The following is a 144,179-nucleotide window of genomic DNA, read 5'->3' as shown; positions in this document are numbered from 1 at the left end:
TTTTCAAATTATAGCACCATAGGGGAACGGATCTAAATCTTCCAGCACCTTGCCCTTTACAGCGCGCGATAAACATACCGGACGGAAAACAAAAATTAATAACACACACGCTCCGACCACCGCGGCTGTGGAAAGTTGGAAAATTTTCACACACGCACTTATTGATCGCTTATTGTTGCCGCGTTTAGTGATTCTACCACAATTAATATTAACCGCTGGTGGGTTTTCTCACTCTCCAGCAGCTATACACTAAACAATTATCCACCGAACGCGCCACAAAAACGCTCGAGCACGTTTCAACGCTCAACGGTGGCACGCTGTGCACGGTGTGCACGTTTCCTTACTTATTATTTTCACCATCATTTTGCAACATTTATCACCGTTACGGACCCCATTGAAACCCGTTGCTGTTGTGTGTTTTATATAATATTTTTCACATTAAAAAAGAACATCCGCACATAATCTTTTTTTCCCCACGCGGTGGTCATCCATAAATCACTCCAGTTAAATCTCGATGGAGACGCCTGGTATTCCGTTGCTCCTGTTTGGCTGCGTACGTTTTATTATTTCATCCGCTATCCTATGTACCACTCGATCGCGAACAATCCGGACACACGGCTTGCTTCGACCGCGGACAAATCGCAACTGTTTGAACCGTGCTGCAGGATGCGACTCGGCACCAGCAGTTAGGCCAGCACCAGCTACCAAATCCGGCATGGTACGAGCCGAACATTTACCAAAACCCGGAGTACATTCGTTTGCTGTTGTGTGCTGCGCTTTCGTGATGCGCAGAACATTACGGGAATCGATTGTATCAACGGTACAGCAAAGAAAAATACGCCATACACACAGGCACACGCTAGAGAAATGTGATTCGATACCGTTCGGTGGTAGCATATGGCCCCAAATGGTGTTGCCGGCACATTCGATGTTGTGGACTGATTTAGGATCCCGCTGATTGATGCTCTCGCTTCGAATCGGGACCCGTAATGCGCGTTGTGCAAAAGCCATCGAGGGCATTCGGTATGGTGAAACAACCAGCCGTTGACGGGTTGACAAGACAACAATCCGGATAACAGGCTGGGAGTAAGATGCATTGGGTGAACCTCGAACGCTTATTGCTTCCTACCCTGTGTGTTTACCAGATCGCAACCAGTCAGAAGCTGTTCGTTAATCATGACCTTCTGCGATATGTGTCTTGTGGGTGTTTGTTTCTTCTTTCGCATGTCTCTTTCTACCCTTAGTAGATCTGTCTGTATTTACCCCGGAGCTTAGGAAATACGAACCCTCGTTAAACAAGGGGGGAGGGAAATGTTTATTCCTCTTCATGGAAGCACCGAAATTCTCAAAGGATTAATGTCGTGCGCACGATGTGCGACAATGAGAAAGTGTTGAAAATCCGCCAACCAAGGTTAATGATAGGGAAAATGGTACCACGAATGGTTGGAATTGAAAACATTCAAAACAATGTTACAATGTCACGTGGATGTAGCATTCTAATAGAATAGATTTTTTGGTAAATAAGTCTAGATTTCATACTGGCGGTGAAATAGTCAAGTCAACTGATTGATAACTAACATCCAAGCAAACACTTACGAAACTATCCCACTTATGTTAGATAAAACCAAGGTTTGTGTAGGATAGAGGTCGAGTAATAGCCAAGATAGAGGTTCGCCATTTTGGATTTCATTTGACATTTCGTCGCCCGTGTAAGATTCCTTGCGTCTAGTCTACTTGTTTACTATATCCCGATTAATCAACACAACTACACACAAATCATTTGAATGGAAAAGGGCGTCCAAACGTCAAATCACGTGTAACGAACTTATGGCTACTTGTCAAATTGCTCTATATTACTCGACCTCTATCCTACACAGACTTTGAGATAAAACATACAAATTCTCTGAAACTGGTTGAGCTACAGATGAAAGCGAATGGCTACTGTTTAGTTAAGCGCGAAAATACAACTTGCCCCTACTAACTAAAACAATTATCTTCCTCAAGCACATTGCCATAAACACACTGCTGGACCACTTCCAAACCATCCCGGTACCTTTTGTTACCTCCCATAAACATTGCCCTCCTTCGTTCGTTAAGATTTACATCAATCAGCGGCGGGAGCACAACAAGGCAAACATTAGAAACCTTTCGGGTATTAGTTACCCCATGGTATTATTACCCCAGAGCAAGATATTCGTTTGCGTCTGGTTCCTATCATTGCCAAAAATAATACGAAGTACTGCAACGTAGTTGTGTTTGGTCATGTTGTACTGCAAATTGAGCACGTTTTCCCCGAGAAATAAATGACATCCTGACCAAACGATTGTTTAAACACAAAACGATCTCCAAATGAAGTGTCTGTCGTGCAGATAAGGTTGTCCCTTGTGTTTTAGAGGAATCAACAGGGTTTGTATGGTGGAAATAAATTTTTTCGTTGGAATGGAAATATGTATTTTTTGTAATTTAACGAGGTTTTTATTTAAAAAATTATCTCAATTCAGCACGATGCTATTAAAATTTAGATCATTTTTTGAATGTCTCTAATATTCTTCAAATAAAGACAGCGAACTTTTCATATCATTCTGAACAGCATCTTTCAATATTTTGGACAGCAGCTGCGGTCGAAACCTTTGTGTTCATTGTCCTATCTCTTAAGTACCTTCCACTAATTGGTCCCCTGTTTTCCCGTAACAACATCCTGTACAAAATTGTTACACGAATGTCATGTAAGACTAACAACGGGACATTGATGAGCGAACCGATGCAGAGCGGGAAGATCCCAACCCGGGAATGCTTTGTTCGCAATTAGGAAAATCATTTGACATGGGTCACAACGTTTCGGGACAGCGACAACACAGTCGACGACGATTTCTACTTAACCCGTAAGCCTTTTTAAACGAAATTAATTTCAATCTCAGTATGAATAATAAGAATCTATTTCGGATTACAGACTGCGCTCGTTCCCTTCGGGGCGGGATCTTTGGCTGTTCATTACCCTTGTTGTCATAACTCTTTGTCGGCGCGAAAGCTAAATCGTAGCAGCCGGTATGTTTTATTCATGCCGAACTTTATTTAAGCGCTCGGTTCTACCGGGGATGGACATCGGCATTGGCAGAAACTGTCCATTTTTCAACGCTGCGCCAACACCGGACAGAAAAACCAATTTCGTTTAACAAGAGCTGACGGATGCTGAATAATGCCCTCGTCAGTCAACCGATGACCGTCACCATTAAGTGTTTCCCGTGCAAAGTGTCGGATATAAAATCGATCAAAAAAAAATATGTTCATCCATATTGCTTTACCCATGGGAACGCCTCATGCTACGGAGCGTGACGCACCATGGCGATGAGGCACGAAGTGTAAACAGAAAGAGAAGAGAGATCGACAGAGAGAATAAAAAGGCCATCCAGCTTTGGTAGTGTTTTCGCACGCATTTATTCACCGCATCCGCGGGACGCAACACACACTGTTACAGTGTCCTGGGTCCGTGTCGTTCCCTACGCGTGTAAGCGTGTGCTTGGGAGCTTACAGCATCCCGCGGGAGCTTTCGCAGGCTGCCCGAGCCAATTCGCCGCACCAGCACAAAACAAATAAATAATTCAATAAATAATTAAATCAATAAATAAATACATTAATCATCAAATTACTACTAGACACCGACGATGAGCAGCAGCCGTGGACAAGGGATGGGATTGAAGGATGATGCAATGAAACAGCAGGATAAAAGATAGAAAGATGAGAAGAGGTATAGAGATAGCAAAGGAGAACAGTATCAGTTGAGTGCGTGCTGAAGGAGCCACAAAGTAAAGCAAAAGAGCAAGCGTTGACGCAAGAGTCCAGGATGAAAAGGGACTGAGAGTGCTTAGGATAAGACAAGATGAAAGCGAGACTAGCGAAGCTAAATGGGAACCCAGATTCTAGGAATAGTATCGTGCACGGCTCGTCGGTTACGTGGGCCGTCGTCGTTTAAAGGCACTAGATTTTATGATTATCAATGGCATCGAGGAAGCTGTAGCCGCTGTACGCCCGGTTGCTGGCCCAATCCTTGCTGTACGCATTGTACGGGGAGGCCGAATAGGACGGGTACGCGCCGTACGCGGCATAGGAAAGTTCTGCAAAGCAAATAACACCGCTCAGTCGCTTCTGTTTCGCCCGTCCCGAACCCAAAACCTTCCGGTACAACCCCCACTTACCGGGACTGGATTCGCTCGAGATGTGCGAATGGGCGTGGATGACGTGCGGCTGTATCTTGCAGATGTTCGTATTGCGGAAGAAGTGGAATATCAGCAGCCCACCGGCGATCAGCAGCACCTGGATCAGCCCCACACCGAGCAGTATCGGTTTGAGCAGCAGCTTCAGGTGCACCAACTTCAGCATTACCGCCAGCGGCAGGATAAGGCTCCACTTGCGCTGCTTCTGCTTCTTGCCGCGTGCCTCAAAATCTTCGTCCGCCAGAAACCGGGCCCCGCTTTCCGCTCCCATGCCCACCTGCACGCCATGGCTGGCGATGAAGGTGTTGAGGGACCGCTGCAGGAACTTGGCGCCTCGTACCAGCTCGCTGTCGTACGCTGTGGAAGAACGGAAATACATTGTACCGCGCAAGGGGTGTCAGAAGTTTCGGGATTTTCGATGCCGTTCCGCCACATTGTGCCCGTGCACAACCACTTACGGCTAATTTGTCGCGCCTCCGGGAACACATCGTCCTCCTTCGGTTCGTTTAACCGCACCAGCTTCAGTCCGCCGGTGTTTTCAACGGCCTGGTTTTCCGCGGCGAACCAATTCATGCGGCCGGTCGCGAACGACCATAGGTAGCGCGAGAAGCGATACTTGAAGCAGGACAGCAACCGCTTCGACTTGTAGCACTCGGACTGGGTGTTGAGCACGTAGTCGTCCAGCTTGGTCGGGGTTGCTCCGGCACCGGCCGGTCCAGGATCGGGCTCCCCGACCGTACCCTGGCAGACAACCGCCAACAGCAGCAACACTCCGACCACAATCGTGCCGTATCCTTGCGACATGATGTACGAGCGTGACACTTTACACTCGGCCGGGAAAATTCGTGTGACGTTACGGACGTAAGAACACAAGAACACACACACACGCGAGCACGCACCCACACGCACACACACGCACGCACAGTTCAGCCGATTGAACTGGTGAAGATCGCTGCTGGATCCGGCTGGACGGGGACTGTTCGTGGCGCTGATGATTGATGCACTGTGACTGGTGTTGTCCAAGGCCATCGCTTTTATACAACGGGCTCGCGCGTACGGGAAGGTTTCCAGGTCAGCGCGACAACGGCCACGGTCGCAGTACCATGCGTCTGATTAGATCCGAACGCCGATCCTCGTGCCACGATCGTGCGTATCACTTTCCCGGATCTAATTGTTTTCCCCTTCCCGCCGGTTCGTGTTGCGATTCCTTCGGCCGCGCCTATACTCACTTTTCACTATCGATCGTGCCGCGGCGACCTAAGCACAGCGAAACGCATCATTACACACTCCAGGTTCAGGTTCTGTGTGTGTGTGTGCGTTTTCCTTTTTTTGTTTCGTCTGATCAGTGTCGGCATGAATGGCGTTATGCAAATGATAAGGTGAATGAAATTAACATCAGCAAAGCACGTACAGGTAGTCTCCAAGATACGCTATTATAGCGGACTGCTGTAACCCGGGAAAAATCCGCATATCTCGGTTTTCCGCGTAAGTCGAATCCTGGTGCGATTTCGTTTATACTTTAAAGTCAGAGAGTGGACTTCCTTTTCTGCACTTAATACGACTTTTGGAAAGAATACACTGAAATCAAATAAAAAACAAGCGTGTTCTATGAGAAAGGAAACTATTTTAGACCAATTTTTCGCCTTTTTGCTTAGATTTTGTGCTATATACTAACTCATCTGTCAAATTGAGTCATCTCATCTGTCAAAATCTGTATCGAAATTCGGGTATAAGAGGAACCGCTTGTCTCGGGGACGACCTGAACATGTATTTTAAATAGAAATTCTTACCACGTGTAATGTAATGTATAACTTCAAAGAAGTTGCTATTACATGCACACGTGAACCATACTTGGATACGAAGGTAAATCGGTTCAAGCAGGTGAAATGCAGCCCGCGGGTAATGAGCTGGACGTAATTTCCAAAGTATCCTAGAAAACACCACACCACGGATCCTTTTGTTCGGTTGTAAGCTGAGTTTAATTGCTTCTCACCTACCGGTGCGTGGCTTCATCGCTCAATCAAGCAATGTCACACACCCGACAGCATGCTAATAATGCTGTTGATGAATGCCGGAATGCTGTTAATAATACATCCTTAAAACACCAGCTTAAAACACGTCCAAATTCCAACATGTCCAACAATCCGTGCCGGAAATTAATATCCCAGAGGTCAATCATGAAGTGTGCGTGTGTGTGCGTGTGAGCACATTTATTACAGTTGCTGCGGTATGTGTGTGTTTCATGTAATTGTACCGTACTGTGTTGGTATACAGCTTTATGATCAAGTTACCCTTCAAGTTGCCGTAAAGTGGGGGAAACTTTTCATAAACTTTTGTGTCTTTTTTGCCTCGTGTAATCGAGTTAACTTCAACTGCGTGCCCACTTCAAAAGCAATGTAAGTAATTTTGAGTTTTTGATATGTTGTTGGGTGGGGTGGGTGAAGGGGAAATGTTTACTTGCCCCCAAGCCTGCTTACAAGATGGACGCATTTGGTCTAGCGTGTTAATGCGGGTGGTCTAGCTGGGGCCAAAAGTCGTTAGCGCCCGTTTGGCTATGGAATGACGCGGTTAATTATTTACTTAAAGCAACAACAAAAAAAATGGTTGGGTAAAATTTATGATCCACGCACGCCCGAAAGCAGTTCAGACGCGTGTACACCCACGATAGAGTTATGAATTATCCGCAGGCTTTGGTTTTCAGCATTTGACGTACGAGTACACTTCACTCGTAACGATCCAAGCAATCGTTAATTTTACGTAAATCACTCGATGTGTGCGTGGTGCTCTGCTTTCCGTAGCGAAATAATCGATTATATGTTCACACATTAAGCAATTCCAGAAGGGTAAATCGTTTGTGATGTTGGCCGTGTTGTGGTCAGCCGATAATAGATAAATTCCAGCAATTCCTGCAATTCCAGCGGGTGCGATAGAACGTTCTGCAGATGGTAGGTTAAGGTGTTTTAACTGCGCGGAACAGGCTGGTGGCAGCTGGTGGTGATTTGTTTTTGCCCCCCCACCGTACTTCATGACCGGGATCATCAACCGGTCGGTGAAAGTGGCCTGCAAAGAGTACACTTTCATCGAATGAGTGATGCTGCCACCCAGCAGTAATTTGTATGAACGGGATTGAGCGGTTGATCTGATACAGGGATGGTAAAGTGTTTTGCACATCGCTTGTTGACTGACAAAGCTTATACTCTGTGACGTCCTTTGACAACATACCTTGAAGATATTTTAGAAAAATGTTTTAAAAATTCGAAAGAATTTTGACGTATGATGTTGAACAATAAGTAAAAATATGGAAGAGTTTGAAAATTAAATTTCATAAATGCATTACTGTATTTGTTATCGAGAAACATTGAACAATATTTAAACAAAAGTTTACATGTCGTCAAAATCCCCTCGACAACAGACCTTTCGCTCATCACTGTTAAAATAGGCAGACGTGCACCCTGAAGGTGCGTATGACTTTTTTCCGCTACGGAATGCTAATCACTGGCGACACGAGGCAGGCGCACACGCCCTTAGCCGTGGCGGTCACTGGCCCAATCACCAACTGATCTAGTTCGCAGTTCCGCCTCGTTCAGGGTGCATGTGCATACGCGCCAGTCAACGGCTGCAATTATGTTTTATCTGACACTTATGCGATCGGTACCGGCATGCACGCACCGGGCGGGTATGTTTATAAAAAGAAACACAACATCTAGCAGCGGCCGGCCAAGAAATGGAATTAATCTTCATCTCCCTTTTGGAAGGGCGTTCGCGATGCAGCCGCAACTGGTATGGGCCGTACGACCCTGGAACTCAGGACCTTGACGAGGCCGGTTGTCGTTATCGTTATTAACCTCGTGTGCGTCGAGCTCCTTTGCTCCTTTGGGGCCTGCAGCATTCGATGGTGTAATTAGCATAGTATCACTTTTTAATGAGATTAATTTAAATGTATTCAGCCGCATGACGGCCACTGTGGCCACAAACAAATGCAGTTGTGGTGGTGATGCTGCACCGGATGATGTGCTGAATTAAGTGAAACCGGACACGATTACAGCGAGTAATTGTATCCATCCGCTTGGCCGATGATTGATGGATGTGGTAAAAGTATCCAATGTTTTTTTTAATGTTTTCACTTCGATTGGCATGTTGGGATGAGTTTTGTTTGAAGAAATAACAAATTTGCATTCCTTCATGTGCACTAAACACAACTCGGCAGGGAATCTAGGACTAATGTTGCATGCTGCATTGCTGAATCGCATATCTAAACAATCTCTATAAACAAGTGAGTAAGAAGGTTGTGCCGTGCAAATGGCTTTGCACTTAATTCATCCCTGACGGCACAGCATCGAACCAAGCGGATTGATGTGAAATAAAAATCAATTACTTTAACAGGTGGTGCTCTTGATGGATGCCTGAAGAAACACCAAAGCGCCAACAGCAATAGTGCATTTCCGCTCGGTGCGAATCCTTCAATCGATGCTCTGACCCGTACCGGTGAGCTTTTCTGCAACTCAACCATCCACTCTCAATGGAGAAGAGCTTAATGGACAGGAATTAACACTGCTTGACACAGTTAGCAACTGCTATCAACAAGTGTCATGTTATCTGTTCAGTGCAGTCCACTGGATAAGTTTCTACAGCGTATGGTGTTTGTTTTCATGATGGCTTAAGCTTCACTTCAGATTGATAATTGCGTTAAGAGGAGTGTTGGTTAACTTAAACGATGAGTGAGAAACTAACTTACTGTTGCTAACAGTAACTTAGTTACTCTTTTTTATTAGTTTTATAACAGGTCAATTGAGGGAACATGATTAAACATGATTTTAAACATGGGTTAATAGGTAAGTAGATTGATGCTGCATAGCAGCGAATATGAAATATATTATATGAATATATGTCTGCTAAAACTGTTAAACTGTTTGTTTTTTTTATAATTTCAAATAATTTCTTTTTTCCCTTTATAATTAATTTATATTATTCATACATTGTGTAAAATAAAGTATAATTAACAAACCTAGTTCATCTGGAGTTGTTCACGTTGCTCGACAGCAAGTAAGGGAGGGAGGATCTTTAATGGAAGATCTTTAAAACTCCTAATTATTATTCTTTTGGAGACGTACAACGGATATTTTTCAATTGTTATTAAATAAAACATCGATTGATAAAATATTTCTACTCCTTATCTTTATTACAAAAATCTAGCCCTGGATTTACGAGAGGCTGGTAAAGCGCTATTCCTACATGTTCATCCTGTTTTGTGTTAAATGACATATATTTTAGCTTTCCCTTATTGCAGTTGGTGGTCTAGTTATGAAGCGTTTTGTATTTTGTAGATTAGTTCATTTACTGCAAACCGAATAATTTCAAGGGATCCTTTTGTACACGAGAATGGTTCAGTGATTTTCCCGAGGTTTGCTTCTCATTTCAGTTTAATTTGGGTCAATATCTCATAATTTAAGCAGCTCTTCGATATATCTCATAGATTTATGATGTTTTTAAGCATATTAATTTACCCTGCACCACACTATATTAACAATCGTTTTAAAACCCTTCACAATTCAAAAAACGGTTGAAAAGCCTTGTTCGAAAATTCTACCCGTTTATTCTACCCGGTATTTCGAAAATGCCTTTTCGATATTTTCTTTCTCGCTCGAATGTCACGCCATCTCGCTTTACACACCTCATTTGAAACTATGCGCAAAGAGTCTTGATCACCCGGCCAAAATTTACCCCAAAATTTTAACATCAGCTCCTCCTACGAAGAGCATAAAATTCCATTTCTTCCGTTTATTTATAATATCTACTCATTTTATTCCATATTGTACATCAACATATCAACATCATTTTCCCTTCCAGCGACACTATGGGACTGTTGCATGCGGTCATAATAACACTGTGTCTTTGACGTTTGTCTAATTTGACAACACGAAATTGAGAAAAAAATAAAGAACGAAAAATCGAAAACATTATCATTTTCGCGAGTGAAACTTGATATTTTGGGGATTTTTATCTTCTGCGTAGGCATTCATTGTTTAATATTGTCCGTGCTTAATGCGCTAAACTGCTGCACTGTTGTGGAAAGTGACGTCAAGTGTGGTGACTGTGCAAAGCTGTGTACTGTTGTGTAGCTCGTTCGTTCATGTAAACTGCACAAAAGGTACTGGCTGCTCCCAACAACAGAACGGAACACTAGCGAACACCATAAGGCTAGCATTCCCACCAATGGCCAATGTACGAATGTCTCAGCCGGGCACGCCGGCCACCACCCAGCCAAACTACATGAAAGTATTCATCCAGCGGGATTACAGTGAAGGCACTTCGGTAAAATTCCAGAACCGCTTTCCCCCGGAGCTGGAGAGTAGGGTAAGCAGAAATGATACAGCAGCACTGGTCATGAAGCAGAAACTTACTTGGCTTACTCAATTCCGTTTTGCAGATCGATAGACACACCTTCGAGAGCACCATGAACAAATTGAACGAATATTTCGCGGAGGCAGAAAAAGGTTCCTGCAGCACATATTGCGAAGGATGTCTGGCCTGTATTGCAGCTTACTTGATTTACATATGCACGGAAACACACTACGAAAAGGTAAAGATGAACGATTAATTCTGCTTGGTTTTCAATTCCATGAATCATGCACGGCTCCGTTGTTTTTAGTGTCTCCGGAAGGTGTCGAAGTACATCGCGATGCAAAACGAACGGGTATACAATCCAAAAGGGCTGCAAATCACGGACCCGGTGTATCGCGGGCTGCGTGTAATAGAAATTTCCATCCTAGATCGACCCGGGCGCACGTGACTGCCGCTCTCTCATTCAACGGAGGAGTTTTTCATGTAGGAAGGTGTCGCCCGCGCGTAGCCAAACGTGTCCTCCGGCGAATAGACGGAATTAGGGGAAAACAACGCAGCATTAGCGTGCAGCAATCGTATGGAAACATAAAGTTAAAGCAAAACTTCCAATCGACGACCGGGTGTCGGGGTGACTGGGACGCGAATCTTTGCGATACTGTAATTCCAACCCGAGACAGAACCGACGGACAGATAGACGCCTAGACACATACTCACTTTACATCAGAAACGACTTCTTCACACCCATAGCGACAAACCTTTTCCTGTAGAAAACGTCTACGAACGAGACAACGATACGCTCGGGAAGATTTCATCTGCCGCAGCGTCAGCGGGACGATACGTCATGTTGAATATGTTTAAAGTAGCCAACCTTTTACCTAAGCCCCCCCGTAGTGCGGACATCGCGGTTGCCCCACTTCCCTGTGAGCAGAGTTCAGCCGGTAGTTTGTTTTGGTCAGCGGTAACCGCTTACACTATGACCTCATACCCATAATGGTGGCATTAGTCGAGACCGATTGAGATCGTATCGCAGGGCATAAGATACGCAAACCTGAAAGCAAGTGAGTGAGAGGACTCGCACACGCAAATCAGATATCATCACATTAATTCCATTACTTATACAAACCCCTCTTAACTTATACTGTAAGGCAGTAGAAAAACAACGTAAAGCGAGCGGTGGGAAACGATGTATATGGCTACAACAGCGCTCTCTCTTTCCCTTTTGCCACACCTTTGCCGTCTAGGTACACCAACCGCCAACCGACACGTGGATCGGGAGTTCGGGCACTAAAGATAACGAATGGCAGCAGTTGAGTCAGCTAGTGTGACTGACAAACGTTTCTTTTTTTAACAAAACACACACGTTGTAGTTCTGTTCTGTTTAGGGGATTTAACCCGATTCTTGAACTGTATTGCATCAACCGATGCGCTGACGGGTGGTGAAGGTAGAATGGTGAACGAGTGAGCGAATGGCAACGTTAATAGTGGAATGCATTTGTGCAGGAGGTAATAATAAATGAGACGAAAAAGATGGTTCTATATTTATCTGTAAGCGCAAAGGGTGTCCTTTATTTGTACAGTTTCACTGAGAAAATAAAGGGATGTTTTAAACTATGGAAAGATGGTTGTATATTAAAATAATTTGGTAAGAAGATGATTAAATCATATATTCATTTCGGCCTATGTGGCTTGTATACCTCAACAATTAAATTCATTTGTACCTGAGCATATACGGGAGTTTTGATAGTTTACAGCTAGAAGTTGTCTTCTATGAAATCTTCCTTTAACATGTAGTACCAACATCATTGGAGTGGATTTTCGATTCCACTTAAAATTTTAGTCGAGACGATTAGCTTTAGCTATGTCGATCCTTAGTACATGTCGATGTCATGTCATGTGTCATGAAAACATGTCGATCCTTAGTACTCACAAATGCGTCTGAACCATAGAATCTAACAAAAGTCGACAGAACCAAATTAACAATCAATAATGATTGGTCGTGAGCGGTTTAAAGGACAGCTTAACGATTGGAGTTTGACTGTCTCGCGCGGGGCGTCTCAATCTCGTCGGAGGCCATAAGGCGCTAATGATTCTATTAAACCATACAAAGAATAGTGATGAGGGATCACTGTCATTTTAGGGCCCTAAACAGATGCTGTAACTTTGTTCGGGGTCTCCATTCACGACGACGCCCCAATCGGTCATGCTGCGTCTGCGATTACATCTACGAGGTTCTTCAGGTAGTCTTGGTGCTGGAAAACCCTTGAAGCTCGGGGTCTTCCGTTTTAATACGCCCCATTAGTCTCGTCGTCCTCAGGACGTTTGGTGCATCCAAACAGCTCATCTTGCACGTGGCATATACATAGTCAGTAACAGATACCCTTTCAAAATGGCATTGGTATCGATCAATATCAATATGGCTTTGAATATCAATGGATACATTGAAACTGATTGAAATGGAACTACGTATAAAAAACTTCACCCAAAAATGCACTTGCTTAGTTGTTATTATGACAAGGTATCCGTGGTGATCGTGATGAGCTCGTGCTTCAATTAACACATATTATGGTATTTGTCAAACCAACTCTGCTTAACGTCAAAACTGCCATATTAACATACTCAGATTGAAATCGAGGGCGTTGAGTTTCATGGCGAAAGTTTGGATTGAGTTGGGTTGAGAAACACTGCACATGTGGTATAATGGAGACGCCTGGTGCTTTAGTCGATAATTAATGCTTCACCTTTCTTCATTAGATAAGATTACATAAATGCTCTTAAGTCACATATTGATATGGCAGAAAAATAAAGTTTCAATACTATTGCACTTATTCAAAACCCAAAACATAATTAAAAAAACATCTCAATATTATAAATGTCATGTAGAACGTAACAAAACATAAGCAATTTATTTAAATTCATTTCGGATGTACCGCTAAACAACGCCGCTCTCTTCAGTGCTCACATATTTCTTGTATTTCTTGCTCATCGTTCCTGCCATTGCGAATAGCCTTATTGTTTCGGTGTATTCGTTTCATTTCGATTTCGGCATCTAACCCAAATCTATCCGTTTTGTTTGGTTTTCTTTATTTTCAAACTCCACTGTGCTGCTTTTCTTTCTTTCTGCCTGAAGTTTTGCATCACAAAAAAAGGTATACGAATATACAATCACAAAAATGTTTCTAACCATCAAAGACACGTGGTTGTTTTGCTGCTAATAATTACCGGAACATGCAACGTGTATTGTTTTGTTGTTTTTTTTTTTTTTTAGTGTTGTCTAATGTGTGGCTCATTCACGAACAATTGCTCTAGCACATTTCCCCCAGTGGAGAAAAGCCTTCCTTTTTTTCTTTCCTTTTTGTTTAGTGGTGCGTTTCCCCTTGCTATCATTAACCAATAGTCTTACGAGTTATGAATCGACTAACAGTGTTCCTTCTTTTAAGGGAAATGCTTCACAACGACGCATGGTGGTTAGTTTCACAGGGGTAACATCGTTTCCAGCTTGGTAACCAGTCTTTGCCAAGAGCTAAAGGGACGATACAGAAGCACCGTTGCAACATAAATTTCACATTTTGAACATCCTTTCAACAGTTTATTAAAAAAAACACTCTCAATAACCACCCAGTTGTGGCCGTCATCGAGTGCATTCGGTCTGGTTTTGTGCAACATTGTGCACTGCAGTGTCCATTTCTTCACAACCAAACAACAAGCATTTAATCGTATCGCACAACAACGGGGCTGCATTGGAAGGAAAGCAGAATGTTTACCAAAACAAAAACAAACGAACAAAGCTTAACAATAGTATCACTGACGCCTTTTCCCGGCGTTATCCTTTTCTGGGTGGCGAAACAACGCCACCGACGAAACAACAAAGGGTAACAATAGCCGAAACGGAACAATAGCAACCACCTGCAGGCGGCCCCAGTGTCAATAGAATTGGTAGCCAGTAGCCATCACACCAGGCGCTAAACGAAGGACGGTAGCAACATTGCATTCGGTATTCCCCATTACATTCTTATCGGCTAACTCTCATCTTCGGCACCGTATGCCACCGGCGAGGGATAATTGCTTCACCATTCCCCCGGAGGCTTTAGTCAGGTTTGTAGTTTCCCATTGCAACAACTAACAGACGGGTACGGGTGTGGTGGGTGCTGTGCTGGTTTATGCTTTGTTCCAGTGCAGTTACATCGTTCTGCCGGCCCTAACCGGGCTTCACCGTTTGTGTGGACGTTTAAATTTACTGTTACTGTCTTTGGAGTTTGTCTCTTGCCGCTTGCCGGCACAACACAACATACTACACGAAGAGTTTTGCTTTGGTTTTGGAACTGTACTAACACATCTAATTGCTACTCGTCTGCTGTCCGCTAGCTTAACGTGTAACGAAGCCCATTTCTATTCGTACCTAACCAAGTGGAACAGTCAGTTAACAACCGCATCCGACACAAAACACCGACAAAAATTCGGTCCAAATAAGCATGTGAGATGCTTTCGTACATCTCTCTCTCTCTCTCTTTGGCTTTCTCTCTCTCTTCTCATGCTCCTCTCTGTCTCTCTTGCATTGACGCTCTTAATGTTTACTTAATCATGGCCTGCTAGAACGACTACTAATGACTAGGATCGTTGTTCTGTCAGAACAACTGTCAACCGAACAGTTCGGATGGCTTGCTGAGCTTTTTTATTCTTTGTTTGCTTTCCATTCTTTCCCACTCTGGCCGGATCATGCAAAACAGTGCACAGTGGGATGGTCTAACATCGAATGGGTATTGTTTTGCTTGCTTTCATTTCTCCACTGCAAGGAGAAAGCTTGTTTGACGGTAAAAAAAACAAAAGCGACAATGCTTCACACGGTTCCGTGGTGTTTGTTTTTCAGTGTGGTGTGTTTTCTAAATTGACCAGCAAGTGTGTTCTCACAGTTTGCACCCACGTTTTGTTTGTCGCTCTGTATTAAGCATCTGTTTATTCCTTTGCTTTGGGTGGCTTTTTGAGCATGTACATAACTACCGCATGTTACTCTATAAATTCCACAAAAGGGAAAATGGACTATGAACAAACATTGAACTAACAGCCTTGTACGAAACTCCCCACACTGACAGGAGTTTCGGATTGTTTTGCCTAATAAAGTAGTGGCCCAACAAATAGCGTTTTTTCCTCCATTCCCACACTCGCTGCTTCGTTTACGGACCAATTTTCGCCCTTCTCGAAGCGGGGCTTTCTCCAAGGAATTTGTTTTTTTCTCTCCCTCTTTCCCTCTTTCTCTCTCTCTCTCTTTCGCTACAACACGAAAAACGACAACGAACAGCCATGGGAGATAAACGGCCTAGCAGAGTACCAGGGTTTGGTTGGTTTTGTTTTTGGTTCACGTCCAACGCCGCCAGCTTCAGACGGCATTCTCCTTGTCCACCGCCGAACCACCGCTGGCTGCATCGTCCGACGAGTCGGTGTAAAACTTGGGTCACAACAGCATGCACAGCTTGGAGCGCTTCTTAACCGGCTTGGTGGGATGTTTCGGTGGCTGTTGGGCCGTGGTACTTGCGCCATCCTGCAGCAGTGAAGGCGGAAGCCCACTGCCCGGCGTCGCCGGAACCGATTGCGAGGATTGATCGTGCTGCTGCTGCTGATCGCCTGCCTGATGATCGGACGTTTCGCCGGCACACGGCAATGGGTGGTCTCCACCGACCGGTGTCGGTGTACCATCGTCCGTGCCACTCTTCGTACTGCCCGGCTGTGAAACAATGGACGAAGGTCGCTCATTGCCGGCTGCATTGTGGTGCACGGATTTGGACAGCTTGTTCCGGACGGCTTTCCCCAGGGCACCCGTTTTTCGCAAGCTGCTAAAGCGTGGTTTCCGTTCGTGTACCGGTGTCGTTTCGGTTTTCTCCTCCGGATGGGCACAGTTGAGTGTCGTCACGGTGAACTCGATGTCGGCCAACGGTTCCCTGCCCGCTGTGAGAAGGAAGGGAAAGAGCGATAACTCACCTACGTCACATAGTTCCCGCCCGCGGCATTCGTTTCCCCACTCACCGGCAAACTCTTCCACCGGCTTATCGATCGTGTCGTGATCGATCCAGGTAAGGCCCATCTCAACCTTCTCGGCCAGATCGTGCCAGTGCTGCCGGTTGTCCAGCGTACCGTCGTACAGTGGGCTGATCCAGGGAAACGCTTCCGTCAGCACCTTGTACAGCGGCAGACAGATGACGTCAATGAACCCAACCTGCATCTTGGGCAGTTCGTCCTTACGTTCACTGTGGGCCCAAAACGACCGGCAAACAACACCACCAAAGAACATTAAAAAGGAATAGAAACGTAAATGTACGACAGCCATCAGCACACGACACTCAGCGCGTCGTGAACGTCATGGTGATGGATTTTATGATCGCTGCTCTGCGCCCTCCAGTACCGTCCACCTCTCTCGCTCACCCCCCCGTTCCATCCTCATCTCCCAAGGACACATCGTATCGATGGCATTAGCGTCATACAGCATTGCTTCCCCAAATCCAGCCTCCACCGCCCAAGGCCGTGGACGGCACGGCCAGGGATAAATTATCTCCCGGCGACTCTTGCAGTTAATTAAAGTTATGTGCCCGCTGGGATGCACGGCTTCGTACGCTTCAACCGGCCAAAGGCACTTGCGGCCGTTAATATTTTACGTGCCTTTCGCAGAAGATCTAGCTCACCCGGGGTGGACCGGCGAGTGTGGCCGTGGGTGTTTGGACGTAATTTGGTTACGTCCGGCATTGAGCTCCCAATCAATCGGTACACCGTGCCGTGGCTGACATTATTCCCACACGGATCGTGATCACCGAAGAACGAAAACAAAGGCTAAGGAAGCGGATAAAGGTTCGTTCGATATAGGGGGTAATAAGCTGGTTTACGATTCGGTGCAAGCGTGGAGTTCGTACCCAAGGCGAACTATTTCTGGAGACGTTTGCGAACGGATCGTGAAACTGAAACCATTTCTATTAGTAGTATTTGGTGCAAAGTGTTTGGAGGATTACTGGTACTTAGAGATGGTAATAAAATTAACATTTACTATCGAAACATTTTTTGCTATTAGTATGTGCCGGCAGTGTTTGAATGTATTGGTTGGAGTAAGAAAATGTTTCAGCTCTTAAAACGGATGCATTCGATATCACAATAAATATTTCTATCCGTATCCCTTAACTACTTTTGAATTAATTAAGGGGAAGTAAACATGGTTCAAAGAATTATGTACATTCTCTACAAGTTTAAAGACACTCGAATATCTGGTAAAGGATTCAAATATTCCAACAAATAACGAAGTTAGTCCTCTCATCCTAACTTCAATTCATCCTGGGAAAACCTTGGGATGCGAAAACCCAAATTCTCAATGATCAGACGCGATTTTCGCAAAACAACGTCATCCAAGATTTCTTGTAATTTGTGAACTCATTGAGTTAAAAGTTTGCGAAACTGTTCTTCTGACCGTTTACTAGTACTAGAGTAAGACGAGTTTTAGAAAGGTTGGGAATTGGATACTTGGGCCATAAACAAGCAAATTTTCCCCAAATATTACAGTTTAACCTCTTTTTTAACCTCAAACGGCCGCCATTTTGTCTTTAAATGAAATTCTAAATAATTGGTATGTAAAGTTCAATGTATTTTAACCATCTTAAGATGATTTATTTCACAAAAATCCCTTGTGAGTATGGCAATACGTTACATGTATTTACAGTGTTCCAAAAAATATATCCACTTATATATGTATTTTCATTTTTACACAAATGATTTCAATGAATTAAATATTGTGTCGAAACTTTCCCAATTAAAATGGTCTTAAAATTGTCCTTCGATTAATCATGAAAGTGAACTTGATTTTCCAATTAAAGGGAAAATATTTGTTCTCCGATATTCTCAAATATACGAAGTACTGAATGTTCCAGTTCTTTGTTGGTAAATCCAAATCTATTTGCCTCCATTGCTACAATGTAATTTAAAGTATGTCCTTACAACAAAAATGGATTTACGATTTGAAAATTCCATGTTCGTTTTTAAGCCTTTCATCAAAACATCTAACAACGGCTTTACATTAAGATTTCCGTTTGTGATTACAGCAAATCGGTAGAATCGTGTTTCAGTGCTTTCCGCACACACATTGCCGCACACGGAAACGCACCGAAATAAACCATTCGGATGGAAATATGCCGTTTCAAAATTCGATCCTTGTTCACCGGCTGTTATAAATATCGCCCTCGGGGGAGTACAAACAAACAACCAACAGTGGGGGGTTTTGTGGGACCGTTTGTGTAAAGGATAAGAATGGCTTATTTTCCAATTACCGCCTAAGCCCCGCCGGGATCTACCCCGAACAGTTTGCCGTACGCGACCGAAGGGACCGGTTTGTAATTGAGACCCCCAAACGCTCGGGTTCCGGTTGAGCGGCAGTGATAAAAATACTCCACACAACAACACATACACACATCAACATGGCGCCAACCCTGCGCCCTGGAGAGACTACCAATTGCTCGGCGCCTTCGCATAGCCATGTGTGGAGCGGATTTCATTAGGTTAGATTATTGGCCATACCTTATCATTTCCCAGCTCCGATCGGCATCAACACTCCCCGAAGAACGCAAAACTCGAAAGCAAAACACACGACCTAAGGCAATCATAATGAAATAAACAAATTACCGATCCATCATCGCAACGGGTTGCTGATTGAGCTGCAGCTTCTCCAGATCGCCCTGGTCGAAAAACTCGTCCGCCACTAATTTGGCCACCCGGTGCTGCACCTCCCACGGTTTCGCAATGGCGCTCACATCGCACGCCGTCATCATCATGCCGCACAGAACTGGTTTTATAGGGAGTTACGGTGGGGGGAAAAAATCATTATTAGTAACACATGAAGAGAACAAAACCCACGACGGCAATACGCGCCATGTCTGGAAGTGTGGCAAGCGGCACTACTTACTTTCCTTCTTCTCCTCACTCTGCCAGTCAAACTCGCCGTTCTCGATCAGCTCCAGGAACTGGCTGCGCTTCTTGAAGTACATCGCCAAATCGGTCGACAGGATCGCCGTCTCGACGACCTTCATCACCGTGCGGAAGTCCTCCGGGGATAGTGCCTGCCATCAAACATTAACGAAACGGAAACGATACACTGTGATTCGGTGCGGTATAGCTGCCGGTATTACGAACGAAGTACGAGCAGTGGTTTTTTGTTTTGATGCATAATTTCTAGACTGGCCGGTAAAACGGCAAAGTAAAGATCGTGTGAGGTTGTTTGGTTGAATAATTGAAAGGACTACCGCGCGGGTCAATTGACGGGGTTGCGGACTCGGGCATAGCATTCAACAGGGTGAAACGACGCCTCTCGGGGTCGGAAAAAAAGGTGTGAGACTTTCCCTTTTATGTTTTATCTTCCATGAAGAAACAGAGACAAAAGTAAGTGTAATGTAAATGAAGCAAAGACGCTTAAAACAAAATTACAAAACAAAAACTGTTTCAAAGGCATTCCCATTTCATGAATTGAACGAACAAAGAACAAAGAACAGAACAAACTGATGAATCCTTTTGTTGCTAAAAGAAATGTAAAAATGTTCAGAAAAACAAAAAGGGATTGAGTACTTCCAGGTAATGGCTTGAAAACCTAACCTTATGTTTGAGTCGTGTTGCGAGTCGTGTTGAATTCTGTTAACTTTTTATTCCATCAAATGGAAAATAATAAAGACATATCTCTATGTATCTTTAACAGTTCTTTAGAAATTTTAAGAGATTTAATTAAAGGAACTTTACAAACATCGCTAAAAACCATTTCATTTTCAACCAATGACAATACGGATGTGTATTTTGAATCAATTCAGTGAAAGTTCTAGAAAAAGGAATGAAGTCTCCTACATTTTCTTACAAAGGTTGATAATATTTCATCTCTGCTGCCCACTTTTTAGGGCTTTCAATAAAAGTTTTGGTCAAGCAATGTTTTTATTTTACAAAACTGTTACCAATAAAAGCAGTTGAAAGAGAAAATTCCTACGCATTTTTTTCTTGGAATTGTAAAGTTTACTAAAAGCTACAGACATTTCCCATTTTTAATGCATTTCGATTGTGTCGAGAATAATGAAAAGTACAAAGAAAGCACATTTAACCCATTCATCAACAGAATGGACCGAAAAAGTGAACAGAAACAAAAAACAATAGTACAGCACGTGTCGATTATGCTCGCCATTCCTTTATTACTCGTTTTTAGTCAATGCTGCGCTTTAGCCGTTTTGTCGGTATCACTTCACCGCGTTTGTTTTGCGCTTTTTGTGAGCCTCTTAGTAGCACCTGAAGGCAACATTTATGTATTGTCATGTTTTCATTCATTAAGCAAAGCGTCATTGTGTGCCGCGTACAGCGGTGTACGCCGAACGATTCTATAGAACAAAAGGTTACACAGGAAAGCCAGCTGCCGGCGCGAAGACAGTTTTTGACTTTTCATTTCCCATCGCAGCAGTCACGTAAAATCGTAGCTGTGTCTTTTTTCTTTGCCGCCCAATGCACCTTTTCTTTCATTAACAATGAGACGTCAGGGCCGAAACAAAGAGCCCCTGCGAGTCACTTGGTTTTTTATCATCCACCATCAATCGGTGTAATTTTCTTGCCGGGAAAGAAAAATGGGCGACGGTTGAAAACATGCGACCAACCTCAATCCTCGATTAATTCTCGTTTTACTGCCTGCACGGGTCCAACATTCCGTCAACGGCGGCAACATCTAAGCTTCCCTGCCAACCCGGAACCTTTCGGCATCCTTTAGACCGATGCTGGGCCCAAAATGCCGGCAAGCGGCGACAATAATAGCCTTACCCAACGAATGATGGCATTATTGCATTGACAGTGGCGGGAAGGAAAACGGCAAACCTGGTATATGCGTGTGTGGCAATTCCGTTTTTGCCATCGAATGTATTTTCAATTTTACGATCGAACGGAGGCGGGTTCGCTTTTAAAAGCGACAAAACGATACACAACAACGAAAAGCTCCTGCACATGGAATATGATATTTGATACCACTTTTTTGCCACCGGCCACCGGTTGGCAAGCAAATGAGATTCCCTTAGCATTTAGACATCGGTTCCAATGGAACGGTTTCCGTCCGTCGCCAGTCGCCAGTGCTGTTGGCAATATGATACGAGTTACATCGATTTTTGATCTGCTTGCCGTTTCCCGTTAACCATTCCTTCCCTCTATCGGCCCATTACGCGGCACGTTATCGGATCGAGTTGAAGAAGAACGGGAGAAGCGAACCCAAAAACTCAAACCAAACGATCTGGTATGATGCAAATGGTGGAATGACAAAATTCGAGTATAATAAATTATGCTCTACCGGGTTGGGGGCTGATCGGGGGGTAAAAAAGAGTACCGGGAGCGCAGGTGTGATTCACAGTACGAAATTAATAACCAATTGAGGTACTAAATTGTTAGCACATTTCTTTGCCAATCGATTGTAACGAGCGGGTTTCATATTCTAACGATACGACCGATCGATCGGTTCGGTCGAAGCAGGTATCTTTTAGAGAATAATCTTGTCACCACGATAGAAAACGAATCATTATGTGGTAAATTTTAAAGATAGCTTCAAATCGAGAAGAAAAAAACATTTATCAAATAAATTGCAATTTTTGAAAGTGAAGTTAGATTGCATTGATTAATATAATTACATATGATTACAACAATTTATATAACGTTCAGATATATTTTTTCCAAATCCCGATCCACAATTCTGTATTTAAGAAGTGATCAGTTTTCAATAGTAGTAGTATTTAGTAGTAGTAGCAAGTTAAAAATAGGTTTAACAGCTTTATATATAACATATAATATATATAACAACACTAGCATATCTTGATGATGTTCTTGGTGATGATGAAAATAAAAGATGATAATGATGAAATAATGATTAGTTTTTGATTAGCTGATAGCCAAGCAGGACAATTTTGAATAAGTTAATTAATTCATATTAGTAATAATCATCGTCTGTATCAAATGAGTCAATAATTAAATCTACTTTATTCCACGGGGTATAATAGATCGTAAAGATACTATTGCAAATTCTCCCTATTTTTAATCTGTTTTTCTTACTTTTTGAAACTTTGAGCAAAATAAACTTATTGTTGTCTATTACTATTTTCCGCAAAATAAAACAATGTCAATTCCATTTAAATGTTAATTTTTGACAGTTTTGGTGTGTTCTTTATGTATTTACTAAATTTACTACTAACGAAATATTAAAACCATCCTACCTATAATACAATTTTAATCAATTGTTATCGGAATAAAGTGTTGTTATGAGTAACAGAATATAAATTAAAATAATAACATAAAATGTTAATACTGAAAAATGAAACGAATGCATAATATGCCAGATTCCTGTAGTTGTACTGTTTTTTTTTATTCGAGAAGAACTGATCCGATTATGTTTGAATTTTTGTTGTTCCGAACGGGTTATGTTACTCTTCCGTTTGGTTTGATCGATTGGTATGCGCACTCGACAAAAATCTTTAATTAGAAAAGGAAACCATCCTCTTATTCAACCACAACAACAAAAAACTGACCGTACATGGAGTTTCGTACATTCAAACACAAACCCGGCGACCGTCCTTTCATCTGGCGCATCGGGCTACTCACCTGAAATATGTTGTTACCCTCGGAGTTCAGTATCATCACGCACTGATCGAAATGGTGATGTTCCATCGTGCTCGTCGTGTAAAGGATGGCCAGCGGGCTGTCGGTTTTCGATTGGAATGCGTTGTTCGTGCCGCGGTGGTCGAGATCATGGCAGAGGCACGCAACGAGCAGACCGAGAATTTCCAGATCCGTCATGAAGCGCTCCATCTTGCCGGTTTTCATCATCGCAAACATGGTCTGGGCCACGTTCAGTGCATGGCGCCAGTTGTGATACTTCACTGGACGGTAGTTCTTCCGCACGCTCAGTATCCAGCGGCATAGGACCTGCGAATCACACGCAAAAAAAAAAATAAAGCACAGGGGCATACGCCGTTACCATCATGTCATCACTTTTTGCTTTTGAACTTCCCAGTTCAAAAGTGATCCAAAAGCTGTCCCCGGAAAGCGGCTTACACAGTGCTGGGAAAATGTAATTAAAACACAGGCAGCAGGGCACGGGATACGAGTCACGGCTGGGTCGGTTGCCATCACGTTCCACGTCGAAATATCCTGATCCCTGACTAACTTAAGCACATGACATAAGAACGAAGAGCGAGAAACAGAACCGACACACACACAAAAAACTACTTTCTCATCCTCACGCGCTCACGCGTTCACTTGGAAATAAGATCCACTTTTCGGTACCGTAACGAATGGAGATTTACGATGGCTCTAATCAGCTTTCGAACGTGGTCGATATGGGTGAGACTCGCAAAACGCTCATCAAACGCTGACCCAACCCAACCCCGGTCTATAAAGCGGACAAGTGAGAGAAGTGAGCTCGTAATCGTATTTTGCCGGGGGCACATAAATTTATGTGCACCTCCCCCTACCATTATCACCCACCAAAATGTTACTTCCTCTTCCGGCATTACTATCCTTACGCAACACACACATACACATGGATGGTATGGTATGGTAAAACTGATTCAAGGATTGAAGCGATTGGATTTTCTTGGCCCGGTTCTTGGCTAAACAGTGCTAGTGGAGAGGATTGAAACCCAATAAAACTGCCACTTACGTCGTATGGAATGTGAAATTGTTGAACCAGATTGCATTGTAGAAACATCCGCACCGCCGCCCGGCATGTATCATCGTCGTCGAGATCGAAGTCTGCAAAGAGAAGAAGAGAAAAAATAAAGCAAGGGACAAAAGATGGGCAAAGGGCGTTTCATTTTTTGTGTTGCTGTTAGAAAACAGCATCACATTACAAATTGCATTCTTTTCTTTGGAGGTCTTTGGACCCGAAGTGGGGACCGTTCCGGGAACGTTGTTAAATTTCAACGAGATTAACCATGATCCCGTCCCGAAACCGAATACGATCATCTGGATCAATTCTTGGTTCGATAGATTGCACCACATGAATTCGATACCCTTAGGGAGCCACCCAAAATAGAAATTCAATGCCCAATTTACTGAATTAGGTCTAGAAATGTAGAATGTTGTATAAAAAAATAAACAGAGTATTTAAAAATCAAAAGAGGTATGAAAAGTTTTGAAGCTTTTTATCCAAATTTTAGACGAACATTTGGTTTTGTTCCCACCCAATTTACTTTCCTCGTTTCTTTTAGTAAATCAGCATACTTTAATTACATTGTCCCAAAAAAAGTCTTAATCAAGCATAAAAAACACAGAAAACACAGAAACCACCTCAAAGCATCCATTCCACAATGATAGCCATAGAGTGCATGGAAATAAATTTTAAATACCGGCGTTAAGCCGGCTAGCATTTGATCTCTCACGCCCCGAGGATATAAAGAAGATAAAACAATATATCATATCCACCAGCAGTAGGCATACGGCCAAAAAAAAAGGAAGAAACGCAAACAAAATAGATCTTTATTGTTATATACGATGAGACAGTTGCTTAGCAGCTGTAGCCTGTAGCCTGTAGGCTGATGGTGCTGGTGCCGTTTTCGTTGTTTTGCCAACCCAACATCACACCACCACTGGCAAAGAATTCCTCTGCCGTAGCACATTCGAATAGAAATTCAAACCATGTATCATGGCACCCTGCAACCCGACGGTCCCACGGCATGAAAACGCCGCAGATGCGCGCGCGAAATGGAAAAGAAGATCACATCCAGCCCAGCGCAACACTGGGGAGTCGCACGGGGCACGCCAGCACGGAAAGCGATTCCGATAAAGTGGGCGGTGCGGGCGGGTTAGAAGAATGATAGGAACTCATGAAAAATTCAGCACCGGCTAGTACTTGATGAATGTGTGATCGTGATTAAATTCCCATGCCCATGCCCATGCGAGGTTCGCGTGACAGAGCGATACGTCTTCGGGAAAGTGTGCTCCACAAATCCGTCCGTTTGGAGTGAGCAAGAATTCACCGGTTGCATTCGAACCCATGCTCCATGTTTCGTCGGCCTTAGAAACCGATAGCACGCATCAAACAAATTCCACCGGCATGCTTGTCCTCGGAAGGTTCCTCATATGCCACAACGACTCCGAAAGCGTGTATCATAGTTGGAGGGCCAGAGCTATACAGGTCATCCTTTTGCACGGCACGGCCAAATGCAAGCACCCGTTCCGTGCTGTTACACTTGCGTTACGATTTTCCGCACTGTGTCATTAATTATACCAACCTCGCGAGCGACCAGACTATCCGCAACCGTAATCCGATGCCGAGGGCATCATCATCGGCCGATGGTTCCCCGGCAAAGAAACGTACCGGATAGAGCAACACGACGATATATGCTTTTCCAATTAGCGTTGGCGCAATGTAAGGGAGCCGCTAAAAATCCATTAACCCCCAGAGCTCAAAGAGCATTGATTCCGGGATTCCGGAGTGTTGGGAGGCCATGAACACCAATCGTACCACCCTCTCTCTGTTGCCTGTTGCGAAACGAGGGAACAATCAATCCCGGGAAAACCGTTCCGGAACAAACGGTCGAACGGTCCATTCTCATTTACGGAACGTTTAGTATTCCGGTGTCGGTTTTTGCAAAGGGTGAGTGCTTTTTTATCGGCTGCGACCCTCGGCTAAGACGAACTGATCTGAATAAAAGTGAACGCTTTGAGCACCCATAAAACGTAAATGACCGCCGACCGAAACCAACCGAAACCGTCTTGATTGCGGTCTTCCATTTGGTCGTTGGTCTTCGCTTACAGGAGCCACCGTAGGTCGGTATGCTGCCCAGGAAAACAATCGCATAAAATATTAATTTACATCATTATGCAAGCTCGCAGCATAAATAAATCGGATTTCATGCCACCACCCACCACATTCCGCCCGTCCTCGGGTGTTTGATGAGCTCGGTTTAGTAGTCGTGGGTTGTGCGGGAAAATTCCAAATTTGGGACTAACATTTTTCCTGCAAAATCCAATTAGTTCGTCTAATGCACTGAAATCGATCAGCGCTCGGTGCTTGATGAAGGTCGCAGCGCGGCTGTTGGTGCTGTTCGAGCCAGTACTTACCGATGAACTTAAAACTATACAGCTTGTACTCCTCGGCCGACTGGATGGTATCGTTGACCAGCTTGAGCGTCTGGTCCTGACTAGCGGTCGCATGGTACGATAAACATTCGAGTGCCACCTTCTGCTTCGCCATCAGCTTACAGGCACTCTCGTACATCTGCGTGTTGTGGATGCCGAGCCCGCAGAAGATGGCGAACGCCTCGAAGATGGAGATATCACAGTTGGTAAATTGTAGATCATTTTGCTGTTGGAACAAACAAAAAGGGGAAGAAAGAAATCGAACGAAACCTTCTCATTATCAATGACATCCCGCAGCACACAGTGAGCCTGTTTTACCTTATTGATTAATTGAGCGACACCGATGACCGTCTTCTGGCCGTTGATGATCGGCATGCACAGAATCGATTTGACGCTGTGCGTCTCGTCGAACGTTGCGGTCGTGGCCACCGTACCGTCCGCGGCCGGGACCGGCTGCGCTACCGGTTGCCGTTGGCAGATGGGCTTATCCTTTAGCCACTCGAGCACATCGCTAATGTTGAGCGTTTCGCCCGTCGCGGCCACATACTCCGCAATCTGGGCCAGCATCGAGCTGTTCAGATCGCTCACCGACGGTCGCAGAATGTTGGCCGACGATTGATGGCTGCTGCCCAGCTCGAATATCATCGTGAAGCGTGCCGAGATCGTGTTCTGTCAGTTGTGTGGTTGAAAGAGGAAGGACAAGGGAACGCTGCTTACAAATTTTCCCACAGGTACAACGGTTGTAAAATGTAGAAATCCATCATTTTGCTTTTTGCCACCCTAGTTGCCCGAACGTTTCCACTTGTGTGGGGGTTTTTAAATATTTTAACACATTTTCCTGTTTACAGGCACATTTTCATCACCACTGATAGCAGAGCTTGCTAGCACAGACGACCGGAAAGCTTAACTTCGTGGAGCCCTGTTGATTGCAGGACGGCCAAGTTAAATCCCATGCAGAAACTCAATAAAAAAAAACACCAAACAAATCGGCAATGAATAAGTTAAAGCTTATTCGAGGAAAAAAAAACCGAGAGGAAACGTTCGAAGCGAATGGAGGCGAGTTAAAAGCGCACAATGATGGAAATTACTACCGCGTTTGAGTGTTTGGCAAACGGAATAACCTGCTGCTGGAGCACATCTTCAACGTCCACGTTGTGGCTCGTTCGGCGCGAAACGGTTTGATGAGTCCTCTCCGGCCGTTCCAATATCCGTTCCAGGTGGTTCTACGGGGAGGGTCGAAATGGAGCGGTGCAGCATTTGGTAGCATTCATTTTCCACGGAATTTACAATCCCCGAACCGGCGGAAGCGCACGAAGCCATGAAAAATGGAAAACGGAACGATAAAAATCAGTGCAAAATTGTTAAATATGAAACAGATTTCCATCACGATTATGATAAACCGTACCGACCAAATACATATACATCATGATCAAAGCTGTATAAATATGTGCCCAATGTGCCTGTGTATTACTTTATGGTTAACGAATTAAAAAATAATCTTAAAGCGACCAGGCGTCTCCATTGCTTGGAAATATATTTTATGTTAAATAAAAAATTAATTGTTTTTTATATTAAAATCTAAAATATAATTGACTACACTACAGATACCAACTGATACGGCTCGTATCACATCCAATAAAACTGTAGCTTCGAAATAGCATTTTAATTGACACGCTCATCGCTCAGCCATTTCGGCACCGTTCTATAATTGAAAGTAAAATAATAATCATTTCCCATTCGGCGCTCTCTTAATTACAATTCGATTTCGTATAACCCACGTACATGCCGTGCGTCCATTGCACGGCAGGATGTTGAAATTGCCTTCATTTTATTCTTTTTCCTCCTCCCTTTTCTCCATTATCCAAAAAAGCGCATTTGGCAGTGCACATTCACTTCACGGTATCAGGGCGAACAGGACACAGGGTGTGCGCTTATCAATTTCCCTAAAATGAGATTTTATAGCTCCGCAGGCCGTGACGCAAAAGCATTATTCAATCGCGCCGGAACCTACGCAGCACAGGCTTGCATGGGAAAATGGCAGCTGATGGGGATGTGATTTCCATTCGGATTTATACGCTGATAAGATAAACGGTGGTTGGCTTAATGCGCTTAGTCATTTTAATTAGAGCTTTCGGGGGTTTGCCAGTTGCCGGAAACATGTTAGCAAATAAATGCGAATATGAAAACTTTGGGAAAATAATGTATTTTTGGTGCCTCATCCCAACTGTCAATTTCAAACAAGTGTCGATTTTTATACTTTTCCTATGTTTTAACTGTTGCGCACATGATTCACAAAACTTTTTACGAAAACAGCCGCTCATAAATAAGAAGCATTTTTGGGACGAATTTTGTTGAAAACAAACAAAAAAAGACAACACCGAAGAGTTATTTATGAGACAGGTGCGAGTTGCGTGAATGGTCCAATCCACTCATATTTTATTCGACCGATGTATCGTTCACGTGCTGTATTCCGTGTTCGAGAAACAATTCACCCCATGGCGTGACACTGTCCCAGGAGAAGTGCTGTTCGTCGTTAGTGCCACGTTCGAACACTAACCCATTTGTGGGCCGCTGTCAGCACAATCAATATAAATAATTCTCCCCCGCACTTTCGGTGCCGCAAGGAGCGTGCTCTTAAAGTTGTCGAGTTTATTTCTCTATAGGAAATGGGACAGCTTTTTGGGAGGTATAGCTACGTCCGAATAATATGCGATGGACCGTACCGGCTGACCATCGCCACCGAATGTGTGGGTTGATTACATTCGTTCGTGTACGACCAGTGTGTTATCGAGCGTTTGTTATCGGGCAATTTCCCCGAAAAAGAAACACACATACTCACGGGATTCTCTAATTAGCCGAAGAGCTTGGCTGGGTTTTGTTCTTCTCTTCGCTTTTTTTTCTTCTCCCTGCTAACCGCTGTAAATGGAACCGGTGCACGTCAGCAACGCAGCAACACCCATCAATAATCAACATTGCGATGCGTACGTACGTGACTACCGGTGCGTTTGTTCAGTTTACCAAACACCGGGTCCACATCGGCAGTGCTGTATAAAGCCATGTGAAACTGTGCTGATATGTGAATGCAATACGCATTGCAAACATTTATCGTGCCTGCGTGCGTGTTATCAATGCGTGTTCCCAGATGCTTGCTTCAATTTCGCAGTGCTAATCGTGTTTGGTCAGGTGCTTTACGTTCACTAGCAATTTGCCACAAAAAAGGGCTACTACCAAGCGTGCTGTAATGGCGTCCATCTGACAGCTGTCAAAATGCGATCGAGCAGTGACAGCTCTGTACAGTTGAATCAGTTTGATCGATGGGTTTGGAACGTGGTCTGTTTAGCGACCAACGCCACCAAGGCAGTATATACACGCAATGTTACAATGAGGACAAATATTGTGAAAGATACTAGTGGCTGAATACTTTCTGTTCTGCTACGATTACCTTCAACGTGTTTCGATTACAGTCGTCATCTAAACATGCACACTTGAGTTAGCGCATAGATTGTAGAAATACGGTACAATGAAGCGAATATTGAGCGAGGTTTAAGAAAAGGATAAGTTACCATGCAATGCGGAATTGTTCGAATGCTAGGAAGTTGTTAAAATACGCAAACGACACTTACCGCTTCGCCACAGTCGAGATCCAGCAGGAAGACCGCACACCGTTCACACTTGAGCAGCTCCCGTGCTTCGGTCATAATTTTCGTCACCAAGCACTCCAGGTTGTTTTGCTCCGAGAAGATGTTCCGGGCAAGGTTGAGCAGTATCTGATTGCGCCGATACTCCTGGACGGACATTTCGAACAGCTGCGCGTTCTGGATGCCAATGCCACAGAACGTGAGATAGCGGCGAAATATCTCCACATCTCGCTCGGTAAACTCGGGTGAACCTGTGCGGGAAGAGCGAGAATCAGCAACAGTGGCGTCCATGACCAAGTTTGGCAACAAGCCCACACTTACCGTTGGTTTTGTTAATGATCTGTGCCACACCGATCACCTGTCCCTCGTAGTTGCAGATCGGCATCGAGAGGATGATGTTGGTTTTGTAACCGGTCTTCTGGTCGATTTCGCTGTTAAAGCGTGGATCCTTGTACGCTTCCTTGATGTTGATGGTTTCGTTCGTTTGTGCTACAGTGCCGGCTATTCCAACACCGAACGGAATGATGATTTCGTCCTGTTTGGCTCGCCGGACCGCTTCGTCCAAAGCTGGAAAAGATGCATTTGGCAGGACGACCAACAAACAACGCGTGATGAGTTCTCCTTAAAATGTTATGATATTGTTGTCTAACGTCTTCAAAGAAACTGGACGCTTCTTCAAATGGAGCGTGATAAAAGTAAGTATTAGGCAGTGTGCAGCCAGCAACGCACGTTCTGATTGTTAGAATAAACTATAAAGAATAGTTTTATTTACTTATCACGTCTAAACATCACGAATTCATCATTTCATTTGATGGTTAAAAGGTTCCCTAAAACTTCGAGACAAAATTGATGTCCTCCAAAAAGTCAACACCCAACCAAGCGCCCGATTCATCAACACCGATCGAGCACCGGTTCGCTCACCTGAATGCCATGCGGGGATGCCCATCAATTAGTACTTACGAGTGTTTTGCGTAACGTCGAACAGCTTGGCGACCAGATACTTCCCGGTGGGCGGCCCATTGACGAGGAACAGTGAGCCACGGTCGGCGTGCGTTAGGAGACCGACGTTGACCAGAATCTTGTGACACAGCACGTCGATGTCGAGCTCGTTGGCCACGTCCCGTATCAGCTCCATAAACAGTTCGCCCTCGTCCAGGTCGGCCAGATGGCTGCGGTTGGAGATGGAGCTCCGGGAGGTCGGCGAACGGCATTTCTGCGAAAGTGAAAGCGAAACAGCACCATCAGCAAAAGCTCGACGCACCATAACGAGACATTACGTCAGCCCCCAATCCGACTGCCCATCAAGACCCCAACCCCGCCGTAAATCGATGAATTGGCAAAGTTGGTCCGCACCGTCGGCGTATGGTGTCGATGATGATGATGATGATGCGAAGGAGAATGAAGACACCATTAGTATTCATCGTTGGTTGCATTTTAAATGACACTCGCCTGTCACGGTCCCGTCAAAGCGCTAGGCAGGCCAGTGTCAGTAAATCGGTTAAAGTTCCTCTGCCCCAGTCAAGTTCACTGTACGTCAACACTCCCGTCGCTGCTCGGACGGAGGCGTGGCGCGCTCAACAGATTACGCTTTCACACCTTGCTTACGCACCGAGCTGTTAACAATGCGATTTGGTGTGTGGTGTGTGTGTGCGTTTTTTTGGTGCTTTATTTATTTAACTGTGTTAGTGATTTTGTTTTGTTGTGGCTGTGTAAGCACCTCATTCACTCACTCCTTGGCCAAACGCGCCACCAAACAATTCCGGCAGCGAAAGAGTGACGGCCGTTCCGGGGGCGTCCCGAGACACCTTTAACCGGCTTTAAACCATCCTGGGCAAACGGTGACGTTTGATGTTTGCCTTTGCCACTGTGTGTGTGTGTGTGTGTGTACCGTAAGCCTTTTTCACCCAGACACGGTAATCGGCCGAACCCGAGACCGAGTTTCGAAAAGGGGATTGAAGCAAAACGAATGAATGTTGTTCATGAATAAAACAAATCGTTCCCTCGGCGGCTAAGAAAAGCACTTGCCTTCTCGCCATTCACCCCTTCCCCCCCCCCCCCCCCTCCATTCTTGGCACTGCCGGGTTCGTTCTGTTCGTTCGTTTATTAATTTGGTACTTTAGTTCGGGTTGCGGTTCCGGTAGCTCCCGCTCTCGGAGCACGGCACGATCATTCGCTTAACCGGCGAAACCAAACACTCGACCCGTTTGGACTGGTTGAGCTTGTTAGCATTGGAGTGGATTGCGGAATGGAACTTATTGGCCTAACAACGTGCACACATGTAATGCCATTCCTATGCGGAGTTACTTTCTTCTGGCCGTTGTGGCCGAATGATTGATGTCGGTACGGTACGGAAACCGTTTGAAATGAATTTTTTTTTTCTTTGTACTCCGTGCTCAGGGATTTTATTTGAAACGCATATTATTTTTGCAATGTTTTCCATTAAACCGTTATTGTTAACTTTTTGCAAATTGAAAAACGAAAAAGTTAAATTTGTAAAGAATATGCAAATCACATTCATAGTTCAATAGATTATTTTTTACGTCAATATTTTTAAGATAAATATTTGCAAAATCTGTATAATTTCTGCAACTAACCAAACTGTGTTTTGTTGCTTGAAAATTTCATAAACAACATGTAATGAAACTTGAAAAAAACAGATAAAAGTAATTCTTTTCCTACTACAGTTACCTTCATAATTATAAGGCCACTTGGATTTTAGTTAACCCATTACATCCCAAGGTTATGAAATCTTCATCTTTCTCGTGTTCATGAAACAAGTCGTCCTTCTAAAAATGACCCAAAAATGAGGGCATGACCTTTTTTTACATTTGGAATGCTTCATAACTAGAGATACCACAAGATGAAAAGTTTAAATTTTCCATTGAAATGTATGAAATGTCATTTGTTTTCGTCGATTTTTAGGTCAAAAATATATTCTAACGCTTATCCAGTGAAGGATCAATCTCCTTGGAGGCCCGAGGCGGAATTTTTGAAGGGGGACCTATAACTTTGCTACGGCATTATCGGTGTTAGTGAGGTGTACTTCAAACATGATTTAACAACACCAGCAAAGTCTCGGAAAGAAAGCTCCCTTGCGTACACCTCAGAGTTCTATTGCGTAACCTTGTAAACGGGCCTAGTAAGCTAGTCTCTATATATAAACGTTTGTATGCGCTAAGGAGAACCATAACCTACTTAAGTAGGAGAACATACTTGGATCACATTTTCTACGATTTACGTACATTTACGATTCCTGATTAGTCACCTTCTACAACATGTTGATGTTGTAGGCGATGAACAACACAATTGTTTTCAGATTTCCGATACCAGGAGAGCATGTTTTTCAAGAGGTAACACCTAGTACCAGCCGAGTACCAGGATGTTGCACAACACATATTGCACAACACATCTTGCGCAACATATGTTGCACAACATCTGGTATACAACATATATGCTACCTCTTCCGTGGATGGTGCAATTTCGTTTATAGTTTAAAGTCACAAAGTCGATATTCATCTCTGCATTTAATTTATCACATAGAAATAAATGTTTTATATAACCAAGGAAGATGTTTCGGATCAATTTTTACCTTTTTAATTAAATGTTGTGCTTTAAATAACTCTTCTGTAAAATTTCCAAAAATCACACAATCGGTACCAACTGTTTGGGGCCCCCAACACCGCTACCGCTTGATCCGCCGCTGCGCTTATCAATCATTATTCTATCACATGTTTGATCAAAATAGAATCCGTAGAAATGTAAATTTTCTGAAATTTTGAAGGCTCACTTTATCCAATAAATATTTTATTAGTTTTGGACGCTACAAAACACGACTTAAACGATCAAAATAATACTATTAACTATTCCTGAACTTGGGGCAATTTACGACCCTAATGAATGTTGAAATTTAAAAAAAATCATGGAAAAAAGTAGTTTTTAATCATGATAACTGTGTAGAAAGTATTTTTAATAATTTGTGTCAACCATTTTGTCAACCAAGTTTTTTCTTCCTAAGCAACACGGAATTTTCAGCTCCTTTTAAAATGGAACTAACTCTCCTAGACCATCAAAAAATTCCTAACACCTTCTGCTTAATGCTTCTTATATGCTTATAATGAACTAGAACGATCAGTTGAAAGCAATCTTAAGCACTGCTATTAAACCACCAAAAACCTGTTGTCCCCCGGCCGATAAAAACACTGCCCGTGCTGCATGCCGAAGCTATTATCCGCTCGCCTAATGATCTGCGAATGTCTGGCAAACGGTGGCAGAGCAGCGCAAATGTTTACCAAACTGGAAGTTGTCGAATAATTAGCGCTAAACGCTGCAGCTCATTAACATTTCCACACCGGAAACTCGCCCGGTGCGGCTTTTACCGTAGCCATTCAACCGTGCGCGGCCGTTCATAAGGTGGCCGGTGTCACGCCCGAGCCATCCGAGCGATACACAGATGCATACATACGCGCAGGCCCGCGTAAACGGCCACCGGCCACCGTTCCGTTCCGTTGCAACTGTGGGAAGAAACGGGGTAGAATTACAAATTGTTGCCCCGGGGCTTACCGTGGGCTTTCCGTTTCTTCCTTACTTTCGCTCGAGGTAAATCTAGGTCACTGGGAAGTGGTTAAGCAAACACTCGACCAGAACGCGCGTGCAAATGGAATGACACGGCACGTTCAACAACGCAGGGCCGGGCATGCTCGGGTGGTGTTCAACCCTAGTCAATTACCCCGTACCGTCGTGTTGTGATGAGGTGACGAACCCAAAAAACAGTGGCAAAACAAAGGCAACCACCCTTTAACGCCATCCGCCATTTTTCCTCCCCACAATTATCCGCAGTTGGAAATGGTGATGGAATAGAACAAGCTACACGTCCTTGACGCCGGTATCTCAAACAGTGGGAAGAAAAGATCTGCCTTTTTTTCTTGTTGGCGTTGTGTTGTTGCGAAAGTCTCAAAGCCATTGTCTTGGGCGCGATGTCGAGTGTTCGTATTTTGCCATCGTTGGTCCACCAGTAGCAGCGTAAGCACCACCGGCGCAAGTGTCATCTATCACACTGTACACACCGTGTGGTCAAGGGGCTCTCTCCAGCAGGGGTGAATGTCAGAGTGTCGCCAGTGTCTGTAACGAGCCACCCCTATAACGATATGGGAAGGTGAGGGAGAAAGGAGGGGAGGGGTTTGAAGAGACAGGAGGGTGTTCTTGTGGCAAAGATTCTTTATCTATGCTTTCCTTTCTTTCTGCTACCAAGTACTGGGCGCCTCCATCGTAGAACGAAACGCGCGGTGACCAATGCCGAACGTTGTAATCCGAAGCGTTCCCCTTGGGGACGGTATCGAACGTTCTGTGTCGCGGCACCAATGGAAGTGGTGGTGACGAGTGGGACGATATTGTGTTGTTGTCGTTTGGGAACGGTTCTGGTTTTGGTTTCGTTTCGTACTGTTGGAAGGGGAGGGGCGAAAAGCAGCGTGTACTGGGATAAATTCCAGACGCACTGTCTAACCTTCCTTCGTAAATCAGGAACGTGATTGGGTTACCAGAGCAATGGTTGGCATGTGAAGATGTGCGTGTTTTCCTGCTCTCTTCCATTCTACTTGTTAGGTTCTGTTCCGGAAATGCATTGTTTTCTGCTAAGCGCTAAAATAACGTCGAATGGTGAATATTTAAATTAAATATCGCTGAGCTACGGAGATTCGAGATTCGTTCGTTCCGTAACCGTTAATTCCGTTTTTCGTATTATCATAAACAGAAACCATGAAACCAGGACTGCCAACTTTAATTGTTTCGCATTAGCGATACAACTCTCCGTATGAAATTTAACCACTTCAACCATGGAAGTTGTTAAAGGTAGAGCATTTGAAAGTTCACCATTAATTCGGACATTGCCCGAGTTTCTATGACCCATTCCAATTGATGAACTGCTCCAAAGGTAACTACCTCGAATGGTATATATATATATTTAGGTTCAACTCTTCAAACCTCCAACGAAAACGATTACTATTGCTCTCCGGACAAAGCTCTTCCAATTGTTAACAAGAATCCACTGGCACGCGCGCCAACGCACGAAATGTCTTCAGCTGAAATAATTTAATTTAATTTATGGCTTAACTTCCATTCGCGCTCGTGCATTTATCGTCTGCCGGAACGTTCCAAAGGCGGAAAGTTTCGACGCTTTCGGGCATGGCATGCACGGCATCGATTAAAACTCGGTAACAACCCGCACCCGCACTTTCGGGGCAGAAAGCTCCCGGGTACGTGTTGGGCTAAACTTTCACAGTTGTGCAACCACGAAAACTGTTCGTTCGAGACGGTGCCTGTCCGTGGTTCGTGGGTGTAGAATACAAGCTGCCTTATTGCGCACCATCTACGGCAGTAGCAGCAGTATTACCCGTTGTGGTAAGACCGTTCACTTCAAGTCATTTTAGAGTTTTGCTAGTAGAGAAGGTGCGGTTTTTTTATGGAGATTAATCAGTGTGAAGTGGTTAAGGACGTCGCGTTCCGAAACACTGACAAGATGATGTGGGGAAGTTTATGCACTCTAAATTGCAGCACAGCAGTATTACACACATACAAGGGTGTAGTGTTGATGTGATAATAATATATAATTATGTTGATTTATATTACCTTACAACAATTAACCTTCCAATCATAAGAAAGCAACATACAAAGTGCTTAATCAAGGTCTTTTATTCTATTCTGCAGTCTCGAATATTCTCTTCTATCACAAAGAGACAACGCTTTGTTTTCTCTTTTATCACAAAGCATAGAAATGCGTTGCATAAGAGAAAAAAAAACACAAAGTAGTTGAAAGAGAATATTTGTCGCAAAGTATATAGCCTAAAACATAACGATCTGTACGAGGAAGAAGCAACTGTAGCATAAAAAGTCATCTCATAAAAAGTCTTGCATCCTACTACACTGCGTAACATAACTGTAAGACACTTAGCTTATTGAGAATAACCAAAAAGGTTGAAAAAATCAATAAAAATTAGTTAAAAAATAGTAAAATAATCAATAAAAATCTTTTTCGTTCTATCTCATCTAAAAAATCACATATTTCGATTAGTTTTACGGTGCCGAAACTAATGTGAAAATGATTTTAAAGAATTTTTAAACAACCATTTGATAATTCCTGCTAACCGTTTGATAAGCGAAAAATAAACGAATCAAATATTTTGTAAATTACCAATAAATACTAAAAATACAATATTTTGTGTGTATTAAACCATCCCAAAATTATTTATTTACTCTGCTCCACTTTGAGAAACACCATTTTTATTTCTCTGTTCTTTTCTTCTTGGAAAAATGGCTTGTTGTCAAATTATTAATGTCTTATAGTTATGTTACGCCGTGTATAATACCTAACACATTCGCCAGAGCGTAAAGTGACCGAATAGATCTCGCCGCCCATCCTCGGGCGCGGTGTCTATAACGAGCAAAATTGACTTTCTTCCACTTGCCTTTCGTTGGGTAATATTTTTTATTTCTCTTATGCTTTTCTGCTCCATTCTATATTTCGCTTCCCTTTACGAGGGATTTATTTCCAGCGCGTTCCTTCATGCGCTTATTGCTAGTCTGCTCTTATAACTTTTGCTCCACACGCCAGTTCTGCTTCTCGCTATGGCTTTGATTTACGGCACCGCCAGCATCCATTTTACGCTAGATGTGGCCTTTACACCAAAAGCACACCGTGGTGTCCGTTTTGAATTCGCCACTGTGAGCCATTTTGCCACGCTTTTTTATTCGTTTTCAGTGCATTTCTCGTTCGCGGGCACAATTCTGCAAGATTTATATCGCTTCCCTGCTACGCGGTGGTCGCCGTGTTTGGGGGGGTGAAGTACGCCATTCGCGACTAAATAGTTGACCGTAAATAGATGCCCAGTGCCGTTTATTGTCGATCTATCATCGGTGCTTTCTATTTTCCTTTCGCTCAGTGCGGCGCAAATAGTACACGCACACAGCATTGGTGTAGTTTTATTGCTTTGGCAGGGTGAGTTTTAGTGCGGCAAAAAGACAATTTAATTACCAACGCTGTTGTGCGTTCAACTCTTTACGTAAACTGTGATAGAGGAGGCCCAGCGAGAGAGAGCTTATGGTTGTTGTTTTGCACAAATCGTACTTCAAAGAGGAAGTGAATAAAACCGGAGCGGAAAAAAGTCCTATAAATTAACATCCTATCGGGACCGGCCAACTGCCTGGCCGGTCAGCTATAGAAGATAAGAAAAGAAGAAAAAAACGCTTTCCACTCCCGGGCGGTAAGGCTCATAAATCTCATTTAAAACTTTACCTCCAATAAATTAAATCACCCGACCGGTTGCAGTCGCTCAAAGCGGTGGTTAAGACACCGAAAGGCAAACATCACCAACCCGACTGTCGGCTATCCGCAGGATAAACAAGCGGGTCCTCCGGTCGGGTGTCCCTACAATGCCAGCCCGTTACCGTATGGCGTGGAATGGATAATTAAGCTGGGACTTAGGCCGTTCCCGTACCTAGTTTTGGTCTGCAAAGCAATTAAAAATGAGCCCGGAAATGGGATCGCCCGAGACAACAATTAATGGAGGCGTTGCACGCAAAGGATTGAACAATATTGCGAAGCAAAACTGCAACATATGGTCCGAAGATGAACTCCCAACCCAACTGGGAACTGAGCTAGATCAAACTCTCGGGCGTTCCAAGGCATCGTTCCACCCCGGGGGAGTTGTTAACTAACTGTTATGTCACTCTGGATGGCATTTACATCCCGCACACGGTCGTGACATGTCATCGATGCATTTTGCTGTCAAACGAGGCATCACCGTCAACATCCCGCCAGTCACCGGTAACCGGAACCGAGATTTATTTAACTCAATCTTGCGCCTCGTCCGCCCATCTTCGGCGACCATTTGGCACTGGCGGGCTGACACCGGCAACTAGGTTATGGTTATTTCCTATTTCGAATCATTCCATCCACCAATGTGCAACGGTCCTCGGCATCTCGGTATCGTTCGTATGGAAATGGTCGCCCGTGAGACAACCGGACAACCGGTGTGTATGCACTCGGTTGCCACACGGTACGGCATTTCAAATCGATGAGTTTATGCAGCCACAGCAAGTCGGTCTGGCAAAACTCATCCTTCCCGGCCACGTCCAGCAGGAACTGTTGGCACCAGGTCGACCGATACTGCAACAAGCTCAACTAGGATTACAAGCAAAGAGGGTTTTTTTTTGCAAACGGCCGTAGTTCAAAACCACGGCAAGAATAACACAACTCTTTTAGCAAACACTCGCACACGCACACCCAACCGTGCGTTAAATCCGTGCCGGATCGATAGGCAAAGGAAGGATTTTTCTTTTTTACATTGCATTTATTTCGCCAGCTCACCTTTGTTGGTGCGTAACACCCGGGTTTGCAGCCGTAGCGAAGTACGAGTGGGAACCTACCAACGTAAGCCTTTGTTTCGCTTCTCTTTTCATCGGAAATGGGGCTTTATTGGATTTCGATCATCAAATATTAACGCGTACAATTGAATTGTTGCCTTTTTTATTAAACCGCAGTAAGACAATCGTGGCGAAATTTTTTCGTTTCATTCGGAAGGAAACCCTATTAATTTGCAGAGCAATGTTAAAAGCTTGCTGAAGGAAGGGTATAATAAGTGATTTACGACAATATTTAAACAATTTGTCGACTTGAGCTGATTATTATTTTTTTAATTCTATTTAAAATCTAAATAAAAATTTAAGAAGCTCAAGTCTGGTATTATTTACGTTCATCTCGGATACTTCCTTGCTGGATAATGTGTTCAAATTATTATAGCAAAAAATTTATACAAGAAGTCTCCGATATACACCGTAATATTGGACTGTGAAAATTCTAATGGCTCGCTGCGGTACATTTGTTCATGAGACAGGAATCTGTGTGCAAGCTTTCTGATATTCAACTGGTGGAATTTGCTAATTTTAAGACTAAAACTAAAAACTAAAACCAGAAGGCATTTTACAGGCACCCCACAATTTATTTCTGATTTGCTGAAGTATCTTTTTGGCAACAGATTCGCTAAGCTACAAAGATGATAAACTCAATTATCGCCTAGTTCGCTCACATGATTTATTCAAATATTATAACAAGTACCATGCGTCTCCATTACTGCTGACAGCATCTTTCCATAATATCCCCTTTTCATTAAATCATAATTTCTAATAAATTTTTCCAAAAATATTTCAAGTAATTATTTTTGATGACGGGTTTCATTACTATTAATTATATTATCCGTTAAATTAAAAGCTAAGCAACTCGGTCCATTCCAATTCCAACGCTCTAATGACGTCAATGACACTTTGCTTCACAAACATTTGCAAATCAACTCGCCCCGCTAGGCGAACCAATCGCAAATTACCCGCTCCCATTTACGAACCATTTCACCCGGACAAATAAACAGCCGGCATGAAGAAACATGATTGTTTTCGCCCATCGGTTTCGGGCAATGGCAGAACTCTCGCACCCATGGCTGCGGGAGCAATCATAGCGGAAGCAGTAGTTTTGCGTAATTTGTCCACGGCAGCACTAAGCGCACTCACTGCGCCGGTGGAACGGCCAATTAGACGATTAAACTTTACGAGTTCCATTTCCATCCGCGCGCCGCACCATAATAATAGCCATAATTAACCCACTCTCACTCACTCTTGCTCTCGCGCTCTCTCACTCTGTCTTGCTCTCGCCAGTGCCGGCCCTAATGAAGCGCACACTGTCAACAAGTAGTAGCACCTGGGGGTCGCACCCTGCCTGACACTGAGCATGACAAAATGCATTCAATTAATCTGCATAATGATAGCCAGGGTCACCGTCGCTTGGGGACCATAAATTATCATTAGTACCATCTGCAGTTGCGAGCGGAACCTGCTGCCGCCGGTTGGGTCTGGTTGGTACGTACGTACATTGGGCGGTTTTGTTTAATGTTTCGAACGATTATGTTAACAAAAAAACGAAGCCGAACCCGTTCCGCCGGACACCAACCCCGTACGGTGATGGATGGGAATGTTCCGGGTTTGGGTTTGCTTGAAGGCCATTCCCAGCGGATGCGAGACTTACCTTTACCGGAGACGAGGCAAGCCATTGTTGAAATAGGTCCGAAGTGACCGACGCACGGTGGGGCGATTTCGGTGACTTGGAGCTGTCCCCGGCGGTAATTGACTGCAGCTTGCTAATGACATCGTTCGGCGCCCGTTCGCGAAACCAACGCTCGATCGCGGCCGAATGTTCGTCGAAGAATGCACCGACCTCGTCCAGCTCCTCCAGCGAGCAGAGCGAATCGGGCGGCACCGAACGATGCGACGGGGACAGATGGTGATGGGTGGGCGATTGGGACATGCTCGAGCGCGACGTATTCGGTGACAGCAGGTTGCCATCGTCCGTCGAGGGACGGGAACTGCTGCGCATTAGGGTGCAACAATTAGCACTCTCGCCATTTTCGGCCGGGCTCGACGGTCTCGGTGATGCTAGCTTCGGCACGGTACAGCAACCATTGCCATTGTCGCTCTGGTTGCCATTGTTGTTGATGGGCGGTTCCGGTGCATCGCCCGAGCCGGGGGTGGGCGGTGGTTGCACATCGTGACCATCAATACCGTTGCTGGTATCGGCACGGCTGCCGTTCTTCTGCGGCCAATCGAGTGTCTCTGTGGACTCCATGGCTCTAGCGAGCTCTAAACACTCAGCGTTGACGTTTATTGGATGTGCGTGTGTGCGTGTGTGTGTGTATGGGTGTTGCGTTTAGTTATGCTGCCTAAATAATAGGCCGGACGGTAACGATTACATCCGCCAGTGCGGATGCGAACGCCTCACCATGTACCATACCGTACGCACCAAATCACCGTTTCAATTATTCACATCACACTAGTGACACATTTCCTTAATATAACATTAAAAATACTCTCCTCTTCTCTCTCTCACACACACACACTAAAAAAATCTCTACCACAAGGATAACGTTAACGTCTTCGTAACGTATCCACCGCCCAATATTTGACCCAAATGACGAAAGCGTAATCAAATAGTATTTTAGCGCCAATTAAGATGTCGGAGAAAATCCCTGCCAGCAGCACCGGTGATTAGCTGCGCCCGCTGGTGATCCTGTGAACGAGAGGCAGAGAAGGATAAGATAAGCAAGAAAATCCTGATTGAAAGCGTACTCAAGAATGCGTATTTGCTAGGGCGAAAGTACACGCCGCATACACAGAAGCCAGCGAAAAACAACAAGCCCGGGTGGGAAACAACCCTCGACAAGATATTGACCGAGGCGAGAACGCAACACACTGCAAAGTTTATTTGACGGTGGGTGAAGGTAATCTGCTTGTTGAGCAACGGTACGCTCGTTAAACCAAGAAGCATTATGAAGGTAAGTATTATGGATTCATATTTCATTTCTTTTTTTTTTGTTTTTGCTCGTACATTGTTGAAGGTGGATTAAGGCAAAGAATATTACGTTACACTATAGACAATTATGGTTGATGCATTACTTGGAAGGTCTGGCGAAACCGTGCTAGGGGCACGGTCGTTTAGATAAATAAAAAAGTTTTTCATCGCTGTTCCTTAATCCTTAATCCGAGATTTCTTAATTTTAGAATTTGCTCCCAAAAAATGACTTATCAAACTTAGTTTTAGTTTTTTAAATATTTTTTTTTTTTGTAAAACACCTTCAGGTGAAAGCTTCACAAAATTTTGCTCGATCCACAGCACAGCACTGCAAGTCACCTTGACACAAGGCACCGGAAACCGAGCGCTGCTTTAAACCATCAATCTCGACCTGACTCCTGCACAAACTCGTCCTGAAAGCAACGCCTTGACCGGATCTTTCCATCGGTAATGCCAAACTGCCATCAAGTGTAGTCTCTCCTTTTTTCTTTTCTCAAGAGGAAAAATAGCTTTCCCGTAAGCTTCTTGCTCGTGGAAGATTCCGAACGATCGAAGAAAGATTGTGCTCATTAAAGCTTAAAACTCCATCCCCACACGAACTCCGGCGTTCGCTGAAAGGATCCGTTCAATGGTACCGCCGCCAAGCAAAATTCGATGCTCGCTGCCTGTGCTTGGCCACGTCCTTGTTTGCGCTCGCTTTTTGAAAGGGAAGGAAAACTAATAGCTTCCAGTCTATGGGGAAGGAAAAAGGGGGAGAAAAAAAGCGGAAGCAAGAAAACACCAGTAGAGAAAATCAAAAACTTTCCTGCCCTGCCATACGGGTTGCCCGTTTTACCGCTTTGATTGGAAATTTTCCAAGAAGCTGTATAAGCATGATTGCACTTCTAGCCATCACCGAAGGCTCACCGCTAAATGGTGCGCTTCTTGGCAAAAAAAAAGAAGTTCTTAACCTGCAACCCATACGAACTCGCACACATCAAATGGCGCACAAACACACACTTGTGGACGCATAGGAGCGTATATCGAAGTGGCTGAACTGTCGAACCGTAAGCGCCATGCTAACCAAGGACGCGAAATGTCAGGAAGCACAACATCCGATCCTAGACACGTGGGGTGGAATCAAAGCGCTATAAATAGCACAGTAAGCACACTGGAACCAACCTCACCAAGCCTTGCGTGCCATGCGTTACGGCCGGGCAGCTTCTTTACGGTGCAAGTGCTTCTACGTCCGGCCAACATCCGCTTGTCACTGAGGATGCCACTTCCGCAAAGTTTTCGGGGCAGGAAATTGGTAGTGATTGACGGCAAGGTTGGCATCGAGTTATTTTTTTTTTTGGGAGGCATTGCTAAAAATAACATTTCTACGAAACATTATCACCCCCGAAAACCGTACACCGGAGGGCGAAAGTCCCACGAACCCTACTGATCAATAAGGCTATCGAGGGGTAATGCGTTCAGTGCTCTGTGCATTGTTAAACGATATCAAATCGACTAACTGTTAGTAAGAGGAACGACAAAGCCTTGTGATGGAGCTTAAATACTTACCCTATCGTTCGCTGCTTTGGCGAATATCTTAAAATTTAAATTATGAAGAAAATTCTAGTTTAATATAGGACTAGCACCAAAAAACCCTGCCCTAAAAGAACCTGCCCTAAACCAGCATTCGGGAAAAGCTATAACGAGATCATAGTGATCTGTTTAATAAAAAAAACTCCACAGCTGATTAGATGCTGATTAGAGTTCCATATCGAGTTCCACTCGAGCAGCACAGCTGAAGTAGTACTTGTTACCCAAAACACAGAACATTCTGCAACGGAACGTAACCGTGAAGGTGCACAGCACCGAACCATCACCCTTTTTGTCAGCTGTGCCATAAACAATAGCACACAATCCACATTGGAAGCCTCCATGCACTTCACACGTGTGCCAAACCACAAGTGTAGCCTCTAGTGCACTTCTGTTGGAAGTCACCTACCGTAGTAAGACTTGCACTGTTTTTGTTGCTGCAGCTGTGTACTTCACATCCTTGACAGTTTTCCTTCCGGCAGTGAGCACATTAGCACCAACATTGCAGCGCACCAACATTGGGCGATGATGGATGTTTGCCGTGTTACCCGGCGGCAACAGATAAATAGCCGGGCTCCGTGCAGTAGTACATTACAGTTCGCACGGAATCGGGACGGCAGTCAGAGTTGTGAAAAAGTTGCAATTTGCTGTACAACGGCAGAAGATACCTGCGAGATAGGAATGTTGTGCTATTGGGATTGGTTTTGCTTTGCCGTGTTGAGTGCTTTTAGGGAGATGCGTTTTGCACCGATTTCTGTACGGAATGCGTGATTAGGTAACTGTTTGACAACACAAATTGCTCCGCTATTCAAAGAAAGATAATAAAACGTAAACTAACTATAGAACTATCGTACCTCAAACGTATCAGTCCAGTGTCTAGAAGCAGGTTCATTGTTTTAGTTACTATCTGTGGGTCTATCAAATAGTGTAATCGGTAAGGCTCGACTCTACAACACGCGCTCCGGTATGGGTTCTAATCCCAACTCTGCCCTCTAACTCTAACTTTTGTAAGCAATTGTACACTCTAAACAATTAACACATCAATTTCAAAAGGAAAAAAACATCACATTCACCATATTGCTCAAACTAACATCACAAAAAAAAGCAGAGTTTTAGAGAATCCCACTATGAACTGTTGTGTCTACCCCTTATGCAACTATTACTGCATGTTGAGTTCGTTCCTTTTTACGGCCCACGCCAACACGGCAGGTAATATGTATTAATGAGCTCTTTATTTCTGTGCCACAATTTGCTTCCCGTTTGCAAGCCATCAACCAAGTAGTATCAACGTCATCATTGCCATCATCAGCGTCGTAAGGATGGCATGGGAGCGTTATTATGTGCCGGAACAGGTAAGCAAAGGCTAGTGCTCGTCTTATCGCATCCCTTTTAACCCGTACAGCACCAGACGGTTAAGGGTGCAATTTATAGTTTTGCGCTTAGTGGGAGATTTATATTCTTCGCAAGGCACATTACTTCGTACAGAGAGCACTTGGATAATTTTGCGATATGGTAATGGAAAGAAATTGTCTGTGTCTGTATAACACATTGCAGCTTAACTGACCTTATATAACAGCGATGGTTTTGTGACGGTATTTGGTTTGGCTTTGGGTAGAAGAATATAACATTCGTCTAAAATATGCCATCCAGCTAAAACTCTTCCACCTAAAACTCTTCAGCAACTTCCTACGACTATTTCATCACCCCCTGAGAGTGAATTCATTTGCAACCAGTGCATATAAACTTTATTGCATTCCGCTTTCATCCTACCGGATGTTGATTTATTACACATCAGGGTAGCAACAACAGCACCGTGGCCTTGCCGGGCTGCAAAACTTCCATAGAAAACCGACGCACACCGTCGCACACCGGACAAAGCTGTGGAGTGTCACCCACCCCCAAGGGGACCATCGATTGGCCATTAGTGCCGTGTATCGACGGTGGAAAATACGTCCAACGGACTGTTAAATTTTATGTTCCGTGGTTTTTAGCTCTTTCGCGAGCAAGAGAGGGACAGAGAGAGAGAGTAAGAGTGTGAGAAAAAGATGGAGACTCCAACCATACATACGTGCATACACTGTTTGCCAAACCGGTGACCCTGACATGATCGAGAGCGAACGAAATATAAATAGATTTTCGGTTTACGGTACATATGCGTGATCAAAAAATTGGGAAAAACTTCTAACATTTTCCACGGCAACAAAGTATCCACTTTCGATGAATACCCATTATGGCATGAAGAATTGCATTGCCGGCAAAAGTTATTCCTCACCACACTGTATTGATAGCGAATCGATCAAGCAAAAGGCCATCATTTTTATTGCGATAAAACAAAGCAGAAAGCTGCTGCTTTGTGTCTTATTTTTCAGCGACACTGTAGTAAAGCCGGGTTCTAATGTGACAGATGAAATATTTCCCTATCATTTTCAATAAATCTTATCGAATATCTTTTATTAGTTAATTTATAAAAAAAAAATAAATCTCTCAAACTCCCACATAGCAAACGAACTTATCGATTTGTTTTTTAACCGAGAAAAGAAATATAAAACGAGAACTTCCCTCGTTAAGGTAAACCCAATTTAGAGAGGAATTTCAATAACAGCATTCCGTTGCTTCGCGGTAAGTTTGACCTGCCGGGAGTAGTTTTATAGCAGGGAAACCATACTCTACTACAAACGCAAGCTATCTATGTGTGGAAGCATGTCTAATATTTGTTTTCATAACGATTTTTTTTTTCATTATTTAAGTATTTTGTAACTTCTACAATCAAAAACACATACAGCTGTACTGCATAAAAGATTCAAATATAAAAAGTTTTTAAACAGTCTTCAATTTATTTTTCATTCTCCAATGTTTGGAAGTACCCTCAATTGAAATGATGATCTTCTTCTTGGGACGTAACGTTCTACTGCTGCCATTTATGGCTTACTCGACGAATTTTACGACGTCCCCGGATGGTCAGTCCTTGCTACAGGGGAACGGTCTGGATGGGATTTCAGCTCCGTCCTGTCGTGTAGGATCGACGCCATTATCTTATTCATCACCGGACCGGACCCTGCCCTTGCTACCAAATAAGATTAAAATGATGCCTTAAGTTACGTAATTATTTAATCAAATCGAGTCAAAAAGCATTGTAGGATGATAACAAACCAGGGAAGGCTTATGTATGTAATTTTAATTTCTTTTCGAAGCCTTTTTCTACAAAAAAGGATAAAAAACAGTATCCGTTCAGCTATGAAGCTGACATTTTTTTTGCCTTTCCCTTTTTGGTTTGCGCTTATTTATTTATCCACAACATCTCGCTAACCGAGGTCAGGGACAGTCCGGCAATGTTGGAAGGGACCCATCCGCTGCAACGCTGCAGAACCGTACCGAAGTGTCTGTCAAACGGACTTGTTCCATTTTCGCCGAAGGAACGAATCTTCACGATACACGGCGAGCAGCTCGACAGTCCGCTTCACTCCAGGTTCACCAATTTAGCCCACCGCTTTGTCAGAAACGGAACGAAAATAAACATATCAAGTGTCGCCCGGTTCGCTCTCTGGTTTGCTTCCCCTTTTGCCTACCCTGGCAGAGGACGTGCTGGGACGCAGGACGATAAGGAATGTTTGCATTCAACCGCATTCATGCTCGCTGCAGTAACTCCACCGAGCCAATCTCGTTTCTCACATGCGTTCGGTGCCTGGGAGAATCGGTACAGTGACGAGGTTTCTGGGCGATGCGAACGATGCTCATCATGGTATCGGTCCCACCGTTCGGCGTGTTGTTGCCAGCGGTCCTGCTGGAAAGAACCGTACCGGTATTAGGTATCTGATGATTGAAACCAGTCAATTACGGACGGTTATCCAGATTTAGCGCGGCACAGGTACCCAAGCGGAGGGAAAATAAACCCTGAACCGAACGAACAACTCAATCAATATTTCAAATCCCAATAAGCATATTCGTTTTGCCTGTTCCCTGGACACACAGGTTCATTCATTTATCATCGTTTTCTACGAAACGAGCGGAAAATAGCACCGAATAATAGAGGGAATCCTGAAGAATTCGCCGAAAATGAAGAACTTTGTGCGGTGCATATTTTGTAGGACTTCTGGAACGAGAACGAGACCCAAATTCAAATAAATCCCGAAACCCCGAAAGTCTGCATCAGACGCAAAGCTTTATCATCCACCGAACCAAGTGCGGTAATTGGAACTAGCTTGCGCACTAGCTTGTGCTTGTGCGGGTAAGGTTTGTTGCAAACGTTTCATTTCCCGGGCGTTTGGCACTCGGAAAACCAACGAACTTCACCGTTTGGCTCCAACCCCGGACGGCAAAGTTTATGTACCGCTTTGTCCCACTTCTCTCACTGCGATTGTTGGTAATCCCGCTGTGGAGTTGGTTTATTCTTAAGCAAAAAAAAAACAGAGCTCCATTAAATGGGAGAAATGCGTTTTTTTTTCTTTGCGGAACAGTTCCCACCCTGTACCTTGGCGCAACGATGTAAGTATGCAAATTGGATCGCTTCCCATTTGCATAACAGAATCATTCATAACTGAAACAAGATGCCGGCGCATCGCCCCGTGGCACTTTTGGCATTTGTTCTCACTCGGAACTCCGAACGACCCTACCCTTTTGGGGTGCTCCAAGTTCACCAAGTTCCATGTTGCTCAGTAGCGCCGCTCGGAGAGACACGCCAACCGAAAACGCAGCGTAAAGAGAAGATACCGTAAGCCATCAGTGCGACTGTCAGACTGTTTGGCATTCTATTTCCGGTCGTTTCGTTTTGTGCCCCCGTTCCCTTTTTCCGTTTTCCCACTAAAGCCCGAACCGACGCTTCATCGCCAATCACTGCAAATTTCATTTCCGCACACGTCACCGGTGCCGGCTTACGTTGATGATTCCTGTCCAAATGTCCTAGCGAGTCGCCGGCATACGCCCGGCTTTAGCGATACGGGGAAGGATGGGTTTTGTCACCTTTGGTTAGAACCACAAGCATTTTACCATACGTGTAAGTGTATCTAAATCAATCATATCCTATCATCGCACAGCATTCCTTAACGAATGCTCACACATTGCTGCCACACCGCCGGTTTGTGGGAATTCATCACGGCCCTACTGTCAAACGCCTTGTGCTGGAGGTTTCCGTATGGAACTGTGAGCAATATTTTTTCAACACGGTTAAGCTATTGTCTGTAATTGACATTTGATAGGAAAAGTGACTTACCGATGGGGACATAAATTCTTCACGTACGGCAAAGTTGTTTTGGGTCGTGTGGCTTTGGTGGCAGATATAATTTTTATTCACTCTCTTTGACACTATTGTTATTAAGTCATCTGGGAATTACATTTATTGTATTTTATACTGCCTAGAAGGTCCTTCATTTAATATCGTGTTATTCGCCCTGTTATTGATTAATATTCAACACGGAGTCTCGTATGACTTTAAATTCCTTGTGACTTCTTTTCACAAATATCTTCTTAAACATATTCCAAGGCTGAAGCATAGATGACTGCATCAGTTGTCAGAACATAGAATGGTAATTAAGGTAAGGTTGGTAATTAAATGATTTTATAAATTTGTTAGATCAAATTTGGCCATTACTTTTACATAATGAAACTATTTCCAAATATAGACCCAAACCATTATCCTCTAAAACCATTCCTCTAAAATCCCCAAACCATTATACTTGCCAAGTAAGCTCAGTTATCGTGTTGCAATAACTTTAATATTTTAGCAAACACTTTTGCGAAGTAAAGAAACTCATCAATAAGTTCCAAGGCACCGTCGAAGCCTTTTAATAGCAAAATCCTTCGCAATCGAAAGGCAATCAGTAAAAGTTTTTGGCTGAGCTTTACCAAATCTACACGGATCGTAAAATGCGAAAATGATCCCAATCGCTCAAACTATCATCTGCAGCGTTGGAGCCTTCGGCAAACGCAAAATCTGCCCACAACCAACTCAATCGACTTTCCGACTTGCCGGGCCAAAACTTTCCTCGCCTGGAAATCTCCCCGTGTTCTTTCCCCGTACGTACGTACGGTAAACCCACTAAAACCGGATCACACTGATTTACCATTTGCAAATTTATGACCGCCCCGCGAAATCCCATGATAATCCTGCGGTCGTTAGAGTTTTGATTGCTCCGGGGGAAGGCCGCTCAAACTCCCGGAGCCGGAGCTTCAGCAGGGTGGATGGGGCATGTGAAGGACTAGTCGTCGAGATTAAAATCGATTCCATTTGCTTGTTGGCAATGGCCGCAAGTTCGTGGTGTTTCGTGAGGTTTTTGGTCGCGAGATTACACGCACGGACGAGTGGACGCGAATGAGGAGCATCTTGCGAAACTTACAAGCTTACCGGCAAGGAAAACCATCACCACGACACCAATGCTGTCACGGGTACGGCAAAAGTAGTTCCGATAACGAAAAGTACGGATTTAATGGGTAACACCATTTACACGTTTAGGCGGAGCTCGCGCCGTTAACCTACGATGAACGCGATGGAGGCGCCCGGTTGGTCATTCGAATGTCATTAGGAAGCGTAACCAGGCAACGGGCGTGACAGGCGTATCACAAACGCTGATGGAAACGGAACCAAACTTTGCCAGCTTAGCGTACCGGACCAACGGACGGCTGTCATAATTATGGCTACGGTACGGCACGAACGAAATGCAAGCAACACTGTGAGGACAACGCTATCATTTGAGAACGTCCCCCTTGGGGCTTGTTTACTCGTTTTGTTTGTCCGATTAATGTTGGACCATAATTTAGCTGACCATGTCGGTGATGCCAAAATGCTCAAAAAAAAAAAAATAGGACAAAATTTAATGGCTCTCTAGCAGTGCATTAAAACCAGAATGGGGTTTAAGGTTTGTGGTTTTATTGGGAGATAAATAAAACACATATTTAATAGAGAATTAAGGGATGAAATTACATGACGGTTGGGAATTAAGGGATAAAATTACAACAAGACTTTAAAAATAATATCCTCCCACCGTGCCACTGCATAATGGCAATCATTTCAATGTCCTTTTTAGTCGTAAGTTATTTTCCCCCATTTAATAATACACCTTCCCGTGGCATTCCAACAAACAACAGCGCACAAACAATACAAAAGCTTGCTTCGAAAACCATCTCCAAACTCCACACAACTCCCTCGTTTTTACCGCCCATCCGATTGCTGTAACGCTGCCGTTACGCGACGGATGTTGCTTAAGACCCCGCTAAGCCATTTACTGTGCAAATCCGTCGGTTCGTTTCGTGTTTCTTGTGTTGCTTTAGGGTGCGTTGTAAAAACATCCGCTACACCTGGTACGAAAAACTTTGCTTCAGGTATTGTTTTTTTTTCTCTTCTCTCAACTCGTTGTTATTTATTTTTTTTTCCCCGTGCACACCAGCACCGGCACCTTAATAATCGATGAAAGCTTCTCTCTTCGATGAAAGTAAAAGTAACCGTCCCTCGAGTCCCGGAGCAGTTATATGTCTCTATTGTTGTGTGGCTTTCGTGTTTTTTTACATCTTCTTCTTCTTTTTCTTCTGCTGGTACACCGTTTTGAGCGGTCTGTAATCATTGACTGCTTTCGGGTGCAGGCCGGTACAGACGGGAAACCCTTCGGTAATGGTAGTGTCGGTTATGGTGACTGCGTGCGTGCGTGAACTAAATCACCTTCTGCGTTCGGCGTTACATACACCCGTTCGGGACGGGACACATCGTAAACGGGAGGGGGCCGTCGTCATCGCCGTTGGGAAACCACCCACGGGGAAGAAAAATAGCTATCCCATCCGGTCGGTGCGATGCGTTGCTGTGGTTTCGAGAGCACTTGTGCCACAACCGGTTACCGTACCATAATGCTAATCTTTATTGCGTCCCAAAGCACTCTTTAGAGGAACCCCGACGAAAGGGATGCGTTTTTTTTTTTTGGTTGCTGTTTGGAGGAACATCAGACACTTTATTTGTTTAATTTTGTGCTCACTCATCGAGGGACGATTTCTGTTTTTTTTTGTTGAATAATTTAGCATTTTGACTTCCATTCTATTGTGACTATAAATTTCCGGTTTAGTTGGAAGATAACACGGAGTCCTTTTTGGAAATGTTCAGTGTGAATCAGAGCGCGATGTGCTGAAATAACAATAGCTTGTTGAGAAAGCCACTGGAATACACCTTTCAAAACATCTACATACGATGGTAGAAGTTGGGATTATAAAAAGTTATAATAAAAAGACACTATAGACCAGCACACCCTCCAAAAGATATCCTTTAAAACTGTTACAATTTCGGAAGGATACAATGAAAAGTACAATGGAGGACTCACTTCTATTACGAGCTCACTAGCAAACTGCTGTAGTCTGGTCATGTCATTAGAATAACACCTGGACGTGGGAGGAGTAATGTAGTGTTTAATCTTTTGAGCAGAGTTATTCTATTAAATCTTCAGTGAGGAGTCATCCAAGTCTACTCCCAATAGATATTGCTTCATGAATCCTCATAAATTCTTTCTGGAATCTGCTCTATAGTCTTTATAATTACACGGAAATTTTTGAGTATATTAATCTTTGAGAATTCGTTAATCTTTTGAATAGAGAATTAGAGGCTATTCGGAGTCAGAGAGTGAATTTAATTTTTGATTCAGATTCATGAGTCCGATTTCGTCACGCTAGAGTGATGGCATGGTAGAATCTTCCGAAACCCCTGGAATATTAGAGTAAAAGAAGACAACACTCATCAGCGATCGTTCGAAAGGACTCCTACTGTAGCGCCTAACAAGTTAGTAAGTTAAGGGAATTGAGATTAATTAATTAGGAATTAATCTCATTATGTGCTTGTAGTAACTGTGTTTTCTTGGATTCTAGATTTTTAATAATATTATTAGAGTCCTTTAATGATGGCTCCATGATGTGTTCGGTAACGGCGATAGAGTCCTATCCCACCCGATAGGACCGAAACAAACCCATCCGGGTCATTCTCTCGTAGCAAGGTCTGCCAATCCGGCAAAGTGATAATCAAATCAACCTACTGATCCAGAAGTAGCAAACATAACCTAGTAGGTCGTTACAAAGAAGAGTACACTAATAACAACTTCATATGAACCAAGTGAACAATGCGTTGTAGTTATCAAATTCTCTAGCATGCTCAAAGTTTGAAGAAGCTTGGACAAGGTACGTCGAAGACTTCCGACTTTAAATGGATTAATTTTAAACAGACATCATCAACTACATCACCACATCAAGAGCTGAGATTAACATCATCAACTAAGGAAAGCAAGCAGCAATTTCTCAAGCAAGTAAGCAAGCGGTCAGCAAACAATAGCAAACACATCGTACCGGTCGGAAGGATTATCGTTCACCAGTGGCAAGTGAGGATGGGATTTGTATTTTATAACCTCTTCGAACAGTGCCACTTCCTAGACAACCACTTTAAACGTTTCGCTTTCTTTCATCTTCCTTTGCGATACGCAGTACACGGTAGGTACAAACCTGTGAACGGCCGTGAAAGTGCTCATCAACTGGCCGCACTGTCTGGGGAGGGACCGAACGTCCCATGTGTGCGCCATAAAGTACCGGGCGCTTCCATCTAACTGACACACGTGGTTGGTGGCAATTATCTTGCGTCACGTGTCACGTTCACACACACACACTCTCTGCTCGCTTCCGTACCGGAGTGTAGCCGATACCGAAGAAGGGGTGCAAAATATCGATAAAGAATAAAGCAAACGCTCGATATTTCCATGTGGCGCCACGGTAATTTGCGTGAGTGTTTGTTTGTTGTTTTTGAAAAGGATCTTTTTATGGTGTTTGTTAATAGTATCAACCTGTCCCATTCGCAGTATTAGCTCGATTGTGCACAACGTAAAGCAGAAGTGCACACAACCGTATCAGACACAAGCGAAAACAGACACTGCATGAAACGGAAGTTTCATTTCCGAAAACGAACCACCCGTACGCCACACAGCGAAAGAGTCAACAAACAAACAAATGGAACCGGAAAAAAATAAAGCACATAAAAAAGAAAGCGAAGAAACGAGAGAGAGAGAAAAAAAAACGGAAAATGCCAAACTCCCACGCACAATGGAATGTGCGGCGCGGGTTTGAAGGAAAAACATGCCACTGTAAATAATCTTTCGAGCGTGAAAATTTATCTTTTGCGCACTCCATGCGACTCCCGAAGCGACATTCGCACGAAAATGGGACGATATTTCTTCGCGGCTCCAATCACCACGAATCTCGGCTGGCCCGTGGTTGTATTGCCACACGCTACAGACATCCATTATACACACACAGGCGCGCCATGGTTCCACTTACCTAGTAGTTTTGGGGAGCTTTCTGCAAAGGAAACACTTCCGCGTCAGGGTTTCTTCCAGTGCTCACATGCAACTCGCACGCAGACAGCAAATCACTTTCGTTTCACCCGGTTAACTACATTCCTTCTTTGGCTTCGGTTTCACCTCACTATTGACGAGCTTTAATCATTGCTTCTATTTTTCATCCCATCAAATGCCCCAACTGGGTGAAAAAGCGTGTACTAATAGGGCAACAACTGTATCACAAACTTCACTTCAATAATGGTCTCTAACTGTGGGGGAGCATAATTTAAAAACATTTCATTAACAAACCCACACCAACACATTAAAAAATAACACTCACAAATGTAACAGAAATTTATTCACCCCCCCCCCCCCCCCCCCCCCCCCCATTCACCGCGCGAGCTTTTCACGCAACCCGAGAACGCCATTCCTGTTCGGGCCATCAAGAACACGGCGGTGCACGGTGTGATCGAATTCCACAGCAACGACGCGACATGGCTGTGCCCGGGGATCAATGGATTTTGGCACGACTGACCTCGGACGTCCTCGGATCGGCGCCTAGACACGCACTCCCACGCACAGGGCAGCTTTTGCTGCCAAACCTTGTTCCGACGTTCCGATTAACCGTCAGCTATTTTGCCTTTTCGCACCAAACGGACACAACAAACCACCAAGCCCCAGACACACGCGCGCAACGCAAACCAACGTACCAACCTTCACACGACGGTAGAAGCAAAACAAGACGGCAAGCAAGGAGAACTTGTGTACATATTCTACCCACCAGCTGCAGAGGATGGTCTTACACCCGGCCACACTGCTGACTGGGGTTGCGAAGCGAACACGGGCCCAAAACCACCACCGTTTCGGTTGGAAGCTGTCACGAGTCTGACCTGGCCCGAATCGTAAGCTCCCGTAACTGGCGCTATTCGGGACATTCGGTGAGTTTTGCGTGTGAGGGCGTCTGATTCTCTCTCTCTCTCTGGCTCCACAGCAGGAAAAAAGGCATTTCCCGCTTTTCCTACCCATTCGCTTTGTGCGTAAGCCAGCGCTGGGACGAACTTGAGAGCGAGGGTAAATAAGGAGCGAATCACAACGTTTGTCTCTTTTTAGATGGACTGTGTTTTTGTCGGTATGGCTTACATTTTTTGCTGAAGGATTAGAGAGGAATATAACAGACGCTCTGGAAACGCTCCGGAAGAAACAAACAAAGAAAAACAATTCCAAAAGCTAGGGGAACGGCATCACCCGCAGCTTTGGTGACATTCCAACTAGACAGCAGGATGGACCATCAAGCGGAGAGCGGTGGACGCGCGTTTGTCCGTGGAGTAATTTTCTCCTCCCAAAGGCAACGTGCTACAACAGCGGTTGCTGAGTGACGGGAGTGCTTTGAGTGTCAATCAGAAACATTTTCCCCCACGTGCACAACGGTAAAGCAACCGTTGGCTGTGGTGGTCAAAATCGAGATCATTCATTTGTGCCCGGATAAGTGAACGGCACGTTTAATAGGAACATCTACTATTTCTATTAACCATTTTAGTATAGAGTATGGTTTTTCGTGAGCTTCTTAGCTGTATAAAAAATATTCCTATTTGCAAAAGATATTAAAAATCGACAAAACCGGAGACAATCGCAAACAAAAGTTGTTCTACCAAAGGAATCAAACACAGGAGTAAAAGAAATGTTTAATGACTGGCTTGCTTCTACTCGAAACTTTTAATTTTTCTTTTATGATAAACGTGCTTGCAGGGTTCGGAAGACAATTTTAAAAGCTAACAACATTTTCCATTTCTTCAACTAATTTAACACAAAATTTATGTTTCATTTTCGTCAAGTTCTATTTCAACTTCATCAAGTTCAATTTTTGTCGAACTTTGTTAACCGTTTTCTGTAGCGTTTGTTCTTCTATGCTCTTCAGTTGATAAAACACAACACATAAAGAGTGTTTTAATCGCTTAACAAAACTATTTAATAGCGTTCCTTTCGTGTAACACTATCAAAATATATTAAAATACATGCTTTTGATTAAAGTTTAATAATTGCACTGTAAAGTGTTAAAATTAAATACATATACATAGTAAATGAAGATCTTTTGAATGTTGAAATTACCCTTAACAGAAATGAAATGATTAAGATAGTGTCAATCAAACCTGGCCTCTTACACCCTTTATCGAATCCTCCTACCCTATTGGTAATTTCTTCTGTTCTAAAACAATCTGTTCCTGAAAGTGTTATAAGGAATAAACAAATCCATAAACAAGCGTTAATTATATGACGTTTAAAAAAAAAATGTTTGTTTATCCTTTTAGTTTTAGAAAACCTGATCTGGACTAAAGGACATAGTTTAACCCGGGTCACTTCAATTAAAATAAAGCGCATATCTCACATTTGTCGAGCTACTAATCGAAATGTTGTTAATAAAATAATTTAAGCTTTAAAGATCAAAATTGGTCTATTATTTTCTCTTTTCTAAACTTACGTAAAAACCCCTAAACATCAGTAACTATGTACTTAGTTTAAATTCTTTATAATTTACGAAAGGATGTTTTCTAAAGCAAAGCTTTTAGAACCCCAGAAATACGGTTCATCCGGTTTCTCGTGCTGCGATATTCTAACCTTAAACACGTACTTCAGTATGCATTCAAACCCGATAAGGGGCCATTGCGTCAGATTGTCAGCCCAGCTCAATCTTAAAGCATGTAAAATTCAAGTTCATGCACCATTAACTTCCAGCAGCAGACTGCGAACCTGCCATCGAACGTGCACTGCCATCGAAATTATGTGCGTCACGCAACATAACCATTTGAATCGATCGTTTGATCGTACCTTTGCGTATTCAATCGATCATCTGTACCGCTGTCACCGCGTTTGTTTGTTTGCCTGTATCGCGTCAGCACTCGCATTAATCTAACTGCCAGCGACGATCTAATCACAAAACCCGTTCCCCACATTCCACGCTCGCGCTTGCTCATGGAACGTTGGAAGACGCCGCTGTGTGTGCTGATTTTTTCTTTCAACTGCCCTATCGTTGTCGTTGTACTAATCAATCGTGTAGGGTTTACGTTTTTTTTTTGCCACCCGTAATCTTTCTCCCTCTATCTTTAGGGAGAGCGCAAGGGAGAGAAGGATCTCTTCCTTCATCGCTCACTCTTCTCACCAGCTCTATCAACGTGGGCTGATTACTTGCAATTCACGCAATAGAACGTATTTTGAATCACACAAACAGCCAAACAAACACCTCACATTGACACACCGTATTTTACGTGACGTTCCCCAAACACTAGCGTCCAGTGGCTTGTGGCTTGTCATGGACCGTGAAACATAATGTTTCTCATTTGCACAAAACAAACAACAAGCGGGCGAGGAATGCATATCGTCGTGGCGCATCAATTCAACATTACTACATTCCACTTGATCGGTGACGCTAGGGCCGCGATTGGCAATCGACCCGTTTGTCAATATTTACCATGTGCCCGCTCGTGTCCCGTTGCGTTGTCGTTATCGCAATCACCTTTAACGCGTGCACTCACTCACGTTCGTCACTCACCAAGCGCACAGTTCGGTTTTGTTCCATATTCCACCGCGCACGAGAGCCCGCGTACGAGATTACGAACTCGCAGAAATGGGGGAAAGGTGATGGAAGAAACGTTCCAAGAGGTCGGAACGACGCAGCACCAGCAGCAGCAGCATCTTCAGCAATAATAGGATGAAAGCATCCTATTCACCCCACACCACCGGGTTGTGGGGTTACAGATTATTGGGCCCTTTTATGTAATTACGATCGAATTTCATCGCAAACCAGCCAACATTCCCGGTACCCGTTCCGGTTTTGTCGCCTCGTTACATCCTCGATTACACCTACACGAGGACATCTTCATAACGCGAATTGCCCAATCCATCGCGCAGTGATCGCAACTATTCCCTGGGTTTGGCGAAATCCCCGGGGAGAAAAAGGGATGACATAATTTTAACTACTTCGTCCACACTATCGCAACCCGAACACAACCACACTGATGCACGTGATATTGGGTGTAACATACACTGCACAAAAACCGTCGGCAATAAACCCCCGAATACTGCGTCGATTGGACACGTGCCAAAACCAGCAGTGCCGTCCGTGCAAGATGCGTCCGCAAAGACCCTTCCGTTCAAACTGGCGTATAATCGTGCCCGTGTGTGCTGCTGCTCTCGGTGGCGTCTACCGTTTGGCGTCTCCAAACAGCTCCAACGCGCTCCAAGCGAGTGCGTTGTTGTTGTCGCACTCTCTATCATGGGGGAAACACCAGCCAAAACCCGGGGCGGCATTTAACTCTCTCGGTTTGCTTGTGTTCCCGCACTATCATCCCCCCATTTGCCGTGTGCGTATGCGCGTGTGTGTGTTGGTTAGCACATGCTGCCCATTGAATTAGCAATGAAGTGTTTGTGGAGGATGGTTCTGGGGGCATCGTAGCAATCGGGGCAGTTGTTTATGTTATGACTGCCACATTACTCGCCACTCACTGCGACTCTCACGAGTAGAGTTGTGCCAAGCGGATCGGAAGCAGAACGAACGAACTGCGTTCGGTAAAGATGAGCGAACGGTTCGGTTAATAAAAGGAAATCTGCGACAGGTAGCGTTAAAAAAAGTTGTACAATTGAACTAGCCATATTAAAATGAGATGGAACTGCACTAGTTCGTTCTAACAAGCGATTGCCTCATTTCGCCAAATAAAAAAATGAATTGAACTAGTTTGCTCATAAAACCGTTTGTTGCATTTGGCCATAAAAATAAAAGAGAACTAGTGAAGAAGAGTTACACATACGACGATGAAGTCGATAATCAGTCACAGGCAGGCAGGAATCTACCGATTTGCGACGTGAATGGGACAAAAGTTCCTTGGGTTTTAAATTGGTGTAGTATTGGATAAAAACAAATGTTTTTTCGCGAGTGATTTTTCGAATAATTTTTTTTCTTTTCGCGCTGTATATTTACCGAGGCGTTTTTAGAGCTTTCGTTGGAAAAGAGAGTAAAAAACCTTTTCGCCCCGTGTTTATTGACCATTTTAAGAACTAGTGGTTCGTGAAACAACACGAATTGGCACTAATTCGCTCCTCGGAGTTATATAAAAAAGTAAACAGTTGGAGCGTATTGTGAACAGCGCACCAACAACAAAAATTATTAAAAAAAAAAACAAAGAAAACAATGAATTCGTGATTCGTTTTTTTCCTCAAAAAGAACTGAGTCGTTCCCGTTCACCAAAAGGAACGTTAATGCGCATCTCTACTCACGAGCACTAAAATGGTGAGATGGTGAGTGTTGGCATGTGATTCACTCACTAGTGAGTGTTCAACCCCTCGCATACAGTGTAGTATGAAGCTTCTGAAGTTGGTAAATGGGTTCCTTTGCTTTCACGTGCCAGCAGACCAATTTGAAAGTACTGATAAACGAGAAAAAAGGAAATAACAACTACAAACAAACTATACACACACGGAAGAACAAAGCCAGTTGCATATAAACAATAAGCCGCTTCGCTCACACCCATCAACCGCGGGGTACTCAGTTCCGGTATGAATGAAGTCAGGCCACACCATGGCACGTGCATGGCTAATGGAGACGCCTGGTATTACAAATGGGCTGAATGAGCTGAACGCTACAAGCGATAATGGAGGGTCTGAAAGCAGAACACAAAAAAAAGGAACGGGAAATATAATAACGTCCGGTTGTTTTTGGTTGGCCCAAGTGCATCCACTCACGGGTGGACTAAAGCAACACAACACATCCATCAGGTGTGTGCGGGCTTTCTTTTTTTCCCCTTCCCTTCCCGTTTATGCTTATCAATTTAATTTGCGTTGCGCTCACTAATTTATAAGCGTACATAATTGTTAATTGGGTTTAATTAATTTTCCTCTACCCTTTGTTTTGTTTTTGCAGCTCTCTGCATACTTAACTTGTTTGTGACTTTGATGTATTTCAGCTGGCAAAGGCAAAGCGGAACCGATTGCTTGCACGTTAACGCTGTTTCTGTTTCACACTTGCTGTAATATCAACAATCCTTTCCCTTAATTGCTTAACGATGGAAGCAAAAATCTTTCCATCCCCATTTCTATCGCACAGTCTTAACGTGCCGCTTATGCGCTTTGACCATTTCGTTGGGCCATTGTTTGGTGCGGTTCAAAAGTGCGACTAGCGTTAATTGGACAAAATTGAAACATTGATCGATCGGGACGCGTTGTTTGATTTATAGCCGCCTAATTGATTGCGGCTTGGCGCGAACCGAAGGGAGGTTTTTGTGTTTCCGTGCCGTTTTACCCACTCTTATAAAAAGGGCGGGACGGACGACGACCGGACAAGAATCTATTCGAGTGGCGGGATGGCATCGAACCGCGTTGAGTGACCAAAGCAGCTTTTGTTAAGTACACGCGGGAAGCAATTAGCTTGCATAAGCAAGTCATTAGCTTGGGCTATTAGATGCTTATCAGCAAAAAAAACGCAGGAGGCAACCTGTTTACCTATGCTCTGCCTGGAGATGCCTTTTCATTGCCCCGGACGGGTGGGTATATTGATTAGTTTTCACCGGACCAACAATGATGGCACCCGACGTTCGATGCTAGAAGTCTGCTTTTCTACGGGTAATGAGTTTTTGAGTGCCTGTAATTGCTATGGGTTTTTTGTATTTTAATAATGAAAGAAATGTAAATTCAATTATGAATGTAATTAAAGTTTTGAAAGGAGCTAGACGCTAGAGTTGCTTAGCATTTAGAATTAGTTAACAGTTAGTATGATTAGTCTATTAGTCTATTATATACTTAGCTGTTTTGCAAGGAGCTATTGAGGAGTTATGTTCTCATCTACTGGGGAGATGTTCTATTTAGATTAATTAAATAGAATTAGATTAAGTAATTAGAATTCCTTAAAATTATACTAAAATATTTTGAAGTATTAAAAATTATTTTAAATATATCTAAAAATAACTAAAACTAATGTTCCAATCGAAAAGGGAAGCAATTTACCAGAGTTTCGAGCGAGTTTCGAACGTTTCAAACTCGAAACAACATCTGAAATAATTCGTTCCATTTAAATGCCGTTTCTTTTAACGAAATTTATACTGTCATCTTGCGAAAACTGTTTTATTTATCTTAAAAGTGACTCTTCAATGACTTCTTCAGGACATTTCCGCATTCGAAAAACTGGTTTTGATTATAAAATTTCTGAATTGTTCAATGTAATCCTACGTATGATAGGAAATTTTTTGCAAATATAGTACAAAATATTGATTTAGTGCTTGCTTCAACAGTGTGACAGCCGATTAAACGATCAACGTTGAAAATGTCATTCTATCGAAGAAATCGTCATTTTAGTAGCCGGAAGAGACAGAATTCGTCCGAATACACTCACGACAAGGTCTGCTCTTTCTCTGCTCGAAGAAATCAAAATTCCAAGAACCTCTTTGCTGAACACACAAATAAAATCATACATAGTTCTATTTATTTCATATTGTTTTAACAATCTGATCCATCTATTACTTCCTGGTGAGTTCCTTCCTTTCTTACGGACGTTCCAGCTTACAGTCAAACACACGGGCATAGGTTTGCGTGTAGAGCAGCCGACAGGTGGCCGCATTGTTATCAAACCGCATTTCCGGCACCTTAAACTCGGGATTGATCGCCACACGCATCGTGTACTCCCCAAAGTCCAGCTCACTGATGTCCACCCACTGACAGTCGATGTTGTGCCGGTAGATGTCGGAACAGTTCACCGATATGCCCTGATCGCCGTAGTTGGCACAAGCGTACCGTGGTTCCACACCCGGCAAACACTGGTTGTCCTCCAGACAGAAGGACGCCTTGTGACCTTCGGCCACACGCTTGCCCTGTCCATCGATCACGTCGAACGTCGCGAACACCTCCATGCTGTGATAGTGCATATGGCACAGATGCCACTCCCACAGATGTTTGGGTATGTGCGGTCGGAAGTCGGCCGTGCCCATGTTAACCACGCGCGCCGTAAACTTCAGCAATCGGCGCGTCTCCAGATGCCAGTTGGGATTGTCTCGCTGGATGTCGTACGCTTGCGTGGCCACACAGTTTTCCTCCATTGCGCACTGCAGCAGATACATGAGACGATCCTCCAGATGTAGCGACTGTTCCATCTCGACATGATCGAACACTAGATCGGCCATTTGTGGTACACACGTAACGGCCGCTACATGGCCGCGTCGCTCACTGCAGCGAATTTCCGATCCCTCACCGATCGGATCGTGTAAACAATCGGCCAGTGTACTCTCGTTCCCGACGCACTCAGTCCCACTCAGCAAGATCCGTTCCGGGAGTTGAGCTTGCGATTCCGCTTCCTCCGAAAAGAAGTCCGTCTGGACGGCATTATTCGCGTAGCCAAGATTCAGCTGACGACAGACGACATTTCCCTCCAGCAAGCCCCAACCGTCACCACACACACTACCCCAGCGTCCTGCCGCTCCATCCCCATCCACGATCCGCACCTCCACCCGTCCCTCACCGGCCACCCGTCCACCAACGAGCCGTAATTCGAGCCGTTGTCTAAACCGCTCTTTCGGCACCTTAAACTCGATCGGAATCGGCTTCTTCGTCGTTGCTTCCGTGTCGTGCTGCTTGCAAATCACGCCCGCCGCCTCACCCGCCTCACAATCGTTCGTGCCCCACCCGTCAAAGTGACAATCGGCCAGCTCCGGCTCCTTCCCACCGCACCACAGATTGTCCATCCAGAACTTTCGCTTCGCCCGCCCGAAGTAGCCGGTGTGCGTTGGTTTCGCGTACCCGGGAAAGCCGAGCTGCCGGCAGACGACCTCCGCCTCGGCCTGATCCCACTCGTCATCGCAGATGGCACCCCATTTGCCGGCATGAAATATCTCCACATTGCCTACATTTACGTGGGTTGAAAAAAAAAAGCGAAAAGGACACACGTTTTTGCAGTGCGGGTGAAATGTTGTCACAGCGCACGGATTGCTGCAGCATCATGCAGCAGTTGCCACCCGGCAGGATAAATCGTTCTCAGCAGAGACAACTTTTTGACCGCGTCATCTTGCCGACACACGATTGTCCGCAAAGGATTTATAAACTTTCACTATCTGCTGGTACGGTGTAGTATCCGCAGAGTCATCATAGTGTAGCAATCCATCACTGTTCCTTCCCCTCCCCAAAAAAAAGACTCACCCTCATAATCCCCCCGGCCACCAACCAACTTCAGGGCACCGTCCTCCTTCCGTAACCGCTTCAGATACTTTCGCACAAGATTTTCTCGCTGCAGTCGAGCCTCTTCCAGCGCGGACGTACGGTTACCCTCCTCGATCGCGCAATCTCCGGCGTAAAGCGTAAGTGTCAGCATCTCCAGCAGCACGTACCACACCAGGCGCGACATCATGATGCTGCTGCTGCTGTCCGGTGAAAGATCATCTAACTACTGAACGTTTCTACACTAAACTGCGGGCAGCGGTCCTATCAATTCGGACCGCCTGATCGTTCGCACATTAATTATTGCCAACGAACGATCGCGTCCCAAACGTACGGGACGTCCAACACACGAAGAAGAGAAAAAAAACCCCAACCGAACCCAGTGAATTGCTTTCCAATGTCAGCAAGCTCCGGACGCTAAGAATTGTGTCACCCGATTGCGTCCGAATATCAGTTGTTGGCAGCTTAACTCGAACAATTAGGGACCGTGAAAGGAACGCGTTGCGTGTGTAGTTGTTTATGCACAATGATGCTCCAAGCCGTTTTTTGTCTGTGCGATTGGGACTTATCAGCAAACAACTGCTGTCTAAGAGTGACAGTGAGCCAAATCGTGGCCGTCGATCGGCTTAGGCTGTTTGCTTGGGGTCTCAAAAATTGATAGCATGAGCGCAAAATGCACCGAGAACGTTTTGCCTCCTTTTTTCTTTTTGCTTTTTGCTTTACTTCAATTCTACACGCAGCTTATCATCATTGCGCAATATGGGTAAAAATACCATTTTTCAGTTGTTTTTAAATTATTTATGCCATGTATTGAGGTAATTGTTAGCATAAGCTTTTACACTATTCAACATCCAATTGCTTCTAATTAACTTCATTTCATGATGAATAATATACTAAATTGCACAATCGTTGTATAAACTGTATGCAACACATCTCACTATTTCATTATTAAAAAAAACTGTGAAATATTACATCACCCACAATATGTCCATTTAGACAGGGCCTCATCATTTGTCCGCAATTTCGATATTTTCATAATCGAACAAACCAAAGCTTTAAATGATCCTTCGCAATCAGACCCAGTGTGCCCAGGAAGGTGCCAGAACGTGCCATTGCTCGCTATTCCCCTATGACGTCATGATCGTCTGCACTTCCTTCCTACGGTTGTCCGGCGATAAGCTACTCTCTGTGCGAATGAAATTCCGTGCCTCAATTGAGATTCATTCATTCCACATTCGACGTGTGTTGTGCGGTTCGATTAACTTAATGACTTGCGGCAAGTGGCTTACGGTACAGTGTGTTCCGCCTTTTGTTTCCGTTCCCACAAATATATGTACAGGCTTCTTCACGATTCATCAATTTCGTCAGCTCACTCCCAGCCCGCTTATCAATAAAACAGATGACTGATGTACGTGCCGCACGGCATGCAGTCTCCCTCGGCTCCTGATAGTGGAGTTGGTTATTATAATGCTGGCAGCATTTTCCTTTTTTATTGTATGCTATGCTAACAACTGTCAATTTATTGCTGCTTTCTCCTAGTACAAGAGCAGCAAGCAAATCGTTCTGCTTACTATTAATTGGTACCAACAATTAATTATTCATTATAAAACAACAACGAATTGTAACATTTTACTTGAAGTTATTACAAAAGTAAAGTGTAATAGACAGATACCACCTTAGCGTAGTATAGAATCACCCAGGGGAGGACCATTAATAAATGTACAGACCAGCGGCGGATCAAACGGTAGGCGGAGTAGGCGGTCGCCTAGGGCCTCGCCGTGTTGGGGGCCCCAAAAAATGTGTGTAGTAGTTGTATACATAGGCCCAGTGCTAGAGAGGGCCCCGAAGGGTACCACAAGATGCCCCTGGCGATATTTGAAGTTAGGACAAACTGCCCCGGAATCGGCCAGCTTATTTTCTCGCACAATGGCATTAATCACGTCTGCCTGTCGGTGTCACATTCCTATCAAACGCATTAGAGTGTTTTGTCATCTGCGGTATTGATTGCAACAGCGGTATTGATAAAGCCGATAGTTTAAACAGCATAGCTTACAGCAAAATGCTTACAGCAATTGCAAGCGCGAGCCAAGCATTGCAATGGTCGATCAGTATCCCTGAAAGAAAACCAACTGGTGATCGTCGAAGAAGACAACATGCATCCTACCTTGTGGGCAATGGGGCGTATTATTTCGGTTCATCCTGGCAAGGACGGAACAGTTCGCGTAGTGACACTGCGCACAGCATCCGGTAAACACGTCGTACCGATTGGCAATGTTACCCAATCCAAAGGTGCTCAGCCATTTGGATAAGAAGATTGGCACTGGCGCTGAATAACATGCAGCAAACCATGTTTACATTTATTTACTTTTATAGTTGTAAGTGATAACAAGGCAAGGCACATACCCATATATACCCATAAATTCATTTTTTTTTTCGTGACCGGAATGTGAGAATTAAGGTTTATAAAAGAACATTCCTCTCACATTCCTATCAAACGCGTTAGAGTGAAGGGGGAAAAGGAAAAACGGATCCTGCATCTCTTTCGTATTTTGTGCCGATCCGTCCGTCAAAAACGCTCAGAAACGGTGAAATTTTTGGTTTCCGACACCAAGAGAGCATGATCAACGAAGAGATAGCACAAATTTCCGTACCACGTGGTATCATTTCATTTAGCTGTACCCTTCCCTCCAGTGATCATAGCGCTTGATCCTTCGATTGATCTTCCATCTCTTTCCGTTCGTCCAAATGTTCTAGCACCTCCATATGACTCCCTCCAAGTTTATTTTTATGGAAATAACAATAAGGAGTATTGAAATAATATATTTATATATGGAATCCTTTAAAACTCCCGGAAACTCCATGACGACAAGAGATATAATTATTGCGAAATAATTGAACAATAAACAATACATAATGTCTTCGGAAATAGTGGCACTCCATGTTTCCTACTGCTAATAATTAAAAAACTGAACTGCTGTTCAGTTTTGACACGCACTGTAGGCACTGGATGGGTGAAATGAGACGGAGGATTCTCCCCACAGTACCTGAGCTATTTACTCTTTCGATGGCTCTCCCGTGTTTGATAGTATGTGTAACTAATAGCCAATCGTAGAAGATCTTTAATCGGTCAATAGCATCACAGTGACTGATAATGTGAGCAACCATGTACAAACATGGCGGATCCTTGTGCGGATCAGATTGATGTTATCTCCTTTCGTGGATGCTCTCTTGGTGTCAGAAATCACAAAACCGGTCGCTTTTTGGTGGCTCCGATCGCGCATACGCGGAGAGACTTCGACGAAAGGAAAAGCGCTAACGAATAACATGCATTGACGACTGAGATGATCGTGTGCTCCTCTAGCTCTTGTAAGCTGGACAATAAACTAACTAATTAATTCTTTCCATTTTGCTCTCTGTTGTCCCCCAACAAAAATTGTCATCAAGAAGAAGAATAACCATTTGGGAATGTGGAAATGTGGGAGGCAAACAGTACCGCGAGTCAATCTGCTGATTGATATGTGATATGTGATATTAACATCTATTGCACTGCTCTTTATCCGTATCGTCGTATGCTGAGCAGTGTCCACGTCCTTCGGGCACCGACACAGCTCTGCTCGTCGGTATATTCATGCGAACTATATACTCACCATAAAACCGCATGCAATTATGAGGCGCGATCAGCATCTGCTGGTGGCGACGCTTTTCTTCTAAACGCTTTTACGTACATACGTGTTTATATGAAGTATTTTAGGGACAGTGTTTTTGTGTGTTTATTAAAAATTTATTTAATAGTTTGATTTTCGGATTCGTGTTTGAGTTGAGAAAAGGGATCAACGGCTGATCAAACGGTAGACGGAGTAGATGGTCGCCTAGGGTCTCGCCGTGTGGGAGAAAAATGTTTGTAATGCCCCTTCTTACTGCGCCTTTTGCTTTGCCTCATTTCAAGGGTCTCAATGCCCCCCACATTCAACGTTTTTAAAATAAGAGGCCCCATTTATAATTCCGCCCTGGGCCTCCAAGGGGATTGATCCTCCACTGGTACAGACTTCAATAGGGTCAACCTTAATTAAAGAGAAAAGAAACAACAAGGTTCGTATCCTGCTGTGCGATTTATAGCGAAGCAGAGGCAGAAAGAGCTTCTTTTTCTTCTAAAGCAGAACTGATAGCAGAAATATCAGGTACAACAATAACTTAAACTAGATTTGCGACTAAATGGGCTATATGCTATGCCATTGTCTTCACTTGTCCACACAGTTACTTCAACGTGTAATTATAATATCCATTACAACAAAGGTATGCAATGAAGTTATGAATATCATACTGAAGTCACCTGAAGAGCAAAAGGTGTATTGTTTAGTATTATAAATTAAAGTCCATCCAACCAGCGCAACACTGCGAAGGTAGGGACTAGGTAGGGACAGTATTTATGACCGATTTATTAGGAAAAATATAAAGCTTAGTCGTCACGACAACAATATGTGCGAAGAAGCTCCCAAGATATGAAAACATAATGGTTAAATTATTGTTAAAATTATAAAATAAAACCAAACAGTAAATATTACGCCACGAAACAAGCAACGGTAGATCAACGATCATCATCAAGCGCATGGAGACGATAAAGGTACATATTGAATTTAAATTTCTCTATTTATTATTTAGTTGTATGCATTTTCTCACTTTCTACGATTCTAACCCCTGCCCAGCCACACTTCAATCTGCCCACACAAGGTTGCCTTCTGCCCCTGAATTCATTCATTCGTTCATCATACACGATCATTTAGTTTCTCTCGCTGTCTGTTCAAAAATTTGGAATTTATTCCACCCTCCGTCTGACTTTTGCTGATATTACACGTAAAAAGGTTCCATATATTTCTCATGTGTGTGTGTGTTTTTTTTTGTTCTTTTTGTTTTTGTGTTGTCACTTAATATTTATCATCGAAATTCTATTGTTGGCTTCGTTTGGCTTCTTCGGTAGAATGCACTAGCGCAAATACAATCCAATTACCACTGCCTAACTACAGTTCGCACATTATTACTACCGCCACAGCTACACTGGCACCACCGTTCCTTTCTGTACCAAAATTTTGTATGATCGTATTAAATGAGCTTGAAGATGCCAATTTTTGGCTACACCTTGACTATAACTTCTTCGCACTCCACCACCACAGGAGAACTCGCGATCCCGGAGTAGCGATCCAATATAGTAGCCATCGAATGTATCGTTTAGTTATACAGATTCATTGTACTTCTCAAATATGTGTCAAATAGTGAAAGTATGAAACACACATAGAAGATCGTAAATATCTTGCGATCGTGAGGATATTTGAACGCGGTTCCTGTTCTCATTCCGCTGTGGCGTCAAGCGCTCTCTACGCCCAATTCAACACTGCAGCCGCTTACTATTAACTTCCACTAAGCGGGTTTTACTAGCTTCACTTCACTGCTGGACAATCGGAGGGAGGTGGAAGTATTTTGTTCTTCTACTACTACCGCTACTATATACAATACGTTTACAAAAAAACACACTTGAGAGAATGTTGTTTTTTTTTTGTTGTAGGTGCTACAGAGTTTTGTGCTTAGATGTGTTACGCGAACTATGTTCCAAGTTCTCCACGTATATGTTTTGCGGCTAGCGCTTTGTCTTTCAGAGAACAAGGTGAACAAGCGTCGAGGGCTCAATTCGCTAACGTAAGTATAACAATCTTATTCCTACATCTCGTGGAACCGAACGCCGTAACGTCCGTTCCAAAAATTGCATAAACAAGCACATCCATTCACTGCAGCAACACAATTAGACATAGCTCACATCACAAGAACTGATTTGTTTACAGTTTGTTTATTGTTTGTTTGTTTTTTGTGCTTCCTTTTCTGTACGATAAGGTTTAAATAAAACGTTCATACCAATCGGTACCGCGCAACCGACACGACGAAATGGCGGAGCGGGACCGAATGTTTACCGGGTGCTTTTTCGCATAAAACTTAAACTAGAACGTTTGTGCGGCGTGTGTATAGCTACAAAAGTTTAAAATATATAAAACATACCAACGAAAGCACACCCTCGTGCGGCTCACTGGCCATGCACGATGCTATCCACGAATGCGCATTCGTGATTTTGGGTGCTACATTTGTTTTGAACACAATACTTTATAGATTCGGTAAAACGCTAACCAATTCGCTCCATCTCCTACCGCTCACAGTGATTAAAGCTAAAACAGCCCTAGTAAATGATTGCTTTCACTCATACTTTTGTTACAGTTTGTTCTACTTGTTCTACCACCTTTGTTCCTTCATCTGAGTTCCTCATTGTGTTTAGCACTGTTCTTTACACATTTAGCATTTGCATTTCCGGTAACTAGTTTAAGTTTATCATTTTGTTTTCTTGCATTTCCCATTATCAAGTTCGCTTCACCTTAATTCATGTCGCATTTCGAGTCAGAAGAACAGTGTTTTTTGGGGGTGTGTTTATGAGGGAGGAGTGTGTGTGTGTTATTCTTTATATAATGAATAGTATGTGCGTGGTAGAGTTAATCGATTTCTTCTTCTCCCCCCATTGTGCCATTGCCTGCCACGAAGAATCTTCTATTTATATTATAATTGATTAGTACATGAGTATGAAAACTGTTGAAAAGTTACCTTTTTCAACGATTCGAATATTTTATAGTTTCCTTTTGTGTTTAAGTACTTCCCCCATGACAGTACTTTCGCTACCAGCTGGAATTGCATTCACAATAGGGTACAATGATTCTCGTCATTGTTTTTTTTTAATATAACGCTTAAAGTTACAATGTACACACACAGATCTGTGCAGCCTCGTAACATGAAGATCGTGTGCCCGAAGCTAATTCAAACGTATGAAACAGTTCGCTGATACATCTGAGCATATATGAGCATTTTTTGACAATTCTAATAGCAACAGAAAAAACAACACTTGCAATCAATGAATTGTGGTGTACGATTAAACATATTTAAAGGATTATTTGCAAGAAAAAAACAAAGCTCCGTTTAAATTTCATCTGAGCATCACCACCAACAGCGCAGCGTTTTCAAATAAAATATTCGCATTGATAAAACGTTACATCTTTTTTACTGTCTACTTACATTACACTATTCGCTTTGCACCGGTCTGATCTTGGTGCTGGGCAGGCAAACAAACATAATTGCCTAGTTGTAATGTAGCACAATTGTAATGAGCGGGTTTTATATGTACTTTTTTCATACAAAAAACTCATCAAGCTCGTAGGATGGTTTAAAATACAATATATTATAGAGGAAGAGGGGGGGGGGGGGGGTCAAATCAGTACTATACACGTACCTACACGCACACACATGCATACAAAACCACGTCACCCGTACGGGGGAAATATGTTTCGTACGCAAAAGCAAGCCTATTTTCAAAAGGTTGCACTCCAAAATGCATAAACTAACCGATGCAATGAAAGACGGGAATAGGGAACCCTATCGGCTTTGGTAAGAATTTTTGTGTCACTTTTTTTTGTGTTTTCGCATCCATTGATTATGTTGTACACCTGGCAGTATAATATTAACATAAGACAGATTCGGGCAACTGCAAATCCGTGTTGGACTCAGCCATATCGAAATGACAAAACGTAAACTCTTAAAGGAAGACAGAAAAACACAACTCGCACCTTTAATTTTAAAATAAAAAAAAAAACTTTGTGTGAAATAATCCATAATTATATACATGGGTAAAAAAGGCCACACATACATCTGAGAAGCGAAGTACAGTGTGTCGTCTATCTCTTTTATGGCTTTCAGTGCAAAGAAATTCTAAAACATTAGCAACGCATTAGTCAAATGCCTCTAAATCAAGTGGTTCGTTTTTGCATTTCCTTACTCTGTTCATTATCTACTATTTGTGCGTATGAGAAAATGTGTATGTGCTTGTTCTAATTGTGTACCATTGACTGACTGAGTTGAGTGACGGTAGTATGGATTCCTTAATGTAGAAGATTCATTACATTTTAAGTGCGTTGTCGCACCTGGGCACCTGGGCACACACCACGCAGATATTATGGTGCGGACGTTTTGCCACGCACTATTGCTGCGGATAGCAACGTGGAGATGATTCTTCCTTCTCGGTCGATGGTGACCTCTCGTTGAGGAATGGTTTACAAACTTGAGGTTTACCATCGACTGGCCGGGAATTGGCGAGCGATATAGCTACTTCCCCAATCCATTGTCTAGTACGTCATTTGCTGCTATGAATTGCTACTAAGGTTAATTTACCAGCTTTTACCATCTCCAGGATGTACAATCGTTTCTTTGCCGAACGTGCCTCAATATCGCGAACTTCCAGGCGCAGTTCGTGCGTGGTTGATTTTTTTTGTTGGCCTTCCATTTCATTACACCTATCAACTCTCATTTGGCGCCTGGCTACAGCTCACCGTTGTTTGACTAGAGGATAACAGTTTCTCGTTGAACGGAACCGGTTTCTCGCGCGGCGTTTGTTTTTTCTAACAAAGAAAAACGATCATTAGTTAGGATTATTGTAGCGGATTAGAACCGGGTACTTACTTTTCTTCTAAACGGAAAGCAACCAGGCTTCTCCACTACCGGTGGTGCGTTGGTGAGCAGATCCGGTGTCGGGCACTCATTCACCCCAAACACATTCAGTTCCCGGAAGCACTCCGTTTCGATCATTTCGTCCTGCCACGGTATCGATACTGAGCCGGTGTTAAACTTGGTGTAGAAATTCTCATCTGTTGCGTCCAGATTGACTCCCTTCACAGTGGAAAACTGCTCAATGTCCAGTACATCTTTGGCATAAACCGCGTGCGGCTAGAGTTGCAAAATGAAAGGGATGCAATTAAACCATTTTCACTCACCGGTGAAACGTTCGCTCCACACTTACATCCGGCACAAATGGAGGATCGTTCAAACCAGCTTCGAGCCGCTTCCAGTTAATACTGTTAAAGAACGGATTCAGCTTAACTTCGCGCGCACCGTGCCGCCCATTGCGACAACCGAGCCGACTCTTAACCGCTTTCATCAGCAGTTGCTGGCACAGCGTTTTGGCATCGTCACTGAACTTGTGCGAATATTTCTCCGGATCTTCCTTCACCCGCCGATCGACTTCCTCGCGCTTCACCTTCTCCTTGCGTGCACGGAACGGTGCCTGTCCCTCAATCATCTCGTACAGCAGGCAACCGAAGCTGAACCAATCCGGCGAGAAGGCGTACTTCTCGTTGTCAATCACTTCCGGCGCCATGTAACCTGCAGATAATTGGACAACAGTTCCAAACAATTAGCACTCGACACCATGCATGCCAAACGTCATGTTCGATTTTGACTTACCGACAGTGCCCACTCTCCCCCTAACCATTTCGCCCTCCGGAATTTCGACAGCCAGCCCCAGATCCGAGATGCGCACGTGACCGTGATCGTCCAGCAGAATGTTTTCTGGTTTGCAATCGCGGTAAACGATACCTTGCTGGTGTAGGTGCTCCAACCCGCAGACCACCTCCGCCGCGTAGAACCGTGCCCGGGAAAGTTCAAACCCTGGTTCGCCGCCCATGTTGTAGATGTGAAACTTCAAATCGCCACCTGAAACGTGCAAAAGCAGACATTTAGCGTAGGTGTTCGCCTTGCGCAAGCTGTTTGTCCTAAGCAATCCCTTACCGTTCATAATCGTCAGCACTAGACACAACGCGTCCTTGGTTTCGTAGGCGTACGCAAGATTCACCACGAAGCGGGAGTTTATCTTCTGCAGTATCTGCTTTTCTATCAGCACCATCGATTCACCCTTTCGCTTCTTGATGCGCTTTTTCTCCAGCTTCTTGCAGGCGTACATCTTGCCGGTGGCCCGTACCTGTTGGTAGGTGAAGTACACAAACAAACAATGCGAATGTTAGTGGGATGGCATTGGCATTGCCGATCGGAGCGGTCAATTTTGTAACGTGAACCGGTACTGAGGCAATAAATATACACGCAATTAAACGTTTGCTCTTTGATTGATTCAATTTACATCATCATCTCGAAAGGTCGTGTGACGTTTGGCCTGTTAAATGGGATTTGTAGGCGAAGTGATAAATTCAATTATTATCTTAGCACACCACATCAAACAACACGAGCATGCCTATTCAGTAATCTATTATTAGCTTGAGTACACCTCAATTCAAACACTGAACATGAAATTAAATGCAAAGACGTAATAATATTTAAACATAACCTTTTTTATTTATAATTTTAAAAAATGCTTCTCTTCGAGTTCTACCCCTTTAGAGTTAGAAGAAGAATTATTTCTCCATAGGAATTTGTCACAGAATCGAATTTACTTAACCCAAAGTACAGAAAGAAAGAAAAAATCCACTTCTGCTACTCCAAGTTGCACTTCACCGTACTCAGAAAAATGGTCCCAAGTTCCTCATTGGAACACAACAATTTTGCATCATTAAAGAAGATTGATTGAAGTGTAAGAAAATACAATGCAAAAAGAAACACTTTACACTACAATATTCACGCTAAGATCTCATAAAAATTCTACCCACATTAAAGCTGCACGAATGCGTTGGCCATTACTTATTTAAGCGCGCCCGTTTTCGTTTGAGTGAGACAAAGATACCTCGAAAGGATTTCTACCGGTAAACATTCATTCACATCTATCCAGGAAGACGTATGAATTATTCATACAACAAAAATACCCCTCAACTTCTCTATCATGACAAACATCACTGTTTTCCTTCGGGGAGAGTCACACGAAGAAGAACAGCGCTAGAAAGGACACCATTGATTTTGGTTCTGTATTCGCTCTCGACACTGTCACACTTTGTTGCCGTTTTGAGATATCTCCATTTAAATCTAAATTACACCAACGAAGGACAGCCAACGGAGAAACTGCTACCGACGGGAAGAGCATTGCGCTTAGATATTTATTTTCATTTTCTTACACAGTACAGTCGTCGGTACGGTAGAACCTTACCTAGGGATTGCTTTGCGATTTCTTAAACATTCCGAGCCGAGGACGGTATAATAACAACCGACTATCAAGAGATTCATTACCATCTCTGCCTGCTTCTTGACAGGAGTACCCTTTTTTCCCTCCGCGGGTACGTGGCCGAAGCAACGGAATCCGACCATCCGGAAACTGGCATTTCAACATTAGCAGCCGCCTCCCGCTACCGATATGGATCATCGTCGGGATGGAGCAGAAGGACCATCAGCTTAACATTCTGAACTCACCTCTGCTGTCTTTCTGCATACAAATTACTTGCATTCCAGCATTAGCTATCGACCAACCTTTACGGGTCGAAACCGGTGGACGGATCTCGTTCCGTTCCTTGCAAAAGATGCTCGTTGTTTACGATTCCAAATCAAAGGAAAAGGGTACATCTTGAACAATCTTGTAAATTCCATTCCTAGCGCGCTTCATGTTTCTTCCGCTACTGCCCATCAAGCCACAGGAAGAGTCAGAAAATACTGCAATACTTTGCACTATCGGCAACACGAGCACGGGCGAAAAAGGGGGGAAATAGGTTTCCGCGGATCCTAATCAATATTAATAACACTACGCCACCAATCCCGGATCCGTCCGCTACATTCGCAGCGGTACAATCCTTCCACGCGTTTGTCTTCATTTTTTATCGTTAACAAGCTATTCACGACGCTATTCTGGCGACCGAAAAGTACATCATGAGCCCGTTTTCACCGCTCCCTCGAGGCCATTTCTTTGGTCTCCTTTGTACAAGGCTTACAAAGGGGGATAAAGGCAAGAAAAAACGATCCCCTCAAGCATGGTGAATAAAAAGCAAGACAACCGAAAAAGAGACTACATGTCGTCAAAGTCACCATCATTTTCGGCGTGCGATCGGCATTACCACCACCACCACGAGCAGCAGGCCGAATCCGAAACGTGTGCAAACGAGCGGGAGCTGATTTTCCAAGCTTTTCGCCAATAAAATCTAGCCAGTACGGCGAAACGGGGGCGGGCACGCACACGCTTCACACAAGCACGCCGCCGCTACCTCGTCCTAGAGGCCCCGTTTTCCGAAGCCAGCCAGGGAACAAGACAGGGCGAAGAAATCAGTAACAAAGATTGGAAAATTCTTGCCTTGCAAATGCTTTTCCAGCTGCTTAGATGGGAACCGGTGCGGGATGTCTCTTGTTCGTTTGGTCGGATTAACGTGCGGTACAAGCTTTAAGAAAATCGATACTCGGACACTGGCGTATGTGCATGCGAGATACGTCGCTAGGGGGATAAAAATAAAAACGAAAGACGCATAATTGCAACATACTTATTAACTTCTTGACTATAATTATGGCGATGCCTCCCGGAAAACAAGACTGTTTCACGTTTCACTGTCTGCCGGAATACGACTTGATAATCAATTGTTCGGTGTATCGAATGTAGCATAGTGAAATGCTTTGTAAGTTCGATAACCATGTTCCCTTGTTAGCGTTCGAATTCCAATAATTTTATTTAAAAAAATGCTGTGATATTGGAATGTTAATTGGACATATTTCTGTAACTACATCTAAGTCGCAAAAACTCCTTGGAACTGATCCTGTAATACCGTTATACCGTCGGAATTTCTACTTTTCTACTAGCGGACTTTATAACATTTCTATTGTGCCGTACGCTAACGATACTGCAACGACACGGCTCAATACAAACTACACTGGATTTCAGCATGTTTAACTAGCGTTTGCATAATTGCATTCTCTTATCGCAGCAGGATGCGAAGACAGGAGAGCGAAGATGTTCCTGCTCTTCTCGTAGACTTTGCATAAAATTTGCACAGCATGTAAAACCAGCCGAAAACGCCTTTCGCTCGAAGCGGATGTGCGGCAAAAAATCGTACACCGTAATCGTGTTTCTTTTTCGCAAATACTCTTTCCTTTTTTGTGCTTTGTTCAATTCGTCCGTTCGTTCCGAAACATTCTCGATGCCCACCGTGTTTGCCCGTATCCTCGGCCGGGTTCCCTGCCACCCCCGACAGCTCACACAAGCTTTTGCTTCCCAGCGACACCTACCTGACATGCGCAGACTTCACCGAAACCACCCTTTCCCAGGACACGGTACATGCGGAAAGTTTTGTAAGTAACCGGCTGGGCCTCGAGCCACTTCCACTGTAAATATCTGCGAAAGAAAGAAGAGCGAGAAAGAAAGTGAAACTCAATGTAAATACAGTGCGGGATGAAATAATTTCCAAACTGGCCGAGGGAAAACATCCCCAAAAACAAGCAAACAAATTAATACGCCCCAAACTTATCGCCCCGTTAGGGTTCGCGTAATCACAAAAAAACAGATCGCACGGAACGGGGGGTTGGCACAGCACGAGCTCAATATTGTTCAACGGCCGAAAGGAGGTCCAGCTTCCATTGCACACCATGAAGCATCGCACGATTTTTAAGTCTTTGACATGGTGAGTAAGTAACGCGTCTTGGATCACGATTCCCATCACAAGAACGGCGATGAAGGCAACTCGCCACCGAGGACTTACAATCAGCTTATCATTCAAGCGAGCATTTCGCATAAAAGAAATCTCACAAATTTCAACCTGATTTGATATGATCCCGGGGGGACATAAAAGTAGTCCCCCCGACCTACGGTAAGTGCTCGATCTTTACAGAACTTTGAGCGGCCGATGCTAGGCGCCGACGTGAAGCATCAGGACGCAACGAATGCACGTCGAAAAACATCTGTGTTGCGGAGCAAAATCTCTTCCATCTTTACGCTTCGCCTCTCTTGCGAAGTACTTCTTTTGCAGCACGAAGAAGTAGCGAAAACATAAACTTTTACCTCATGTTTGAAGCGAAGTTGATTAAACGCAGATAAGATTCTATAGCAGTAAATTGCTTAGAAAGCTGAAACTGAACGGAATTGAAGTTGGAAATGGTGTGCCAACATCTCGGAGTGATTACATTTACTCCTCTCTCCCACATTGTTTCGCAACATTGAATGCGATTTCAGCAACATGCAAGTGATCATAAAATTCATGATGGATCATTACTCAGGATCAACTGAAGTAGAATAAACCATGGATAGTCATAGTACTCACATACGTCTCTGAGTCCAGAAGGATTGCACATTGATTAACCGATTTAGATTTGGCATGTTCTAAACCTGGTTCATAGACAAAGAGCAACCCAACCCGTCAACAGCCTCAATGTACACATCAGAGAGAGCAGACAGACAGAGGACGCCTGGTCCCAAGTCCCAAATCCCAAGTTGAAGTGATATACTGATATCGTATCGAAACTTCTTCAGTATCCCATGGCGCCTAATAATGTTTGTGATAGTAAGTAAATGTCAGTGTGACCAGTTTTTGAATATTAATTTGCTTTCTCCCCAAGAGCGACCAATGGGTGAAGGGGATATTGAAGATGTTACGGGCAAGCTGACCTTAGAATCTCTGGAATCATTTTAGACCATCCAGAATAGAAACATCCAAGCTGCAAACTCAAACTATATCTAAAGCAGACACGAGTCCTTCCAACTACCTGATACAAAAACTAGTGCCTATCACCACATGACCACAGTCATAGTCTTATTTTGTTTTTTATCTTTCATTTCGGCCCGGATACTTGGAAATATACCATCTAGACATGATAGTGTGGACGGTACGTCTCTATTTATAGTACAGATCCAGGGACCATTATTGCTGAACGCACGCACGAGCGAAACGAATATGTTCCATCGAAAGGATACAAAGTTGCAAAGCTCGATTGCTTTTCCAACGGAATGCAGCGGCGTCCGATATAAGTACGCCGAGCTTTATATTCCAATTCCAATTTATTCCAAATTAAACATCCCACACACGGCAAAGTTCGCACAGCTCATCCAAACACTGGAAGTCATTCCAGTGCGTACTTGGTGCATGGAGACATTATTGATAAAATGTGTTCGGCGACGTCGCTGTAGAGCTTTGGCTATGCCAGTACGAAAGCCTCCAATGATGATGTAAATCAAGTCAAAGTATTCGATGCAAATAACCCGCCTCCTCTTCCCTACCCGATGATTATGTATAACCCCAGACGCCACTCGACCCGCGATCGAGCCAAGAAGAGAGAAGTGACATATGATTGTGCTGCGGTATTTCTGTTCACATCCAGCCATGGGCAAGAAACTTGGGGAACCTCAAAGCAAATGCAGACACAACCGGGGCGGCAGGGCTACATTAGCAAACAAACACGATACGTGTAATCGAGATATAATTGAATTAGACCAGCGAAGAGATCCTTCCCCAAGTTGACAAGCGATGTACTCGCACCACGTTCGAACGCGAAGGACTTGTTTCCTCCCTTTCCGACACCGTGCGGGCAACAGCATGGCAAGAGTTGCATGCGAACGAACGATTCAATTGCCCGTCCACTAGGCGTTCGAAAATATGGCTGATGGCTTTGCCACCAGTGAGCAGCGAAAGCTATTCTAGTCAAGCTTTTCGGTGTGCGCTTGTGTGTGAGTGTACGAGATGGAAAAACGGCAAACATCATTAATTCATGGATGATGTATGTTTTGCCTGGGTGTATGTTTAATAGCTGACAAACATTCGTCCGGAAGTGAGATGGTGCGGGAAATAGTGATGCTAACACCGTTCGCTACAAAAGCGCCCCATTCGAAACCAACGTCGGAAAAGCCACGTTGGCAAACGGCTCTATTGGCAAACATACGCCAATTTCTTCTTATATCTGCTGCTTTACCGCGCGGTCGGTAATAGAAGCAACAGCAGCAGCAGCAGCACATGAACCAAAGCCCGGAAGTCATCCGTCAAAGTTTATGTCTTTATTGATTTTACGTCTGAATCCGCGCACGTCGTCTTCTGGGACCGAAGAAGAAGAGGGCGTAGAAGGGACAGAAGGAATATGTGCAAGTTTGTGTTTTCCGTTCGCCGTTGCTGGCGATAGTGTTTCATCGCAAATTGGCTAAATAATGAGCGCCGTAAAGTAACGGTGCTGAATTGCATCTAATTAAGGGGGTTTAACTGATCCTTTCGTTATCCGTTCCCTCCAATCAGGATGGGATGATGGTGGTGTGTGTGTATGTGGCATGCTTTTGATGTGTAACGAATGACCCACTTTCACTTTGCTTATCGCTGTAGCTTTCTGAGTTACGCTAAAATATATACATGAGATTAGAGAATTATTTGCAGTCGCATGAGTTTTTAACAACGATTTCCTTACATGATTCGATCCTTTTACAAATACTTATGGAACAGGTCCTTTTTTTAGACTCAATCAACAAGGAGTGGTGGATTCAACCAATAAATCCTTATCTACACACTTTAAAGCTAGTTATCGTCAAAGCATACAATGAAAACCCCTCACTGAACTCCAAGAAGTAGCCCTAGACTAATGTCCAGCAAATGCTACATTTGTTGCACTTGCAGTTGCTATAATATCGCCATGATAGTGCATTAAAGTGGTCGCCAACAGCAACCAGCCAAGAAGCATAGCGAGTAAATCGAACCACTAATGAGTCGTCCAATAATGACTTACCGAGCGCAAACTTCAACAACAAACTGTTCTTCCCCGCTACCTCGAGTGCGTAACAGTGTCATTTAATTACTCTCCAAACTCCAAAACCTCCCCCTCCAAACCCTGTGGCCGAGTTACTAATGACGGTGAATAAAAGTTGCCATCACACGATTGCTTTCCTATCCTGGACACACACCAGGTTGAAAAGATGCTACGTGGGACAGCACTAGAGTAGCAACTGCAACTCACGTCCTCGTCGTCTTGCACAGATGCAATTTTAGAGCACAAAAAGCAATACCATTTCCGCGTGACACTAAACACGTCCACCACAACCTCCGCTAGGATCGGTACAATGGCTAAGGGATGGCACGTGGGATGTAACACGAAGCCAATCCGTATCGATCGGTAATAGATGTTTCCTTTTCGCTTTTTATTCATGGTTACACTAGGCGCCCAGAGTCAAACCAAAAAAAAATACTGTAAACTTCCATACTAGACAACAAAACAGGAGTTACAGCGAAAAGGATCTTCTGGGAAGGAACTAGAAACGGGGTGCTCAGAAAACTTCAACAAACTGAACGTAAAGTCGACAACCGTGAAAAAAACAAGGTAATGGCACTAAAAGGAAATATTATTATATACCGCAACACCATTGCCCGTTAAACCATTTTCCTGCGGCTTTTTTCCGGGGTTCTGGTCGGTGCTGTGTGTGTGTGTGTTTGAAAAGCAGAGAATTGTTCAAGCACGCAGAATGAAGGGAACAGTAGATTCCGAACGACATCGAGGACATTAAAAGCCTTTCCACCCGTTGCTGCTGGTTGCTCTGCGCAATGGAATTTGATATTACATTCCGTTCGCTCCGGAATCATCGTTTCATCGTCCATTTCATCAATGGTTGGCTCCGCGTCCCCCTTCCCGGTGGTTGTCGTTGCCCCTGCGGTGGTATGGTATTTGGTTTTCTTCAAAGTTTTGTAATCAATTGTTTGCACTAGTCGCTTTCCACACTTTACGAGCTCGTACACTAATTGCCATGCATTTATCAATACCTTCGGCGCGCACAGGCACAGGAATGGGGTGCCGCGAGCGGGAAGGGTTTTAATGTTGAACAGAAAACAGACAAGTGGTTGCTAATTGAAGAAGAACCAACAATCGCTAACTGCTATCAAGTGCTCGTTTTTCATTCCATACTCGCCGTGGAAGGCATGGAGTGGTATTTTGGTATTTGCTGAGAGAGATTTTAGGCCAACGACGAATAATTATCACAACAGCTTATTTACTTTAATTTAACTATTCATTTGTTGAAAGAACATTATCTATTTATGTACATAAGTTGACCATTTTAGTCCAATTTAATAACAACCTATTCTATCAGCGAGTAAATTCCAGGTCCTCAAGGATTTCTCTGCCATTCGAATGCAACCCACCATAGAGATTACGATTCGTTTCCGGTTTAACAACGCACAAGGACAGTGCACGCAGTGGAGAAGAAGCGACTACTCATGCAAGTCAAATAATATACCGCGCAGCACGGGTAGGGGGAACCTTCTGCAAGTCATTCCTACTGTATCATAAATAACTTCTCGAAACTGTCCTATTTATTTTCATTCTTTTTTATGCTACTCGAATGCAGGAATCGGACAGGAGCAATAGAGAGAAAAAAAAGCTTCCCTACGTTATAAATTATCCCGTTACTGCTGAAGATTGACATCACGTAGCGGTATGCACACGCGGCACCATGAGGATCGGTCGGAGCGCACTGGCACAATGTTCTTACTATTAGCAGCAAATGGAACAGCCGCGTCATCTTTGGGTTTTCACCTTCACGGATAGTCACTGCATGACATGCGAACACAATTTAGGCTACAATGTTAGTTTCCATTCACCAATCGAAATGTCACACCCGAAGGAATACGCGTACCGCGAGCGCGTTGTTACAGCATCGCAGAAGAATGCATTGCGCGCACAATATAAGAGGCGGACATTTAACATTCTCATGTGTTTTTGTTCCGCGTACGGTAGCATAGAATCGGTACAAAATGCCAACGATCACTAAATGGATCGATGGTCCGTTATCGCGCAGACTGCTGAATAAATTACAACGCTGACACCGGAGGTTAAGTGCGTTCCCCTTCATTGAGATCTTCGAGGCACTTCACGTTCATATTAATATGTCCGTACACTAATCGAATCCGTCGTAGAATGTGATAGTTCAAATCAAACCGGCGTTGCAATGGGCACAGCTACCGAGATAGACGGACGGTTCTCTGGTTAATTGGTACACTGCAACCAACGTACGATCGGAACAATTGAGCAATGTTTGATTACAAAACTCACTGATCATCTCACCTTTTGCCGCGAGGGTTATATCAATCAGAAGAGTGAAATTATGTACCATTCAGCATTGAAGAGCTGGCAGGAACGAAAACTTCCAGACACTTCCCTTGTAAGTTTATCAAAATACCCAAATTCTTACTTTGAACATTTTGACATTTTGACATTTTTAACTTTTCAGTTGTAATATGCAAAAAACAAAAACGCTCATTAATATTTAGCCGTTCTCCGAGACGTCTCATGTTACTCGTTCCTAATAGACTGAATTTCGCTGAAACAAACACAAACAACAACAAAAAAATGACTGCATCAATAAAGAGGAGTTAGAAAACTTTATAAAATGTTTTAAACAACATCAAAACAAAAAATTTTTCGATCCTGCTCAACTCAACCCGTACCCTGCCCGCTTGCTGGCACAGTTTACTAACCTTTCCACGGTCTTCATCATTTCGACACGCCCTGTTTTGTGGCATAATTTATTGAGTGCCCGGTTTTGCTTGCTTTTCCATCGTGCACTGGCGAGGGGGGGACGCGACAAGCTAATGTGGCATGAAAAATGGAAAAGCAAACTCGATTTTGCATTGTTAGGTGGTTCCCTCCGTTCCGTGGAGAGCATTCGTTGTACCGTTGGGGACAACAGAATCGTTTCGCTTGAAACATTGAATCCGAAACCACATCAATCACTTCTTCCTTCAAGCACACCAGGAATCAGGTGCTGAACGGCTGGCCGCTTCTACCGTGACGCCGGGCACTTGCGTTGCCAGCAAGTGTCAACTGACACAAACACCACACTCCAAAGGCAGTCGTCAGTTAGTCAGTTGCTCGGCTCGAAATAGGATCACAGCCTTGGAAACAGGACCAAATCCTTCCGATTTCACGCGAATTGCTCGTGTTTCTTAGGTGCTGTATGCGTCTTTCACTCTCTCCCTCTCTTTACATTCTCATGTATGTCCTTCAGAGCAGAATGTGCACGTGGCAGTAATGGTATATATATATTTGCAAGTACTTCCCACGCTCGCGACGACTCGCGTGTACGGCCTTCAAAACCGTATCGAAGAGGCTTCCCGTTCGGAAGTGAAAAAGCCATTTTCACGCAAAAATATATTACTTCCAGCATTTGATTGGAAAATTCAATTCACATACGCTTCTCGATCTCGGCAGGGGCTTCCTTATTCATCCAACGTTAACGGTTTCAGCTACTTATAAATTTTCGTTTTTCCTTAACAATTGAGGCGTAACTTTACGAAGGTCACCGAGTATGGTAGTAAACACGTTTGAGGCGACATCGCATGTCATATTGCCTTGACATCGGCAGAAAGGATCTTTGAAGCGTTTTAGTCCCTCGAATATTCACTTCTAGTGGAATTTTAATTTCAACCAAAATACGTACACGTGCATCCAAAATTTTAACGCGGCATGGTATTCCACACCGTAAATACCACTAATCTACCACGGAATCATTCTCTTCTATTCGATATTCAACAACACGACCAGAGAGCCATGAAACATTCTTCAATACGGTACGGCAATGCTGAGAGAGATTTCCAACGCAAGATCTATCATTATAGGGTACAACACAAGCAACCCTAATCACAGCCCTTGTACACAGAGCAGTGGAAATTCGAGAAATGCATACCACAACCGACCGGAATTGCATTCTCTGTCGAACGCCGGTGTCACCTTTAATCCCGGGTCCTTGGTTTTCCGACAGTGTCTTCATCAGCGCTCCGTTCGCCGTTACCTCGGCGGGCAGGAAACGTTCATCTGTGTTCAACAACAGTTGTGGTAATGTTTCGAACGTCCGGGCACGACATTTCGAAGCCCCATGATATTGGCCACTCTCCCGCTATGCGTCGGGCATTCTACAACTGCATCTTGCCATTCTTTCTGTGCGCCGTGTTTTGCATATCGAAACACATCTTAAACTCCTCAACGAAGTTGAGTAAACGAGCGAAATGATTACATCAACGGCAGCAACCGAACCAGCAAAGGATCATATCTCCGGACAGAAAGGTACGCGTAGAGCGGGATATTGGTTCTAAAGCACGCTTTACTCCACTTCACCGTATCCGTATCCTGGCTGGTGCTGTTTCCCGTCGTACCGCCCCCGTACGTACCTGTGGAAATACATTGATGCCTCAAATTCCCGGAATGGTTCACCGGCCAGGAAGGCCCGTACCGCCGTAATGGAAGCCTCGAACAGCTCTTTGCTACCGGCTGAAACGACAACGGGATAACGAAACGAAACGTTAGGCCACTGCTGATGGTAATCGAATGGAAATGGCCATTTAGTTGAAATGGCACCGGGGCGCAGATGGGCGGTTGACTCCTCACAATCGTCATCACTTACTCGACAGTTTCGTTCGAACCTGCGCCACCATATCATCGTTCAACACGTCCAGCACGAACTCGTCCTTCTCGTTGTTGATGGTATTGGTGGTGACCGAGTTCGAGCCGGTCAAGCTTTTCTCCGGATCGTCGTGGTTGCTGAGCTTCTTCGTGTCGCCACCGATGCCACTGTCATCGTCGCACTTCCCACCGTCACTGTCGCAGCCTCCACCTCCGCCACTGTCCTCGCGCTGGCTTTCGGTGCAAAGGCCGAGATAGCGCTTCGCGACCTCGTACGCCAGATCGACCCGATGCTCATCGGCCGCTATTTCGTATCTGCGGGGTAAAAGAATAAATGGGAACAAAGCGTTACTACAATAAAATCAACACAATCAGCTAATAGCATCCATCAAATGGTGGCTCTGCTCGATCGTCATACTATTGACATAGAATCACACACTATTAATACTATTGCCATCACTCTTGATAAGACATAAGTTTCATTCTGAATGTATTCCATTCTCCTTGAGTTTTTTTTTTAAATAAAAACAAGTCTTAACTTCTTTAGGGTTGTGCATACACATTGCATACAGAAAATTTTATACAAAAAGTATCAAAAAGCACACAAAAAGCATAACTTTCAACAACCATTGATACCTAAACAATTGTTGATTTAACGTCTCTAGCAGAGCATTGAAAGTTCCACACTTCAGGACATTCAACGTGCTGCATTAGGTTGCTGCTCTAGCGAACTAGAAGCTAATACAGTTGCCAAGTGCTTTCCGGGTTGCTAAACGGTATCTTTCAACCGTTGAGGATCGTTAAGGGCACCGGTCGTGCTTTCAAGTTTCTCTCATTGGCCTTGAGCTAATACGTCAAATTTTGAACCTGCTCCACGGCAACCCTCCAACCGTCACAACCAATTTGTTTTCCAATGACTTGCGAACGGGAACGGGAAAGAAGCCAGAAATCATGCCAGAAACGAGGGCTGCATACGATACCAAGTGCCCGTGCCCGTGTATGTGTCCGCACAGTTCAAACAATTGCAAAAGCGGAGAGAGCAAAAACTTTGCACGAACATGTATGCCAGAGACCCGCACTATGAAGTGCACCGGAAAGTGTTCGCGTTGGCTTCGAAATGCTTCTTACGTCCTTTGAGCTGGGTATGGGAAAGTTCAACCAAGTTCAAACCCAAGATACCACCAGCCTCATTCTCTTAACGTCAGCCAAAATTGCATTTGCGTCAAGTGCTATCCTTTTAGGTACACACACCCCCCCCCCCCGGCCAGGTGCCACCTCTTTCGGAGGACGGACGGACGGTGCGGTTGCACCATTGGACAGCTCGGCATCAACCCAAACTCCCGGTGTGTCCCAAGGATGCCAAAAGGATGGAAAATTTATGGCCCTACTTTGCAGTTTGGTGCTGCTCTCTGGCGCTTCTTGACGTTTGCCACAAGAGTAGCACACTGTTCCGTGAGCAATGAGGGCCAGGAAACCCGAGGATGCGTGCGTACGCGCACGAGAATGCACTCATTTGACAGTGTTCGAATTGTTCCGGGTTCGGGCAAGGCTAGAGAGACCGAACGTCACCAGACCACCTTCGATCCGGCCGAAAAGAAAGGGAAGTCGGAATGGGGAGGCGACGAAAGTGTGGTAATTGTTAAAATGTGATTAAAAACAAAGGTTCCACACGATGCGGCGTCATGGAGCGATCGTTCTCTATCGTACACGTTATATATAAATACGTTTCGCCTGGAATCCAGGAATCCTCCACTCTACCGAGAGGTTATTATGATGACCGGAAATACAAAGTGCAAAAAAGGCCATCCTAACTGAGTGCGCTCATAACTCATTTTCATTTTGATTTCAAACAAACGTACGACCTAGTTTCCCGATGGAAAACCATCCTGGACGGCAACCGTGGCAACGTAATTAATGTGTTTTAGTGTATTAGGAATAGTCCGAATTTTTCTGTTCACGAATGTCTCGATAGTCGAAAGGAGATGCCCTTTTCGATGAAGGAAACTTTCCTGAGTAACTGATAGTTACTAAAGTTGAAGGTATCATAAGTTGAAGGTATCAAAAGCGAGCTTTTGAACGCTTAATTACATAATATAGCCATTTTTTACAACTATTTCCAATATTGCATGCATAAAAGACTGGCGGAAAATTGATATTACGTTTAACACATAATATACTCTTCAAAATTTAATGGAGTTTCGCAAACAGTAGACACAAAAAAGGAGGTTCTTGAGTGAGGAACTAAAGAATTATCGAAACGTCTAATGGAAAGCCTTTGCATTTTTTTTCAAATTGATGTACAGGCAGTGCCCGAGATACGCGGTTTTTGGAAATTTGACAGATGAGCTAGTTTATAGCACAAAATCTACGCAAAAGAATGAAAATTGGTCGAAAATACCGTTTTTTGTCACATAAAACACTTCTTTCCAACTTATTTTAATGTATTCTTTCTAAAAATCGCCTGATTCGGTGAAAAAATTAAGTCCAGAGAAGGAAATCGACTCTGTGACTTTGAAGTATAAACAAAATTGCACCAGGATTCGACTTACGCGGATTTTTCCCGGATTATAGCGGTCCGCTATAATAGCGTATCTCGGGGACTGCCTGTACTTTGTTTTGTTTTTCATAACTCTGTTGTTCCTCCCAATTCCCACAATTGGAAAATATTCAAAATGGTCGCAAATCTGTTCACAATCAGCAAGAGTGTGTGCACACATTGAATTCAATCCCTTTTACTCGCTTTGTTCCGTGATGTGTCGGTGAGGCTGCTCATATGTGCGCTGCTTCGTGCAAAAATCGAAAGCAAGCAATATTTCATCCCATCCCCAAAACCAACCACCGTGACCCGGAGCTCCATCGGTAGCAAATGGTTCGTTTTCCGTTCCGGAGCATTAAAAAGAAAAGCAAACGCGCTATTCTCTTTGTGCCAAAAACAAAACGATTCCCATTGTTTTCCGGTGTTCTCCCAAGATGATCCCCCAGGGAGACGGGGAAAAAACCGCGCGATTCGGTTAGCATTTTCCCCCACACTAGCGTGTCGCGTATATATTTCTGGGCCGCGTGTTGCTCCCGGTCCGATAGCAAAACACATCGTTCTTCCAGTGTCGCCACCAGAGCGCGTGTGTGTGTGTGCTAGTTAGTACTCTGGATTTTATGATTGCACCATTAACCCACATTTCCGCGAGATTATGCTCCAGCGCTGATATTACGAACTGGCAGGATATGCTGGGGTGCAAAACCACACGCGAAGGCTTATGTAGTGCGTTGCTGTGTCAGCAAACGGAAAGCTTTAAGGCACTTCGAAGCTTACGGAGAAAGCGAAAAGAAACAGATAGGGTTAGGTGAATAATTCTAGCAGAACAGCTCAAACTAGAGCGCCGTGGTTCAGCGCAACGTAACGCCCGTCGTCAATAGCGGTTCGCTTCCGAGTGAAACTATCACATGAAACATGTGACGCACATGTGAAATTAAACTCTTAACACACACTGCTACTACTTACCTTGTGGCGTCATCCAGAAAGGTAATATACCGGGAGTACTGTGGTCGTTTCACCTTGCAGAACTGACGGAACAGCTCACGTCCGATGGGTTGCTGATCGACTACATAACCATAGCTTACATCTGCGGCAGAGAAATTAGATGGAGAAAGGAAGCAATAAACAAGTGTCTCTAGCGTCGGTAGCAATAAACTTACAAACGACTACGGGGTAATGATTACAATATTCTCCATTTTAAGCATCTTAAAATTAGGTTTGAAAATTGTGGTAACGAGCAACAATTTATTCCCACTACGCAACTGCAGTAAAAGGTATAGGAATTGTTTCAACCGGGCACAGTCCCACGCAACTAATCGACGGTGGAAATTTAATCAAGAGCGAAAAACAGAATAAATACACACAAAACTCCGGTTCAATAAAATGAAAGACTCAAACTTCCTGGACAAAAAAATATTCAACCCCGAATAGTGCCTCGCTTACTCACCCTACGGCGTTTTTGGTGCCGAAATTCTTAAAGACATTAATAATGCATGAAAATGTGCCGTGCGGCACAAATCCTAGAGTGCTTTAATGAAAAACTCATCCAAAAAAGAGTTAAAATGAATTTCAGCCCACTGCTGTAATACCCCCCCGTACAATGCTGCGCCTTCTCCGGTGCGCAGTATCGCATCTCAAGGGTTCAAAAACTTGGGAATTGAATTAACCAGACGTTTCGAATGACCGCTTTGATGAAAGGAAACATCAAAGACAGGCTCTAACCGGAAGCAGGATTCTAACTTCATTTCCTCACAAAATACATAATACCGTTCATCAATGCAGAGAAGAAGCTTTCGATGGTAGAACCTTCAGGGTTCTACCTTCAGGGAGATAGACAAGCGCACCTAATATACATTTTAAATTTTACACTATTTTTTACATGATATAACAAAAATACAAGCTTCATTTACTTTATTTAGTTTTACATAAGATATGCTTGCCAAAAAACATCCAAAAAACGTGAAACATAATCATGTCCAATCCGTTGAAAGCCACTCACAATATTGCGATTGGATCGATTTGGGCCCACCAACCATGGGGCAATCTAAACGCTAATCGATAGATAAAGCAAATACCGTATAAGTGCATCGAGGGTAATTGAGTTCGAAGGCAATGGACAGAAATGCAACACGGTTCGCCTTCTTATGGGCCACCGTCTTCGAACGAACGCTGTCTTAGCCATTGCCACCGCTCAGACGTTGACGTTAATCTATATTAATGGCTTTGGTATCGTCCGGATGTAAGCTATCGCTAACGGACTGCAGGACTGCAATCCCGGAAGGAAGTACGGCAGGTCAGACAATTCGATCTAAAATGGGATCGTTACCGTTGCTACAAGTAGAACGGTCCGGTCTTACGACACCTCTCTGATGACCCTCTTGGACGGAGCATGCAGCAGCAGTGATGCATTTTCTCGCACGGCAGTGATAGCAATCCACTGCACAAAAGGTAAACACTGCAGGTGAGTCATCGTCGGCAAATGGTACAAAGAACCTCCTAACGCGACTCTTTGATAGCTCAACACAGGAAGTGGGAAAGTATCTTCTGCCAAACAGAACGTCTCTCACAAGGTGACAGGTTCATATTCACCGTACTTTCATTTATATGCAATTTTTATGCGACCCTTTAACACTTTACTACATATGACAGAAAGTTCGAATATTCTTGCTGAGCACAAATATAGCACGCCATCGTTCATCCTTTGCACGATTTCTTCAATACCTTGGCCGGGTCAGGCTATCGGATGTTTGGCAGCGGTACAACATTGGGCAACAAAATGGCTGTGTCGCAGTGCTGCCATTCCGTTCCAGACACTTTACCAGCACACCAAGCGATGGTGCGCAGCACGATGATGAAGAACGATAGTGAAACGGAAAATTTATCTCATTACTTCCGTCCGTGACACATTCCATCCAAGCAGCCCAAGGAGCACCAATTTTCGCTCCCTTTATCCATTATAGCTTGATGTGTTTTTTTTTTTTTGGTTTTGCCGTTGTGTTGGGGCTTGTTTGTTTGTTGATTGCAAAAAGTCTGAACAAGTCGAGTACAAGATTTATTCAACCATTGCAGTGCTTTCCAAGTCGATTACGTCGGTGTCATAAGCAGGATGTTGCTAGGCAGCTATAAAACAGTGTCCTTTTTGCTGGCCACACACACACACACAGACACAGACATACACGCATACAGAGTTTTATAACATTCGAGCGCAAAGTTGGCAAAACATCATCGTTGATGAGCTGTGCAGTAAGAGTATGTCCCCGGTCTCGACGTCGTTATCTGTTTGGCGTCATAGGATTCGCCTGGCAGCCACATCCGAAAAATGTGGGCCCCCCCTTTTGTCATGAGACCCCCCCCCCCCCCCCCATTTGGCACGCCTTCATGTCTCCCAATACGGCCCGGAGAAGCGCTCTTGTAGTCTCGCCATCAACCACTTTCTACTTCGATGCCACTTTCTATTCGTTTTTTTTTTGGTTTTAATTTTTGCTTCACAAAAGCTTTTCACCTTTTCCTACCTAAACGGACGGATGTGCTCGGTTCGCTTTCTTTTAATCAATTTCGCCCATTCGCATTATTAACGTTCTAGGTGATGAGCCGCGTTCGAGCGTGCCGCTTTCAATTCGCCCCGATACACCGGAACCGGCACGCTGTTGTTTGTGCGAACAAATGAACATAATTTCATTCCGACTACTGTATTCCGCGTTCATTTATTCAATCACCCCCTCTTATGCTTCCCTATCAGCGAGTGTGCTCACCATATTATTACTTCATTACAATATAATAATAAAAAAACACACTGATTGCGTTATCGCGCCCGGAAAAATTCGCCCCGCAAGGGCGCTTGTGTGGAAAAAAAAATCAATCAACACCAACGCGACGGGAAATGGGGAAAAGTACCCGATTTATTTGTTGGAATTCTTATCTACTTTCCCTGATGTAACTACCGGCGAGTGTTGTACTAGCAAGCTCCCTGTTAATGGGGCCCGTGTACTTAGATAACAATCACATTGCAATCTGCTGTTTGTTGAGCTGGAATTGATTGTTGCAGTCAACAGTGTGCTACGAATCAATATTACCAAACCGCGTAAAGTGTCTCCCGCGGTCCAAAACCATTGCATGTCTTAAAAATATAATTGCTGACCGTGGTCACCTTCAAAAGAACGGCATGATCAAGGGTCAAAGTTAGTTTGGGTCATTAAATTAAATTACTTCCATCTTCCACCGAAATGGCAGCGAACTAAAAACACATAGTTCGTCTGCTGAAGATGAAAGTTGCTAAGCAAGTGCTTCCTTGGATTCTTACCGGGAGGAAACGTTCAACCTTTCCCAGGTGGCTGCCAAAACCCCGCTTCCCAGAACGCTGATTAGATTTTCCAACAAAGCCACAGTGTCAGCCGGAGAAACTTCACACCCAACAGCGCACCCGATCGATATACGGCTACGTTCGGCCTCTGGGGCTGCCGAGTAGCCCAGTAGCGTCTCGCCGACAAAACAAACGAATGGCTGCTTTCGGGGTGATACATCGGGCGTGTAATTCCCATCTTTTTCGATCATCTAAATCCCATTAATGTCGCACGCTGAAAAGCATGGGAAAATTGCTTCGCACCGGGGCGCAAATCCTGCAAATGGAACGGCACACACGGCATTCGTGTTGCCGTGTTTGCCATCGAACGAACATCTCCATGTATCCAGAACATCACGCACACACATACACACTTGCTTCAAGTGGTTTGGTTGATCCTGTGTAGCAACTATGGGACGCTGTTTGCATTCACTATACGCCACATTGTACATTGGGAATACTTTCTCTCTCACACACTCTCTACATCAATCTTCCTACAAAGGGTACGCGTTGGCAAGTTTGTCCTTCCCACGATCGAACGTACTTGACGCGAAGAGAGAGGTATTGCAGCACACGAAAAACTGTGCTAGGTTAGGTTACGGCTGTGCTTCGCTAGCTGGAAATGTAAAGAATGCGAATAATACGACACCAGCCCGTTTTATCGGCGTTCACCATCCAAATAAACCAGCGATTGCCGTAGTCAGAGTTCTTAGTTACAACTGCTGCTGAAGCTGCTACAACCAGCTGTATTGATTTGCTTTCTTTAACTTCCGCCCTTTCATGTAGTATTCAAAGCGTCTCTCAGCCATCTTAGTCCCTTCTCCGTGCATTGCATTGTATTTAGAAATCGTCCAACTTTTGCTAAAAAGGAAACAAAACAAAACCCGGTAACTTATTCAAAACATGTAAATCCCTTATCCAGGTGTACACATTTAGATACTGGCAAAGTCTGCAAGGAGGTTGGATGGTTCTTTCAAACCCTAACCTCTAGGAAACTCCTCAAAAGAACAAAATGGATTCTCCGTACAGCAATTCCGTATTTCAATATAACCTCTTAAATTTACCAACAAAAAAATATAAGGAAAAGGCAAGGAAAAGATTATTGTTTGTGGAAATGGTAGATCCGATAACATATAAAGAGACTTTCAAGTGGTAATATTAGGGAAATATTAAAGAATTATTTTTAGGCAGAAGTCATACTCGAACTCTTCGATAGATCTTCTTCACACGGATGGGGAATTCACCGAGAAAGATCGGTACAGCATCAATTCGCTATCCACTATTTAAAATTCATTTCCAATTCTATAACACACACATATTTACACAGCGCAAATATGTATTTGTTTATCAAAATAAATAAAACAAACATAATAAAATATACAATTCATATAAATGATGTAAGAAAGTTTTAATTTGCTTTCTTCTGCTATTGTACAGCTTTCGTGGAAATAAATGAAACCCAGCATGTATTTAACTTTCAATCGGTGCGCATAAACGCAACAATAAACAAGCTTGGTTCGAAGCTTTCAACGTTCTACCAGGAATTGCGGTAATATGCAAGCGCTACACAAGATGTGTTTCGTATTTAATTACATCGTGTTGATAAAGAGAGTGCCCAAGACACATACAACGATTTTCACATTGATACAATGAATGACATTACCAGGCGTGTAGCATGATAATGGGAGCTTTTGCCCGATTTGGTATGAATTTTCACCTGCACGGTGGCGTAAACAGCTCGGCGGCTTACATTTTCTGCCCACTACTAGTTATTACGATGTTCCCAACAATGGTTTCAATTTAGGTTGCTGCTATTATTTAACGCATCCATTGGTCACTTGCTCAAATCGATAAATTAGCGGAAGCCGTTAAGCGCACGAGGATTATTTATGTTGTTAATTAAAAGCGCTATAAATTAGCTAAAATTTATAGCTATTTGTTATCCAACCGCGAAGCGATTAAGAGCAATTTCGAGTTTCATTTGAATAATATGATTACTGTCACGCGCTTTCCATGCTGCTTTTTCTCCTTACATTTGATTTCATAGATGCAGAGAAGCTTAACAACATTCGCTTGTAATTCAGAAGAATCAACTGCAAACAATTGCTCTACCGAGCACACAGTTAAACTATATTTATACTTTCATCCTTGCTGGTAGCAATTTCCCCATGCGACAGCACGGTGTGACGGTAACGGCCAACCCCCAAACAATAACTTTGTTACCAAGAAAGGAGGAAAATGCTTCCATCATTGCTTCAATTTCCGGTGATTCAATTTGCATGCCAATGGCACACCGTCATGGAAACCCAGTTATTGCAGCAGTTTGGCTTCAATGAAATGAGGAGAGAGAGAGAGAGAGAATGAAATAAAACATATATCAACCAAACTCACCTATTTTGTTCTTGAGATCGATGCATTGCGATATGTGGGGAAACTGGAGGATCTTGCGCCATTTTTTGCTCTTTCCTTTGTTGCTGTCGGAGCCTCCTGTAACGGCAAGAAGAAGAAGAAGAAGAAGGAAAAAAACATGAGAAAATCAACCTCAAATGATGTGTAGATAAAACGAATGAATTGAAAAGCATTAGGTAAAATATTCTCATAAATCATATCGACACGTGGAGCGTGAAACACGATGCAAGGGTCAACAAATAGTTCACAATGAATATATCACAAGTTGCTCCGCTCAGGGGAAAAAAAAGGTCCTTTCGTCCGTTTCGAAGCACATTTTTTTTCCATTTTCCCCATTGCCCCCATCACTAATGGTACCCGGTGGAAGAGATGTGAAGAAAAATGAGAAACATGGTTCAAACATTAACACCAATTTGGTATTGAGACATAATTTACCCAACCGAATCTCGTGTCACATGTGTCCCTTTCGGAAGGAAGGATACAATTTTGCCAGTTGTTTTTTATTTTATTTTTGGTTCACCATTCTTTATGTTGCTTCACAGGTGCAATTCGGGTTTTGAGTGTCCGTCGTAGAACCCGAGAGCCCAAAAAAGACATCTTCATTTCCAGGAAGGATTCACCGAGCGGACAACCCTCCCTAGAACATGGCGTAGGGACGACTAAGTGGTGAAAGGTTTGGGTAAATATTCTCCCCCCCCCCATTTCCGTGGCGAAAAATGGATCGTATTTATGCGCAGCAACGCTAAAGCCGGGTTAACTAACAGAGCTTTGTTTGAACTTTGCCCAAAAACGAAGCAACAAGATCACTGACATCATGCCAAAATTTAGGATGCTCCACTAAATCGCCATATTGGATTGGGGACGGTGATGCGGCACTGTACATATTCTTGCAAAATGTTCGAACATGAGTGTTTAGCAGAAGAACGAAAAAAAAAACAACATCAACAAAACACAATCAACGACCGTAAACAAGGACCCCACAGAGTAATCAGACGAACCCCGCGCCCTGTGGCAAACAGGCGACGACAAGCCAGTAATTGAAACGGAAACAGAACAACATTCCACCACGGGGCAGGAACCGATTGAGAAGTGAACCCTCAGGGAGTTAGAGAATAAATTAAATATGAAAACAACCTAAAGCGTACAGTGAATGTAAAAAGTAAAGTAAAAACATTGTGTTAAGAGCTCGTTTAAGAGCTGGGGGTTAAGGAAACAGTAGAATATGCTTTATATTAAGTAGATCATAGACACTTAATATAAAATATTCTTATTTTATATCTCATAATTGAATAGAAGCATGTACTAATGTCAGTGTTCTGGAATAAAATTTAATATTCTTAAGGAACTCCCCGAACTGACTGCTGTACAATGCCTACAGAGATCCAATGCCCTTAATGTTTCTCGCATAAAACAAATAGGTTTGTTAATTGTTATTTTGGTAATATTCAATCTTTTTTCCCATTACCACTTGGTGCATCTATTCACCTTGTGCATATAGCTTGAAGTGGTTTGATCTACTAACGATCACCATCTATTGCCACCACCAAACAACGAATCGTTCCCGACGAAAGCAGGCGAAATACGCTGACACACACACACAAACGTTGTGGCCGCCTGTCCCGCGGGCAATTACAAGCACTAAATTGACATAGCGTACCGTAGCTAACCGCCTCCACTGCACAACAAAACCATTCGCCGTGGTCATCGTGGAGCCCCACGTGGAGGCCCGTGGGTGGTTTTGTGTGCCATGCTCGAGTTAGTCACACGCTTCGTTAGGTTTTGGAGCAATTTCATCAATCAGCTTTAACGCGGCACAAGCGCGGATGGCCGCGTAGTGCCACAGCGGGAAAAGGTTTCGCGAACCGAAAGTGCTCGGTCACTGTGTAGCGGCGGGTCAGTAACCCTCCGCCGCTCCACGCGGACACTACGGCGCGGTCAATCTTTCACGATGAAAGTTTCAAACCATCCTGGGGGTTACCGTTTTTGACGGGTTGTCATATTGTTTGGGAGCGCTGCGGTGCATGTGCAGCACGTATCGGACTTGGCGAAGTCACAGAATCACAAGCGAGATTGGATTTTTTGAACCACGTGTGCCTGTTTTTGGGGCACGGGACGGGAAATGTCGTTTAGTTCGTTCAATAGAATCAATTGTCTACTGCAGACCATGAAACCCCCATCGGCACGGATGGACCCCAGTTGCGGAACCCGAGCTTTCATGTGTATCAGTTTCAATTCTAACCCCTTCTAACAGACGCAACTCAGTCACGCCCGGCAAAACCCGGGCTATTATGTTTTTCAAAATTTATCAACCATCACCATGTAGTGCACGGGACAAGACCGACCGGCGGGTTGTTTATCTGCTCATCCACATTACCCGCTTCCGGTTTGGAACAGTTTTACCCGTTCGTACCCTTTTGAAAAACGCCAACAGCAACACTCGAAACCCGCCGTTTCGCAACCACCTGCACACAGTGCGAACCGGGCACCACTCACTCTTGGCAACGGCATTTATCAAAGCAGCGACGATATTTAACGATTGACTGAACGTGAGCCTCATACAAGCATGAAATTCTCGATCGATTTTACACTCCATCAGACATGATGTCGCGCTTCGAGATGGTGCACACACACGCGCCATGGGACGGAAGCAACCATATATCCTCTCTGCCGAAAACCCGGCACACGAAAGTGATAAGCGGGTGTACAACAGCATGCAATCTGGCAAGGGGACACGCACTGACGGAACACGGAATATAAAACTCAAATCCTGTCGTAATCTGGTGTGCCGGGTAACACCGTACCAGATTGCACGGCGATGCTTTCTTCGATGGTTCGAGGGAATCCCATTCCAAAACCCCCCTCGAAACGATCGATAACGAATGGGGAGCTGACGCTGAACTGAGGGACCGGCGAGGACACACGGCAAGGACTGGGTTGTTTTAAAGTCCCATTTACACACCCATAACCATTCGCTGGTTTGGTTTGAATATGCGACACGGCATGGTGCCCCGAAACGATTATCGATAGCTGAAGAGAACACGAGCAGAAAGATAGATAGATTTACTTCCACCTGACATTACAACTTCAGACGAGATCTTTACACGAGTTCCTGATTCTTCTTCGCCTAACTTTCCGGTGGCTGGAATGGACAGGGTTTGCCTTGGGGAAGAAAATGTCTTGAAGAATTTTGGACATAAAGGACAGAACTGGTGCTATCCGGTAGCGATTTCTAAGCCAACGAGAGCTCTTTTACATTAATGAGGTGTTCGTGGAGTTCAGGATTAAGTTAAAGATAGCTTTTTTTTTGTACGCCTTTTGACATTTAAACACACTTGTAAATGAATTTTAGTAATAAATTGGTCCAAGTCTTTTGAGGTCTATATATGAAGATTCGATCTACCGCTCATAAAATGTAAAAAACAGATAAGTTTTTTAAAGTTTTTTTACGAGATAAGCTAGATTTTCTCATATTCTAGGATTGGTCGGAATCATACTCTAAGCCAGTTTTTTTGTATGCATTTTGACGTTTCCTACGGCTTATCCACTTACAGCTCCCAATACAAATGACAACCCAAGTTAAGCTTAGGTATAAAAAATTGGAATCTTTTCCTAATAAAAGCTTCGGTTAGCAGCTCAACAAATCTCAAAACAAAGCATTTTGCTTGCTGATCTAAAAATTTATCGATTTTTCTCTAATTGTGGTTTCACAAAAATGATCCCTAATGTCATTCTGTATGTCAGAATGCTCTGCCTTTCACGAATCTGATCAGAATGATAAAATGTGATAATAAGTTACGCTGGTGAGGTCGTTTATAGTTATTGTACTGAACTGAATAAAGTCGACTCAAACTCGATAACATCAATCTAAAGCTTGACTGTTTGACAGGAGCTGTCAAAAAATTTTAGCTTTCAAAAACCAACAAATCTGTGCGTTACTCAAATTCGATTGACCCAATCGTATTCTACTATTTTCTTTTGCAAAATTTTAAAACCATTTTCTATTTACGAAAGGAGAATCAGAAATAAACTTATTGCTGGGTAACTACCAACACAAACTGACAGTTGAGTTTGGTCTCACAAGGTTACTTATTCGCTTTTACAAGTCTACAATAGTCAATAATTTTTTTTATTGTATAACCATCCATTCTTATTCTAAAACTTTGTTTCGATAAAACATTTTCCTTATACTGTCCCATACGGTACACGGAAAAGAATGGAACATTCCAATGATTTATGACTAGCAATTTTTACAAACCGTCCATTTGAAAACTTCGTCGAATCGCTGGGTACAAAAATAATATCGCAACGCATCAAAGCATTGCAGACAAATTGCCCAGTGTTCGCCAGTTCAACGCGTTACATACACTTCTGTTCGATGGTTCGGGGAATGTGCAAACGCTTTTCCAATTTATGCACGAACAGCGAAAACTGCATCCATCTGCATCGCCGTCAGCGATCGTCGCCGGGCAAATAATGCACATGCCGGAGCACAATGCACGTCCCGCCGTCCCAGCGCGCGTCATCGGGGTTGTGATGGGAACAGTTTTGCCGTACCACGTACCACGTTACCACGTCCAAACAAATTCCTACACTTCTTATCTTCCACCACCCCGCCGCTACCGTGCCGAGACGTATCCGACCGCAAGCGATCGTTCCTGTTACAAAACCCCGCGAGAGAGGTTTGGTGTAACGAAGTTGATTTTTTTTCCAAATTTCAAACTGTTACAATGATACGGTGCATTGAAAACCGCAATGCTTACTAAGGGGAGGGTTGGAAGCAAACTGCACAACAACGGTACAGCGTGAAAAAAAAACAACTGCGGATAAATTTCCATTACAGCTTCGAGCCGCCGGTATGACGTACGCCGCGCTTACATTTGAATCACGGCGAAAGCGAATCCATTTCACAAACCCACAGCGCGTGCGATTCTACGTCAAACAGCTCGGTCGATTGGAGCCTCGATTGCAGGAATCAAATTTCGATTTGTCGTATCCATTGTTGGCAGGTTTAATGCACTATTGCATGCTTATTAAAATGCACGCAGCTAGTGGAGAACGCTTGTAGTGACGGTGAGATAGTAAGTTATCGGCGGACACTTAGACTTCGAGGACTTAGACTTAGATCATCTCAGAACTAGCGGATTAGAAAAAAGGACATACACAATGGAGCTAGAATAGGTTTCAGCTCAGCTCTTAGCATAAAGTCGAACAGGTTCCAGGTGTTGCGTTACCGGCGAAATTGCACCTACGCACATCGAAATGTTTCACCTATTACGCCACACTTGCTGCAACTTACTGGTCCCGTTATGCCTTGGTTGACAAGCGGCATGGTGTGCGAAACAAAGCTAAACTAACCACGAACCTTCTGGTGAATGTTTTGGCTTTGGTAAGGCACGTTTCAACTGCACGCAACCATCGGTCACAGTCACACGGTTGTGCGAAACGGGAATAGAACTGTAACGAGCGTGCACTTGGCCATGGTCAGCGGGTCACACCAAAAAAGGGAAACCGTACGGTACAACACAGGCAACCCCCCCTTTGGTACCGTTACTAAGATGGCCAAGATGTGCAGGAAAAGCAACTCTTTTACCTCTATACTTCCAACAAATTGCATTCGAAAAGTGTGGTTCCAGCATTTGGAAGTCTAATCCACTATTGGACGTATGTTTTTGGTAGCCTTGATTGAATATTGGTGATAAACATCCACATTTATTGATTGATTGCATTGGCGCAAGAGGTGCCGGTTTTGGCACGACAGGACCGGTCCAAAATTCCATCCGGACCAATCCTCCGTACGCAGGACAAACTATCCGGCTACGGGTAAATGATAGGAAGAAAATGAAGTCAGAAAGAAAGTCAGAAATGATAGGACCCTAGACCTCTTGAAGTTGTTGTGCTGATAAAGAAGAGCAGTAATATTTACATCTTTCAATTTCAAGATAATCATAATACTTTAGTTAAAATATAATTTGATATATTTCTTCATTATTCTACAGGGTTTATGAGATGATAGAACAACGCAAGCGCCTTTCACCACAAACCCAGCACATGATATCACAATCGCAACGCAGCTTACAACACCAGTACGACGGTAGAAGTGATGTACAATCCGAGTAGTTTAAACTTGTCCTATGATGGATTGATGACGATGATTGTTAGTAATGTTTACTGTATTTTTCATGAAATACAACATGTTAGAAACATATTTAATTCGATAAATGCAGTAAACATTTCTCCGGATCAAATCAAACATCGTTTGAATGTCCGGAAATCCTTCAAATGGTGATCCGTTTTACTGGTTTTGTGGTAAGCTGCGCTGCCATTGTGACGTCATGTGCTACGCTTGAGGTGGTAGGCGCTTGCGTTGTTCTATCATCCCAAAAACCCGTTTTTTTGGTGTACTTGTAGTATACCAAAACTTACTAAGGTCATATCTGTTGTAGATTGGGTAATTTCAATTACAGAATTTTTCAAGCTTAATCTGAAAGTTGGTACCATTTTATGACTAATTACCATTAGAATTGGAATTTTTCCATCTTTCTTGCACTTTCTGCAGATGCAGTTGATTTGTCAAGCTTTTACAAACCCCCTTTTTTGTACTAAAACCGAAAGTAAAGTAAGATACATATCACCAATCATTTGCCCAAAAACCCCCTTCAGAGATACATAACATTAGAAATATTAGAACATTAGAAACTCAGAGCAATGACTGGAATTTCTTAACAGCTTCGTACCCAATAAATACACCGACCCAACGAACAGCTTTAAGCCCAACTAACAGAGCAATTCAAAGGATTCTAGAGACACTTATAGCGCACGTTATGCACTCATCGTACCCAGAAAGTAAAATCGATACCGTCATGTACACCGTGTCTTCAGTAGCCACACTGACCAGCAGGGCTTTGGACAAGCACAAATCAACAAAATGCAATTTACACCACTAATTACAATTTCCTACCAGAGGGCATCTCGACTCTCTTCGTAACGCTGCCCTGCAAAACTGCCACCGAGCAAGGGACAACGTTCAATGGACTCTTAGCGCCAGAGCGATGGCACAATTTCCTGTCCCACTTATTTGCATCTCAATATGCTGGTACACGATCGTAACGAGCGGCATTGTGACATCTCGTGGTTCGCAAAGCACACTTTGTTAGACAAAAAAGAAAGCATAACGCAAAGGAAAACGTCGCCGTAATCTGTCCTTTACCAAGATCCAAAATCTTGCTCTGTACGCCACCGTTTAGCGTTTAAACTTTGAAGTGATAAAAGATAGAGCCGACCGTGCGGGACCATCGTGGTTTGCCTGCCGGTTTTCTTTCCCCGGTCGTGCTACACAAAAGGCCACACTTTTAATTATCCGAATCAAAGATGAAACACTTTCCGAGTGAGTTAACGATCCAGCGGATAATTAAGAAAACTTTACTAATGACATTTGTCACACCATCGCCCGACCGGGAGCAAGCGGCACGGATCGGATGCCCCGGGGGGGTCTGATCTCTGTGAGATCGATTCACACACCACCATCGCGTATTCGCAACGCACTAAAACGCACCGAACATTACAACATTATCCTTACAACTTCCCGTCCCCATCGCTGTGTAAGGCTCGGTACTACATTTGCGCGACCCTAAGGGCACGCTGACAAGAGCACAAATCTTTAATTCATGAAGACGTACACACTTAATTATCCGCTTCGCGAAACTGCACCAACGCCAAGGTGTATTTTGCGCCGTCCTCTTGCTGGAGGTCGTCCGGTTAGGGACGCGGTACGCAATCGCCCCCTGTTCACTCAGCTGTCAACGGCTGGGGGTGCGCGCAAAAAACACGCTTCAATTAAACAATGGTGGAGCGAAAGGGCATCCACGATGTTCTTGTACATTTATTCTTCTCTCGGAACGGTTTTTGTGGGTCTGCACTTTTTCCTCAAACGTTAAAAAATACCAATTTGTCCAGCTGGCAGTAGTTCCAAGTTCGTTCCCGCTTCAGCTCACGATGCTCTCCCAGACACTCCAAAACCTCCGCCACGATTACATAGACGCGAAAGCAACGGCGGACACGGTTGCGGAGAGCAGACCGTCGTCGGCAAACCTCAATCTCATCATTACAATTTCCGACCGTTTTGACCGGTCGCCAAAGACTCGCGCCGTTGATTGGAGGGCGATACCTTTAATTACCACCCCGCCGCCACCATTTGCCCACGCTGATGGGCATTACCTTTTGTACAGGGTACAAGGCGTGAGGGCAAACCCGAGTGAAGAAAAAGGAGTGTTCTCACGGTACGACAGCGACCCACCGCCTGGCCACAGACGACTTCGGGTGACCATCAGCTCAGAAGAAACGGAACGCAATCACAAACAATCGGCGTTGCGCCGTGTTATGGTCGTAAAAAAAAATAGGGCAGCATAAATAGTAGTGCGGGCCACATGAAATGATCGTTTCGTTAACAGGCGTCACTAATTACCACCGGTAAAAGGTACTCCCGTGCAGTGAATAAATAAACGCGCCTGTTGCACTTCAACACACTCGGGGCCCTTTGCTAACACCGAGGAGATGCGCCAAGGCGAAGGGCTAGCTTGTCTATACTTCAACTTAGCGCTGGAGGGGACCATCCGCGACTCGGAGGTGGAATCTTCGGGGACCATCTTCTATAAGTCAAATCAGATTCTGGCATACGCTGATGACATAGACATGACATGACTACTTTCAAAGTCGTCCAAAAACTTCTCCTATCTTGGGTCAATAATCAGCTCCGACAATAACATTGATGTTGAGATATGCCCTAGGGTGCTGGCTGCCAACTGATCTTTCTACAGTCTGAGGAAACTTCTCCTCATAAAACACCTGTCGAGACGAACGAACTACCTAGAACCTAGAACTACCTACCGTACCTAGAACTTATATAGTACCACTGCTCACATACACCTCTGAGACATGGAAGTTGTCCAAAGCTGATGATGCTCTGGAGGATTTTCGGCCTAGTTTGTGTGAAAGGATAATGGAGGAGCTGCTATAATGACGAACTCTAGGAGCTGTACGGCGAACTCACTGTCGTACAGCGGATTAGACTCGCCAGGCTCTGGTGACCCGATCACGTCATGAGAATGACACCGGACGACACAGCCCGTAAAGTCCTTTTAGGTCGTCCACATGGAGAGAGGAGTCGTGATCGGCTCAAATTTGAGATGGAGTGATGCGTCCGCCAGAAAGACCGAGATAATGAATTGACAGACTAAGGCCCTGGACCGTGAGCGGTTTAGAGGACTACTTCAGCAGTCCAAAACCCCGAAGCGGTTGTAGCGCCGGATAAGAAAATAAGTTACACTTTCCACAAGTGGGATGGTAGAGGGCAAGACATTCTGGAGCTTCATTTCTATCAATTAACGGCTAAGTATTCGAAGTATCTCTGAATTCTAAGCACTATTTCCGAACTAATTTCTTTAAGTCAATCAGCAGATTCTTAATTATGGCAAACTCACACGAACAAGTTGCTTGTAAATAAGCTTCCTTATTTGATTATGTGCAGATAGCACATACTTATGACCAGCGTCGCCTTATAAAGTCCAATTTTTGCCTACCCTAACACGATTGTAAATTCAAATTGGACAATTTACCTTCGTTCCACATTAACGCATTTCGGGACATTTTGTGGCACAACAAAAAATCCATTTCGTATGATTATTGCATTATTCTGCGTCTGAGTTCTGGCTGTAACCAAAAGCTTGGAGTTTTCATCTACCAATTGCATAATGGAAATTCTTGGCAAATGGATCGCGCAAGAGCAATTTACAGTTTCCCCGTCTGAATGGCAGGGCACGAAGATTGGACGATGTTTGTCCACCATTTTGGTTCGGGTTCCGCTTATCGACCAAGTAGACTGCTCCACTCCAAGACCCGTATATACATTACCTAAAAATAGAGCCCGAATCCTTACGAACTGCACCCAAAACCGCCGTGTTGTGTGCCACAAACCATTGTCCCGGTGACAAGAATGCTGCACAGCATTATGCGCATGCTGCTATTTTTTCCTCGAAAGAAAAAAAACCAATACGGTTCCAATACGTCCGTTTGTGCGACGAGTTAATCGAATTCACTTTCGATTATCGGAAACAACCATCCTCGCTTGTCGTTTGGTTCATGCTTGGCCGAGCGTGGCCGACCGCACTGCTGGCGACTCGACCAAACGGAAACACGCACAAGCGATAGCGGATAGCCTGTACTGGATGTCCTTTTACGATTTGCCACACTGTTCCGTTTTATTTCGTGCATATCAATGAGTCCCACCGCGCACTTGTTTACTTCGGCTTTTGGGGGGATTAAGGGAGACATGGACGCAATGGACCCCCGCGCGGACTGAGAGTTAGTATCATCACTTTGCGAGATGAAATCTTTATTCATTTCGCAAGCGCAAGCAAACCAAACGATCATGGGTGCTTAAACCGTACGACAAACAAACGGTCCACTCTAGTTTCTTAACGAATTTGCACGTTTTGCTTTGATTTGTGCCGCCCTTTGCAAACAACACCTTTAAATCGGGCGCGGGGAAAATACATTCTAGCTGTATCGATCGACAACTAAATTTCTGTTGCGAAATTTCCGCACGGGGCCCCCGGGTGTAGCCCCCGGGGTCGGTCTAAATGTTGCACTGTTTACGGTTGCCACACGGTGGAGTGGTGTTTGACAAAACGAATATTAGCATCAATTTTCACCAATTGATCAACGGAGAGCAAATTGCCGGCCTGCTCGCAACGCGGGATCAACATCAATACGGCAAAGATAACATTTTACGCCTTGTGTCTAGCGTGACTCTCGTGCGTGGCTAACAACTAATCCCAAACTGTGTGGAACCATCCAAATGATGGTTTAAATTTTCCGGTATTATTTTTATAACGCACTACCGAACACCGATGTTGTTTTCTGCCTCATTTACATCGGATCGGACGCGGCGTTCGGCCGCGTAAAACGGCAAGCGCACCTCTCACAAAGGTGTGATAAACGTAGCAATTTTCCTAATTATATCGCTCTACCACCGGCGGCCAACGATGCTCTTGGTTACGTAGCGCCGCGCGTCATCAATGCCCGGCTGGTACACGTCCAGTTCGCCATTCACTACCGGAGCAGATGCACAAACGGGCCCCGGTGTCGTGCCGGTCACACACAACGCCACCCAAGCACCCAGCAAGTCTCGCAACGCTTCGCAGGAGCAGCGAGCTAATCGAATAGAAAATGTGAGAATCAAATTATCATTTTACGAGGCGGCGGCATCACTATCGAACAGGAAGGAAATGGACCCAACGACGGCTCGCACAACCACTCGGTACAAGGAGTTGGTTCGTGTGTTTTTTTTGTGTGTTTGGTGTTTGCTATCGAAAGATGCTGTAAAGCTGATTTTGGCTCTTCTCGCACCGATCGCACCAGTGGCGGTGAATATGAGGTGTGCGCACACAGCGCTAGATGTCCTCTCGTTCCCACACCAGACGATGGCTACGGTAAACACTCCATCTACCAGTCAATTGAAAAATCTGTGCCTTACCGGGGCCCGGATTGCAGCATCAAGGCGCGACGGTACGAATGCCAGGGTGCGTATTTTATTTGTATGCAAAACAAACATACGTGTACCGCGTGTCAAACCTCGTCCAGACGCTGGAGAATGCTGGAACGTAGCTGAGCGGAGGACAAAAAATCACACACACACGGCACAGGGTTTAGAAAAGGTGCGATTGACGTTGCGAAAACGCGTATGATCAGCTCCAAGCACCGCAGCAAGCCGTCCGCAACACCGACGTCATTCGGAATCGGATTGCCACCAGGGCCACCGTGTGCTGGTGATAATGTGACTGTGGTGGTGGTGATGGTACGAGATGATCACTGGCAAGATGATACTGATTGGTGCGCCGCCGTCCACCGTGCTTTGCACTTTGGATTCACAGCCGGTCCCCGTAAACCGGTACGGGGCGGTTTATGCGGTCGGCTATACTTTGCCACATATTTACAAACTTCGATCCTCCTTCGATCGCTTTCGGGTAGAGTTATCAAGTAGAGCAAGGAAACAGTTGATAACTTGTGGTTTTTTTTTGTATTTAGACGTCCGGATGGATTATTTGTTGTGGTTTAAAACGAAATACAGGGTTTTACAATTGAGCTTTGACTGGCTGCCCACATTTTTTTCTTCTTTCCACGTTAAGAAGCACATTAATATTAGCTATTTTTACGTTTATTTCGAGGAGAAGAATAAAGTTTTACTAAAATTTTTTTTTTATATCAAAATATATCGTATTTTTGGGAAAATTTGAAATTTAATGTAGTAAAATTTCAATTCCACATACAAAACTAAAAGAACTGTCAAAATTTGTAGATTTGCGTATCTCAAGTGCCGCCTAAATCGGAAAAAAGACTGTAATCTCATCAGCCCGAATCGTGACAGCTTTTTTGGTCGTATGTTTATAACCCCCCTTGTCAAAGATTGACTTGGATTATGCACAGTGTAAACGAAAGCAAATGGTTTCTAATCAAAGCCAATCTTTCAAAGGTGGATTATAAACATGTGGCCAGTAGCAACTAATCGCTACTTTGCTGCCGTTATGGGGTGTCTGTTTTGCATCTAAAAATATTGGCAACCAGTCAAGGCTGAATTGTAAAACCCTGTAATAGCTATTTCCGCAGCAGTTCTACGCATCCATCCTAACGTAAATTTACGCTCCACAGTTTCGCTTTAAACTCCAAAATTTCCCAATACATTCGAGGTACCTTGTTACAAAATTGTCTCTAATTGTCCAATAACAGCAAGTACCATTCCAATATTCCATTCCAAGCGAAAGCGGTACGACCGTAGCCAAAATAATAATCTTATTCCTGTAAAAAAGAAAAACATTCAACACACACGACGCTCAAAAATATATCTGTGATCCCGGAGCTTAGGGATCACGCATGCACAAACATTACGTACAAAATAAAGATTTCCAGTATCTTGCGTACAGCTCTTACGATCATCGTGGCACAACACTAATATTAGACGCGACTAAAACCGCACCATCACTACGATGTGGCGTTGCGAAGTACACCGAGGAACGGTCCCGAGGAGGATGGCGGATCGCCAAATAGCGGCGCTTTGTTTACTCACAACCAAATCACATGCCAATCTCGGGGGGCATGTGGCACTGGGAATAAATAAAGCGAACCCGGCCAACCAGAGCCCCGACGTCTGTGTGCTACGGTGTTGTTTAGGTCAAGATAAGCCCGGGAACTGGAAATAGCGCTTATTATCACTTATCTCGTCAGTCAGCCGGCGCGGGCTTATGCCTGTCACAACCGTTTCTCATCCCGTGACAAACAAACGGGGACCATGTTCACAGGGTACGGAGGAAGTATAAAAAGAATGTAGGAAAAAATAGAGCGGACGATAGAAAAAATTGTCCACGTTTTTGATTATTTTCGAATTAATTGGGAAATGAGCGAAATTGGGGTTATTAACAACTGCCATGAGGCGGAGAATCGAATTTATGCGGTCTAGAAACATAAAAACTAACCCAGATTTAGGTTGAGTGACAAACAGTCACAGTACCCACTTCAGATTAATTCATTCCCATCACCGCCTTTTGGAAAAACCTAATAAAACAGGGCAGGGAGATTAATTAACATAATTGAATGGACAATTAGCGAGAAAGAGCGAGGTTGTCTTTAATCGTAATGAATGGGATAATAAAATAACGCTGCGATAAACTACTTTAATTGTAAATAATAGAATTAGAAATGTTCAGAGTCAAATATCTAATCACATCACCAAAACAATAACCACATCAGGACGCGCTTTGGATTCGCCTATAAAACTGAGAACTTGTTCTCATCCCCAAGCACTTCCCATAAAGCTCGTCTCGCAATTTGTTTTCCAACGTTTCGTTACATATTGCGTGTCACGGACAGGAGGCTTGATAGATTGCCATACCTGACCTTGCCCCACAGCCAGGATTTCTGGTCATTTGAAGCGATAAACCAATCACCGTTCAACCTCGCGTACCAACTCGGACCATCACGCAATGATTCGCCCTTTCGCTTTTGCACTTTGAACTGCCTCCTCCCCAATGTCCTCAAAAACCAACAGTCGAATAGAAAACAGAAAAACAAACAATCGACCCCCCCCAAAATGGTGGCCAGTGTTGCTGGCTCTCCTGTCAATCCTGTCAAAACAACACATGCCAGTCGTTGCGTAGTGTGCTACAAGATTTCCGGATATAACAATACCGGACAACCGACAATCTCCATCCCAACCCGTATAACAAGCCAAAAACATACATCTTCACTCGTGTTTCGTGACCTCCGGGCTGTGTAGCGAGTGTAGCAAAAAGTGACCCGCACACGAGATGTGTATTAAAGACATCACCGCCACCCAGCAGCGTGAAAATAAAAGGGAACACATGCCTCGTCCTTTTTTGTTCACTGTCGGGGTGGAACTTGGGGTGTATTTGCGTGTTCAATCTCACTACACAAGTGCGATGCGATCATGGCGAACGCGCCGACGCACTCCATCACCGTAAGCGGACAACTTCATCCCCATCTGTCAATGTCGTGCGCTGAGCCCCCGGACCAGACTGGGACGGGGGACCAGCTGTCAATGTGCAGCAGCGGATGAAACGATCTCGACCACCTTTCGCCACCCGGGCAAGGCAAAGTGGGCTAAACCAATCAACAAATCGCCATGTTCTGCCCGCTCGGATCTTTCGCTATCAGATTTGGTGTTAGCCCACTGCCAGCGTTGGGCGGCCCATTTCATGCTTGTACATATTACACGGAGCCATCCTTAATTGTTTGCAGGTAGGTACGGTATGAGTACTGCACCCATTGAAACGAATATTGGTTTGGCGAATTACGTCTTTTCTTTATAGCATCGTCGTATTAATGGCCACCGATACCAAAACTATTTATGGGTTCTACGCCGCTTTTGCTGTGTGTGTGTGTTTTTTTTTAGCTTGGCAGCTGTTTGATACAGCCCAATACGTCTACGTCATGCGTGCGACGTCACACTCTCGCTAAAGGGTGTAACGTTTAGTAGACCGTCCATAAAACTAGGGCCCACACGCACACACATTACGGGCGATATGACGACGCCATGTGTCCTGTTTGCACAACTGACGAGAGCTTTCGACGAAATAATTACCCTCGCGCTTCCTCTTTGCCGCCACTGCACACCCTGGTCGCGTTGTATCGATTACGCCATATCGGATCACTCACCAGGCTCTATATGCTGTCCCGGATGTCTGTGTCCGAGACCAGGATCGGACATAAAGGACACCTTTGTTGCAGACCGTGACGGTACGCGGGCTGGGCGCTATCCGTTTTCCATACGCACTCAATACCCAGGAGGTTGGGGCAGATTGGCACGGATGGATGCGGGGGAAGGCGAAGAGTGTGTCAACAACAACATCATACATTCCGGAACTGGGGTTAGTGTGTGTTCTTCTTTGCCCAAAAATTAATAACCCAACAAACTAGATCAAACAAGATCCACTTTCGAGCAGAAACGGGCAGCTGTTATTATTTAAAAGCGGCCCCGGAATGTGATGCGACACGAGCCAACGATGCTTCGCAGTGCAAATGAGCTACCACCTACTACCTTTCGGTTGGCCTGCCACCAACGGCATTCCCCCCCCTGCTGGAGTGTGCACTCCAGAGAATTAGAAGTCAAAAAGGTTAAATTATGCTTTAATTGATAATAATTGTTTGCGTTAGATGCTCGGAAGAGCCACCCTTAACCACGCACACATGCGCTAGCATTTACAGCGTTAAAAGGGGTCAGGGGTTTTAGGCTGGAAAAAAAGATTTCTAAACTCCAACAACGCGAATTCTTTTTTACGTAATTGGAAGTATGCGTTCTGAATGTTCGAAAATTCACGAAGCCTAAAGCTTCAGGGCAATCTGACAACAAAAATCAAACAATATTCTCGACAAATTAGGAAGTTCCAGCCCAAAGAGTCAATTTATTGCTAACACACATAAAGTAAAACTGTGTAGCTTTTAAGTTTGAAGTTTGATTCTGCATAAGAGAACTTTTACTTAATCAGTACCCATAGTTTATCAAAGTTGACTTAAGACATCGAGGCATTTTCTTTAATAAACAGTCCTGGGTTGCACACGAGGTCGTCCTCGGGTTCGACTTGAGAGTTGAAACTCGACCTATGGGTGCAGCGGACAGAACCACTAGACATATGACCATTGAACCGTCATCTAAGGTGGATGCCTGGAGAGCAAATATGAGGTACAATTCATCTTGCGACAGAACTCATTTCCGTGTATTCACTACGGCCGGACAGCAAAAAAAAAGTGCCTATATTTGCTTCCATTCCAAAGTACATAGCGCTGCGCAGCAATATGGGAAACAAACCCATAATGGAACGCAAATAACGCCAATGCGACGACTGTGCTACATGAAGGCTCATGAAGTCTCCGTCAGCTTCCCATTGCCAAAAAGCATTCGTTTCCTTTTTTTAAATACCAACAACAACAAAAAAACAGACCAAATACACAAAAAGACGTTCAGTAAATCAAATTTCCATGTAAAATGTAACTCTCGCTTGCTCGCTAGGTTATCCTTACGCACGGACAAACTTTGGCAATAAAATGAGGTTAAGCTGGTGCTGGTACATCCTGCTATTGACTTCTGTTCTTTGGAATGTCCTTTAATACTATTTTTTGCCATGGTTGAATCAGTACATTGCAAAAGTTTTACACACAGGAAACTTATTTTATGGCTTCTTCGGGCCATCTTTTGCCCGGTGACGCTTTCCGAACTGACCGCATATAACTTATACAGTCGAATTCAGTCAATTAACTGTAGCGTAGTTTGATTTCAAACCACTGTTTTATAGGAAATATTTTAACTTTAAAACTCTGCAGTGTATTCTATATTGATTAACTCAGAATTCTGTTGATGCAAGCTCCGATAAAAACAAAGATTCGACCAAACAGTCTTAATTTGATTCCAAAAGCCTCCAAATACATTTGATTCCAGTTTGCTTCCTACTAAGTAGCCCAGGACACTAATCGATGCTACACATTCACAGTGATTTGCACCGTGTGTTGAACAAACAGCAAAATAAACAAAGCATTCGACAAGACATTCCCACCCTTCTGCCCAAATCATCCGCTAATCGTTTCCTGAACTCCCGCCCTAAAAGTGCGGCCAAGAACGTGCGCACGTTTGTGATAAATGGGTGCCTATCAATCATCCATATGAAAGTGTGCGTGCGTATGGAGGGGAGGGGGGGGGGGGGGGGGGGTTCGATTAAAAAACCCCGATCAGCGAGAACCAGTTTCCCTTTCATCGGGGTCAGCTGGAAAAGCAACACCGTTTTAATGCGCTTCTCTAGCAGCACGAGCACATGGAACCAACCAATTTGAAAATATTATTTATCTCCGGTCTTTGTGAGCAAAGCAAAAATCCTCCTCAAGTTCCCGTAATGTGCGTTCGGCTGACGGAAACAAACCACCCCCTCCACTGAGTAAAACGCTGCAGCATTAATGGGATAAATCTCCATGCAGAAACAGCTCATAATGGCTTGTTTGAAAATACCAAACACACGGAACCAACAACCAAACAAACAACCAGACAAACAAACCGCCAAACAGGAGCAATCAAATAAACCACTCTCCCATCGCGGTACAGGGAATACAGACGGTAACAAGAAAAAAAACGATTTAGTAGAGAGCGAAGGGAAGAAATAACAAAAAAAACGAACACGAAACAAAATTGTGGAGTCCCAAAATTAGATCGTTTTTCGCGGTGCGCCAAAAATAGAGCGAACACCGGTATACGCAATCTAGCACACTTACCTTCACGCGCCTTCAGGTAGACCGTATTGGCCACGATATTCTCTAATTCCATTAGTTCCAGGTTGGCGGCTTTTTGTTATCCGAATGGCGACCCAAAATGTAGTTGTACCGGTACGGTTTGACCGGTATATGCCCGTTGCCGTTCCGTTCGCGATCAGCTGCTGCCGTATTATTGCTGGTCGCGATCACTATTCGTACCGGTGTGTCGTCGCGGATGTTTCCAACCCGGCGGAAAAAAATCCGAAATTCTTCAAAAACCGCCCACACCGTACCCGAGAGCTAGTGTAGGTTAGTGCGTGCGTACATGTGTGTACTGTGAGTGTAGGTGTGTGGATGTGTTGCTAAAGAGTGTTTTCTTCCACTTCTCTTCGATTTTGGCCGTGCTGCTGTGGGGTGGTTGAGCTGTGCGCCACCCTCGTTCGCTTTACTGGACCGATGAAATTTTGGGTACGAATATTTTTATTTCTGCAACACTTTCACTCGTAGGCACCGGGGGTCTCCCCCTTTAGCCGTGTGTCCGCCGATCCGCACCACAGAGACGACACACACCGAAAACACCGCACATTTGACGCCGCTGGGACGGTGGTGTGCCAGAAAGTGTAGCAGCGGCGAGTAAACGGCGGCGGCCAATTGCACTGCTGTAGGCAACAAACTTCTTTCCGAACGGTGCTCTACCGTCGATTTCTATCCAATTTAAGTTGCACACTCTTAGTAAAAGTAACACCTGGACACCAATACAACCAATCGGTGGATGCACACACCGCACATTCGATCACGCGATCGCGCATGTAACTGAACAGAGCTTCGGGGACCCTCGTGGTGTTGTCCCTTAGGGTGAGCTTATATTCACATACAATTCACATGCATGCATGTAGAAATAGTCATAATTGATGGAACTTCTAGCTGAAGTTGGTTTGCAAGTAGCATCGAGCTGACCGGGCACTGCGGAACTTTGGGCTTTGCGAAGAAGATTTTCCTTCTGCTGCAGAAAATCCACACTGATTTACGGTTTCATTTTTCCAGCAGTACAATAATATCTAAAAGGAAACGAAGAATAAATAGGAAGATTAGAATTTTTCAATCACGATCGAATATTAATAAGAAAACACAATAAATTTACTGATGCTAAGAAATCTTGTACATACAGTGCGTAACATAATTATAGGAGCAATTTTTTTTAACGTTCATAACCCTTCTTTACATTTGTTGGCCTAAAAAAGGCACACTATAGGATAAAAACTAAGCTTACTAAAAGTAGGATTTAGTTTTTATTCACATTGCTTAGCTCATTAATTTATTTTAGAAATTAATTAAAATAGAATTTCTTAGGACTATGTTTTTTTAACTTTTATTGTTTTTGCAGTACAATTTCTGTTTATAAATGTTTGGAATTCGAATTATAACAATAAAAATATTTTAGAATCAAACGAGTGATTTAATAAATAAGAAAAATCCACTCAGAGATCGAGATCATTGCATGAAATCATCAGACTTTAGAAAGAATGTTCGAACGTCTATTTATAAAAGAAGAGAATTTGGAGTATATTGTCCACTTTTTAAAGAATTTTTCGTACAACAAAATCAATGTATCCACCATATTGTTAAATATACTCATTTTCTACCTAACTCTCTGCCTGCCGGCATAATTATTCTACCATTACACGGTAGTCGATTAAACGCTTGTCTGGCTGGACCTAATGTTGTGAATATTTTACCAGCCTTTGAATGGCCATCTACCTTGACGTGCCAACACATTCACGTGGATGGGCAGCGAACGAAAGGCAATTACCTTGCTTTGCTAGCTCTCGTTCTACCAAAAACTCCCCAAAAACGCTTTCGTAAGGAGACACCACACCACAATGTACACCTTCTTCCTGCACTTCATAACGGCACCAAGCGTTTGCCGTACAAGCCGAGCAAACGACCCCTCAACGTCATCCGTCTGCAGCCTTTGACCCACCTCGTAATGTACAACCTCCCTCCGCTGTAGCATGACCCACCGGTACCACCGAGCAAACCCCTAGCGCACTGTACCGTTTGTATCGACATTGTCCGGACCAAGTTTTGCAACAAGTTTCGCCCGTGACGGGACAACATGCAGTGCCGGAGCAAACTTATGGCCGCCGGTGTCAGATGGTGTGCCGTGCAAAACTCCCCAACACTAAACACGGACGGACCCCCAGCCGGCTGGCAGGTTTTGTTCGTGTCTAGGCAGCAAACGAAAGGCAATACACTGGAAGGTTGTACTGATTTATCTATTTTTGAAACCTTGTCAAAGTGTCATCCAATCTCGGAGCGGACTCGGAGAGCGGCCGGGTCGATGAGGTGGCAGTGCTAACGTGCCCGGTCATAGGCCTCCGACGCGATGATGCTGACGTTGCGAGGCCCAGTCTGAACCATTCAATGCCCCCCCTCCCAACCAAGCTTAGGGCGAGGTCAGCGAGCCGAACTCGGAACGTTGGAAACACTGTTGCATTTACCTTGTCGGGTGAGGCTCCTGTTCGAATAATGCTTTGAAGAACAATCTTCTTTCGCTCTTTTTCGCGAACATTTGCTAAAACTCGTAACCTTCATGTATCCGGTAATTGGATTTTGCAACGGGGTCACGGGGCCATATTCTCTTATGATGTCAAACAAAGTGAATGATTATAATTTGAAAAGCCTTAGATATTTACATTAAACTAGTTAGGTCTTTTTGCAGTCCAAAGGCAACAGAAGCTTGAGAAGTTTGATATTGCGTTGGAAGTCCATTCATCATGGAGCCATCCTTTCCAACATTCCACCTGGCAGTGAAATCAACAACTACACTTTGGCGAGTCGTCGAAAAACCCTGATGTACAGCAACAACGGCGTAACCCTGAACAGCACCAGTTACGATCGTAGAGGTTCCGGTGCATTCTTGGCGTGGATCGTGGACTGGCCAGTGGGGAGTGTCAATCAATGCTACAAATGGGCAGCACCGAACCAAGCAAACCGTCAAGTTTTGAGGTGCACCCCGATCGGACACTCGGATACAATTCACATCCGCTTGGATCTCCACCTCGCTTCTCGCAAGGCTTCTCCCCTTCTACCCCCCGCACAACAGTACGGGAGGTTGAACAAGAAAAACAAATAACATGAGCAACTGTCCTTTCTCGGGTAGCGCATATGGATATGGTTCCGCAATTTGACAAGGGCTCCGGGGCGCAACGATCTACTCTACGCGCAATTGCAAGTGCAAGTGAGAAAGCGTTGAGGCGGACGTCTTGTGATCAACCAATTTATATATATATGGTCAAATGTATTGCAATACCTGCAACCAGGTGGGCAGCGATGTACCCGGGACGAGTTGAAACCAGTTCCAGCAAAGCCTGACATCCAGTATGGCCCAATCGGTAAGCCACCTGAAAATCTGGTCGGTGGCGAGCATCGGCGATTGTGTGATCGTTTAGTTTCTACTTTATTTCATTCCATCTATCGATTCCACCGCAGCAAGGTGGAAGGTGGATATTTTGAGCAGCTGAGAAAAACCAGTATTCGAAACCGCGCTTTGGTGTGCGCTCCGCAGATCAACTTCAAGTGGCCTCCGAACTGATTTTTCTAAATAAAAACGCAAACACTCCAATTTCGGAACGAGGCTAGGGGAGCATATTTACGATATGGTGTGGTGTGGCCCAGCCAGTGTGTGCCGCTGGTGCGTGCTGGCTCATTGGAGAATTCATGTTGAAATACGTGTATTGAAACGCTGACGGGTGCCTTATGGTGCCGTGTGCTGGGATTGGAGTTGCGTTTTATATCTTTCCGTTCCCTGTGAAGCACATCTTCCAGCGTTCCTGAGCGTTTCTGATCGAAAACTGAAGGGGACGTGCTAGAAACACGGACATGCAACAATATTGAAGATGTCCATTGCTGAAAATAACATTCCCTGTAGTGCAAAACAATATCCACGAGTATAACATTTACTATTATCATATGCATTCTATTTTCGTGATCGGAGATCGTAGGATAGAGCCGCATTTAGGACTCGCTAGGATTCCTGTAGCAAGGGATTGGTGGGTCATCCGACAGCTTTGTAAAATTAATCATCATCACTAAGTTTTTAAGTTCAACTACGCATACTCGCAGCCATTTTGCGGGCTCTGCTCAGGCTGAAATAGATCGCAGCATAGTACATTGTAGGATTTTAGATTTTGAGGTACTTCTAGAATTCTTCTCATTTACGGGCTCATGTTGAGGATGTTGAATCTGTTTCATGTTCATGTTCTCAACGGACACACTGAACGTGTTGCAAATGTCGAAATGTTCAAATCAGCATCCAAGGTGAGAACAGAAACCATAAACGACTCTGATTTTGAAAGTTCGGCTCTAAAACCCTGTAATATGCAGAATAGATAGTTAGTCTAAATAGAAGATGATATAGAAGTTAACATATACTATTACAATATAGCATTGGTAATTGTAGGCCTTGGTTCTCATATCGGATATAATTACACATGACAAACGGGATATCCAAGCGATTGTTGTCGATTAAAGCACAAAACCATACAAATAAATCTCGTATTTGGGACCAAACAAATAAGTTCAAAGACCGGCCGAACAATTAAGTTGAAATAACACAACATTATGAAATATATACGAGGTAAAACTTAATCTTACAATCTAGTAGTTCGCAGTCTAGTGGGGTGTCCCCCGAAAGGTTAAAGCGCTTACATACGCCGGAATATTGGTTTGAGAAAAGATCTGCCACCTTCAGATGAAATTTAATCCTTTCACCATCTTCGAACGTAACCACGCACATTAAAACTTCTCCAATTTTCTGACCCACAGGTCGATACTTAAATGTTTGCCGGGCAGGTAACGTTTGCGGGGTCACATGAAACCAAGCGGGAAAAGCGTTGCTACTTTGGAAGAAGTTTTCGCCCAAGGACTTACAGCGAAAAGCAACAATAAACTCCACCCTTATTGCTGGAAATAAATCGATTCGAAACAATTCACATTTGCATAAAATTGTCATAATTCATGAATTCCAAGATTCCACCCTGCAGCTCTTGGGATTGGCAAAATTGGAAAATGAGCTTTAGTTTTAGCATAACCATTACCTGGTGATTCAATAAATGCGGCGCAGATAATTACGATCGATGGAGCACTATTCAATGCAAGCCAAAAGTTCTGCGAATCCCGGTAGGCTTCGAAAAGATTGTGATTGGGGAATGAATTGGATGCCATGCTAAGTTGACTTTGGGAATTCTGAAGCTATTGTAATATGCTTCTATCTTGAATCATTTTTCAAACAATTTGTAGTATTTTTATCCGTCCAGATCGTACACGATGTACATCAACATTTGTTTTTTTGGGATTCATTTTATATTACAAATTAAAATATCATCAAAATATTCTGATAATATAGCGGATGTTTTGGTAAAACAATTGGACAAAAACTAAGCAACACAGTGATGCAAACGTTGAAAAATACCCCACTTAAATCCTGCACAATAGATGAATTACTCTCAACCATATCCTCTCTCTCTCCCTCTCTCTTTCTCTCTTTATCTCTCTAGTTCTCTCTTTCACTCTCAAGCTGTCAAAATTATGTACATAATCCGTCAAAAAGGAATGCGAATGAAGGATCTTTCCTTCAATACGATGCACTTGCACCATCCACTTGCTTCCTCACTACTCACCTTCAATACGCCAGCTCAACTCCACCACTCCGGAACTTCACTTTTAGCTTGTTTTATCCTGGTTGGGGATAATGATGGTAGGTAGTTGCAGCCGTATATTTTATCCTGCTGTCGGTTGTTCTGTTCCACACACGTCAAATGCGTCCTCGCTCTCTCTCTCTCTCCCTCTAGCTCTTTTGCTCCAATCAATGAACAATCCTAGCAACCCGTCGTCGTCTACTTGTCGTCCAGAAGCGCCAACAACAACAGGGGTGTGGTAATGATGATGATGTCCGTGAAAGACGATGTTGCTGACGGCCGCCAATGAAGAAAAGCGAAATGCATTCCTTTCCGTGCACTGGTCACAACCCTCCCACACACGCACTACACTTTTTGCCACCTGTGTGTATGTGTGCGTGTGGCTACACTGTGTGTCGTGGATTTTCGACTCGGCACACTATTGTTTAACACTCTCGATTGCTCTCACACATTACTTTTACCAGCTCCGAAGAACCAAAACGAGCACGGAAGATCCACACGGCACGGCTGCAGGGCGGCTGGCTTCAAATATTTGCTATCCTACAAACTGGACACCTCACGATGGCAAACAATAGGGCAACACCACAATTAAAGAACCTTGCCAGGTAGCACACACTTTGTCGGTGTCGAATTCACTGCTTTTTCGCTTTCGATTGCGCGCCTCGCAAAGATACGTTCGCTCGCCTTCGTTCGCTGCTTGGCATGTCGCGCGCTTGTATTAATGAAACGCCGTGTTGGCTCGTCCTACACACTGACTCTTTGGGTTTGCTTTGCTTTCCATTCAAGCGCACCGCACCTCACACACACGCGCACACATCGCACTAGCAGCGCATACGCACGCACACCACCATACGGGGGCCCGGTACGTACGTACGCACGCGTCACTGAGATGAGCAAGATCGCGCACACTCTTGCGCTCAACACACGCACACACACAACACACTGACCCGACACTGACTGACACACAGCGAGCGGAGGCGAACAAGTCCAGTGGACAAAAAGATAAATAATAAAAGGTGCTGCTGGAGTGCAGAGCAACCGCGGAAGTGACCCCGAAACGACACTCTTGCGTTCGCTTGTTTTCCCTATTTTCACTCTTTTCACTTCACTTGCGTGATACGGGGTGGGTTTTTTCTTCGTCTAATCACCCTCCTGCCATACGAACAATGGGACCCGCGGAACCTGATGTCCTGATCCGGAAGTATCAGCGGCCAGGACAGACGGAATGTCGAATGAATGAATTACCGCGATGGTATGCCTGTGTGTGTGGTTACCCGTTGTGTGGAGCAAGGTGATGGGGTGGTTCAACGACCAGCTTCCATCCAACACACCACAGATCGATGACGGGGGAGGGGGTTGTCGAACAAAATCGGCCCAAAGCTGTGCACCTGTTGTTTTGCCTCTAATTGTTGTGGCCCAATGTGTGCAGATTAGCCTTCCGTGAAACTTCCACTTGTTAAACAACCGATTAGTCTGACCGCGACTACTTTCCGTGGACTCGCGACGACGACGACGACGAGACGCACATCCGTACGCTTTGAGAGTCAAGAGAGAACTTACCCAACCGGCATTCGAAGACATTTCGAGTGAACTTTTGGGTTCTCTCTTGGGATGAACGCTTGCCCTTGCTGGGAGCGGTCACTCATCGTTTTTTTTTCAATTCTACGCGATGGCGATTGGAAAGTGGGAATAAAATCACAAAATTTGGTCAAAATTTAAATGTTTCATTTACTATGTGCAAATTTTACAACACGGATTAAACAGTTATTTTAAACAACGCTAAACAGTTCTACAGTTCATATCAAATAAGAAAATGGTATTGCAAATGCATTTTTCTTCTTCTTGATAGTTGTGCACGCCTTGTTGACATGGTCAGAACACCAATCCGTTTCCAGGAAACTCGAACCAAGGCTGCTCTTTTCTCAATTTCCACCAGGTTTAGCACAGGAGGTTATGTACAGCTAGATACTCGTAACTTTGAAGTCGTCCTGTATAGATTTATCGTTTGAACATAGATAAATGTTGGGTGTAAAGTCAGCGCCGAGAACACCTTGGGTGTTGAGATACGTGCTAGGGTGCTGGCTGATAACCGGACAATTTGATAAATCTTCTTTACTCGGAACACCTTTCGCGACGAACGAAGCTGGGACTATATGGAACTTATATAATTCCAGTACTCACATATGTCTCTGACACAAGGTCTATATCAAAACTGACAAAAAAATGCGTTCTATAGGAAGATGCGCAGAAGGATAATGAGCCTCTTATGTGTGGAAAGACAATAAACAGTTTCCATGAGCTCAATAGCGTACAGTGAATTAGACTCGTACAGTGAATTAGACTCCAATGTACTGATCATGTCGTATTAATTACACTGACTGACCCAGTTCCTAAAGTCCATAAAAATTGCGTTGATATATCTGTACATAAAGAACTCCTGCAACAGGCCAAGACGTGCCGATAGTAAGATCCATCCAACGAGATCGCTAGGACTCGTAGACAAAAGTTGTTGTCTGAAGTTATGATTGTACTGCTCTACTACCTCGACATCGTTGCAAACAACTGATATGAACCCCAGAAAGGTTCTATCACGGTCAGGTAACACAGGTATTTTGTCTTCGTAGCACTGATCCTCAATTCAATCCTTAAGCTTTCAGGTTTCAGTCGATTGTTCAGTTTCCACACCGCCGCCACCACATCCGATGATATCGATGTTACCCGTGCCGCCAAGGAACTAACCGGGAGAAAACCTTGTTCCAGATGTCGAAGCCGGTACTTTGCATAATACCATCCTACAGTGTAGTAGCAATAACCCGTGGATGCGGAAATGAATTTCCCTATTCCTTTGAATGTTAATGAGCCCAAATTGGTTATACATTTATTGGTATAATTGGTTAGGAAATGATCAGCTATTTCCTTGGTAATTCTAGTCCATTTAGTGCACGCACGAGCAACACTGCAAGCTTGACTCTTGCTTAAGTAGAAACACTCTAGTAGTAACACTCCCGGGACCGGGGTAACTTTCACCTTGTAGTTCAATGTAGTTGGAGTTTCTAAAATACAGGCAGCAAAGTACAGCATAAGAATTACAATTGTAGAAAATTATGGGGTTTTTTTTGGATCTGTTACGTCCGCGTGTGGGGAACGATTTCGGACTCTTTTACACCCGCACACACAGGACGTAAACGTTTCACATTTAAAACTTATGGTGATAGTATATTATAAAAACGATTACATTTGGTATCGCGAGACAGGTACGTGATCGTACCTATGGTATGGTTCAAAACCGACCCCCCTGGGAGCGTCACCGGGACCATCCCGGGACGATGACCCTGCTGCTTTGGCAGCCTTCGTCGTCGGCGTACGTCACCGCCGACACGATCCCAGCCACAGGCTATCGCATGAAGCGACAGCCAGGAGTGTCGAAGTCGTGCGAAGCAGCCCGCATACGCAACAGTATCTGAAAACATTCTGGGACTATATAGAACTGGATCTTGAATCTGGGACTATATAGAACTTATATAATTCCACTACTTCCACTACTCTGACACATGGTTTATATCAAAACTGATAAAAAAATGCGTTCTATAGGAAGATGCGCAGAACGATACTTGGCCGCTTAAGTGTGGAAAGACAATGAGGACCCGTTACAACGACGAACTCTAGGAGCTGTTTCCATCAGCTCAATATCGTACAATGAATTAGACTCGTCAAGCTCCAGTGTACTGATCATGTCGTATTAATGACACTGACTGACCGAGCCTCTGAAGTCCTTAAAACTTGAACATGGATAGAGGAGGCCAGGTAGATCAAAATTGAAATGGAATGCGGACGTTGATATATCTGTACATAAAGAAGTTCTGCAACAGGCCAAGACGTGCTGATAGTAAGATCTATCCTACGAGAACGCTGTACTTGTCTAACCCTCATAGACAAAGGTTGTTGTCCGAAGTTACGATTGTACTGCTCTACTACCTCGACATCGTTGCCGACAACTAATATCCTGCACCCCAGAAAGGCTCTATCACGGTCAGGTAACACAGGCATTTTGTCCTCGTAGCACTGATCCTTAATTCAATCCTTAAGCTTTCAGGTTTCAGTCGATTGTTCAGTTTCCACACCGCCGCCACCACATCCGATGATATCGATGTTACCCGTGCCGCCAAGGAACTAACCGGGAGAAAACCTTGTTCCAGATGTCGAAGCCGGTACTTTGCATAATACCATCCTACAGTGTAGTAGCAATAACCCCAGGAAGCGGAAATGAATCTCTCCATTCCTTTCAATGTTAATGAGCCCAAATTGGTTATACATTTATTGGTATAATTGGTTAGGAAATGATCAGCTAGTTCCTTGGTAATTCTAGTCCATTTAGTGCACGCACGAGCAACACTGCAAGCTTGACCGTTGCTTAAGTAGAAACACTTTAGTAGTAACACTCCCGGGACCGGGGTAACTTTCACCTTGTAGTTCAATGTAGTTGGAGTTTCTAAAATACAGACAGCAAAGTACAGCATGAGAACTACAATTGTAGAAAATTATGGGTTTTTTTTTTGGATCTGTTACGTCCGCGTGTGGGGAACGATTTCGGACTCTTTTACACCCGCACACACAGGACGTAAACGTTTCACATTTAAAACTTATGGTGATAGTATATTATAAAAACGATTACATTTGGTATCGCGAGACAGGTACGTGATCGTACCTGTATGGTTCAAAACCGACCCCCCTGGGAGCGTCACCGGGACCATCCCGGGACGATGACCCTGCTGCTTTGGCAGCCTTTGTCGTCGGCGTACGTCACCGCCGACACGATCCCATCCACGGGCTATCGCATGAAGCGACAGCCAGGAGTGTCAAAGTCGTGCGACGCAGCCTGCGTACGCAACAGTATCTGAAAACATTCTGGGACTATATAGAACTGAATCTTGAATCTGGGACTATATAGAACTTATATAATTCCACTGCTTCCACTACTCTGACACATGGTTTATATCAAAACTGATAAAAAATGCGTTCTATAGGAAGATGCGCAGAAGGATACTTGGCCTCTTATGTGTGGAAAGACAAAGAGGACCCGTTACAACGACGAACTCTAGGAGCTGTTTCCATCAGCTCAATATCGTACAATGAATTAGACTCGTCAAGCTCCAGTGTACTGATCATGTCGTATTAATGACACTGACTGACCGAGCCTCTGAAGTCCTTAAAACTTGAACATGGATAGAGGAGGCCAGGTAGATCAAATTAGAAATGGAATGCGGGCGTTGATATATCTGTACATAAAGAACATCTGTAACAGGCCAAGACGTGCTGATAGTAAAATCCATCCTACGAGCATGCTGTACTTGTCTAAGCCTCGTAGACAAAAGTTGTTGTCCGAAGTTACGATTGTACTGCTCTACTACCTCGACATCGTTGCCGACAACTAATATCCTGCACCCCAGAAAGACTCTATCACGGTCAGGTAACACAGGCATTTTGTCTTCGTAGCATTGATCCTCATTTCAATCCTTAAGCTTTCAGGTTTCAGTCGAGTGTACAGTTTCCACACCGCCGCCACCACATCCGATGAACGGTTAATCACCCGCGACGCCAAGGAACTAACCGTTAGAAAATCTAGTTCCAGATGTCGAAGCCGGCACTTTGCATAATACCATCTGTTAAGGGTCAACATCAAGTTTAGGTCAGACTGAGAGAGAGAGCGAGCAAAACGGAGAAGGAAACGGTGACGCGGCTCTCTCAGGATAGCGCGAAAGAGCGCAGCAAATAACCAAATTGGTTATACATATTTACTTACCAGTTGTGTGACATGAATAAAGCCAACGTCATATTAAAAATAAACCGAAATGGTTAGCCTCTACATGTAAAATTTATTCATTGTAGTAAGTCTTTCGAATATATCAATATGGCTAGCAAATGATCAGCTAGTTTCTTGGTAATTCCAGTCCATTTAGTGCACGCGCGAGCAACACTGCAGGCTTGACTGTTGCTTAAGTAGAAACACTCTGTCTGGGAGCGGTAGTAACACTCCCGGGACCGGGGTAACTTTCACCTTGTAGTTCAATATAGTTGGAGTTTCTAAAATACAGGCAGCAAAGTACAGCATGAGAACTACAATTGTAGAAAATTACGGGTTTTTTGTATCTGAAAACATTAACAACCTGTACAAGATGTAATGCTGCACGATGAACAGCACATCAAACAGAACGGAGAAGAGTCCTAACCCAAACTTGGCACCATCCCCGAAAATGGAATCCCAATCGTCTGCAAAACAAATTAACACCCACATCAGTTCTCGATCATTCCCCGCTTGTCCGATGGCCTCCCGACTTTGCTTACCATAATTGTACCCGTTGATTAGCATTTGCACCATGCTAAAGGATCCTCCGATAAAGTCTAACAGTACGTTACCAATGCTCCAACCAACGGTGCTTTTGCGGCGATAGTTTAGTACGGCTTGCGGTATGTACTTCACCAACGTTACGGCGAGCTTGATGTAGCTGAGGTTGTAGAAGAAATCCAACCAACGATACGTACCGGTCGCAACCAATACGCCCGATATCAGTACAACCAGCGCAAAGACAACCATCAACGCCCGTGCCGTGTAGGAAACTTTCTGTTGGCCACGCTCGTAGAAGAAACATTGCACAATAATGAGCCCAGTGGCGAACGTAGCATGTAACGAAAAGGCCACATCGTTCGCTAGCACCGGTATTAACCCTCTTGGATTACGCCGCAGATACTCCTCCTGTATGGAACCGTTCCAAAACAACGCACAGTTGAACGCTGCATACATCGTGTGACCCAACAGGTTCAGCGCGAGATAATCGAACGAAAGACCCACTACGCTGGCACGGGTACGATTTTCCCATATCTGCGGCCAGAATGACCATGTCCAGGCTAGGAAGTACCACCACCCGATCACGGACGACACGCTGATAAGGGTCCACGATTTGGCTACGGTTACGCGCACGAACGCTTGGCTTAGATCGATGAGTTCGCTAGACGGCGATAGGTGTGCCAGCAGATCGAATATTCCTGCCCGCAGTCCGCGCAGTGTCACTCGCTCGGAACGATCGACAAAGTTCGGTGTGGGAGGATCGAATTCGATCGTATCGGGCGTCAGTTGCACATAGTCCATGCCGTCAGTGACATTCGTTTGGGTAAAGTTGACGGTTACTCGCACGGATAGGGGTCCGTGTAGCCGTAGCGTTACATTTTTACTATCGCCTACAATAACAGTCGTATCTTGTGGTCCAATTTGCAAGTGCAGTTGAGTTTTGTTGCTCTGAGCCACTGTCGATACTGAAATAGGAGGTTTGATAATTATTAAAATATGAAATTAAAACTCCCAAATATTATCTTACCAATTAATATCGATCCCAAAATCCATAGTGCTGTAAAAATAGAACAAACCATTAAGAAATAATTCATTTATCTTATTACAAAAATCCTATAAGTATTCATTTTTTAAAAAAATATTACACAAGAATTAAATGTACATTGCTTTTTGGTTCATGCTACACCTTCACTTTGATCTTTGCCTTTATTGTTAAACGTTCAAACTATGTTTAAATTATGCTACAGAATCACTCCAATCATATGTGTACACCAAAGTGACATCAGTATACTTTACGCCGTAAAGTGGAATTAATCCTAACGTATCACCTATGGCGGATGAGGCGCACTCGAAGCAAAATGGGGGAAATGCGTTACAACTAGATGTACTTAATCGTAGCCGTAGATGCCTTAAGATTGCTTATGCTAATGTTTCCTCGTTACACAAAACGTACTACAACTATGGAAGGCTATCCTTGCTGCCTCCATTGCTGACGGTGGTATTAGTCGTCGTGGAGTCTTCTTGTAGTGTTTTAGCATCCGCACGATTTCTGCAAAATACAACAATTGTCTGTAAGTATTTATGTAAACAAATACCCATTTTGGTAACAAGAAGTTACGGTCAAGGTTAATCGAACATGCGTATAAGCCGACGAACCGTACGGTTTGTTTAGTGTTTTTACTTGTATTTCATGCTGGGTGAGTAGTGTATAATTGTTCCGTGTAAACGCGCTCCTGTACTGTGCTGTAACAGGTTTTTGGTGTTTGGTGTGTTATTGGCGTGTTAGACTATTCTGTATCAGTGCTGGTAATAACATGCGGTTGTTTGAGCAATGTTTCTAGATTCGATTCGATAGGATCGATCCGTTTTTTCGGTGTTCTGTAAAGAAGGAATGTTGTGTTATGTTTTTTTGGGTAATGTGTAGCATTTCTCCAACAGCATCGGAGCTGTGTCTGGGTATTATTGGAGGGGTAGAGAAATATAATAGCAACAGTATGTACGATCGAACAGTAGACGAACCCACACCCATACCTGTAGAGGATGTAATGCTGAACTATAAACAGAATGTCGAATAGCACTGAGAACAATCCAAGCCCAAACTTGGTCGGATCACCGAAAATGGAGGCCCAATCATCTGAAAAATAACAATTTAATTATTAATTTGAAATTTTAAAAACCCCTCCGTTAATCGTCATGTTGTCTGCTTACCATAGTTGTATCCATTCAGCAACATCTGCAGCATGCTAAGCATACCGCCGGTAAAGTCCAGCAGCACGTTCTCTATGCTCCAGCCAACAGTGCTCTTGCGCCGGAAGTTCAGTACCGCCTGCGGTACATATTTGATCAGCGTCACCGACAGTTTAATGTAGCTCAGCACATACAGAAAGTCTAGCCAGTGGAAGGTTTCCGTACCGACGAGAATACCCGCCACGATGATGACGATCACGAAGATCACGAGAATTCCCCACGCAATTCGGGACACCTTTTGTTCGCCACGCTGTCAATAACAATGCACACCCAACGGTTAGATAAAACATTCCCTTCCATTCGCCACATATTCCACTCCATCCTTACCTCGTAGATGAAACACTGTGCCACTGTGAGCAGCGTGGCGATGGTGGCGTGTATCGAAAACGCGACATCATTCGTAAGTACCGGATTGAGCCCGCGCGGGTTACGATCGAGATACTCCTGCTCGATGTAGCCGCTCCAGTACAGCGCACAGTTGAACGCGGCATACACCGAATGGCCGACGAGATTCAGCGTAAGAAAGTCGAACGAAAGGCCCACCACACTCTGTCGCCGGTAGTTGATGATCATCTGGGGCCAGAAGGAAACGGTCCAGGCGGCGAAATAGATCCACCCAATCACGCTCGAGATCACAATGATGGGCTGCGAGTTGGCGACGGTGACGCGAATGAATGCGGCCGCATCGTCGATCAGACCGGTCGGTACGACTGACGCTTCCAGATCGAACTGACCGGGCGATAATCCGACGAGATCGATTTCGTACACCCGATCGATAAAGCCACCATCGCCCGGGCTCATCACAATCGAACTTGGCACCACCTCGACGAAATCGGTGTGATCGTTGGAGAAATTAAGCCGAACGTCCTGCGATAGTACGCCGCGCACCTTGGCGAAAAACTGTTGCCGTTCGCCGACGATCACCGTCACATCTTGCGGATCGAGAACGACGCTGGCACCGATGGATGTTTGGGCGTTGGTAAGATCTGCCGCCAGCAGCAGCAGCCATAATATCCCAGCCGTTATCGGGTGCGTTGTTCTCGTCATCTTCAGCCGATGGTTGCAAGCGTTCTGCGCTGGCCAAACCTGTGGGGAACAAACATCGAAGCTGCCGTTAATATGTCTAATGATATGCAATGACATCCAATCTCTCTCGCTGTGCCCTCGCCCAAACAGTGCTTCACAGACATCGATATGTCAAACGAGCAATCGTTTGTAAAGGATTCATTAACCGTTAGCACCTAGCAGCACCGGTGAAAGACAGCCGGTGGTTAATCAATCCTACCTTCACCGATAGTCAACCGTATGGTAGGGACACGTGCATCAAACCGCACGCCACCAGCACCGTCGTGGAACTCATCGGAATATTCATAACGCTCGCGCGGCTCGTCACTTTCGCACGGTTTTGCACCCATGGCAGATGGCGAAAGTTGACGTTATTCGGTTGCGGCTCCATACGGCTCCCAAACCGAAACCACTCGTCGCCATCGCCAAGACCGCAAAGAGGCCTGATCGGCGGGTAAAGCCCCACACAGCTTGATTGCTTCGTACGGGGAATATTTATTTCATATTTTGTTAGTTTTTTTTTTTTTGGTTTTTGCTACGTACTACGGACGCGTAAAAGTTGCCTGTGCGTCGTGCTTCCCACACTATGATTGCCCTCTAAGAGCCAACCTCCCCTTTCCCCCACGTAACCGTTGACTTGACGGCAGACACACTTCACACCCCGTGTTACCCTTTTGCATACATGGCTTGGCTGGTGTGGCTGGTGTTGGCTTCTCTTCAGCCTATCAGCCAGTTACAAAATCGGGCTTGACAAGCAAAGCTGGGCGGCGAAAAGTTTTGCGAATTTCTCACCACACCACAGGCCGGGATTGGGGGATTTACCCACCGAACCGGCTCGCAACACAACGGAAGGAAACCACCGGCGCCAGCAAAGGTCACCTACCTTTTACACTACCACCCTTCCCCCTTTTGGACACCCTTTCGGAACGGTTGTTTTGTGGTGGGCTGTAGCTTGCCTACTAACGTCAATGCCGGCACACGCACCTAAATTAAATGGTCCGAAATATTGTATAATACGCGCTGCTTATCGTGTTGGCCTTCACTTTTTAATTTTGACTTATTGATAAGGTGACAATAATTGGGCGTATTCAAATCAATTAAGCTCTGTCAATGGTGCCAAACGATTGGATGGAGCTTTTCAAGGCCTGCTTACATCTTCACAGCATTCCAGGTCAATGCAGATGTTTTTTTTTTTTTTTCGCAAGCTTTGCTTGTCATTTTTGCCTAGCGACCACTTGAACATTGGACTGGACACTTCGGTGGTGTTTGGAACAAGTTGATGGGTTGGAAAAACCCCAGAATCTGGTGCTGGGAAGGGATAAGTACCGAACCGGCGCCGATCAAAGTACGCATATAAAAGCTCTGCACTTCACCTGCGTCAAGTGCATGGCGAGCCGATAATCTTGAGGTACTTAATTCGATTAGGGAAAGAATAAACACGTAGAGGCAAGAAGAAAGGTATTTTTTAATAGTAAATTAAAGTAATAAGAGAAATGTTGACGTTTAAACAGGCCTTTGCACAGTGAAGAGCACAGTGAGGAGCACAGTGAAGATCAAGAGTTTACAAAACCCACCTCCGGCATTCCGGTCAAAATGATTGGAGTCCAAAATTGTTACATATTTCGGAAGTAGATGCTTCAATTCAGAACTTCCAAGTCTGAATTTTGAAATTTTCAATTTTTAATGTATAAAATATTTTTTTTAATTCTAATTTTAATTTAATTTTAGAATAAGTTAAATTAGAGTTTTTTGCAATTTTGGATGATCGTTCGACTTTAACAATACAAAACACTTACATAAAATAGCCAAATTAACCCGTGAAGTGTTCTTGGCACTAAAGACACTCTTAAATTATCATCTGATACCATTAAAAACAAGCTGGATATTATAGTTCAATAAATATAGCTTTTTAAAAAAAGAACACTCTTGCGTATGCAATTTCATACACTGGGACTTGGATGGATTGTTGTTTGCAATTCAAACAATTCTACTACTAATACGCAAAGCATAGAAAAACATAATCCAATTGCATTAAAATTCTTTAAATAATAACCTTAAACAGCAAACACTAAGGCTTTGTAGCTTTAGTTTCAAAAGATTAGTCGCACCTCACGAATTTCATGGCATTCAATTGAACCGGTAATTCCGTTCATTTGCTTTAAGAAAGCACAACACACAAACAAACCATGTTTACGCGGGCACACATCGTTCGATAACCGCAAATAATTGCAGTGCTTTGCATCTTCGCGGCAAGCAAACGCCAACAAGTAGGTTTGTATGTCGCTTACGCAGGGGGAAACACAAAAAAAAAGCACCCGGACCGTGTGGGGTGTAGAGGTGTTCTAACGGTTTGCACCAATTATGTATGCGCCACCCGAAAAAAAAACATATATATCCACAAACACCTCCGAGGCTTTCCGCAATGAGCCGAAATAAACCGATAATAAACACATTAACGAAACACACGTACAAGTTTGTCTTACAGTGGATGTTAATCAAAGCGGAAGAAATGCTCACGTGCCGGTAGCGAGCGTGTTAACAGTTGCACTGGTCGTTGGTTACTGGGGTGCCTCGTTGGTACCGGTCCACTATCGTTCCTGCAACACCTTCGCGGTGCATCGCAGGAATTCCCAGCTCCCGCAGCTTAGTGATGGACATCTCCCTCCCCGGCCCGGACAAACCCGGTTCGTGAGCAACAAACAACAACAAAAAGGCCCCCCATTCACAACACTTGGGTTGTGTTGTTGTTTGTTGAATTGTAGCAGCTTACGATCTTTAGGGTCTCTTTCACCTGCACTACACACAAACACCGGTGACACAGGTGAGTAATAAAACCTTTTCATTTCCTGCCTGTTAAAGGCTATGGAAGAACTACTCTCACCCGCCACTTGAGACTTGTAGTAAAATCTTATCACTTTAGTACCCCGTCCACATGTTATCAGAGACCGGATACAATCGACTCTTCAAAATAGCCCCCTCGATAGCCGTCGTACCGGACACATTGAGGGGTTGAGATGATCCGTGCTTAACCACCGATTGCTCTCTTCCCACACCGATGGACGACAGTCAATCTCGAGACGCGACACGGATCGGATACCTTTGACCGTGCGGTCCTTTAAGTGACCGATTGTAACTTCATCCACTTCGTGCGCTGTGCGCTCGGAGGCCAACCCACCACGCAGCACGTGTTGCATAATATTCGAACACGAATGGTGAAAACGCAGCGGTGGTGGTCAGGTGCAGCGGACGTGACCCTGGCGGTAGTGTTTGGGATTTCTCTCTCGCGCGCGCGCTCTCTTTCCATCCCCCGCGCCCCTTAGCAACAAAACCCCCCTATTTCGTGAGCGATTCCACCAAACAGCTCCGTAGGCTTTTACCTGACATTGAACACGTCGTGGCGATCGAGCCCGCAAGGGCCGCAGCAAGGCAAACGCGAGAACTCGCTGCGGTTCGGAAATGGAACATACGTATGCCCAGCGCCAAAGTAGCCTCGTGGCGAAAAACCGGAACCGGTGATCTGTGTCCATCCTCTGAATGGGTCCACCGTCATCCCTGAACTTAACCCACAAAACCAGACACACGGCGCACAAAAGCGAGAGAGCGCAGGCAAACCACCTTGACTTCACCAATTCCTTTCCGGGCTACGGTGAATGTGCGCCGGCTACCTTCCTGGAGCGTGGGGCAATATTCTACGACTACCCCTTCCAAATACCAACCTGCTTCTATGATATGCGCCCGAAAGTAAAACAAACGTAACACGACGTCTTTGCTGCTTCTCTGTGGTGCTACTTGCGCACACCGATCACCGATCACCTTTTTATTACACGGACGCACTTTGCTCGGTACGAAACCACACAGCGGAATGCGAAAACCGCTTGCCAACTGTGCGCTTTAAATACCCGGACGCGAAAACGACACCATGCGCACACTTTACATCATTGCGAACGCACACAGCTGCCCTGTGGGCACACCACGAGAAGGGGGTGGGGGAATGTATGATAACTATCGGATCGACCACTGCCTGAGTGTGTGTGTGTATGTATGCCCGCGCGCACACTTTTGCGTCCGCTTTGCGTCCATCCATCATCATTGATCTGTCCCGGTCGATAATTACGCTTTGCTCTCCCTATCCGTGTGTTTGTGTGTGTGTATGCGTGCGTGGTCAATTAGTGTGACCGGCAATCGGGTTCGTTCACAATTGGGCTCAACTTTGTGCCGGTACCCTCCAACGGATGGCATGTTTCCAAGAGTTGCACACTGGTCGAAAGGAGCACGATGCTACCCGGAACATAGCATACACACAGACGAAAAAAAAAACCGACCAGAACTGATGGTTATTGACCGTTTGGGATATCAATTTCATCAGTCCCTTTTGGTACACACTACGCAGAAACGGTGTAATAGGATTATTAGGTTTGAACTGATTTAGACATCAGTGCCGGACTTTACGGATCCCTCCCGGGATCATTTAAGTGGATTTTACGCTAACGCCATCGATTGTATTGCAATTGCAAACCCCTCGTCATAAGTCATAATACACCAGAAGTTCCAATTCTGCTGTGTCACTCGTCTAAATCTCTACGACGGCACGAGCAACCAGTGTTGGCAACTCTTATCAAGTTACACAATACATATCATATCCTACGAGGCAATTTGCCTGACAATGAGGGACATTTATTGTCAATTGTTCTAGATATTGATGATCGTGGGTGGAGGAGGGCTGGTTTGCTGTGGGTGAACGTACCACCCTCGCCCAACGATTAGATACCGTCGCGAATGATTTACAACACTTAAGGCTCTAATCTTACAAAGTGCTCTTGTACAACGGATTGGCATTAGTAAATTAACACGGGCCACACGGCACATGTTCCGGAGCTTCCAATTCCATGGTTTGACGTGCGAGGACGTTATTGCAAAATTCCATCCCTTCTCCTGACGCAATTGTTTTGCAACGATCGGTGGTTAAGATTGAGCAAATATTGTGTATTTTCCGCCACAGTTTTTCCCCATTCGTCATGCCGCTTAAGTAGGTCGCAAGCTGCCAGTTTCGAATGATGCAAAATAGTGAACATTATGTTGCATTCTTCCGTGGAATTGAAATCCTAAAAAGAGAACAAAGTGCTAAGAACTGCTCACTTTAGGTAGGAAAAAACCTTACGAAAAACCCGTCCTGTGTGCCACAAATAGAGTTCATTATGCCGATTTTAACATCAACATTGCGTCAGACACTCACGATCGTCTGATCCGATCTGGTTACATTTTTTTTATCACTTCGATCGCACGGAATGATTTTCAACCCTATCAGCACCTACTTTTATGACACACTTCACCAAACCACCGCTCGCAGAGACAGGATGAGGATGGTTGTTTTTGTTTTTGGCAGTCGATAACGGTCTAACAACTCTAATGATAAATTGCACTGCTATGCACTAAAAAAATGCAAAAATTAAATAAACAATTTATGCCGATGTGTGCACGGCTGGTTGCTTTCTTTACTACATTCACCGGAACTCATACGGATAGTGTAACATTTCCGGTGGCACTAAGCGGACATCTCTTGGTGGTGCCGCACACAACTCGCGCACCCGTACCAGTTCTTCCCCATCGACATGGTACACAGCTGTAATAACAAGAGCTCGCGTTTCATTGCTCCCATTCTGATCAGCAACATCGACGGGATGGGTTTGGGTAAATCTTTCACCTCGATAGGGCCGCGCTTGGGTGTGGAGACCGCGTCAGGGTATTCGCGATTTCGTTGCTAATGTGCTCACCTCTGGTGTAGCACCGTTTCAAAGCTTTACGTAATTAGTAATACAAACAAACGCACCATTGCATCTCGTGCGATGAATGTGTCTTTTTGTTACCTTCCAATTATTCAACTTCTGCCTCGGTTGGTGATGCTGGGTGCTTCCCGTTTCCACGTTGGTGCGTGGCACTCTACTCAGCGCTACCGAAACACTATCGAACTCGAACATCGATGTGTCGTACGCGGGCGGTATCTTTTCAGCGACTTCGGAAATGTTTCCAACGTTTTGCACCTCGTGATGGGCGCTGCGGTACCAGAGTTTGCCTTTGAGCGGGTTACGGTATAACAAAAGCAACTTTAAAAAAAAAACTTCAAGACAACTGTCGGCTAGATTCAATGTTATCGATACAGCACACTCGATCGGATCTGGCGACGAACATACCGATAGAGTCTAGTGATTTTGGGGCAGAGTAGCGAACAAGACAGCGTTCAAGGTGTTTGTCCATGTAGCAGAAAGGCTTTTAACGAGCAGCAAAATTAAAACGTAACAGTCAAAACAAAACCAACACCAACCAAGTGGACCGCTGATATGGACGCGCAGAAGATCGAACTTTATCTAATCTAAATACTACCCCCAGTTTCGTAAACGGTGCTGGGTAAGCTGCACGGACCCCCCCACGTAGGAAACAAAATAAGTTAAAGAAAAGTGAAATGGCTTAACAATATGATTCATTGATACCAACGTTACTTACCATTGAGATCGCTGCCGATATTTAACACACACCAACACTTCACTGCACCAACCATGACCGACCGACGTTCGGGCAGCACATCCCTTACCGAAGACGCACGGTCTCCACATGCAGACGGTATCATTCAATTTGCTAGCGATTGCTGCAGCCAACGGAACACGCGTAGAGATACGCAACATTTACGAGTCTGATTAACAACGATCGACGGTGGCGCCGGTTTGGTGGGTTTTGCAACCGACGGGGTTTGCAGTCCCATGCGCAGCATCCGGGACTAAAAATAAATCACGCGATCCGAGTCGGTTGTGTTTCGCGTTTCATGTGCCGGTGAAGATCCTTCTTGTGCCATGCCCAGTGAATGCCCTACACCCGCGGCAAGGGTACACATATGATCAGTGAAAACTTCTTCGCTGTAAGCATGACTAGACAGAACGCGATATTCTAATGGTCCCATGTTTGTCCGAATGGTTGTGAGTCAGCGGCTCACGCATCGCGTTGATGACGAAATAGAAATGATTAATGTGTAAACGCTAATTGTGTTAAGTGTGGCATGCACTACACCGGCTAAAACTGCTGATAAGAAAGAAAGGTTGACGATCGTGTACAGGTAGAGGTGAATGTTTTCAGAAATGTTTTGCACTTACCAGTCCTTAAAACAGCCATCGTTAATTATGCGCTTAAGTGTTTTTTTATATGTTAAGCTAAAGGTACGGGTAAACTACAATGGCACGCACAGAATTGTTCCCATCTTTTAAACAAAACTAATTAATAAAAATACACTCTGTCCGATTATTGTATTTTTGTTCGTTCCGGAATGTTGTTTGTTTTCGGTATCGGTTTTTTGACAGCTGCTCATTCTTTGGCCCCCTTTTTCGCCCCATGTGTTTTTCGAGCAGAATGCAGCATTCGAGTAGTTCATAATTCTCAAGGTGCGATTGCAATACTTCTGCCTGTTGTTTACCACGGATGAAGATCGTTTTTATTATCGTGCGCAAAGAGATCCTGAGCAGTTTTGCACTAAATCACTATCCATTGCCAATAACACATTTGATTGAGAATGTATCCTAACCATCGAATTGAAGAAACACGGTCAAATAGGTTGCAATTATCCCGCCGGTCTGAAATGGAAACATAGCGAATGGCTTTTGATAAACTGTACCGACGAATTGCCCAGCTTTCTATTATATATTTACCCCGTAAAGTAGGTTAAAGTTCAAGTTGAGTGAGTTTAGGATCCGGAACATTGGTTTCTGTTCAGCCACATACAGACTGAAGCTGGTGAGCATGAGCATAAGGTCACTTTCGTCATTAGGGGTTGTTTTTCCAGCGGCACACAGTAGTTTTTCAAACTCACGCAATGCCCTTTCCGTTGTTGTGCACGCACCGATGAGCAACATATCGTTCAAAACCAACGGAAACACCCAGGACGACAACATGGACAAGACTTGTTGCATGGAAAATCCCTGCGGCAGTCGGTACATGCGTATCGCAAAAAAGAATCGATCCGTCAGGATTAGGAAATGTTCGAAGAAAATAAGCAACAAAACCCAACCATAAACAGTGCAGAAGCTTTCCACGATTTGAAGAATGTGTCGATACAATTGAATCATAGACCGTAGCTGGGTTTCACTTACAGTTTGCCGTGCCATTCTTTGCATCTCAAGAATCACGTTTCTCAACAGCATTGCGAATAGCCCAAACGAGGCGCATAATGTCGTATGCGACAGGTACCCGTATATACGCAACCCGTACAGAATAAAATGATTCGCTTGTACTATAAACACAACCGTTGAAGTTATAACCATAAAGGTTAAAAAAATGCAGTATGTTATCGACAATATGGAGAGCCACAGCCAGAAGAGTTGGAACGATCGTTTTGATTCGATGCTGCCATTGTATAGGGTTTGCATGTCGTTCACCTTTGCTATCAGCTGCTCCCAACACTGCGCCAACGATCTTTGCGAAGAAGGCCAGGCAATCTTAATGACGCTTATTACGTTAAATGTAATGGTCACTACTGTTTCAATGATGATGAAGTAATAAAATAGAACAACTTTTAGTGCTGGCGTAAAGAAACGGAAAAAAAACTTCTAAATAGGTTGCTACCAGAATTAAGAATAATCCATTATGACGCGTTACCATTAGATTTGCATACCAATGCTGATTCGTCGTTGTAATAAATTAACCATGTGGCCACCAGTATGCCCGATACCAACACCATGAGAATCAGCTTCGGTGCCACACTTCCCGATCCAATCCTTCCCTGTCCGTCGATGGTTAGTGACGATACGCCGAACAGATTTTGCGCCCATAACGTCCACCGTAAACGGTCCAGAAACGCTTTATGCTTGGTACGCTGAAACATAATTGTTGCTTCGGAGTTGACCATTCTAAAACCCACTACCGAATTGAATGAATGGCAACAAACTGAACGGTTAGCTATGGAAAACATATGCCCGTTTGATTAACGCAAAGTGAGCATCACCAATTGATATTAATTATTGAATGCCGCCCATTCGGTAAATGTCGGGACCTTGAGCGTTCTATGTTGATTGATTAGAGAAATATTACAAACGGTGCTAAATTGATGGGTGTTGTTGGATCAATACACGGTTAGCTATAAGGTCGATATTATTAAACAATTTGTCAGCTGGACAGCAATACATTAACTATTTATAACTCGTGGGGATTATAGTTGTTCGCAGCGTCTCGGTGATGCAGAAGTAGTAACGTCGGATTCTCATCAGATAGAACAACTACCATATCTGGTTAAACAGAAAATTAGAAGTGGCATCCCGAAACCTTATAGAATTGGGATTTCACATAATAGTTGTTACGCAAGAGATTGTCGTTAATACTTACACTTTTCAATAAATTGCCCCTTGCTTAATTTATTACGTAAAATAACAATTATGTTTAAGAACGTAATTAACAATGATTTTGATTACATAAAACCCGATAAGCACTGTGTTTGCATGCCATGAGATGGAATGGTAGCATGACCAAATCATCAAATATTTAACCGATTTTTATGTGCATCTTTCAAAATGTCGAGCAGTGTGTTGTTTTCGCTCGCGTGCGTCTATTGTTTGTGTCACAACTGTCAGTTGGTTGTCAAGAACCGCACCGGAAAAAAATTCATCAAAATAACAACACAAAATTGCTCGTGGTGCAGCGGAGTGTTTTGTTAAATTAGTTCTGATATACATTTAGCAATGCATTCTACAAATCTATTTAGTGGTATTGCAGCTAGTTTAAATATCAGCTTCATACGCGGCGTGTCATCTAACACTTCCGCCATTGTGAAGGTGCACCGTAGCATTTATGCCCGACGGTATCCCACCCTGATGGTGCTGCCAAATGGATCCACAATCAACCTCAGCTATCACGAGCCAAGAAAGATAATCAAAGTATGTATCGTGTTAATGATATCCAGAGGTAAAACAAGAGCTCTGTGGTATGCTTGATTAATTGCTTTGTTTTCTGTTTTAGCTCCCGCTTGATCTGAGCCAGCTATCGGAAGCAGAAAGGAAAGCACGCATCGAAAAGCGTAAACCTAAGCAAAAGATCCGTATTGACGATGATGTAGAGGACACGTTCAATGCAAACAAATACTTGAAGTATCTGAAGAAGAAATGAGGATTTTTCTGGGTAGGATTTGATGATGTTAGGTGGGTAGCTTGTAATTAGGAAACAGAACATTGTAGGAACGAAACCAAAATATGATTGCTAATAAAGTCAATCATAAAGATTGTTAAAATCTGGAGCGATTGCTGGAACATCCACGACGTAGATTGCGCCGTTTGCTTTGCCGTCCCCGGTGCTAACTGTCACTTCCAAGGAGCTTCTTTCCCCGGTTGGCTTTTTGAACGCAGAACTAGGACCATTTAAAACGTAGATTGTGCCGTTTGCAACCGCTGGATAGCAGGACGAAATTGGAAGAGTTCGATCGGCTTGTTGGCACAGACAACACCTACAGAGGCAGCCTGGTGCGACACGTTTTGCTCAAATCTGGGGTCACTTGCATACACTATATACAGCATAGCGCAAAAGATGTAGTGTTTTCGAAGATCCTATTTGCGCAATGTAACTGGACGGGAAAATAGGGAAGATTCCGTTGATGCGTTTCGGCAACGTGCTGCAGCTGTAAAATCGTAAACGAAACACGCACAACAACGACAATGTATAACCGTCGAAAGAAAATCAGCTCCACATGTGCCGGTAACCGTATTAAATGTACCCTGCACCGGGGACATTCAAAAAGAACATGCTCAGCATTTTCTGGAACACTGACACACCACCGGCAGTCCGCGGCCGACGTGAATCCTTTCATGTTCAGATACTCACGGAAAAAAACGTGTCCTAGGTGACCGCCTACTCCGCCCTCCGTTAGATCCGCCACTAATGTGTATAGTGTCGAAGGTCCACCGACCGTTGCTCTCCGGTGGACAGTAGACCTTCGAGAGCATAAGCACGACTGCCCTCTCTTCTTTTGCTGCTTGCAACGCCATGTCCTGGGACACTCCTCCGTGGCCAAGAATCGCCGGAAGCACAAGCATTAGATGTGGCATAAGGAAGCCGATCGCGCACATTGACTGGGTCCAATGAGGCCTTCCGCACACGACACATTTCATCGTTGCCTGGCAAACCTTAGTCAGTCGCTCTGCAGGAGTGAGTGGGGCTGCTCGCACCTTGCTGACGCAGTTGCCCATCGTCACCTTGCAGCTTAAAATTTCTTCGCATCCTTTGCTGGTGGACGGACACGTGCGCGCTTTCCTCCATCTGGAAGTTGCCACAGATTTGTTGACACTATTCCAGTATCCCGAGAAGCCAGTGAGGCAATCAACTCCGCTTCGTCAACGAGCGGGTCGAAGTCGAACACGATGAATGCAGACATCTCTGTTACAAGCCGGCTTGACCAAACAGGATGTGTTCCTTGAGGTCCTTATACAAGGAGTCCTCCTTAATGGCAACCCGGGCCTTGCAGTAGAAGCTTTCGCACTTCTCTCCTTCGGACCGCGGCCGTAACGTCCTCTGCTCCATTTTCATCGCCGGATCTAGCAATCCCCGCTGACCTGACCGCGATAGGGCTACCACTTGGGCAGCCGGTCTCAGGTGACGATGACGATCTTGTGGTATCAGAGGAGTTCTGCTGCCTTTGTACGATCGGAAAAATCGTTCGACCGATCGGTTTTGGAAATTTAGTAGCTAAACAGGTTTACAGCACAAAATCTATGCAGAAAGGTAAATACTTGGTAGAAATAACCTTTTTTGTATCATGCTACATTTGTTTTTGACTTATTTTAATATAATCTTTCTGAAAAAGGCTTGATTTGCTGCATAAATTACGAACGAAATTGCAGCAGGATTCGACTTGCGTGGACTCGGGGACTGCCTGTACATTTATTAAATTTATTCTTATCGTACACTAACTTTTTCTTAAATCATTAAAAATTTCCTTTGCAACGGAAACAAACATTTAAAAACATTTTTATTTTTTTTGTTTAACCACTCATAACCTCACTCAGCCCATAGTGTCATGTCAAAATTGTGTTAAGGGTAGCTTCAACCCCTATGGGGGGACTACAACACTCTTTTACCTCTTTTACCACTTATTTTAATGTAATCGTTGTAAAAATCGCCTGATTGGCTGTATAAATTAAGTGCGGAGATGGAAGTCGACTCTGCGACTTTGAAGTAAAAACGAAATTGCACCAGGATTCGACTTACGCGGATTTTCCCCGGGTTATAGCGGTCCGCTATAATAGCGTATCTCGGGGACTGCTTGTACCTATAATTTTCTCTTCTGTCTGTCTCGCTCTCTCTCTCGCTCGCGCCGTACGGTTATGCGACTCGTCGTTGTGAACGACTCGGGGGTTGGTGCTAGTGAAAAATAGCACGCACACATCATTCGCCAAGCAGCAGCAAAACAAATCGTGCGGTTCAACCATTTGCGTACAGTTTTTTTCGTCTCGTTGTGCAGACAAAATGCTAATCGCACCAGCACCTCTCTAGCATCGGTCAGTAAACGTGCGACGGAATCGTGTGTTATTACTTCATTGCGTGAAAGATAATTTTGTTATATTTTATACAACAATCGAAGTGTTGTGTTGTGTGTACAGTTTGGTGCTGTGCTCTCCTTTCCAAGGGGTGAACCAGGGTGGTGCGAGCTGCCCCTTGTATGAGGTGTACACGATTTGGTGCAACGGAATGTGTCTCAACACCGTTCGGCTTGGGCCTTAGCATCTCGCGCGTGACCCATCCCTAGTAGGGCCCTGGTCAAGGTGGAAAAAGTTGTTGTAAAAGGAAAACAAGAAGCAAAATAATGCGCTAGTGATCGTGTAATCCTTTTACCAAAAGAGCAGGCCAAAGAGTGCAGGGTTGGAAAAACAAGAATGAAACACATAACACACACGCAACAAAACGCAACAAAACTCTTTGGCCAGCGGAAAAGCGCAACATGGAAAAGGTCAATTCGGTGTGGTGGTGTGGCACGCGTGAAGATGTATTTGTGAATGTACTGGTCAGTTGCAGTGATCCACCCCCAACCCCATCGGTTCAACAAATGCACCGGAGGAATGCATTTTCGCCTTTGGTTTTCATTCAGCAAACCTTTTTGATAAGGAAGCAAGAGGTGTAAATGAATGTGTGTGCGTGCGTGTTTTCTGTTGTGTGTGTGTGTGTGGGTGAGTGGATAAGAAAATGAAAACAGATGAAATCCAAAGAAAAACAGCGTACTATGGGGAGTTGAGAAATGGTGTATATCCAAAGAGAGCAAGAGAGACGTGCAGTGAAAATATGTTTGGAAAAGCAATGAATGAGCGCAACGAAGAAACACCAAACAATAAGCAAGAGGAAGAAAATATCCGGGACATTTTCCTTCTTACCGATCCATCCAGCATCACGTGTGACAAAAAGAAAACGCGAGATGAGCGAGTGTGACAAAACCCCCACCGTAGCTCTCTTTCTGTTTTCCTAATGGTCAGATTTTCATCCATTGCGACGGGAAAAATGTCTTCAAGGGTTGGAAAAACTGTAGTTTATGCTGTTGTGTACCCAAAAGCGAGCGACCACTAAAGAGAGCGTGAGATTAAGCGAGAGTGTGTGTGAGAGAGAGAGGGCGTCTGATCTAGAACGCCGCAGGAAGGGAAAGGAAAAGAAATGTCAGCAAATGTCAGATTGTTGTTGTTTACAGTTCCGCTGAAGAGTTTTTTTTGTTCTGCCGGATGCTGCCTTCCACAGCGAACGAATCGCTCCACCATCCCACCCTTATTGTGGATCTCATGAATGGCGTCGATGCATTCGGTGCGACTGCGGCTGTTATTTTTAGAATTTCCCCCTAAAACCATTGCCCTTTTGTGCTCTTGAGAATCCGTCAATCCGTTCTCGTGCTGGAATTGGGTGGGGTGGGCTGGAGAGTGATGTGTGTGTGTGTTTGGTTATGCGGGGGTTTTTTTGTGTTGTGGAATTCGCTATAAACCCATCCCCGGGAGGCCCCCTTAATACCCGGGAACTTGTGGGAGGTAATATCCGAAGTAAGCTTTCCGGAATGCTGCACGAAGACACAATTATTTATGTGAAGGGATTTTAACGAAGAAACGGGAAGTTTAGATCCCCCATTCGCGGTGCAACCGGACCGGACGCATCCGGCTTAACCGTTTGGCAGCACCCGTTTGATGTTTGTGGGGTATGGGATTTACGTCACATTCATCACCCATGCCGGGGCGATTTAAAGGGCGGTATAAGCATCTCACCGCCCCAAGTATCGTTTCCGATCAAATCGCGTCGGTAAAGAATTTTCCACACCCCTTTTTGCTACCCTTTTTCCGGTTCCTCTTGGGTTTTTTTTTGTGCCCTGTTTTCCCTTTTTGAAACGCAAATGACGTTAGAAATCGAGAAAGATTTTGGTTTTTGTTTGGGCTTCCTGCCAAAACTCAAGATGATGTGGTTCCGACGTCCAGAATATCTAATTTTAATATCAAGACACCATTCAGGAAGAAAATTATCGATACTACTTGAACTAGGGTCCAGCAAAATCAAACTCTTAGTTCTTAGTAAATGTCCGCTCTTCTGTTCCGGGTTGAAGTTGAAGATCATTTATAGAGTAGAATAAAATATTTGAAAGACATGAAGACAATAACCAGATGAGAGTTTATTAGGCAGACATTTTCGATACAGCAGACTATTATTTTTAAGATAGCAAAAAAAAAACAAATCTTTCTAATTGAAGATTCCAATCAAGAAGATTTTAATTATATGTTCTTTAATGAGTTTATCATTCCATTATCTCTAAAACTATTCATCAGCTCGTTGCACAAGTCATTTTAACTAGTTAAACTTTAAACTAATTCTAATTAGTCAAATCCGCTTTGGAGGTTAAATAATTCTATCGTAGTTGATGCATGACTTACATTGGTTTACAAGTAAGTTTCCAGAAGATTAGAAATGTTGTCGTCACCCAGAACATTTACGGCAGGAATGCCATCTTTATTAATTGAACATCTGTTGATCATAACGCATCACTGTATTTGTGATAAACGCTTATGAACGTTGGTTGTTATTTTTACCGAAAATATGGTTTCAGTTATCAGTTCACATGCACAATTTGAAGGAGAATCAGGTCATGATCTACATATGGTGGGATCAAAAGGGGATCACATGTTGTGATCTGCTCTCCGAAGTGTTCCAAAATGAAATTTGTTTCAGGCGATCATTGAAAGAAAAACGCACAGAATATGAGACCACAAGTCAGTAAATGTTCAACACGATAAAGTAGGATCCGATGTTGCTGCTTCGGTTAAAAACACATAAATATTGGATAAAAAAATTAAGTCTCATCTGCCTTGAAAACAAAACAAGATTTAGTACCGAATGGGCAATCCTTAGCATTATATTAATTTGCAACACTAATCCATGCAATTTTGGAGAAAAAAACGCTGGAAACTTATTTGTACACCCAATAAATATACAAATTCTATCACGAGAACTCTAGAAAGTATGAAACATAACTGAGGTTTTCGTAATTGTTTGTGAAATATCTATCATTTGTTTGTAAAATCATATCATCAGAATTTTTTAACATAAAGTTTCAGCAGTAAAAAAACATTATATTTGATTGAGTTTTAACGCATTAGAAATTATAATTCCCGGTAAAAGTAACGAACTACACTTGATAATAACAATAATGCCACCAGATTAAGAGTTTTATCAACAATTAAAGCATACATTTGGCTTATCGTGCTATAATAAATTAATTAATTTAACAGATCACGCAATAAAAATATAGAAACAATAAGAGGTACTTTTACGCAACTTCAGACAGTAAACATTGATTGGTAAAATGTTTTAAAGAAATTTATTATCGTTTCGACATGTGACAAGGGAACAACATTATCATTCTGACAGTTAAACCTGAACCTGTTGACTGAATTGACGATAGGCGAGCGATGCATGACCTTGGTCTTTTTCGTCATGGAGCATACGGCGCATTCGTTTAAAAGTTCTAACAAAAACATGCTATCAACAACCGATTGATTGTTGATTTATGATCAAAACAAAACAGAGAGAAGAAGAGTAGGAGAGCGAGACAGAGAGAAATGTAGGTGATAGAACGACCTTGATAGTAATAAAAAACAACCAAGCTGTAATCTGTGTACACATATCAAAACAGTTTCGAAAAAGAAGGTCGATCAAATTGATCTTCTGAATACGATCTACCCATCGAATGGTGCGTTTCGTCAGTGGATCGCAATCCACCGACAGTGCGGTTTTGGTTATCGAAGTCGCGTCGCGTCATAGTTCCATCTCAATCAAACAACCCTTCGCACATCACGTTCAAGCTTGTGCCTGGCTGCTTTATCTTATCTCTGTGAGGAAACCTGACGTTGTATTTTGTGCCCGACTGAATTGCCCCCTGGAATGCTCGTCGTCGACACTGCACATAGCCGTGCTTCTTAAAACGAGTGCCTCTCGTTACAGGCCAATTGATAATATGGTGACTGCGGCAGGCATTTTTTCTGAAAAGTGGCATGATATCAAAGTTTGTTATCAAGTCGTTGAAACATTTTTTTTTGTTTGAAATAAAAGTAATTTGAGTACTTGTGGTGATAAGTTTCTTTATTCCACGAAAGCTATTTGTCCTGTTGGTTGACAAATAATTTTAGTGAATAGAAATAAAATTATATTTTCAATATACAAAAAAAATCATAATAAAATTTTTATTGATTAGGTTTTCTACAGCATGTGCAAATGTTAAAAAATGGTCATTTTTTTACATATCTAGAACATGGTTATGCAAAAGATATTTTTCTAACTATTTTTTAAAATGATTTTAGATATTTCATTTTTTTAATTTAGACAAAAAGTAACTGTTTTACAGTGAAAAAAATTGGTGTGAAAACATGATTCAAAACACTTTTCGTACCACCCAATTGATAGCT

General features: G+C 44.0%; 9 protein-coding genes across 14 annotated transcripts; 2 read left to right on the top strand and 7 right to left on the bottom strand.

Annotated features, from left to right (window-relative positions):
• Positions 1-3,975: 3,975 nt before the first annotated feature.
• Positions 3,976-5,015, bottom strand: LOC128298631 (uncharacterized). Its single transcript, XM_053034401.1, has 3 exons — positions 4,670-5,015; positions 4,194-4,568; positions 3,976-4,112 (listed from the first exon to the last, which is right to left on the bottom strand). Exons 1-3 carry the CDS (start codon positions 5,013-5,015, stop codon positions 3,976-3,978), a joined length of 858 nt encoding a protein of 285 aa, XP_052890361.1.
• Positions 5,016-10,163: 5,148 nt separating this feature from the next.
• On the top strand, positions 10,164-12,162 carry LOC128310789 (golgin subfamily A member 7). The gene is made up of 3 exons (XM_053047506.1): positions 10,164-10,565; positions 10,639-10,791; positions 10,861-12,162. Exons 1-3 carry the CDS (start codon positions 10,425-10,427, stop codon positions 10,999-11,001), a joined length of 435 nt encoding a protein of 144 aa, XP_052903466.1. The 5' UTR covers positions 10,164-10,424; the 3' UTR covers positions 11,002-12,162.
• A 1,346-nt stretch (positions 12,163-13,508) lies between these two features.
• LOC128299847 (cGMP-specific 3',5'-cyclic phosphodiesterase) lies at positions 13,509-41,945 on the bottom strand. The gene is made up of 13 exons (XM_053035964.1): positions 41,349-41,945; positions 31,247-31,499; positions 30,608-30,853; positions 30,272-30,537; positions 27,770-27,871; positions 26,967-27,317; positions 26,631-26,874; positions 24,226-24,317; positions 23,166-23,489; positions 19,477-19,630; positions 19,197-19,356; positions 16,569-16,789; positions 13,509-16,490 (listed from the first exon to the last, which is right to left on the bottom strand). Exons 1-13 carry the CDS (start codon positions 41,943-41,945, stop codon positions 16,000-16,002), a joined length of 3,501 nt encoding a protein of 1,166 aa, XP_052891924.1. The 3' UTR covers positions 13,509-15,999.
• Positions 41,946-62,037: 20,092 nt separating this feature from the next.
• Positions 62,038-63,887, bottom strand: LOC128298189 (lysyl oxidase homolog 2B-like). Its single transcript, XM_053033936.1, has 2 exons — positions 63,680-63,887; positions 62,038-63,386 (listed from the first exon to the last, which is right to left on the bottom strand). Exons 1-2 carry the CDS (start codon positions 63,885-63,887, stop codon positions 62,038-62,040), a joined length of 1,557 nt encoding a protein of 518 aa, XP_052889896.1.
• A 7,376-nt stretch (positions 63,888-71,263) lies between these two features.
• On the bottom strand, positions 71,264-112,525 carry LOC128310141 (G protein-coupled receptor kinase 2). The gene is made up of 11 exons (XM_053046703.1): positions 111,913-112,525; positions 94,075-94,170; positions 88,311-88,431; positions 84,813-85,126; positions 84,580-84,679; positions 76,688-76,793; positions 73,337-73,526; positions 73,013-73,261; positions 72,570-72,931; positions 72,233-72,496; positions 71,264-72,171 (listed from the first exon to the last, which is right to left on the bottom strand). Exons 1-11 carry the CDS (start codon positions 111,962-111,964, stop codon positions 72,070-72,072), a joined length of 1,956 nt encoding a protein of 651 aa, XP_052902663.1. The 5' UTR covers positions 111,965-112,525; the 3' UTR covers positions 71,264-72,069.
• A 10,937-nt stretch (positions 112,526-123,462) lies between these two features.
• Positions 123,463-125,027, bottom strand: LOC128297664 (cystinosin homolog). The gene is made up of 4 exons (XM_053033346.1): positions 124,961-125,027; positions 123,933-124,898; positions 123,755-123,857; positions 123,463-123,671 (listed from the first exon to the last, which is right to left on the bottom strand). Exons 1-4 carry the CDS (start codon positions 125,025-125,027, stop codon positions 123,584-123,586), a joined length of 1,224 nt encoding a protein of 407 aa, XP_052889306.1. The 3' UTR covers positions 123,463-123,583.
• Positions 125,028-125,113: 86 nt separating this feature from the next.
• Positions 125,114-134,234, bottom strand: LOC128310325 (cystinosin homolog). Of its 6 annotated transcripts, none has more exons than XR_008288873.1 (5): positions 126,508-127,964; positions 126,142-126,430; positions 125,965-126,067; positions 125,615-125,811; positions 125,114-125,482 (listed from the first exon to the last, which is right to left on the bottom strand). XR_008288873.1 is itself a non-coding variant. In XM_053046939.1 (5 exons), exons 1-5 carry the CDS (start codon positions 133,744-133,746, stop codon positions 125,392-125,394), a joined length of 1,245 nt encoding a protein of 414 aa, XP_052902899.1. In that variant the 5' UTR covers positions 133,747-134,234; the 3' UTR covers positions 125,114-125,391. The 6 variants fall into 6 exon arrangements, 5 of the variants coding, with proteins under 5 accessions (XP_052902899.1, XP_052902900.1, XP_052902901.1 ...); XM_053046939.1 differs by lacking the exon at positions 125,615-125,811 and adding an exon at positions 133,744-134,234 and having other exon boundaries at positions 126,508-127,266; XM_053046940.1 differs by lacking the exon at positions 125,615-125,811 and adding an exon at positions 130,962-131,090 and having other exon boundaries at positions 126,508-127,266.
• Positions 134,235-134,804: 570 nt separating this feature from the next.
• Positions 134,805-136,129, bottom strand: LOC128299451 (uncharacterized). Its single transcript, XM_053035425.1, has 3 exons — positions 135,880-136,129; positions 134,934-135,802; positions 134,805-134,858 (listed from the first exon to the last, which is right to left on the bottom strand). Exons 1-3 carry the CDS (start codon positions 136,127-136,129, stop codon positions 134,805-134,807), a joined length of 1,173 nt encoding a protein of 390 aa, XP_052891385.1.
• Positions 136,130-136,880: 751 nt separating this feature from the next.
• On the top strand, positions 136,881-137,511 carry LOC128298176 (39S ribosomal protein L55, mitochondrial). The gene is made up of 2 exons (XM_053033917.1): positions 136,881-137,150; positions 137,233-137,511. Exons 1-2 carry the CDS (start codon positions 136,956-136,958, stop codon positions 137,377-137,379), a joined length of 342 nt encoding a protein of 113 aa, XP_052889877.1. The 5' UTR covers positions 136,881-136,955; the 3' UTR covers positions 137,380-137,511.
• The last annotated feature ends 6,668 nt before the right edge of the window (positions 137,512-144,179 follow it).

This window comes from Anopheles moucheti, chromosome 2 (genome assembly GCF_943734755.1).
Source record: "Anopheles moucheti chromosome 2, idAnoMoucSN_F20_07, whole genome shotgun sequence".
NCBI lineage: Eukaryota > Metazoa > Arthropoda > Insecta > Diptera > Culicidae > Anopheles > Anopheles moucheti.
This window is presented reverse-complemented; position numbering and strand designations above follow the sequence as displayed.

What these genes read in the sequence shown, in the direction of transcription:
- LOC128299451 (XM_053035425.1), bottom strand. Translation starts at nt 136,129, where the DNA reads ATGGTCAACTCCGAAGCAACAATTATGTTTCAGCGTACCAAGCATAAA. An exon ending in ATTGGTATGCAAATCTAATG is followed by an intron (nt 135,803 to 135,879) that starts GTAACGCGTCAT and finishes TCTTTACGCCAG; the next exon opens with CACTAAAAGTTGTTCTATTT. An exon ending in ACTTTAACCTACTTTACGGG is followed by an intron (nt 134,859 to 134,933) that starts GTAAATATATAA and finishes TTTCCATTTCAG; the next exon opens with ACCGGCGGGATAATTGCAAC.
- LOC128299847 (XM_053035964.1), bottom strand. Translation starts at nt 41,945, where the DNA reads ATGGAGTCCACAGAGACACTCGATTGGCCGCAGAAGAACGGCAGCCGT. An exon ending in GATCATTAACAAAACCAACG is followed by an intron (nt 30,538 to 30,607) that starts GTAAGTGTGGGC and finishes CTTCCCGCACAG; the next exon opens with GTTCACCCGAGTTTACCGAG. An exon ending in ATCTCGACTGTGGCGAAGCG is followed by an intron (nt 27,872 to 30,271) that starts GTAAGTGTCGTT and finishes CCCTCCCCGTAG; the next exon opens with AACCACCTGGAACGGATATT.
- LOC128310141 (XM_053046703.1), bottom strand. Translation starts at nt 111,964, where the DNA reads ATGGAATTAGAGAATATCGTGGCCAATACGGTCTACCTGAAGGCGCGT. An exon ending in TTTCTGGATGACGCCACAAG is followed by an intron (nt 85,127 to 88,310) that starts GTAAGTAGTAGC and finishes TTTACCCCGCAG; the next exon opens with ATACGAAATAGCGGCCGATG. An exon ending in AGTGCTGACGATTATGAACG is followed by an intron (nt 73,262 to 73,336) that starts GTAAGGGATTGC and finishes TGCACGTTTCAG; the next exon opens with GTGGCGATTTGAAGTTTCAC.
- LOC128298631 (XM_053034401.1), bottom strand. Translation starts at nt 5,015, where the DNA reads ATGTCGCAAGGATACGGCACGATTGTGGTCGGAGTGTTGCTGCTGTTG. An exon ending in GGAGGCGCGACAAATTAGCC is followed by an intron (nt 4,569 to 4,669) that starts GTAAGTGGTTGT and finishes GTTCTTCCACAG; the next exon opens with CGTACGACAGCGAGCTGGTA. An exon ending in CTCGAGCGAATCCAGTCCCG is followed by an intron (nt 4,113 to 4,193) that starts GTAAGTGGGGGT and finishes TTTGCTTTGCAG; the next exon opens with AACTTTCCTATGCCGCGTAC.
- LOC128310789 (XM_053047506.1), top strand. Translation starts at nt 10,425, where the DNA reads ATGGCCAATGTACGAATGTCTCAGCCGGGCACGCCGGCCACCACCCAG. An exon ending in CCCCGGAGCTGGAGAGTAGG is followed by an intron (nt 10,566 to 10,638) that starts GTAAGCAGAAAT and finishes TCCGTTTTGCAG; the next exon opens with ATCGATAGACACACCTTCGA. An exon ending in CGGAAACACACTACGAAAAG is followed by an intron (nt 10,792 to 10,860) that starts GTAAAGATGAAC and finishes CGTTGTTTTTAG; the next exon opens with TGTCTCCGGAAGGTGTCGAA.
- LOC128298176 (XM_053033917.1), top strand. Translation starts at nt 136,956, where the DNA reads ATGCATTCTACAAATCTATTTAGTGGTATTGCAGCTAGTTTAAATATC. An exon ending in AGCCAAGAAAGATAATCAAA is followed by an intron (nt 137,151 to 137,232) that starts GTATGTATCGTG and finishes TTTCTGTTTTAG; the next exon opens with CTCCCGCTTGATCTGAGCCA.
- LOC128297664 (XM_053033346.1), bottom strand. Translation starts at nt 125,027, where the DNA reads ATGAATTATTTCTTAATGGTTTGTTCTATTTTTACAGCACTATGGATT. An exon ending in TTTGGGATCGATATTAATTG is followed by an intron (nt 124,899 to 124,960) that starts GTAAGATAATAT and finishes CTCCTATTTCAG; the next exon opens with TATCGACAGTGGCTCAGAGC. An exon ending in CAGCATTACATCTTGTACAG is followed by an intron (nt 123,672 to 123,754) that starts GTTGTTAATGTT and finishes CCTGTATTTTAG; the next exon opens with AAACTCCAACTATATTGAAC.
- LOC128310325 (XM_053046937.1), bottom strand. Translation starts at nt 127,323, where the DNA reads ATGTCATTGCATATCATTAGACATATTAACGGCAGCTTCGATGTTTGT. An exon ending in GCTGAATGGATACAACTATG is followed by an intron (nt 126,068 to 126,141) that starts GTAAGCAGACAA and finishes GTTATTTTTCAG; the next exon opens with ATGATTGGGCCTCCATTTTC. An exon ending in CAGCATTACATCCTCTACAG is followed by an intron (nt 125,483 to 125,964) that starts GTATGGGTGTGG and finishes TGTATTTTGCAG; the next exon opens with AAATCGTGCGGATGCTAAAA.
- LOC128298189 (XM_053033936.1), bottom strand. Translation starts at nt 63,887, where the DNA reads ATGATGTCGCGCCTGGTGTGGTACGTGCTGCTGGAGATGCTGACACTT. An exon ending in TGGCCGGGGGGATTATGAGG is followed by an intron (nt 63,387 to 63,679) that starts GTGAGTCTTTTT and finishes ACGTAAATGTAG; the next exon opens with GCAATGTGGAGATATTTCAT.